Genomic DNA, 144179 nt, shown 5'->3' with positions numbered 1-144179 from the left:
TTGAGAGAGAGCGCACACACATGTGAAGATTAGGGGAAGGGCAAAGAGGATAGGGTGGGGAGTGGGGGGACAAAGTTTCTGAAGCCGGCTCTGTGCTGACAGCAGAGAGCCTGAAGTGGGGCTCGAACTCATGAGATGAGCCAAAGTCAGTTGCTTAACTGACTGAGCCACCCATACACTGCATCTTGTCATGAAATTTTAAAATGGCAAAGTTGTGGGGCGCCTAGGTGGCTCAGTCAATTGAGCAGCCGGCTTCAGCTCAGGTCATGATCTCACGGTTCATGTGTTCGAGCCTCACATCAGGTTCTGTGACTCTCTCTTTCTCTCTCTCTCTGCCTCTCCCCTGCTCATGTGTGTCTCTCTCAAAAAATAAACATTAAAAAAATTTTTTTTAAATAATAAAATGGCAAAGTTGACATTCCGTTTTTTATCTTCTTGTCAAAACATGAAGAATTCTCTAATAAGGACTTTTTCTTAAATGACTCATAGCTTAAATCATTAAAAAGTATGTCAATTCTTAAGTTTTGTTTAGTGATATAGTAGTATACTGAACAACCTTCTGTAGAGGTTAGAAGTATGATATAACCTAATTTCTCTTTTAAATTTAATTTTTTTTAAATTTTAGAGCATGAGCAGGAGAGAGGGGCAGAGGCAGAGAGAGGGAGAATAAATCTTAAGCAGACTCTATGTTCAGTGTGGAGCCCAACACCATGCTTGATCCCACAACTGTGAGATCATGACCTAAACTGAAATCAGAAGTCAGACGCTTAACTGAGTGAGCCACCCAGGCACCCTGTTAGAACCTAGTTTCTATTCATCTATCTCATATGTTTTTATAAATATCATTTACTCAGAAAGGCTGTATTCTTCCTAAATTTAGTTTTAGCACTCTCAGTGGTCATACTAATTGCAAATCTGTTTCCTTGTCTAATTATTTGAAAGTTCTTAAGTTATTAAATTTGGCTTTCCTAGTTGCCCCTAATAATTACTGCATTTTATTCTTCCAACATAATGTACATTTATATTTCAGTTGTCCAGTAAAATTTCACTATATAAAGCCATAAAATTTTTATTCTGCCTACTTACTTCTACCTACTTATTATTTATATAATGCCTAGTAATGGTTATTTTAAAATGAATATTCAGATACTAATATTCAATCTAAAATGACATATATTATTTATATTGTTGTAGAAAGGATAGTAACTTGTATGATCACATGGTCATTAATCTAACACTTGAAATGTCATCGAAATCATGAATTGCTTATTTGGCATTCTGAAGATCAAAGCTAAAGCTGAATGTGATTTTGGCTAACTCCTGAGCCTAAGCCAAACTTCTTGGGTCCCTCTTTTATTTTTGGAAAAATTTAGTTGTAGGGAGATTATGTAACTTACATGGAACTATACAGATAATAAGGGGTGGAAGTGGAATTTGAACCAAGTACCTAAATTTTTCTTCTGCCTTTATAATTGTGACTGACCTTAAAAAAAAAAAAATTAACAATTGATCCCAGCATCATTGTCCCCTTCATTCACACAGATTTCCCTGTGTCCCTTTTCTTCCGTCCTTCCTTCAAGAAGAGTTAGGATAGAAAAGTTTTAGAAGGTAATTTCCTCTTCAGTGAAATTACTACTTTAAAGACTGCTTAGGATTAATTTGTACAAGAAAAAGTGTAGTCTTTGAGGACTTTTTTCTTTTTATTGCAAATGCAGTGAATAAGCCCTCTGGGAAATTAAACTTTGCTAAATTACCTGACACTGATATATAAATTGCCTTTAATCATGCTTGAACATATTTATGATAGACAGTGGTAATTGCAGAATTGGTCTATCAAAAATAAAATGAAATTTAAGTTTAAAGTTAAGATATAAGATACTAAGGAAGCAAAGGCTTCAAAGGTGGAGGAACTTCTTGGCTATTAAAGCTTTACAATTTTATCCATTGTTTTGAAATTTAATAAAAATCTCAGTGAAATTTAATAAAGAATTACTATTTAAATTTTATTACCAGTAACAAAAACCTGGAAACTCCCCTAAATTTCCAGGCAAACAGATATGTTTCCTATTCACAAAGCTTCTTATATATAGATAAGACTTCTTTATGTCTCTTTCAAAGGAAACCAGAACCCCCTAGACATTTTTTATTGTAAACTTTTATTGAGATAATTGTAGATTTGTGTGTAATTATAAGAAATAATAAAGAAATCCTGTGTATCCTTCACAGTTTGTGCCAGTGGTACCATTTTACAAAGCTATAAAATCAACATCACAACCAGGATATTGGCATTGATATAATCTACCAATCTTATATAAATTTCCCCAGTTTTACTTACTGGTGTGTGTATGTATATTTAGTCATATACCATTTTATCACTGTACATTAGTGTGCTCACCGCCACGGTCAAGGTACTGACCTGTTCTGTCACAACAAAGATGCCTTCTGTTGTTGCTCTATAAATACATCTCACCTGTCTCATACCCTGTTGCCTCCTCTGCCACATCCCTGACCTGTGGGCACCTCTAGTCAGTTTTCCATGTCTAAAATTTTGTCATTTCAAAAATGTTTTATAAATGGAATCATACAGTGTATAATTTTGAGATTGACTATTTTCTTTTTTTTTTTTTAATGTTTTTATTTATTTCTAGGAGAGATAGAGAGAGACAGCGTGAGCAGGGGAGGGTCAGAGAGAGAGGTAGTCACAGACTGAAACAGGCTCCAGGCTCTGAGCTGGCAGTCAGCACAGAGCCCGACGCGGGGCCCGAACCCACGAACCGCGAGATCATGACCTAAGCGAAAGTCGGATGCTTAACCGACTAAGCCACCCAGGCGCCCCTGAGATTGACTATTTTCACTCAGTATAATTCCCCAGAGATTTATCAGAGTTGTTCAGTGTATCAGTAGTTCTTTTTGTTCTTGAGTATTCCACGGTATATATGCACCCTGGTTTGTTTAACCACTGACCTGTTGAAGAATGACATCTAGACTGTTTCTGGGTTTTGGCTGTTACAAATAAAGCTGCTGTAGACATTTGTGTACTTGGTTGAACTTAAGTTTTCACTTTTCTGGGATAAACGTCCAAGAGTGCCCAGAATTTATTTTAAGTAAGAAATTATTAAAGCGCCAAAAATATTAACTTAGAGAATAGATACTAGGGCTAGTCACGAATCTGCTACTCTCAGTCTTTCGTCTGAAGTGAAAAATAAATTTTCTGATTGAGAAATTCAAGTTTATGTACTTTTTGATAGGACATTGAAACCAAAGGGCACTTTTAGCATGTGTCTTAGAAACATTAATATGAGAATTTATGTGTAAATATAAGATAATCACAACATTTATGAATTGGCAGTTTGCCATTCACTTACAGGTATAGCTGATTCACAGTCGTTATATTTTAAATAGGTAATTTTATCTTTTTGATTTTCAAAGTAACAAGTCATAATAAATACCAGAAATGTATAGGGGCACCTGGGTGGCTCAGTTAAGTGTCCGATGTCGGCTCAGTTCATGATCTCACAACTCGTGAGTTTGAACCCCATGTGGGTCTCTGTGCTGACAGCTCAGAGCCTGGGGCCTGCTTTGGAATCTGTGTCTGCCCCTCCCTCCCTCAAAATAAACATTGAAAAAATTTTTAAGTCAGAAATGTATAAATATATAAAGAAAAAATTAGAACTCTAATACCAGCAAAACTGCTATCAAGATTTTTGGTGTATTTCCTTCTAGTGTTTTCTGTTTGCTTATAATACTAATTTAATAGAGTTTTTATAAAGTTGAAATTAAGTTAACTCTACAGTTTGCCATCTTCATTAATAATTGAACTTTAACTTGTGGGGATGAGCACTGGGTGTTATATGGAAACCAACTTGACAATAAACTATTAAAAAATAATTGAACTTTAAAATGTTCTGAGCCATTTATATGTCTTCATTTGTGAATTGTTCACTGTTTCCCCATTTTTACATTGATGAGATAGAGTTTATGACTATTTGGTCATGCATAAATAGAAAACGTTTTCAGGAAAAGCATTTAAGTTGGCTACTTGTTCTACCTAATATCTCTTCTTTTATGTCACATTTTAAATCATTCTTCTTTGAAGATACGCTGTGATAGCATTTGGATGTGCTAGCTGTCCAAAGTTAACTTGTGGGCGAGAAGGCTGTGGAACAGAGTTCTGCTATCACTGTAAACAGATTTGGCACCCCAATCAGACTTGTGATGCTGCTCGGCAAGAGAGAGCCCAGAGTTTACGCCTGAGAACTATACGCTCTTCATCCATCAGTTATAGTCAAGAATCTGGAGCAGCAGGTATTTACGTCCAACTTTTTCTAGTAAAATATTTGTCACATACAGATCACTATAGTTATGGCACTCAGTTCCTGTTATTACCTTTTCTCCCTTCGATTTTCAAAAGTGTTTTATATGTTGGCATTTCTGTCTCAGAAGCACTCATTCTTTACTGTGGAAGAAAATGATATTGGGGTTGAAAAGACTTTATTGTAAAAAAAAAAAAAAAAATGAAGTGCCGTGATGATTTATATAACTGATAGCTAAGGATGGTCTGAAACTGTTATTCATAAAGGTGTATTTTGCAAAGCCTAGCAGAGATTTTTAATACAATATTAATTTTGAATATATTACCTTTAGATTATTTCTAACTGTGTAAATATCACAAAGTTACAGATTAAAAATGGTATTTATTTTTTATTTTCATTTACATGTTTTACGAAATACTACATCTTTTATTTACAGGTGTCTCTTAATTTCATGATCAAGGGTTCAAATCCTACCTTAGGAAGAACACTAAAAACTTTATGCCTTTGGCTAAGAATTTAAAAATTACCTGGGGATATGTACATGAACAATGTATGCATCTCCTAAATCTCAACAATTTTTAAAAATTCTTTTTTTTAATGTTTATTTTTGAGGGGGAGAGAGCATGAGTGGGGGAGGGGCAGAGAGAAAAGGGGAGACACAGACTCCAAAGCAGGCTCCAAACTCTGAGCTGTCAGCAAAGAGCCTGACATGGGGGCTTGAGCTCATGAACTGTGAGATCATGACCTGAGTCGAAGTCAGATGCTTAACTGACTGAGCCACCCAAGTGCTTCTAAAAAAATTTTCTGAACCTTTAATGTTCTTTGACTAAAAATTCAAAAAAACAGTGTTTCCATTTTATAGAATTTTTGTTTATTGGGATTTTTAGGAAAAATGCTCTTAGAAAAATATTTTTTTTAGAAAAATACTTTTCTCACTGATTATAAATTGGAGAAACTTGGAAAATACAGAAATTTGTCAAGAAAATAATTTACATTCCTACCAGCAGTGTATATGTATTGTATCATATACTTTATGCTGTTAGGGAAAAGTCTTATTCAATAAAGTTTAATTTAAAATTAAACATTTAAAATGAAATAAACTTTAAATTCAGCATTTACTATATAATGTACACAGATTTTCATGCTTGTTTGCTGATTGACTTCTGTTTACGTTCCTGAAGATTTGGGGTGGAACTCAAAGGTATTAATAATAATTTGTAGTTATGGGTCCAGAAGCAATTCAGAGGGGACCTGATATACCTAAACTGTACCCCATAGAGTCAGCTGTAGCCATTGAATGGTCCACTTGGAAATGATATCGCTCTTCTCTAAATGTAGGGATGGGTGTTTATTGGTTACAGGACATACAACATACTGAGTAATGGGCTGGAACCTGGAATCAGACTGTCTGGATATGAATTATAGCATCTCCACTAATTCTCTGTGCAACCCTGAGCAAGTTTTCTCACCTATAAAATGAAGATACTAATAAAACTTATGTCTGTAATGTTGAAACATTTCCTGACACATAGTAGGGTCTCTGGCTGTTAGAGGTGAAGAAACTAGAGAAAATAGTCACCTGGTAGAGATTTGCATTTGTTACTAATTTTAAAATAAACATCATGATTTAGTCATCTAAATGAATGTTGATCTTACAGTATTCACCATGGGAGATTTTATGTTGTTTTTTTTTCAACAGTGCTACCCTGGAATGCCTTATTGGTCATAACCTTTAGATCCTGATACAGCCACTTAAATTGTCTTCTTAATGTCAATTTGATTTTTGGAAATGACCAAACGTTCCTTTGGAGCTAAGTTTAACAACTAGAATATCTTCCCAAGTTGAATTACTGGTTTGGGGTGTATCCAAAGTAAGATGTGACAATCTGATCATGAGAGTGATTTTTTTTTTTGAAGTTTGTTATTTTGAGAGAGAGGGAGTGCAATTGGGGGAAAGTCAGAGAGAGAGGGAGAATCTCAAGCAGGCTGTGCACTGTCAGAGCAGAGCCTGATGTGGGTCTTGACTCATAAGGTGTGAGACACATGACCTGAGCTGAAATCAGGAGTTGGTCGTGTAACCCAGTGAGCCACCCACATGCCCCCAAAGAGTGATATTTTTTATATTAAGCAGCTTTGAAAGTAATTATGGAAGAAAAACTTCTCAAGTGATTTGTGCCAAATAGTAGCATTGTTGGAATAGCCTCCCAAGGTGATTATTTTTAAAACTTCTTTTGGAATTTTTCCATATTTGTTTAAAAATCTTATAATTCTGAAAATTTAAGGGACATGCATTTTTACCTTCAGTGATCTAAAAAATCAAAACTCTCAGGACAAATATTTATGTGATAGTTTCTTTTGATGTAATCTATAAAAAAACTTTAACTTGGCTACTCATTGACTTGTGGGGGAAAAATGAGGAAAGGGAACTACCAATCTAAAATGGTTTTATTCCCATTATTCCAGATATCTTGTTATTTTTTGTCTCCCATTATCATGATTCTTTGAAAAATTGGCTGCCCTTTTAATGATTGTTTGACATAATGATAATAATCAGTTGGCTGTTTCTGATGAGTCAGTTGAAGATAAATAAGAGTGCTGTATTATCTGACAGTATTGTATCTACATGAGACTGTTTCTTCTAGCTACTAGGGAGTTTATGCACTTGGAGTTCACATTTTAAATAACTGTTTTTCATTTTTATTACTATATTTTCCCTCTTTATTAAAAATGTATTTAATTGGTTTTCTGCTCACCTATCTACTACTATTCCCTGTACTATTCCCTACTACCACTACCCCAAGAGATAACCACTGTTAACATTTTGTTGTAAGTCCTTACAGGTAATCTGGTGGGGCGTGGAAGCATTTTTAAACAAATTTTAAGAACTGTATAGTGTTTTGTAACCTGTTATTTTTTTCTTTATATGATAGTAGGTCAGCCCGTATTTTAACAGTAAATAGAAATATGATTTAAAAAAACACAAAACTTTGTCAAACTCACCTTAAATAGAAATGGGAAACTTTTAATATAAAGCAGCTGTGGATTAATTGATGCTTGGGGAATGAGGCATCAATTGACCATCTAATTAGTAAAACAACTCTATTCAGGATTTTTGCATTTTGAGAGTATTTTGAGAGAAATATATAATGTACACAGTGAATTTTTTTCCTAATTTTTTTTTTAAACAAAAGAGATAAAGACAGGGGCGCCTGGGTGGCTCAATCGGTTGAGCGTCCGACTTCGGTCGGCTCAGGTCATGATCTCACAGCTCGTGGGTTCAAGCCCCAGGTCAGGCTCTGTGCTGACAGCTAGCTCAGAGCCTGGAGCCTGTTTCAGATTCTGTGTTTCCCTCTCTCTCTGACCCTCCCTGCTCATGTTGTCTCTCTCTCTCTCTCTCTGAGAAATAAATAAAAAACATAAAAAAAAGACAAAGACAAAGCAACCTTTTGTAAATAAGTACACAGTGAAAACATGCAAATCTATAAGGAGACATCAAGTATACATTGCTTATGGTATTCTCTGACATGTAATCTTAGCATACTAAAAGGCTGTTTCATGTTTTAGAACCATAAGAAATGAATGACGATGTCCCCTTTCATTTTGTTCTAAAGATTGCATGTATCAGAGCCAAAGTTGAGTCTCTTTACTCCCAACTCTAATTAAGATATTTACTACTTGAGTGTACTCTGGAATGAGGAAGTTTATCAATTAGTATGCCACTTAAGCAGATAGTATTAGCATTTCTTTAATTTGATGTCCTAGCCATTATATCACCTATAAAAGCTAGCTTTTTAAAATTCACACTCCAGTGTTAAAAGTATTTTAATACAGACTTTATGTCCTTTGAATAATTTAAATCATGACTTAGGGATATTTTTAATTTTTATATTCTTGGTCTGGCTACATAGAGTTAACAGTTCACTCAAAATTGTTTGAATTGTTAAAATACTGATTGTGAGCATTGACCAGTTCTTAAGCTAAAAATCAGTTTTGGCCCTAAAAGAAGCACTAAGGAAACCTGAATTTACTGATAAAGCACAAGTAAAATTTGACTGTAAAACTTTTAGAAAGGAAAATAGAATATAGTATCATACTTATGTAAAAAATGGAACAAATAGTTGAATTCAGTGGCTAGTACTATACATATCTTTTCTTAACTGTGTATAGTTAGAAAATATAGCCAGCTACTAATAATAGTAAAATAACTTACTGGTTACTATTAAATAGATGCCAAAGTTCAAAAGAGTTGTATATTTGAGATAACTTGTATTTTATGTAAGTGATTCCAAAAGTTATGTACCATTGGATTTTAACTTGGTACCTGTGTGCATTGTAACCATATTACTGTACAAGAAGTGTACAGTCACAGCATTTGAATAAATGAATAAAAAAATACAAAGATAACTATTCTGTAGTATAAAGAATGTCTACATTTTAATAAAGTAGAGATGGTTAGAAAAGTTCTAGAATATGAAGTGCCACTTAGAGAAGACAGCTATGAGGTAGGAACAAAGACAAAGTACGTAGTTTGAAGTTTGCCTAGGGCTGTCCTTGGTTCTTCTCTCTCTTTTTATTATTTTGTTACTCTTTGTTCTCATTGTTCTACTGTGTTGAAAATGTGTACAATTTGAAAATTTAATATAAAATGTTCCTTTTCTCAGAAAAGAAGAAAAGATACTCTATATACTAAAAAAAGCAGGTTAAAGCTATCAGTTAGCAATCTTACACATGTTAAGACTTTTAGGCATTGCTACAATTGATTATCTACTAGAAATTGTCTTTAGACCAGTTTTATGTACTAAACAGTTCTCTCTATTTTCCTGACAGCTGATGATATAAAGCCGTGTCCACGATGTGCTGCTTATATAATAAAGATGAATGATGGGAGCTGTAATCACATGACATGTGCTGTCTGTGGTTGTGAATTTTGTTGGTTGTGTATGAAAGAAATCTCAGACTTACATTATCTAAGGTAAGTTTATAGAAGGAGCTATTTAGTGTATGGCCATACCACTGTGAATGCGTCCAATCTTGTCTGATACTGGAAGCTAAGCAGTATCAGGCCTGGTTAGTACTTGGGTGAAAAGGGAAAAGGAGCTATTGATATCTAAATTTAATTTTATATTGTAAGATAATTTGCAACTGTATTATCCTAAGCATTTTTAAACTTGGTATTTATAAGATTCTTAGAAGGATGTGTCTTATTCCAATTACATAAATTTAAAAGGAACCAAATTATTATGTTAGTCACTTGGGATTAATTAGTCAAAATAGGAAACAGATTTCTTCTTTTTTTGCTTTCGTTTCATTTTTTTAAACTAGAAAGCTAGTATTTAATATCCTGATGCAATTATGCTAGGTCATATATCCATTTAATTTTCTCATATATAAGTTTCCTCATTCTACAAAGTGTATTTAATATAATCAGATAATTGTACACCTAGAGCAGGGATAGAAATAAGCATGTTTTGTATTAATTTACTCTTCAAAAACTAAACTAACATTTTCAGGCTAATGGAGGACTAGGGGTAAATATTTAACCTGAGATCTAGTTATCAGCATCCTTTAAAAAAATTTTTTTTAAATGTTTACTTAGTTTTGAGAGAGTGAGCGAGCAGGGGAGGGGCAGAGAGAGGGATACCAGGCTCTGAGCTGTCAGCACAGAACCGTCAGGTCATGACCTGAGCTGAAGTCTGACACTTACTTAACCGACTGAGCTACCCAGGTGCCCCTGTCAGTATCCTTTTAAAATAACTTATGGTGCTTCTTAGACTGATTTTTTTGGTTTTTAATGAACCCAGAATTCAAAGAAAGGGAAAAACACCCTAAGTCCTAAGTATGAGAATTCTTCTTTTAGAGTATTTCTTTAATGTACTATAGTCTTTGTTATGTTTTACAGCAGTTACAGTTATAATTTTTTCCATTAGTCCATCAGGTTGTACTTTTTGGGGGAAGAAACCCTGGAGCCGAAAGAAGAAGATATTGTGGCAGCTGGGAACACTTGTTGGTGCTCCTGTAGGAATTGCTTTAATAGCTGGCATTGCTATCCCTGCTATGATTATTGGCATTCCTGTGTATGTGGGCCGTAAGGTAAAATACTTAATTCCTTATTAGCTTATTATCTTTTTGTAAATCTTCAGGTTTAAGGTTGATGACTTTTGTTTTGCTTTTTATTTGTTTTGAAAGATAATTTTTAGTATATTCAGTATAAAACTATTTTATTTTTTCATAAAATAATAAATTTTCAGCATTTGGCAAACTCATACAAACGCATAGAAAGTAGACTTGCTTTGGGACATCTGGATGGCTCAGTCAGTTGGATGTCTAACTCAGCTCAGGTCATGAACTTGGAGGTCATGAGTTCGAGCCCCATGTCAGGCTCTGTGCTGACAGCTCAGAGCCTAGAGCTTGCTTTGGATTCTGTGTCACTCTCTCTGTCTATTCCTCCCGTGTTGGCCCTCTGTCTCTGTCTCTCTCAAAAATAAAGATTAAAAAAAATTTTTTTTAAGTAGACTTGCTTTAAAATTACCTGAATCTGAAAACTTAATAGCTAAATAACACATGCCCTCAAGGCAAAGAATAATTAGCCAGTTCCTGAATTATTTTGAACTTAGTTCTAAGCTTTTATTTTCTTAGATTACTGCTATTACTAACTATGCTGTTTTGTAGATTATAACAATCTTGTGAAAGTCCAAACAGCAATAATTACCACTGTCCTGTGAGTGATGAATTATATTTCTGTAGCTAAGCAATAATTCTTTTTATGAAAGGTTAAAGGAATAATTTGTGAAGTGGCTAAGAAGTCTGCTGCTGTCTACATTAATAGAATCTCAGAATTGAGAAGTAACTATAGAAGTTATCTAATTGCAGCTGTGTACTGAAGCAGAATAAAACATAGGAATATAAAAAAAAAGAAAAGTTGTTGAGCCCTTACTGTGTGGTGGGTGTTTTATGTACTTTGACTCATTTTACACTCATAGGAATTTATGTGTTAGAATATTGAGGTTTAGGAAAGTTTATTTTAAGTTACACAAAAAGAAGCAGAGGTAGGATGCAAGCCCAGATACACACATTCTTTATGTAAGATCCCTGAGAAATTTCTCTAGCCATTTGGGCACTTCAATGATGGGGAAAACACCAACTCCTGAAGGAGCCTGTTCTGATGCCAGGTATCTGTAATTGTTATGTTGAGTCAGAATCTGTTTTCCTTTAAATTGTTTCATTAAATTCTAGTTACAACTTTTGGGACCAAACTCAAGACAAGGCTGATCCTCTTCCATATAACAGCCACATTTTTAAATATTCAAAGTATATTACTTTTATAATCCAAAAAATAGCATAACATACTATTTTTTTAATTAGATTTGGGTCCAAGGATAACCATAGATACTTATGAGCCAAATGTTTATTTTGAAAGGTTTTAAGTAATGAAGCTTGTGTAAAGTCCCAAACATAGTAGCTGATAATAATTTTTCATGTAATTATCCAAAGCAAGGCTTTCCTAAAAACAAAACTGTTTATTTGAATACTTAGAAATAGAAGTCGAAGGTAAATAGAGACTGTTGTATGTGCACACTTACAAATAATTTATAGAGGAGAGATTATTTACCTCATTGTTCAAGTCTTAGGTGCAGTTACCAGTCTCCTTTTTTCAAACATCTACCCAAAGGGTTGCAAGTTGATGAATTAGTTTTCCATTGAAACAATGTTCTCTGTGGTATTTGGGGATACAAACCAGCCCAGGAAAACCTATTAAGTTGATAAAGTACCTAAAAGCTTAGTCTTTATTTGCAATAACAGAAAATGTTGCACAAAATAGTAAAATAGAAAAAATTAATTTGAACCAGAAGTAGCATATGATCACTATAATTAAACATTGGTACTTAAGGATGCAAAGTTTTCTGAAAGATTCCTGTCTACTCTCTCAATTTTTGGTTTTGACTTTATTCTGCTTTAGTGCTGTTTTTCAGGAATGGTAGTTGGGAGAGGAGCAAGAAATAGCTGCAGTACTGAAGGATAATGAAAGATACCTTGGGAAAGTCTGCCATCTCTACCTGAATGGACTATTGAGTGAATTATAGAGGCCCAGTCCCTAGGAATATATAGTCAATGCTGGGAAACAAGATTCTGACTAGGAAATAGGAATATTTCTTGTCCCATGCATGCCTCTCCCATCTCCCCACCCCAGCTTTCTCACTGTTTAATATAGCCCACAAGACTCATTGTACTTGATAGCCTTCAAAATAACCATATAATAATAGATTATTGTATTAAACCTCACTTGTAATATTATTCATAACTATCTTATTTTAGAGGCTACTTGTACACTTTTGAGGGCTGTCTTGAATCTCTCTTGAAACAGGAGAAATCTACTTACTAACTTTAGCCCTTGCAAATCATGAGACCAAAGAAACTGAGCTGGTTTTTTTTGTTTTTTTTTTTAACGTTTGTTTGTTTATGAGAGACACACACACAGAGCATGAGCAGGGGAGGGGCAGAGAGAGAGAGAGGGAGACACAGAATCTGAAGCAGGCTCCAGACTCTGAGCTGTCAGCACAGAGCCTGATGTGGGGCTTGAACTCACAAACCATGAGATCATAACCTGATCTGAAGTCAGATGCATAACCAACTGAGCCACCCACGCTGTCCCAGATACTGAACTGTTTCTTGAAGTTCATGTATCTCACAAGCCACTTTCAATGTGATATTAAATTCTATTTTTTACTACTTACATTGTACAAAGATGCTAAGTAGATCTAAGTTCTGTCACCTGGCAGCAGCATTCTCTTTTTTTCTGCCTCTTTCAACTTTTTACTTTGAGCTATACTTGGGACCCTAGGATTCTGAGTCATTTGATAATATTTTTCTTCATAAAAAGGAATCCAAATGACTTATTTAGTAATGTTTGCTTATTAGGACTGGTTGGTAAAGGTCAATTTAAAAAAATGGGGTGGGGGAGATCTCTGGATGGCTCAGTTGGTTAAGCGTCTGACTTCGGCTCAGGTCATGATCTCATAGTTCATGGGTTTGTGCCCTGCATCAGGCTCTGTGCTGACACCTCAGAGCCTGGAGCCTGCTTTGGATTCTGTGTCTGTCTCTGTGTCCCTCTTCCATTCATACTCTCTCTCAAAATAAATTTTTTTTTTTAAAAAAAACTGTGGAAATCTCTCCTAGAAGCCAACTTTTACCATTTAGGGATGTTTATTTAGAAAGAAACCTGTGGAATCTAAATTTCTTAGGAGTAATCCTATTAGTCAAACATCCAATTCATGACTGTGTTGAAAATTGTATTCTTAATTCCTTCTTTGCTCATAATGTGATTTTAACTTGAATAAGATTATACATTTGCTCAAGACTATTTAAAAGTAAACACAAAGTAAAATCTATTAAATCACTGCCTTTTGAAGCAAATTATTAATAAGGAGTAAATTGTGTGTAAAAATGTGGTTTAAGAACTTTAAAACATCTATTTTGAATTAGGACACTTAAGTGAAATGAAATTATAAAAGAAATCACTTTAAATTACTAGCAAATGTAAATCTATTTCATCTAAGTTAAATATGTAATGTGTTTTCTCTTTAAATCTTCACCCCATTTTTATTTTTATTCAAGATTCACAATCGATACGAAGGCAAAGACGTTTCAAAGCACAAACGGAATTTGGCCATAACAGGTGGTGTAACATTGTCTGTAATAGTATCTCCAGTTGTAGCTGCAGTAACTGTAGGTAAGAAAAATGCTTAAAAATACAATAACCTTGAATTTTAAGTTTTGTGGAAGGATTTTTTTTAAACAAAGCATTGTATTGTTGATGGTAATTACCTTTTTATTTATTTAAGGACAATTTAAACTGAGCCTACAGAAAACCTCTCATTGAGTAATTGTATTGGTTAAAAGTATTATAGACTCAAGAGGTAGCATTAGGATAACTGGTAAATTCTTAGTGGCTTATTCCCTCCCTCACCCCATACAGTTCATAGACGTAGCACTTAAAAAGGTTTACATCTTTTTTTCTCCTCCTGTGTGTCGCCTGAAAAGTTAGAAGCTTTGAATTTGTGTCCCCTTAACAGCTGGGTAAATCTTCTTTGGGCAAGAGTTGGAGAGCAACAGCACTTTTCTTATGTATGCTTTCTCTTGAAAAGGCTTTCTAAAAACTCACGTTTCTACAATTTATTTTTTGGCTTCTAATGACTAATTTAATTCCTCTTTAGGTATTGGTGTTCCTATTATGTTAGCCTACGTCTATGGTGTTGTTCCAATTTCTCTCTGCCGAAGTGGAGGTTGTGGAGTCTCAGCAGGCAATGGAAAAGGAGTCAGGATTGAATTTGATGATGAAAATGATATAAATGTTGGTGGAACTAACACAGCTGTAGGTAAGTCCTTTAAGCAAAGGAAGAAAATGTACTTATTAATAGTTTAAATTGGAGGAATAGATAACATGCAAATTAGAATTTCCATTGCCTTCTTTTCACTAGGCCTAATAGCATTCATCCAGAAGTATATCACTGGAAGGAACTGCCTAGGAAAGGTGAATGAATGAAAGAGGGTGGAGGTTCTGGGTACCTGACCTACACTGGAAATGTGATGTCTTACAAGTTCTAGACTTTCAGCTTTAAATTTTGCCTAAAATATTACAAATCAATAAGAACAGTATATAAAGAGAAAGATAGTTCATAAAAGAAGAAATACAGATGGCCAGTGAATAGAGAATATCTTCAACCCACTGTTATTCAAAGAAATATGAATCAACTAGAGAATGAAAAGTCCCTCATAGACTACCAGTAGGAGTAAATAAATCTTAAAGAAAATGTGCATGTTCTGTATTCCATCAATTCTTCTCATAGCAATTTGTCTTCAGGAAATAATCAGGCAGCTGTGCAAAGATAATATGCACTTTCTTATCTCCCATTCCATCTTGAACTCACCCCAAACATAATTGGACCCTTCCATTCCAGAATTTTACCTCTACCACTCCACCAAAGCAGAATCATCAGTTATTTCCATAATACCAGATATAATGGTCAGCTTTTGGTTTTCATCATAATATAACAGTATACCTGACATGGTAGACCATGCCCTCCTTGAAACATTTTCTTTACTTCTGGGAAACCTTTTTTCATCTTATCATATCTCCTGGCTACTCCTTCTCAATCTTCGTCTGTGCTCACTGTGTGTATAATTTCTCCTATTAAATAATATGTAGACTGACCACTCATAAATTTGTGCTTAGACTGGAACTCTACTCTGAACTTCACATTTGTATATCTAACCCTGCTCTTTACACTTGAATATCTAACAGGAATTTCAAGGTTAACTTGTCAGCAGCCAAACTCTTCACTCTAAAACTTGTTCTCTCAGTCCTCATCCTCACCTCATTAAGTAGTCTTTCCATTTTTGCTGTTGCTTGGGCCAAAAACCTTCGACTTTCCTTTTCTCTTCTTACCCTACAGCAAATCCGTCAGCAGATTCTGGTGTTTCCTTCAATATTTAGTTATAACCCAACCATTTCTTATCCTCTCCACCACTATTCCATTAGTCCAAGCTACTATCCTTTTCTTGGTCTGTTGTAATAGTTTCTTTGGCTGATCCATCAATCATCTCATCTTCCACTCACTATTCCACATCATAGCTATAGTGGTAACATCTGAAACCTAAATTAGATCGTGCCTTTCTTATGCTCAGAACTCTCCTACTACTTCCAGCTGTACTGGAGGAAAAATCAACAATTCCTACTGTGGCCTATACAGCCCCATGTGATCTGTCCTGAGCTGCATCTCTGAACTCTCTCATCACTCTCCTATTTTATACCATCCCTCCTTCGTGTTTTTGAGGATGCCAAGTACACCTTTGCTTCTAGACTTTTAAACTTGCAATTCCCACTGCCTGGAAGAGTCTTCTCCCTTGGTATCAGATCTTATAATAGCTTATAGTTAGATCTGTAGAACATATCTAGAAATCAACTTCTGGTCCATTTTCTTGACCTGGAGAATAATAAGCATTTTAAATGAAACATTATCAGAAACTCACATATTTGCCTCCAAAGTCAGATAACTTTTTCAACTGTGAGATTTTTTATAGAATTCCTAAATCTTCTGGATTTTTAAAAAAGTGCTCTCACCAATTTTGTTGGGGGAGGATTTCAAGCCAATTTTAGCTTGAAGGTAAAAATTTCATTCTTTAAAAGGCGCTTATCACAATTTCTAATAATTTTTTTGTTTACTTGGTTTCTTAAAAAGGGTTAAACGTGTCTTCTTTGTTATTGTATTTTAGTACCCAGAACATAGTACATGCTTGCTTTCACCATATTTATTTGTTTCCATTAGCATACAAAAATCCTAGTATTTTTGATCTTAAAAAAAAAAAAAGAGAAAGCTAGTTTTCTCCTCTCCCATTTTTTTTCTTTCTTGAGTATAGTTGACACACAGCAATACATTAATTTCAAGTATACAACACAGTGATTCAACAAGTTTACTGTGCCCACCATAAGTGTAGCTACCATCTGTCTCCATACAATTTTATTATGGCAAAAAGTGGTGACAATTTAATACTGAGAGTCAGTCCCTAATCTAGTTTTAAACTCTCAGATACTTCCCTTTCCTTTTACCTCATAGTTAGGTGTTCCTGACTCCAGATGTTTTTTCTATTCCCGTGTATGTTTTATAATAAAATGTCTTAACTGAAATCATGGAGGAATTTGAGAAGTAATAATCACACTTATTTAATTTCTTTGAAATACTTGTATTTAGACACAACTTCAGTAGCAGAAGCAAGACACAACCCTAGCATAGGGGAGGGAAGTGTTGGTGGTCTGACTGGCAGTTTGAGTGCAAGTGGAAGCCACATGGATCGAATAGGAGCCATTCGAGACAACTTGAGTGAAACGGCCAGTACCATGGCCCTGGCTGGAGCCAGTATAACAGGGAGTCTGTCAGGGAGTGCCATGGTAAACTGTTTTAACAGGTAAGAAAATTGTGCTTTGTTTTCTGTTTGCCTTCTGTTAACTACCAATTATTCATGAAGTAAGAATTTTGAATGATTATGTCATTATGTGATCATTATGATTATATATAACCCTGCTGTGTCAGGGTTGAAAATGGTAATATTAAAACTGAATTTTAGTGGTACACAGGAGATTTTTGCTTGTTTGAATTTTTTGTCATAATAGTGTATACCCGTGGTGTGGTAAAAGTTAAGTCTAAGGCATAGCATTCTGCCCATCTTTTCACTGCACTTGGCAGATCTGATGCTGTGAATCAGTGCTAGGGCTGCTTCAGTGGACACAGTAAAGGCAGTACTTAAGCCTGGACCTTACCTGTCGAGGCAGCAGCAGCTGGATGTTAGAAATGGTGACATTGGCTAAGGCCTGGAGGAGCAGGAGGAATCAGGGTATGTGTGAGTGTGTGAACCGAGGCCAGGATAGTCTCATCCACCTGAATCCTTTTGTGTATTTATGGTTTTTCATTCTTACCAAGTCTTTTACCAACATCCATACAGATAAATAAGAGAAATTTAAAGAGTCTTTATCCTCTTTTGTTTCTTCTCTAATTCACTGTTCTTTACTTCTGTTTATTAGCTTTTTTTAATGTAAGAAAGTATACATGAATTAAAAGATAAATTGGCCATATTTATCTTATTTTTAGTAGCTTGCTTTTGAACACAAACTCATTAGTTGTAGTAGTGTTTATTACTGTCTTTTAAAGAATCAGGTGTTAAATTTTATAGGATCTTTTTAAAAAAATTTTTAAAGCTTCTTTATTTTGTGAGACAGAGAGTGAAAACTAGCAGAGAAGGGGCAGAGAGGGGGGGGCACAGAGGATCCAAAGAGGGCCCCATGCTGACAGCAGAGAGCTCAATGTGAACTCACAAACCATGAAATCATGACCTGACCCGAAGTTGGGTGCTTAACCAACTGAACCTCCCAGGCACCCCAAGATCTTTTTTCTTTTCTTTTTTTTTTTTTTTTTAGTTTATTTATTTTGAAAGAGAGAGAGCTAGTGAGTGGGAGAGGGGCTGAGAGAGAATCCCAGGCAGGCTCTGCACCATTAGCACAGAGCCCGATGTGAGGCTGGAGCTCATGAATCGTGAGATCATGACTTGAGCCAAAATCAAGAGTCAATAGTTAACTGATTGAGCCACCTAGGCACCCCAAAAGACAAATTGGTCATATTTATCTTATTTTTAAGTAGCTTGCTTTTAAATACAAACTCTTTAAGTTATAGTGGTGTTTATTATTATATCTGAGGTCAGGTCAAATTTATAGGATCATTTTTAGTAAATAGATGCTCAGGATTTTTTGATTCACTGATCTGTCAAGTAAAATGGTTTTTAGTGTGTTCAGATTTTGTTTCACACTCAAACATGGTAAGCATACTTAATTAAAATCCTTTATGTCCTTTTTGTGTTATTGTTAGTATCTCACTTGGCAGACAGGTAATTTTTCCTATTTTAAATAAAATAGCCAAATGGATGGCTGGTACTGTTCAATGTGCTCCAGTAGAATTTAATCAAATAAAAGGAAACCAAAAAAAATGCTGGTAGTTGCTTCTAAAATAGTTTCTTATTACTAGGATTCTTAACTGAATTATTTGAAGATACATATTATAGTGGTCTTATATTATATGTAATTTCAGTTTTATCTCCTTCCCGCTTTTTAAGGTTGGAAGTACAAGCAGATGTACAGAAAGAACGGTACAGTCTAAGTGGAGAATCTGGCACAGTCAGCTTGGGAACAGTTAGTGATAATGCCAGCACGAAGGCAATGGCAGGATCTATTCTGAATTCCTACATCCCATTGGACAAGTAAGGAAAGAATTGTTATAAAGTTAAAGGTTTTTAAAAAAATTTTTACTGTTTGTTTATTCTTGAGAGAAACAGAGCATAAGTGGGATGGGGCAGAGAGAGAGGGAAAAAGAGTCCAAAGCAAGCTCCAGGCTCTGAAGCTGTCAGCACAAAGCCCAATATGGGTCTCAAAGCTACGAACCTTGAGATCATGACCTGAGTCAAAGGCAGACACTCAACCAACTGAGCCACCCATGTGCCCCAAAAGTTAAAGTTTTTTAAAAATTAATTTTAAAAGAATTATTCTTGTCATTAGGCAAGACTATCATAAGTAATGGTTACCAACTATTGGGTTCTCTGGGAAAAGAAAAAGATGAGATGTCCAGAGTAGGCCAGATCTATAGAGACAGAAAGTATAAGGTGTGTGGGAGAGGGAAGACAGGCAATGGAAGTGGATACAGTTTCTTTTGGGAACAATGTAAATGTTGTGAAGTTAGGTGATGGTGTGGTGATGGTTGCTCAACTCTGTGAATACACTAGAGAACACTGAATTGTGTGCTTTAAACAAGCGAATTTTGTGGTATGTAAATTATATCTCAATAAAGCTGTTCTGAAAAAAATGGAGAAGGTAACATAGTACCTGGAACAGCATAAGCAATAAATGTAGCTATTTCTGTTTTTCCTTAATTGAAGCATTATTATAAATATAGTCCTGTTATTTCAAGTAATTTTTAATAGAACATGTCCGGCATCAATTGTCCTGATAGCTTTTATAGTCTGAATTTTTCACACAGAAATCCTTCCCCCTTTGCTGTTACCTGAATTTACAAAAAAGGAAGTTAGAAATTTGTTTATGTTTGTCACTCTTATGTTCCAGAGAAGGCAACAGTATGGAGGTGCAAGTAGATATTGAATCCAAGCCATCTAAATTCAGGCACAACAGTGGAAGTAGTAGCGTGGAGGATGGCAGCGCCGCTCGAGGGCATCCTGGTGGTTCATCCAGTGGCTTGCCTGAAGGTAAATCCGGTGCCACCAAGTGGTCCAAAGAAGCAACAGCAGGAAAGAAAGCTAAAAGTGGTAAATTGAGGAAAAAGAGTACCATGAAGATAAATGAGACCAGAGAGGACATGGATGCACAGTTGTTAGAACAACAAAGCACGAACTCTAGTGAATTTGAGGCTCCATCCCTCAGTGACAGTATGCCATCTGTAGCGGATTCCCACTCTAGTCACTTTTCTGAATTTAGTTGTTCTGACCTAGAAAGCATGAAAACTTCTTGTAGTCATGGTTCCAATGATTATCATGCCCGCTTCGCTACTGTTAACATTCTTCCTGAGGTAGAAAACGACCGTCTGGAAAATTCCCCACATCAGTGTAGCATCTCTGTGCTTACCAAAACTGCTTCATGTTCAGAAGTTCCACAGTTGAATCATATTGCTGAAGAACATGGTAACAATGGAATAAAACCCAATGTTGACTTATATTTTGGTGATGCACTAAAAGAAACAAATAATAACCACTCACATCAGACAATGGAATTAAAAGTTGCAATTCAGACTGAAATTTAGGCCGATAAATGCTGCATTAATTACCACTGAACAACCTTGTTTGGAGCTGGTTGAACTACATGTGACTACTTTAAGTTTCAAGTTACCAGCAAATGCCAGGTTGCATAATCTAATGCAGATACATTTTCTGTGTTCAGCAAAGCATTGTGTTTCATGTGGATCTTAATTACCAAACTATGAAATGAAGGCTTTAAAAAGTGCATTATTGTAAGGACAGTAATTCTTAAGTATGTTTTGTGTGTTCACCACAAAACATTGCTTGAAGCACATACTGTGTATTTAGATAGAAATTTGGCTTAATTTATAATCAATATAAAATACTAATGCCGTTAGAAACATTCTTATGAAGAAAACTTGAGGCTTAGGGATAAGTGGTTAGTGACATTTTATTGAAACCACTAAGGGATACTGTTTAAAGAACTTTGCAGGTTACTCTCAGTATATGATCCTCTTTGTAACATTCTATTCATAACTGGGCATAAATTTCATTTTTTTCTTCATATGCAATGTGGATATATAAAGCTTAATGCAGCCCATTTGCTACCATTTGGATACTTAGACACTTTGAGCAAGATTGTGGCAGTTTTTGCACAACTTTGAAATAGATATACCTGGTACTCTCTATATCTTGCATATTGTTGATGCCATCTTAGAAGCAAAGTGTAAAAGTAGGTAATTAAGTATACTGACAGCATCAAATAAGATATATAAAACTACAAAATACAGTTCCATTAGCTTATAAGTATTACAAAAAAGTCACCTTCCACCAAGGGGAAGTTTGACCCCATTGATTCTTGGTGCCTTTGGAATAGACTGGATTTTAAGAGCCTAGTTTGAAGATTTTGCTATATTATTTTCCATAATGTCCTCTCTAGCCACTTTGGATTATGTAGACAAATACAAGATAGATAAACATGATTAATAATAACACTGAAAAAGTATTAGCCTACCAAAGACACACTCAGGCGTTAGTGAATACATAACCTCAGTTTTTAACACATGCATATCTTCTACGATCATGAGCTCAAAGCACGGTGCAGTTTGTACCAAGTACTGGGGAGGGATCCGCGTATGGCTGGCTTTACTTTCTTTTGCTTTTGTTTATGGAAGGTGATCAGCTGACATAAACAGAAGTTGGCCAAAATACTGCCTATACTGTTCATTCACTTATATAAAACAGGTTAACCTCAATGATAGCAGTCGAAATGTTCCATCCTAAGTGTTTCTGTTAAGTATTACCATTATGGTGCTACTGAGCGTTTTCTTTTGATAAAAAGAAAAATGCCCTGGGCTGCAGTCTTCTTCCGTCACTTGTTCTCACCAGATCCATTAATATGCTTATAACACTAGTGCCAGTTATTTTATTTGATAATGCTTATTATGGTATTTGTATATTTGTTTGCATTCCAATTTTGTTCAGTGAGTGTGTAAACTGCATACATTAAATAAATGTAAATACTAATGTATTGCTGCCTTATGGTTCATGCGCAAGTGTTTTTATAAGAACAAGAATATGTATTTGCTACATGGCAGTTATTTATAGATCTTGCAGGCTATTGAGATGATTCGGTATCCTGGTCTCAGCCCAAAAGGGAAGCATTTGCTGAAATTCTCAACGATGTTAGAAACTGTCCTTTCTTCGTGTTTGATACCTGCCTTTCCTCTAGAAAGAAGCTGCTTTATTCATCAACATATTTTATTTTTTAAGGGGAATTGGTTGGAAAGTAAATAGATCTATCATTAAATTGTGAAGAGATAAGTATTATAAATCCTCATCTTAACAGAAAAGTAAAAAGATCTTGAAAGACTATTCTAAGATTTTAACTCTGGCAGCATAAAATCATCAAAGTAGAGCCATTTAAATTTAAGCTAGTAGTTGTATTCAAATGCTTTCCATCCTCATAACCTCTACAAAATACATTGGTGATTTTTTTTAAATTTCCTGTTAGGTAGTTAATGATGAAAGTAATATGTATGAACATGTTGACCACCTTCTTGACATTTCTGTAAAAGACCAAAGATTAAATGAAAAACTAAACGATTTTTGGAGGAATACAGCAAAAGTGGTGCCATGTAGGAGGTCAGTGCATTCAGTGCACCCCATTCCTCTTCTGGTTGTGCCCTCAACCAGTACTGCCCCAGCCTCACTTGAAAAATGGTCTAAACCTTTCCACTGGCTTCAGAAATTCCTTCATCTCCCAGGGGTCCTTCAAACTTGTAATAATTTAGGACTAAGCCAAATTCTCCTGGAGCTCAACTCTAGCCTAGAACGGGAGAATACTCCAGGGTTCAAGACAGGCCTTAACTCACCAAAATCTTTGTAAGACTGTTTGTACTTTGCTTTCTTGAAGACCTGGGGGGGGGGGGGGGGGGGGGGAATCACATATTAATAAGAGAGAAGAATACAAAGATGATAATGACATATACTCTACTGTTCATTATGTAGACCACCAGTTTAATGGGATTCTCTTAAATGTACAAATATCCAGCCTCAGAGCACTGAATCTGCTTCTTTGTTAAATTCACACAGTCCATCACTCTTATTTTCACTGCAAATTAAGTTAATTTGTAAATATGTAAGACTTTCCATAGCATACTGTTTAGTTAAATGTAAACTTTGATCGCTAAAGGGTAAAATACATGTTGAAAACCATCATAGCTATTAATTCCTACGTGAGCAAAATACCTAACCTCCTATTCTCTGATCTTTTTGCCTTTCTAGCCAGTCATTAGGATTCTTGGGGCTACATTTGTATAGTTCCTTTTAATAGGTTTGTTTTATTTATTTCCCTAAAAAATGAGTTATCATTGCTAAAAGCTAGTGTTTACCTACTGGTGGGTTTTGAATGCTCAGAATAGTATTCTAAACTTGGCGAGAGTTGCAGTGTTTTGGTAACCATCGTTTAATAGATGAGTAGTGACAGGGAGTTTGCAGTTTTCAAATTGAGTTAAAATTTAATCATTGTACTTCATATGCTAGTCAGAATTTTTGTGATTACTGCCAATTTATTCATTCAAGTAACAAAGTAGACTGGGGAATACAGCATTGTATCAAATAGACACAGTGGCTTTAATGACCTTATGGTATAGTTGGGGGGGAGAGACATGAAAAACACAAACACATAGCTTAAAATCATGTCAGATGATGGGTACTATGAAAAATGTGAAATGTGGAATAAAGGGACTAGAGGTATTGGGTAGTGCTGTTTTATACAGAATATTTCTGTTTAAATAACATTAGTGAAAAGATCTAAAAGATCCATACCAAATGCCTGAGCACTGCAGAAAGAGATCCTCTCCCAGGTGAGTTAATGGACTATTTAGATCTCCGTCTTGGTTTTTGACATCTAGTAAGACAAATCTGCCACCCGTTTTTCTTGGAGAGTGGCTTGACTGTTCTTGACACTTTACATTTCCATAACCACTTTAGAATAACCTTGTTGAATTTCACCAGTTTTAGTTGGGATTGCTTTGGGTCTGTAATTATCCCGGTAGAGGTCTTTTGTGTCTTCTGTTAAATTTTACTCCCGGGGAACTTTATATTTTTTTCAATGCCATTTTCTGTTTGTTACTAATAGTATATATAAATAAGTACAATTGATTTTTGTGTAATGTCTTCATATCTGGGGAATATTGCTCTTTTAATTCCAGTAGTTAAGCTTCTTTGAGATTTCTGTGTACACGGTCATCATGTGTGAATAATTTATTTTTTTATCTAACACTTTTACAGTGCTCTGAATTGTCCAACACTTTCTACATACTTTTAAAATATTAACTTATTTACTCTTCAGATAACTCTGTGAAGGAGGTATTTATTATTCCTGTTTTAGAGATGAGGAAACAGAGGCACAGAGTTAAGTATCTTGTCCAGGGTTGCATGGCTGGTAAGTGGCAAAGACAAGATTCAAACAGTTTTGTTTCCTCCCCTTTGATCTTCCTACCATGTATTTCTTTTTCTGGCCCCTTTACAGTGGCTAGGACTTCAGGTGTAAAGTGCTGAATAACAATCATTAGGTATGATATCTGTGCAAATAGATTTGTAGATGCCCTTTGTCAGATTCATTAAATTGTCTTGTAACTTTTAGTTTGCCAAGAGTTTTTACCTTGGCAAATATGTTGAATTTTATTGGCTGCTATTGGGAGGGACATCTGTCATATAATTGTGATTTATTCCATTAAGGGTTAATATGGTTATAGCTTATATGATTAAAATATGAATTCAATTTTTCAAATATCATACAAACCTGGGATAAATTTCAGTATCAGAGTGCGTAAGATGGGAATCATGTCTTTTTTGATGTTTGGTAGAAATTGTTGTTAAGGTCATAATGGGCATTGTGAATTGTTACAGAAAAACAGGTTTTCAGGGTTGAGAATCAGTTCATCTTTATCAATATAATATGAGCAGTAAGGGGTCGCAAGCTCTTTCTTCTGTAAGAGTTTACTAATCTTCGAATCTGTAAATTTTCCTGGCTCTATGGTGATGACATAGTTGTGTTTTTGTTTTCTTTCCCAGCTTTTTGCCTAATAATTGGAACACCTATTTCAACTACCTTTTATCCAGCCCGGAGGAGGTAAAACTTAGATGTTTCACAACACCAGGTACACCAGGTGCCTCCAAATTCTGAATTCAGAATACTGGGAAAACAGGAATCTTAAAAAGAAAGAAACTCTAGGCTCTTGAGGGCAAGGACCATGTCTTTTCTTTTTCCTATAAGTTATGTCCTAGTAAGTACTTTATATATTGAGAGGAGATTGACGATATGCTTGCTTTGATGGGACAGAATAACTGAGCAGTGGGAATGAGAACGTTTGTGGGCTTAGGCCTCAGAGTTGGTGACCAATCTCTTCATTACATTGTACACTAGAGCAAGTTGTTGGAAACAAAGACAGTGACTGAAAAAGCAGTCACTTTTAATAAGGTTTTATATCATGTTAGTTCCTAAATATAGGTGTATGACAGCCGCTATGATGAAATTTGGAAATTTTGGGTTCGTGAGCAAACGGCTAAGAAAGAATTCTTAAGACATTTTTGGTGCAAAAAAAGTGATTTTATTTTAGCACAGGGACAGGACTGGTGGATAGAAGGAGCTGCACTGGGATCGTGAGGAGTGACTGATTATATACTTTTAAGTTTGTGAAGGGAGTGGGGATAGAGAATAAGTTACTAAGAAGTTTGAAACAGGCTTTCAGGACCTTGAGGGGCAGCTGCTGTTAAGATTAGGTCATTTTTAGTTTTTAATAAAACCTTAAGGCCGCCATGAGTTCCTGGAAGAAGGTCATGTCCGCATGTGTCAGGTGTCTCCGTTGGCTGCAGGCTGCAAGGAGATTTAATTTAAGCTACATTTCTCTTGCCTTTGTTTCCCTCCTTAACTGGAACATCCTTTTTCAGGGTTGGTTTAGCCAAGGCATTTTAATTTTGCTTTTGGGGGGCTCTTTGTTGTATGTTCATTTATCACGGGAAATATGATACTTTCAGCTAGATAAAGAAATTTGTTGCTTTAGACAGGTAATGTGCAAACTGACATTTTAGAGAATGTACAGAAAATAATTTACTTTCCCTTTCAGCCCTTTTTTCCTTTCCTTCCCTTTTTTCTTTGCTCCATCTTTCCTCAGCCCCTCCTTTCTCCATTACCTTCTCCCATAACCGATGCAAAGGAGCAAGTATGTGTGACAGCATAGTTTTCTCCATGTTAGAGTTATGCACAGTGCATATATACATCAATCAGTTTTCTTGATTTTCTCAGTATCTTAATAGAAATTAGTCCAAGTCAGCTGATATAGCTCCAACTGATTCTTTTTAATGGCTGCATATGATGGGCATTCTCTTAGCTCTTTTGTTCTTATATTCACAAGGTTATATGACCATAACCATTACCTAATACTAGAACATTTTCATCACACCAAATTTCCATCCCCACAATGGTTCTCTCCCCCCTCCCCCCACCCTCCTCACTCTTCTCACCTCCTGGCAGCCAACCACTATAACTACTTTCATTTTGAATAGATTTGTCCATTCTGGGCTTTTCATATAAAATTCATATAATATGTGGCTTTTTAAGTCTGGCTTCTTTCACTTAACAGTGTTTTCAGGGTTCATCTATGGAGTAGTATATAACAGTACTTAATGCTTTTTATGGGTGAATAATATGTTGTATGGATATAACACATTTTTGTTTATCATCATTTGATGGACATTTGGGTTCTCACATCTTTGGCTATTACAAATGATACCAACCTGTGTACAGGATTTGTGTGAATATGTTTTCAGTTTTCTTGGGTAAAATACTAGGAGTGGAATTGTTTGGTCCTGTGGTAACACTGTTTAACTTTTGAAGAACTGGCAAACTATTTTCCAAAGCAAGTGCATCATTTTACATTTCCATCAGCATCATGTGTCTTTCTAATTGCTCCACATCCTTGTCAGCACTTGTTATTGTCTTTTTAATTCCCACCATTCCAGTTACATCTTTGCCCTTGTTTAGCACACATATGAATTAGGATTAAAATTGACCCTTCCAACCCACTGATTAATTATAGTAAATACTTGGTCCTGTTTTCAGGTGGGAAGCTGACATAAAAGAAATGAAATGGTAGCCAGTAAGGTTCAATTTTTAGCAAATTTTGGATTTGACTGGTCACTATTTAAACCCCAAAGGAAAATGGAAAACCAAGTAGGTTTGGTTCCTATGTTTCCTGGCTGGTTTCTGCCTGCTACACAGTGAAGTGTCCAGCAACAGAGTTATTATTACTAAGTTTCTACTGCGTTCTGATATTGAAAAATGCCACAGAAAAGTAATTTAATACTGAGCTCTTCCATCTCACCTACCCAAGTCTATTCAAAAACCTGGCTTAGATTTTACTTTTTCCTGAAAATGTTCTTGGTTTATTCTCCTTGGCCCTTTTAACAACTTTGACACTCAGACATTTCATTGATGCTTTTTTTTTCCTGCTAGTGAGTGCCTCTTGAACTTGGTTTTATTTTGTTTCTTTCAAATTAGTCATAAGCTCATTAAAAGCAGAAACTGTCCCTTTTACTTATCCTCCATTAATACTTTATTCAGAGGGTCTTCAATAGTTCACTTACAGTGCTTGTACAACTCAGATATTAGTAATTGCACAACTTGCCTTATGGTATATTGGATTGTATATTTCCAACGCCTAAGAATTAGAAGAGCTATTTTAGAAGTTAAATTCCCACCCCCTTGGACTCAAGATTCTCAAGCAATTCTGAGCAAATATTCTAAGAACCACTATTTGAGAACTATTTAGTGTCATTATAAACTTGTCAGCAATAGGAACTTCTCTAATCTGAATTTTGTAAACCAGAGCATCTTTTTAGGGCAGATTCATTTATTAGACATTTGCTAAGCACCCACCAGCCTCTGGCAGACTCTGAATGTACAGCTGTTTGTGTTGGCTTACCTGCAAAACAGTGACAGGTTGGATAAGAAAGATGCATGTGGTTAAAATAGATTCTCTGTGCTGCTCATCCTGTGGGGTAATTTCTTGACTTTGTCATGACTAACTTCCAGGAGATGGTAACATGTTCAAGGCTAGCTATGTCTCTGGCTGTACTGTTTCTATTGGAGGGGTCTAATGCATATCTCTTACCCAGTAAGCAAATAATGAGTGTGTCCATAATACTCTCTAAAAGAGCTATCTTACCCTTTTCTCATAGGTGAGATCATTATACATAAGGGAAAGAAGCAATTATAAACACGGAAGGAAAGATACTTACCAAATACCACCAGGTATTTTACATAAACTACATAATACTACAACCCTCAATTGTAAGAAGATATCCCGCCTCGTTTTGCAGATGAGGAACCTAAAGTCTTTGAGATTATACAGAGTTTTATGTGAGTTTATTATTCCTGAGTATCAGAGTTGGGATTTAATTCTGGGTTTATCTGATGCCAAAGTCTATGCTCTAAAGTAGTTTCCCAGAGAAAAAGAGAAGAGACAGGTGTGAGAGTCTCTTATACTCCGTCTCCTGCTTGGTTTTTTTGTTTTGTTTTTAATCTTTGTACCATCAGTTAACTTTCAACCATCTCTTTGACTTTTGGCAAAAGGCATCAAAACCTGTTAACTTGAAGAAATCTGTTACATTCTGGAGATAGATCCTTGTGTGGAGACCTGAGAGGCAGGACTTCACATCAATTTTTAGGGGTCCTTGTGGTCGAAGTGGTGGCAACTGGCTGAGAGAGTAAGACAGACTGCAGCTGTGAACATACTTTGCTACATCTTGTTCCTGGATAGCAAACCCATAGTATATTAGAAAAACAAGTATAAAAAAAAAAATCTTTGAAATCACTTTAAAGTATTGATCTTCTGTAACTCATGATTAATTATTCCCTTTGGGCACAACAAACCATCAGCCCATAATACTTCTTCCTGAGAAATCCTCTAGTGAAGAGCACATCATTTCCAACAGTGAGGCACCACAAGTTGGTGACATGAAGGGAGTTTTCACCAAAATGCATTTAACAAGTGGAAATGAACGCTTTCCTGACACACATCAAACTCTCAATGTGCCCATCATGTTGCAGTGTCAACTTACAGAGCCCTTGGCATTCAGAGATCTTCCTCATGAAGAAGGTGCTCTCTGAAATTGCCTAGATACATTTTCAGTCATTCTGAGCAACTCAGAATCAAAATAGCCATTTTAGATTCAATCTTGCAGCTGCCCTTAAGGCTTTGCTGCTTCACCTTTCAAATTCCCCCTCCTTTGCCCACGCTGTCAGCAAAAGGACAAAGCCAGTGCAGTCACAGTTTATCAGCATTTCAGACTGTATCGTATTCTGTTGTGTTCTTATTTGGGCTTCAGTGTAAATGGAGTAGGTTTAGGTGAGATCATCTCTTTAAAAAAAATCTCTTCAGGCTACAGTATAACCCAGTTCTATGACTAAGAAAAGGCTTTTGGATTTGGTAAATGTTGCTGACAGTTTAAATAATGATGGAATATAGAGGCCAAATTACTTTCAAAAAAGGAAATTTGGGAGGTAGGAAAGAGAAACGGATGAAGTTACCTATTGAAAACATGATGGTGTCGGAAAGGATGGAAAACTTGGAGATTGAAAGAGGGACTTTTTAAGTGAGGAAGAGTTGAGTAGGTTTGTAGGCTGAGAGGAAGGCAGTAATGGAAAGGGAAATATGCAAAAGATGGTTTTATTCTGGGAGGAAAGCCCTTGAGACCATAGCATGAGGGATCAGCACTAGACGGGGGAGGGGGGGATCACTTTCTAAAAGAGAAAGAACAGGGAAAATTTGGCCATTAGTCAAAAGGAAGGGGAGAGGATTGGAGCTGCTAGGTGAGCCGGTCTCCGTTATTTCAGTGAAGGTCAGGCAGCTGAGCATGACTCGCAGCTAGCAGCACTGCCGGGGTGGTGGGCCATGGGACCCCGCGGTAACCACTGCAGAGGCCAGACATTAACTGATGGTCCACAGTTAGATGTGGAGCCCTAAATTCAGATTCTGTATGCGAGGAGGTTTCGTATTATTCATGAATGAGAAGTACTGACAGTGTCTTTACTTGTATATAGCTAGAAGGCATTTTTGTATGTTCTATCACAACAAACATGATGTCAGCCCGGATGATATTTACTAATCATTTAAAGATATGCAAACTTAAGCCCAGTGATTGTGATTTGCTTGGGTGTTCTACACCTAGTAAGTATTGTCATGTATAGTTTTAATTTAAGAGGCTTTGGGTTTCTTCTCCCTTTTTCTGTTTTAATACTTTGTCTTTTATTCTTATGTCTAGAAATTTTGCATATAAGGTCCCGAAGGCATGAATTTAAATTTTGATGATAAATGACCCTCACTCTGTATAGAATTGCTTTCTTTGAGACTTGTGTATGATTTACAGTCATCCATTAGGTATAACAAATGCTCATTTTATTGAAATATTTTAACAGTACTCAAAAATATAAAGTTAGTAATGCTTCTTATTCATTCAGTGAAGAGGTACTGAATCTTTTTCGTACCAGGCATTTTGCTGAGCAACATGCAGAACAGTTAAACCAGCCATTTTCTGTTAATAGATAAGTCAACTCAAAACACTGAAAACAGTGGTCAAAACTATGGCAGAACTATGCACATGCCACTATGAGAAAACAAAGATCACTTAACTCAGCCAAGGCAGGTGAGGAGGTGACATTTGGGAGGTGATATTTGAACTGGATTTTAAAGGATGACTAGGAATTAGCTTTGTGGTTTTGGAAGGTAAGAGGGAGAGAAGAGCGTTTGGAGCAGGGAAACACCCAGTGCAAGAGCAGTTGATGTTGCGTGAATGTGCCCTGTCTGGGGAATAAAACAGTTTGCCTGAATGAATATTGAATGTGGAGATTGAAGGAGCAAGAAAGGTCTAGAAGAATCTGAAGTTTCTGGCTTGGGGGCAGGGTAGGAATGCTGGCATCTTTCACCAAGATCTAGAACAAGTGAAGCCTAAGTTTGAGGGAACAAAGAGTTCAGTTCGGGGCAGTTATTACATTTGAAGTGTCTATGATGCAGTCATGTGGAGACGAACACTTTGAAGTTGATTTTACAGATTGAGAGATCAGGAAAGATTTAAGGGCTTAAAATAGAAGATATACAGAAGCAGACTGAGAGATTAAGTCTTCAGATATAATTTTAAACAATCCAAAATCTTAGTGGCTTAACAAAGAATGGGTTATTTCTTATTCGTGCTATCTGTCCAGTGCAAACTCGCAGGAATCTGCTTCAGACCAGCACTCAAAGAATCAGGCTGATGGGGCTGTGGTCTTCCTGTAACCCACTAATGGGAACACGAGGCCTTCCCAGTCACTTGTATCCTTGGGCCCAAAAAGGACACATCACTTCTACCTCTACTCCATTGGCAAGATTGGTCACATGGCCCTAACCAGTCACAGAATCTGAAAAGTCCCATCTTGGGGCGCCTGGGTGGCTCAGTCGGTTAAGTGTCCGACTTCGGCTCAGGTCAGGTCATGATCTCACGGTTTGTGGGTTCGAGCCCCACATCGGGCTCTGTGCTCACAGCCAGCTCAGAGCCTGGAGCCTGTTTCAGATTCTGTGTCTCCCTCTCTCTCTGACCCTCCCCTGTTCATGCTGTCTCTTTCTCTCAGAAATAAATAAAACATAAAAAATTTTTTTTTGAAAAGTCTCATCTTGTGTATTCCGCGAAGGGGAAGAAAACCAGGCAATGCCTGCCTCACAGAGGAACCATTTCTATAACCAAAACTCTATTTCTGCCATTTTATATGCAACGGACAACTTTCTGTTTTATCCGACTATCATTCATTCAGGCTTATCACATAGACATTATTATGCTCCTGTAAGATTAAGAGCACATGCAGCTCCCTAAACACACCCCCTTATTTCACACTTGCATCCGGCATGCGCCTTCCATACGCATCTGGACGCCTTCTTGTCTCCTGTTGCTTCTGCCTGGCGTATCCTCTTCTCTCACCCAAATGACAAACCCCGGCGGCACAGTTCTCTCCTTAAAACCCATCTTAACTTCACGGGCAGTACTGGGCATTTCTCTTGCTCTACATAATCACTGTTCCATCTCTATTAGTGTAACAAGATTGGTAACGTATATATTCATTGCCTCTACTAAGCTATAACACTTAAAGACTAGGCATCTTAGCAATTATCCCATTATATTTAATATTTTCCATTACACAGCATATGACACAGCAATGACAGATTTTCCAGATTTGAATCTTGGATCAACTACTTGCAATATTTGTAATCCTTGTTAATTTACAAGGATTTAATATATATTTTCTGTGTTTAATTTCTTCTGTGCCGTAGTTTCCTCATCTATAAGAGTTGTGATAAGGTTTAAATTAGTGTGTAATAAACTATACAGTGCCTAGCACAGAGCTCAGAAACAAGTATGATAGTTTTTTTTTAATTGAAGTATATTTGACATATTGTGTAACTTGAAGGTGTACGTAACTGAGGCGGTACACTTATATATTGTAATGTGATTGCCATTTTACTGCTAGGTAGCATCTTTATCACCTCACATAATTATTTCTTTTCTGTGGTAGGAATAATTAAGATCAGTCTCTTAGCAAGTTTGATGTTTATAAACTGTTGTGTACAGTCATGCTGTGCATCAGTTCTCTACTCTGTAGCTTATCTTCTTGTGCTGGTTTGTACACGTAAACATCTCTCCTACTCCCCCAACCAGGTAGCTCCACCTGGTAACTAATATTTTACTATTTTTAGGAGTTTGGCTTTAAGATTCCAAATGTAAGTGATATCATAGAGTATTTGTCTCTGACTTAGGTCACTTAGCATGTCCTCAAGGTCTGTCCATGTTGTCACACATGACAGGATTTCCTTCTTATGATGGAATAACATTGCATTGTCTGTGTGTGTGTTTGTGGGTATGTATAACCTTTATCCATTCATCAGTTGACGGGCATACTTAAGTTGTTTCCGTAACATGGCTATTGTGAATAATGCTACAATAAATATGGGATTGCATAACCTTCCATATCCTGTTTTCATTTCTTTGGGTATACAGCCACAGTGGGATTGCTGAATCATATTGATAGTTCTATTTTTAGTTTTTTGAGGAACCTCAAACTGTTTTCCATAGTGACAGCACCAATTTACAACCCCACTAACAGGGTACAAGTGTTCCCTTTTGTGCACCTTCTCACCAATGCTTCTCTTGTCTTCTTGAGGACAGCCATTCCAATAGGTGTGAGGTGATATCTCATTGTGATTGTGATTTTGATTTCCCTAGTGATTAATGAGGTTAAGCATCTTTTCATGTAACCTCTTGGCCATTTTGAAGTCTTCTTTGGGAAAATGCCAATTTTTTAATTTGGATTGGTTTTTGTATTGAGTAATGTGAGGGGTGTGTGTGTGTATTTTAAACAGGTTTTAATTCACTTTATTTTTTTTTGTGTAAAACTATATGCTGGTGACAGTTGGAGCCTCTGCACAGAGACTGATGTGCTCCTTTATAAGATGGTCAGTGAATTCCTGACAGAGACTTGGTGAACAATCAGAAGTGAGATCACTCTAGGTCTTGGAAATGGCATCAAAATGGCTTTGGCAAAGTTGCCTAGGGGGACAGTGCAGCCACTGGCTGAGGTGTAGCAGTCATCACACCAGCCATCATCATAGCTTCTGAGCACAATGCCAGTGCCTCTGGGCAGGGCTGAGGCGCACTAGCACAGCCACAGCGGCTGTCCCCTTGCATGGCATGGTGTGGGGCCTGTAGATCTTGTTCCTCCGGTAGCCTTGCTGTACAGGGACAATGGAAAGCTTGGCCAAGATGATGGCCCCAGGGATGGTTGTGGCTACCATGGAGCACTTAAAACCCAGAACAACATGTCCATTGTAATCTCTGATGGCAACAAAAACTTTGAACCTGGTCTGCTGGCAAGCAAGGGTTTGAACAGTCATAATTTTGAAAACCCCATCCTTGAGGGACACCCCCAGGGAAAAAATCGATGATCTCAGATTCTGTAATGGGCAGGGAGAAGAGATAGATCTCCTCCAGGGACATAATCTTCACGCCCTTGACCAGGGAGCCCAGCTTGGTAATGGGGATCCACTTCTTGTCCTCAGCCTTGCCTCCACAAGCGCCTTAGCCTTGGTCTTAGCTATGGCCCAACCAAAGCCGTAACCCGGTCCTGGATGCTGCTGCCCGAGCATCTGTGGGAACTACCATGGCCCCCCATTCCAGGGTCCCCAGGCCTCTGGGTCTAACTGTAACACCAGTGCCATCCACCATTTGGTGTTTTCTCAAAATATTTATCTATTTTGGATATTAACCTCTTATCCAATATATGCTTTGCAAATTATTTTCTCCCATTCTGTACATTACCTTTTCATTTTGTTGATGATTTCTTTTGCTGTGCAGAAGCTTTTCAGTTTGATGGAGTCCCACTGTTAACTTTTGCCTTTTGTTGTTTGTGCTTTTGGTGTCGTATGCAAAAAAATCATTGCCAGGATTGGGACCCTGGGTGGTTCAGTTGGTTGAACTTTTTGAGTCTTGATTTTGGCTCAGGTCATGATCTTATGGTTCATGGGATTGAGCCCCACATTGGGCTCTGTGCTGACAGCATGGAGCGTGCTTGGGATTTCCTCTCTCCCTCTCTTTGTCCACTCCTCTGCTTGCATGCTCTCTCTCTCAAAATAAATAAACATTTAAAAAAATCATTACCGAGACTAATATTGAGGAGCTTCTTTTCTGGGTTTTTGTTTGTTTTTTCCTAGGAGTTTTATGGTATCAGGTCATATGTTTAAATCTTTGACCTATTTCAAGTTAATTTTTGTGGGCGGTGTAAGATTTCAGGTCCAGTTTCACTTTTCTCTGTTTATCCCATTTTCCCAACCCAGTTTGTTGAAATACTATCCTTTCCCCACTGGGTATTGTGGCTGCCTTGTTGAATGTTAGTTGACCATATATGTAGTGGTTTAATTCTGAGCTCTATTCTGTTCTGCTTGTCTGTGTGTCTTGTTTTTCTGCCAGTACCATGCTGTTTAAATCACTAAAGCTTTGTAGTATAGTTTGAAATCAGGAAGTGTGATGCCTCTGACTTTGTTCTTCTCAAGATTGCTTTGGCAATTTGGGCTCTTTTCTGGTTCCGTACAAGTTTTAGGAGATTTTTTGTTTTGTTTTGTTTCTATGTTTGTGAAAAATGTCATTGGGTCTTTGATAGGGATTGCACTGAATCCATAGATGGGTTTGGGTAATAGGAGCATTTTAACAATATTAATTCTTCCAATCCATAAGCATGGAATCCCTTTCCATTTGTCTGTCTAATCTCTGATTTCTTTCAATGAGGTCTTATAGTTTTTGCTGTACAGATCTGCCTTTGCTAAATTTAGCCTGAGTATTTTGTTTTCGATGCTACTGTGAATGGGATCATTTTTCTTCTTTTTCAGATGTTTCATTGTTATAGAAATGCAACTGATTTCTTTATGTCGATTTTATATCCTGCAAGTTTACTGAATTTATTGATTAGCTCCAATAGTTGAGTCTTTGGGATTTTCTATATATACAGTATCAACTGCAACAAAAGTTTTGCTTCTTCCTTTCCAATTTGGATGCCTTTTATTTCTGTCTTGCCTCATTCTTCTAGCTAGGGTTTCTAACACTTGTATTAAGAGTGGTGAGAGCAGGCATCCTTGTCTCATTCCTAATCTTAGAGAAAGCTTTCCATTTTTCACTGTTGAGCAAGTTAGGTGTAGGCTTGTCATGTATGGCCTTTATTGTGTTGTATACAGAACATAAGGAACACCTTCTGTATCCAGTCTGTATTTTTTTTTAATGTTTTTTATTTCTGAGAGGGAGAGAGAGAGAGAGAGCATGCGTGAGCATGAACAGGGGAGGGTCAAAGAGAGAGGGAGACACAGAATCTGAAACAGGTTCCAGGCTCTGAGCTAGCTGTCAGCACAGAGCCCGACGCAGGGCTTGAACCCACAAACGGTGAGATCATGACCTGAGCCGAAGTCGGACGCTTAACTGACTGAGCCACCCAGGCGCCCCAGTCTGTAGAGTTTTCATAATGAAAGGATGTTGTGTTTTGTCAAATGCTTTTTCTGCGTCTATTCAGGTGACTGTGTGATTTCTATCTTTCATTCTATTAAATGGTGGCATATGAATTGATGTTCCCATGTTGAACCATCCTTGGTCCCAGGGATAAATCCCACATAGTCATAGTGTACAATCCTTTTAATGTGTTCTTGAATTTGGTTTGCTAAGATTTTATAGAGAATTTTCAGATCTACATTCTTCAGAGATACGGGTCTTTAGTTTTCTTGTAGGTCCTTATCTGGCTTTGATACCAGAGTAATGCTGGCCTCATAGAATCAGCCTGGAAGTATTCCCTCCTCTACAGTTTTTTGGAAGAGTTTGAGGACTATTAACTCTTCTTCACATGTTTGGTAGAATTTGCCAGTGAAGCCATTTGGTCCTGGAATTTTCTGTTAGGGGGCTTTTGATTACTAATTCACTCTCTCATCATTAATCTGTTCAGATTTTGTTTCTTCCTGATTCAGTCTTGGTGAATTCTGTGTCTCTAGGAACCATTTTTCAGCTATTTAATTTGTTGATGTGTAATTTTTCATGGTAGACTCTTATGATCCTATGTATTTCTGTAATGTCTCCTCTTTCATTTCTGATTTTGAGTCTTTTTTCTTAGTCTAGCTAAAAATTTCATTTATCTTTTTGAAAAATCTATTTTTTTTCTCAACTCTTATTTCTGGTCTTTATTTCCTCCCTTCTTCTACCTTTGAACTTAGTTTGTTCTTTTTATAACTCTTTAGGTGTAAAGTTAGGCTGTTGGAGACCTAACTTCTTAACATAATGCATTTATCATTCTAAACTTCCCTCTCAGAACTGCTTTTGCACAGTTTTGCTGTTTCCATTTTCAATTGATAATTTTTTATTTCCCCTTTGATTTCTTCTTTGACCCCACTGGGTTGTTCAGAAGTGTGTTGTTGAGTTTCCACATATTTATAGATTTTCCAGCTTTCTTTTTGTTGATTTGTAATTGAGTACCATTGTGGTCAGAAGATAGTTTATACAATTTCAATCTTAAATTTGCTAAGACTTGTTTTGTATCCTATCATATTATCTATCCTGGTGAATCTTCCTTGTGTACTTGGGAAGAATATATTCTGTTGCTATTGGGTGGAAATTTCTGTATGACTGTTAGGTCCATTAGGTCAAAAATATGGTTTAATCTAACATCTTGTTGATTTTCTGTCTGGATGATTTATCCATTGCTATAAGTGAGGTATTAAAGTCCTCTGCTATTATTCTGTTCTCTACTTCTCCATTCAGATTTGCTAGTATTTGCTTCATCTATTTAGGTGCTCCAATGTTGAGTGCATACAGTTTATGATTGTTGTATCATCTTGCTATACAGACCCCCTTTATTATAGAATGACTTTCTTTGTCTCTTACCATTTTTGGTTTTGTTTGGCCTAAGGCCAAGTACAGCTATCCTTGGTCTTCTGGTTTTCTTCAAAAAAAAATTTTTTTTTTTTTTTTTTATTTCTAGGATAGAGACAGCGTGAACAGGGGAGGGTCAGAGAGAGAGGGAGACACAGACTCTGAAACAGGCTCCAGGCTCTGAGCTGGCAGTCAGCGCAGAGCCCAAAGCGGGGCCCGAACCCACGAACCGCGAGATCATGACCTAAGTGAAAGTCGGACGCTTAACCGACTAAGCCACCCAGGCGCCCCTGGTCTTCTGGTTTTCACCTGCAAGTAGTATCTTCTTCCATCACTTCACTTTAAACCTAAGGGTATGAAGCTGAAGTGCGTCTCTTGTACAGAGCATATAGTTGAGTCTTATTTCTTTTTATCCAGCCATTCTGTGCCTTTTGATTGGTGAATTCAGTTTACATTTAGAGTAATTACTGACATGTAGGGATTTATAACTGCCATCTTACTGATTGCCTTCTGGTGGTTTTGTAGTTCTCTTGTTCCTTTTCCTGTTTTCCCCCCTTCTGTTCCTTTTTCCTTCTGTTTCACCTTTGTAAATTGATTTTTCATGGTGGTATATAAGGTTTCCCCATTCTCTTTTGTGAACCTAAATTTTTGCTTTGTGGCTAACATGAGGTTTACATAAAACATCTCATACATGGAACAGTCCATTTTTTTGCTGATAGCAACCTATATTCATTTGTCTGTAAAGGGTCTACTATTTTATTCTTTTACTCTTATTTTTTGACACCATAATTTTTTATATTGTGTACTGTCAGCAAATTATAGTGGCAAGTTATTTTTAATACTCATTTCCTAAAGGAAAAGGTGAAAAGTACTCAAATTTAGAAAGCTCTAATTCTGTAAGATGGTATACTATAGTTAAGTGGCTAATATACCATCTTACAGAGTTTTCTAAATTTCAATGTTTTCATCTTCACCAGTGTAAAGATGGTTTCATGTCACTGATTAACATCTTTTTATTTCAGCTTGAGGAACTACTCTCAGCATCTCTGCAAGGTAGACCTAGTGGTGGTAAATTCTTTCAGGTTTTGTCTTTTGGGCAAATCTTTCTCCTTCATCTCTGAAGGGTAACTCTGGCTGGCAGTTTTTATCTTTGACACTTTGAATATGTCATTCCAGGTTTTCCTGCTGACAAATATGCTGTGACAGCCTAATGGGGCTTCCTTTGTAAGTCACCCTCCCCCCAGCCCCCCGCCCCGGCTGTCTTTAGGATTCTTTGGTTTTTGGTAGTTTCCTTACAGTGTGTCTGAGAGGTTTTTCCGCATTGAGATAATAGGGTGATCTATGAGCTCTGACTTTGGATGTTCAAGTCCTTTCCCCAGCTTTGGGGAATTTTCAATTATTTTTCAAAGTAAACTTTCTGCCCCGTTCTCCCTTTTGTTTTCTGGATTCTGGATTATTTCAGAATTCCTATTCTCTAAGTCGTTTATTCTGTCTTCCATCTGCTCTATTCTACAACAGAGGCTTGCTAGTATAGTCTTCATCTCATTCACTGAATTCTTCAACTCCAGAATTTGGTTCTTTTTTGTGATTTCTCTCTTTGGTGGTCATTTCATGTTTTCCTTCCTAATATCATTGAGTTTTCTTGTAGCTTGTTGTGTTCTTCAAAACAGCTATTCTGACTTATGAGCTAGATCTTCAATAAGTTGTTGAATTATTGCTTATCTTTTGGGGATGAAATATTTTGATTTTTCATGTTTCTTGTATGTTTGTATTGCTATTTATTTTCACATTAGAAGTAGCAGACACCTCCTGAGTCAACTGGTTTGTCTTCAGATGAGGTACGATCACTGGTGTCACTACATCAGAGGTGTCATGTCCTCAGCTTTTGAAGGAGTAAACCTGCTACACTTGTCATGCTCCCCCTAGTGGCAGAATTCTTAAACTTTTCCATCTTTTCTTTAACTTGTCTATCTGAGGGAACCCTCTCTTGTTTTCCAGAAGGTGGTGCTACAGCTCTAGTCAGTGATTTCTCCCTTGCCCAGACTCTGGTCCATTTTTCTGAGAAAACTCTGATCACCAGACCTCCTCTCACTGCGCCACTCAGGAGCATCCACAGGGATCCAGCCACATCATGGGAGATGGTGTGAGTTTAACACACAGGGCTTTGGGGATGCCTGTGGACCCAGTGGGGCAGCCTGGTGGGGAGATCTTTGGCTGGGATACTCCCAAAGGCATATTGGCAGACTTCCTGCTGAAACCTTGAAGCAGACTGCAGGAACTGCATTCTTTTAATGTTCTTTGATATTGCTATCTGCTTCCTTCACCTCGTCTTCCCTCCCCTCAGTCATGGAGTTCTGTGTCAGTACCCTGGCTGGTGCTGGAAAGAAATGGTTTCTCCAGCCATGACCCACACAACTGGCACCGCTGGGCCCTCACCGCTCCTCTGAAGGACAGGTCACCACTGGCAGACAGCTTGGCCCTGTGCAGCTAGGTGCTGGGTATGTAACGGTCAACAAAAGAGTTTCCTTTTTATGTTTCTACTATAGAGAAAAATTAGTTTGAAGATTAAATACCCATCACAGCAGCTTTTCATTAATGAACAAAGAAGTTAGAAAAATGTCAGTCTGAAAGATAGCGTTCACCACCAGCGATTTTTTAAAATTTCATAATTCTAAGATTAAATATGGAAATAATGAAAGTGATGCTTATCTTTGATATTCACTTCTAAAGAGTGCTCTAGAAAAAGAACTAAAAGCTATAGCAATAAATGACAGTACACTGATAAGAGACCTGAATGTTTTATTGTAAGAAATACCTTTACTTTGACCCAGTTAACAAAGGAGACTTTTTAATAAGATTACTTCACTTTCCCTCTTCCATTAAGGGAATAAATGTGGTCATGCTTAAAGGAGGGGGGGGGGAAAGGGTGAAGATGACACCTAAACGTTGGGGAAAATGCGGAGGTGACCACGCAGGCTTAGTCTGCTTTTATACAGTTGTTGGGAAACAGCTTTTTAAAATGTAGTAAAAATTAGTAGAAATTTTTGCCAATTTTTAATTAGGCAATATTTCCATGTAAGAAAAAAGTTCCTCTTATAGCTCTAATAATCACAATTTAATAATCATTTCATATTATAAGATTTAAGTGTTACATTTCACCTCAACAGACTGTAATCCACAAGTAGTATAAAATAGTATATATATCATAGCAGGAAACAAAGGTGATATAACAATCACCATTAATGATTTTCACTTTTAAATACATTTCTATCAAACTTAAGAGGAATCCTTTATAGCCCGAAGAAATGTCAGATTTTAACGATTAAAAGAAAATGTAGAATATAAATTAAAATGTACTTTAACAAGTTCCCAATATACTTATTATTAAATATAAAGATGTTAGCTCTGGAATGTAGGAAAATATTTACAACTAATAAAAAGCATATTGTAGAATATACATGTTCTATATATAAAAGTACGTAAAATATAGTCCAGACCAAAGGATCTTTTCTGAACCAGGTTTTATCCATGCAACGCTATTACAGTATCATCCCATTAGCACCACCGGAACTCATACATGCGTGGAAGAAATCGAACAGTAGCCTGATTTAAAGCTCATACTTCTTTCTTAGGGCCTGTACATCTTCTAAAGTATAATGTTTGTTTGGAGTATCTGAGAGGTCATCAAAGAGCTGTTCAATTTGCTCCTTTTGGCCCTTGCTAATTAGTGTCAACATCATCTGGAAGAAGGAGAAAAACTGTATTAGCTTAATTAGAAAACGAACATTTTAACATTACAGAAACCCTAAACCAAAAGGTTCTTCCGCTTACCTTGAACCTTTCTGCTGTACTCAGATATAAAAGATGCTGATACACCAATGAAGGATCCGTATCAATAAGATGATTTTTCAGAGACTGAATGAGGAGGAGGAATGTATCCCCTTCAAGTTTGTTAGTCAACAATGCTGGCAAATCTTTTGGTTCAGTGACGGCTAAAAGGTGTGCACAGGCCTCTTTATCGTTCCTTGTGCTGATGGCCTTTATAACCTGACCAAATTCATAGGCATTGTTAGGCCTGGCGATCAGGAGTGTTTCACAGTGTGCTGGTGGCCCGCTGGTTGCGTCCCCCTTCCCAGAGGCAAGGCAGTCACCGGCCACCTCCGCAGAGGTCCCATCTGGCTCTTCTTCATGGCCTTCGCTCACCTTCATGAGGAAAAGAGATTATCCTGTGACACAACAGCCCCTGCACATCCCAAGCTCTATGCATGGAGATGGGAAGGAACTGAAACACACTGGCAGACTCTATTTTAATCACATTCTAAGTGAAAAGTGTGTAATTTATAACGAATAGTAAAATCTACTCTTTCTAGGAAGTTTCAAGTATCCATTCTTGAAAGTATTTTTTTAAGTTTAAAAAATATATGAGCATGAACTTGAGTTTTCCATGAAAGACCTATAACAACGTTCTATTTAACAGACATGAATTTGTAATATTTTTTCTTCCCTCCTTGGAAAATACTTCTAGCTTCTCTCACATATTAGCCTCTTACCCTTAGTGGAAATGTATGATAAATGGGGTGATATTGGCACTCACAAATACAAAGGCATTCAGGAGCTGACATTCTTCACTGAAGACAAATGAAAAAGCTAGAGCACAAGAGACTGAGTTTGATTCTGGGATATTTCACAATCTCCGATTAGGCTAGTCTTGTTTCAGAGTGCTAAAAAGGTCTCAGTCAATCAAAAAAATCCCTATGGGGTATGGCCGGCAGGGCCACTGACACTGAGTCCTGTCAGGATTCTCCAGGTGTACCCTGAAGCGAAGCTCACTGGCCAGAGACTTCCAGAGCAATCTGGAGCAGAAACAACGCAAACTATAGGCCAGGCGGGGGTGGCGGGGTGGGAGGAGGAGAGAAAGGAGAAGCCTCCGGAACGCAGACTGCCCATACCCTCCATGGACACAAGCTAGGGTATACAGTGGCCAACTGCGGTCAAGGAAAGTTTTGTCTTTCTAATTGGTTAAAATTTCTTTACTGAACAACCGAGTAAAAAGAAAATTTAAATTTTGTGGAACTCATAGAAATAGGACTTTAGAATCTATGATATCCCCCAGAGAGTACTTTCAAAGATAACAACCAAATACAGATACCTCTTGAATTTCAATTTTCCTTCTCTCTTTTTCTTTGCTGAATGATGCATTATCCTTAATGTTAAGGAATCTGGTTACCTCTTCCAGTTCCATCTTTGCCTCAATAATACTTGAATCCAGCAGCAGAACTTTATTCAGATCGTTTAAACTTTTCTGATAATCCTGAAAGTAGAAAAGCAGAGAAAATAATTTTCATAATAAGAGGCATGGATTAGCCCAAGTATGAGCGAGACTGAGGAGCAGAGTGGCGCGGAATGTGTGCAGTGGGCTCCCTGTAGTGGCCTGATTACAAAGTCAGACCCACAAAGTGGTCCTGGACTGAAATATTAAAACCCGTAACACAGAAGAGCAAGCACAGAATCTGGGGTTGTTTAGAATCCAGTTCACTCGTGTATCACCACCTTCACAGTCCCGCATGAACAGGAGGCATTTGTTGTCTGCTAAACAAACGAATGGCCTCACATTAGTATCCACTAAATAAGAAACTGGAACAGGGGCGCCTGGGTGGCCCAGTTAAGCGTACGACTCTGGATTTCAGCTCAGGTCATGATCTCACGGTTCGTGAGTTTGAGCCCAAGTCAGGCTCTGGGCTTTCAGCGGGAGGCCTGTTTGGTATTCTCTGCCTCCGCCCTTCCTGCCCTCCCCCGCGCCCTCAAATAAACTTAAAAGAAACTAGAACAAAATCCTACTCATTTAACCTGAGTTTCAGTTTTTTCATCTTTAAGGATAACAAAACCTTTTCTACTCGAGTTTTCGCAAAGCTGTACGAAGCATAAATGAATAACATGAGTGATTTAAACTTCTATAAAGGGCGATACAAATGTCGGTTCTCACCTCACATCCTGTACCATAAAACCCTTCAAAATTGTATCTACTGTTCCAATAGTATTCTTCCACAGAGCCAGACAACACTCTGGGAGAGACTGAGAGGAAAGAAAAGGCATCTAAACTCAAAGCACAGCAGAATCTGGTAGCAGAGACAGAAGCCACAAAATGAGTCTGACGCAACAGGCCATATCCTCAAACTACAGACTAGACCAATGTTTTGATTAATCTAAAATTCTGTGAGGAGGCAAAGAATTCCAATGATACAGAACCGCCGTCGGTACTCAGGACCTACCAATCACAGCACGCCCTAGAGGCTGGGGCACAGGCGAGCTAAGCTAGTGGTTATGTGACATTCCTGGGGCACTAGCTGTGACGCCACGTCCCTTCCTCCTCTACCCAGGGATTTGTTTAAACAGATAAACTTAAACCTGCTCTAATTCATTAAAAAAGGTAAATTATTTACAAATGATAGTACATTACATACCGTTAGGAACGGATCACCACAGGACAGCTGGAACAGAAAACCCAAATGACCCCGTATTTCCACCCCGACGTGTTCACGCTGGGAACCGTACCAAAGGCGAGGGGGTGGGGCCCCAGGGCAAGCTGAGGTAGTCATTCCTGCTAACTCTTACCTTCTCAGCATTTTGAAAGTATTAGTTTACTCTCACACAGCCCTGTACATACTAACTTCTGTCCCCATTTTCAAGGTAAGAAAACTGAGTCAGAGAGAGACAATCCTTGGGATGACCGAGGCAGCAAGGACCAGAAAGTGAATGGGAATATAGTTGTGGAATCCTAGTGAGAAGCCTGAAAACAGCTTTGTGAGCTACAGCCTCGGAAATGAAAGTCCAAGAGTCACAGAGTCAGTATGGTTTTCAACCCATTCAAAAAAAAAAAAAAAAAAAATCTGCATAAAGAGCAATCTGGTTGAAGGAGATCTAAGAAAACAGGAGATACACTGTGGTAAGAGTTAAAACAGAGGCAAGCAAAAGTAAAAAGAGAGCAGGCAGAGTGGAGGCCGTGGAAGAGGAGGGGCCAGTCTGCCAGATCCCAAGGATGGTCAGGTGGCCTGGTCCTTAGGGAAGTTTCTGTCTTATGAAGGGAAACATATAAAAAAGCCAACAAATGAGTACGTATGGACTGTTGCTAAAGCAATGAAGAAAGCCAAGGTTTTTGATGGATACCAACGAGGGGGAAGGAGTCTTCTTTTGACACAGTCGTCAGAAAACACAAGACCTGAAGAGAGACAGCCATGCAGGAGAGAAGAGCAGAGAGTACACGAAGAGGAAAGTGTGGCTCTGGCAAAAAGAAGGACATTCAAAGTTGCTGGTTGCATCATTAGTCCTTAAAATAAAAAAAGGATTATCACATGTGTTTGTGATAACATATAAATTAATAGATGCACTTAAACTATAATACTTTTTGATATTTCTGGCCCTCTAGCAGACCCAGCTAGCTGGCTGCAAACTCCTTACTGCAAGCACCACGTCTTATTTGCCACTACGCTCCCACAATCTAGCACGTAAATGGCACTCAGCAAAAAATTCTAAGACAAATACCATATGATTTCACTCACATGTGGAATGTGAACAAAACAAATGAACACAAGGGTTGGGGGAGGAGGCAAACCAAGAAACAGACTCTTAGCTCTAGAGAACAAACCAATGTTCACCAGAGGGGAGGCGGATGGGGGGGGACAGGTGAGTTAGGTGTTGGGGATCAAGGAGGGCACTTACCGTGATGAGCTCTGAATGTTGTACTAAGTGTACTAAGTGTTGTACTAAGTGTACCACTAAATTCTACACCTGAAACTAGTAGTGTATTGTATGTTAACTGAAATTTAAATAAAAACTTGGGGGGGAAGGAATTCTAAGTGAATGCCCTGTAATTTTTAAAACTGGTGCATGCGTGTGTGTGCACACACACGCTAATGACCACAGGCAGGGCACCTGCTCGCCGTGAGCCTCTGTGCCAGCTCCTCACAGACACGCTAAGGAAATGGATCCAGGTGTGGGTTCGGGTGCATTTTATAAGCAGTGGTAGCTTTTGAAGATCCTGAAACTAAATTCGCTTGGCACCTAACTCAAACTACAGGATATACAAATGAAACTGCAAGAAATCAAACAAGAAAAACAAGCTGCCAGCCTCAGAATCTAGTGGGATTGGATTACTGAAATTTGGGATCATTTTTCTGCAGAATACGATTTCTAGAATTCATTCCAAAGGAGTATAAAAAGCCTTTCATTAGGTACACCTCTCACGTTTCATCAGGAAGGCCAAGTTCCAAGAGTGAGGCAGCCACAGGAAGTGCACAGGCTTGCGAGCCACCACGCAGACCTACCTCATGTACCTGAATGCACTGAGCTCAGAAAAAGCGGAGTACATCCTGAAGAAGCCTCTTTGAATTCATGGTGCCACACACCACCTGAGGAATCTACACGTGAGGTTTATAAATGAGTGTGTTGCTAACCAAAAAAGCAGGCGTCGGGGGGAGTCAGGTGGTACGGGCACCGTGACTACAGTGGAGCTTCTGGCTCGGCAAATGCACCCAGCCGCAGGGCAGGTGGCGCACCCCAGCTCCATGGAGGCAAGTTCCCGTGCTCAGGACCCTTCTGGACCTGGCCGGACAGACCTCTACCTGGCTGTTCATCCGTATCCTTTACAATATCCTTTGTACCAAACTGGGAGGGGCGACAGAGGACAGGCAGCTAGCTGCATGGCTCCCCAAACTGGAGGTCACAGCACTGTCCCTGTGCTGCCCCCCCCGCAGCATCTAGGACGCAGAGTAGCCTGATTCCTCAATGCACGATGAGCACAGGTCATATGCTCACTGAATAAGAACATGACTACCATGTCCCAACAATACCCAGGTTTTACAGAAGATATTTTTATAGTATTTCCCTGTCAGTGATGGGCAGAAACTAAGAGAATTCTCTCAAACTCAGGAATGTCAACCCGAACTATCCTTCTCCACACTCAAGCTTCTCCCTCCTCCTGAATACCCTCGACTATACACTCCACCACTCAGCTACCCAAGCCAGGAACCCTGCAGGTACTGCCTCTGCTCCTTCCTCGGCACATTTTACTGCTCGGTAGGTCTGTCAATTTTACCCTCAAACAACCTTCAGTTAATGTCCCTTTCCATGACGGGCTGAATTGTGTTCCCCCGAAAATTCCTATGTTGAAGGCTTGACCCAGAGCACTTTAGAATGTAACCATGTTTGGAAATAGGTTTTCTTCTTTTAGAGAGAGCACAAGCAAGTATGAGCAAGGGAGGCGGGTGGGGGGGGGGGCAGAGGGAGAGAGAGAGGGAGGGGGAGGGGGGAGAGAGAGAGAGAGAGAGAATATCCTAAGCAGGCTCCACGCTGTCAGTGCAGAGCCTGACGTGGGGCTCAATCCCAGAACCATGGTCAGTACCATGATGTGAGCCAAAATAAAGAGCTGTACACTCAACCTCCTGAGCCACCCCGGCATCTCTGGAGATAGGTTCTCTAAAAAAGTAATCAAGGTAGCATGAGGTTATTAGGGCGGGCCCTATGCAGTATGACTGGTGTCCTTATAAAAAGAAGAAACTGGAAGGCAGACATATACAGAGAGAAGAGGTGAAGATAAGGGAGAAGACAGCCAACCGCAAGCCCAGGAGAGGGGCTAGGACACACCTTCCCTCACGGCCCTCAGAAGGAGTCATCCCTGCTGACACCTTAATCTCAAGATTAAGGACCGTAAGAACTCTTAGAAAATAAATTCCTGTAGTTTAACCACGATGTGGCTGCTTTGTCCCGGCAGCCCTGGGAAACCAGTATGCCTTCTCTCTTCTATCATTATCTTCCTTCAGGCAGCTGACCCTGGGGGCTTCTAACCCATCTCCCTACTCCAGCTGGGTCCCCGATGATCCACCTTCCACACCGCCGCCAAATGTGACCCATCGTGCCTTCCCCCGGGACCACATGGCCTGTGGGGTTCCCACCACCTCCAGGACTAAGCCTAGTCACCACAGGCTTAGTGACCTCCCAGGCCTTTCATGATCTGACCATCTCTCTCCATCCCCACTCCCACCTGGCCTCTTGCTGTACCAATTCATGAACAAGTTCATAACATGTGGGTGGAAAAAATCATAGCAGCTTTATTAACAGACCCAGACTGGAAACACTGAAATGTAATTAACTGGTGAATACGTTAAAAAAAAAAAAGTTGTGGTATATTCAGCAATAGAACTCAACAATAAAAAAGGAATAATTCCTGGGCCGCCTGGGTGACTCAGTCGGTTGGGCATCGGGCTTTGGCTCAGGTCATGATTTTACGGTTTGTGAGCCTGATCCCCACATTGGGCTCTCTGCTGGCAGCTCAGAGCCTAGAGCCTGCTTCGGATTCTGTGTCTCCCTCTCTGCTCTTCCCCAACTCACACTGTCTCTCTCAAAAAAAAATAAAATAAAAAAAAACATTTAAAAAATTTTAAAAAAGGGGGGCGCCTGGGTGGCTTAGTCGGTTAAGCGTCCAACTTTCGCTTGGGTCATGATCTCGCGGTTCGTGGGTTCGAGCCCCGCGTCGGGCTCTGTGCTGACTGCCAGCTCAGAGCCTGGAGCCTGTTTCAGTCTGTGACTCCCTCTCTCTCTGACCCTCCCCTGCTCACGCTGTCTCTCTCTCTCCTAGAAATAAATAAAACATTAAAAAAAAAAAAGTTTAAAAAAAAATTTTTTTAAAAGGAACAATGCCTAATGTTCACATAGTATGGATTAACTCAGATGTTATGCTGAGCAAAAATAAAAAATAAAAATAAATAAATAAATGCCAAAGTATACAGTGCATTCTACAGGACTATGTTTATGTTACTATCAAAAAAAAGCAAAACTAACCTACCTTTGTTAATGTTTTATTTATTTTTGAGAGAGAGATAGAGAGAGCATGAGCAGGGGAGGGTCAGAGAGAGAGGGAGATACAGAATCTGAAACAGGCTCCAGGCTCTGAGGTAGCTGTCAGCACAGAGCCTGACCAGGGGCTCAAACCCATGGAACCATAAGATCATGACCTGAGCTGAAGTCAGACGCTTAACTGACTGAGCCACCCAGGTGCCCTGAAGCAAAACTAATGTATAGTGATAGAAACTAGATGAATGGCTGCCTGGGAGTGGTGGCGGAAGGAAGGAAATTAAGGAAAATGGGCATAGGGAACTTTCTGAAGAGATGCAAATATTTACCTTGACTGGAGTGGTGGCTACACAGGAATTTACATTATTCAAAAATCAATGGCCAAATTAAGAAAACAATTCTACTTACAATTGCATCAAAAAGAAAAAAATACCTAGGAATAAATTTAACCAAGAAGGTGAAAGCTCTGTACGTTGAAAGCTGTAGCACATTGATGAAAGAAATTGAAGAAGATAGAAATAAATGGAAAGACTTTCTATGCTCATGGATGGGAAAAAATAATACTGTTAAAATGTTTATACTACCCAAAGCAATTTACAGATTCAAAACAATCCCTATTCAAAATTCCAATGGCATTTTTCAGAGAATAGAATAAACAATCCTAAAACTTACTATATGAACCACATAACACTGCAAATAGCCGAAGCAATCTTGAAAAGGAACAAAAAGCTGGAAACATCACATTTCCTGATTTTAAACATTAGAGGGGTGCCTGAGTGGCTCAGTAGGTTAAGTGTCTGACTTTGGCTCAGGTCATGATCTCACAGTTCATGAGTTTGAGATCCGCGTTGGGCTCTGTGCTGACCACTCAGAGCCTGGAGTGTGGTTCAGATTCTGTGTCTCCCTCTCTCTCTGCCCCTCCCCGGCTCATGCTCTGTTTCTCTCTCTCTCATACACACACACACACAAAGTTTTATAAAAAAACAAAGCTACATTTTAGCTATATTAATTAGCTATATTAATTATTAAAACTATAGTAATCAACACAGTATGGTATTGGCATAATAACAGACATAGAGATGAGAAAGACAGAACAGAGAGCCCAGAAATAAAAACTCCTGCATAAACTGTCAAACTAACTTATGACAAAGGTGCCAAGAATTCTCACTGGGGAAAGGACAGTCTTTAATAAATGGTGTTGGGAAAATTAGACCACTGTCTAATACTACAGATGAACATCAACAAAAAAATGGACAAAATTTGAACATACGACTTGAAACCATAAACTCCCAGAAGAAAAGATAGGTAGTAAGCTCCTTGACACTGGTCTTGGGTTTTGGATTTAATGCCAAAAGCAAAGGTAGCAAAAGCCAACAATAAACAAGTGGACTACATCAAACTAAAAACCTTCTGCACGGTGAAGCAAACCATCAACAAAATGAAAACTACCAAGTAGAAGAATATATTTGCAAATCCTCTATCTAAAAAGCAGTTATCATCCAAAATACACAAACAATTCATATAATGAATATCAACATCGATAAAAGACTCTGATTAAGAAATGAGCAGAGGGGGGCGCCTGGGTGGCTTAGTCGGTTAAGCGTCCGACTTTCGCTTAGGTCATGATCTCGCGGTTCGTGGGTTTGGGCCCCGCGTCGGGCTCTGTGCTGACTGCCAGCTCAGAGCCTGGAGCCTGTTTCAGTCTGTGACTCCCTCTCTCTCTGACCCTCCCCTGCTCACGCTGTCTCTCTCTCTCCTAGAAATTAAAAAAAAGAAAGAAAGAAATGAGCAGAGGAACTAAAGAGACAATTTTCCAAAGAAGACAAACAGATGACCAATGGGTATCTGAAAAAATGCACAACATCACTAACCATCAGGGAGATAGAAATCAAAAACACAATGAGGCATCATTCTTGTCAGAATGGCAATCATCCAAAAGATAAGAGATAACAAGTGCTGGTGAGGATGCGGAGAAAAGGGAACCTCTGTGCAGTGTGGGTGGGAATGTAAACTGATACAACTATTACAGAAAACAGTATGGAGGCTCCTCAAAAAAGTAAAACTACAACTACCATACGATCCAGCAATTCCAGCTCTAGGTATTTATCTGAAGGAAATGAAAACACTAAATCTGAAAGACATCTGCAGCCTTAACTGCAGCAATATCTACAACAGCCAAGACATGGAAACGACCAAAGTGTTCATCAATGAATGAATGGAGACAGAAGATGCGGTATATTTACAGTCACACAAAAGAAGGAAATCCTGCCATTTGCAACAACATGGATGGATCCTGAGGGTACATGCTACAAGTGAAATAAGACAGAGAAAGGCGATTACCTTATGACTTCACTTGTATGTGAAATTTAGAAAACAAGGACAAAAACAAAACTGAATTTACAGATACAAAGAACAAACTCGTGGTTGACAGAGGCAAGACAGGGTCTGGGAGTGGGTGAAATGGGTCAAAAGGCACAAACTTCCAGTTAAAAAAGAAATAAGTCACTGGATATAATACACGGCATGGTGACTACGATTAGTAATACTGTATTGTGTATCTGAAAGTTGCTGCAAGCATAGATCTTAAAAGTTCTCATCACAAGAAAAAAAACTGCAATTATGTGTGCTGATGGGCTGCTAACTAGACTTACTCTGGTGATCATTTTGCAAATCAAATCACTAGGCTGTATACCTGAAACTAATACAATGTTAGTTTGCCCATTATATCTCAATTAAAAAAAAAAAAAAACCTCTAAAGAGAAAAGTCAAAGACCTGTAAACTTACCATGTGTGAATTTCATTGTATTAGCCCCTAATCAAATTGATTTTTAAGAAATAGCAATTTCAAGAAATACCATAGCCAAGTATGTTCTAACTTTTCCTTGTGATGTTACTTTCTACAAACATGAACATTCATTCAAGTTTTCCACGCAGAAGAATCAGCCTAAAGAAAAGTGTAATTATACATCCATTCTGGTGCCTTCCTCCCACCCCGCAGACACCCCAGTCCTTCCGTGGAGGAACCCAGTGGCATTGCTGGTTGACTTCAGTGATTCAGTAATAATCCTTCCTGTTCCTTAAAATAGATCTGCCCTAACAAAATTCCTTGGGAAATCAGGAAATAAAATCATAATTTTTGAGCTGGAAGGAATCTTAGAAACCATCTAGCTCCACATTAAAGGTAGGGGAAATCTGAGGCCTCTTCCAAGGTTTTGGGATTGGTTAGCACAGAACCAGGATTAAACCCCAGGAGAGTCTCACTCTCACTCCATGATCCCAAGATGCATGATCATAAAAACCACATGTTGTTTTCAGAGCTGAAACTTATTAAAATGAAGGCTCCCTCACCTTGAGTCCTTTATGAGCCAGGGCTCGTCTGTAGCACGCCTTCACATTCCCGTTATCTATCTGAAGCGCCCGATCACAGTCCTGCTTTGCCTCTTCAAACTGGCACAGCTTCAAGTAACACAGAGCTCTGGTAGAACGTAATTATGAAACCAAGTATGTATTATGAAAAGCAAAGACAACTTATCTGTGAATTTAGACACTTAATAAAAATCAGAACATAGCTCAATAAGTCTTTAGCTGTCTCACTGAAACCTAACATTTTACTCTAATTTTGGCATTTTCTTGCAGTATACATATTTATGGCGCTGGGGATACAACTGCAGACAAATACAGTTCAGGCCCCTCAAGGAGGCTATAGTCTAAGTGGAAGAGACAGACAGTTAAAACAAGCAAACATAATAAAATCTGAACAGGATGCTCTGGGAACACACAACTGAGAATCTTATCGGATCTGGTGGGGCTGAGGCAAAGGCAGGAGTAGTCAGGCAAGACTTCCCAGAAGAAGCTATACATATATAATCTGAATCCCAGAAGAAGAGGTGAGAATTATCCAGTGTGAAGGTACTGGGCCGAGAGTTACGATGCAGGATGGGAGAGAGGTGGCCAAGGTCCCAGCAACAGCAGAATCTCAGTGACACAGAGAGAGAACAAGGTACACTTGATGAACCGAGACAAGTGCCATACAGCTGGCTGGGTGCAGGGATGAGGTAGAAGGGTGGCCATGCCAGATGGCGAAGAGCTCTGTAAATCATGGCAAGGGGCCTGAGCTTCATGCAAGTCCACCAGTGGGTTCTCAAACAGAGGCTAACATGGTCACCATGTTTTAGGAAGGTTACTTGTGCTGCAACTTGGAGAATGAGACGAGAGGGAACAAGCCTGTGCTGAGGAGGGGGTTGCAGACATCTAGGAGGAGACGGTGGTGGCCGAAGACCTGGGTGATGGGGAAGGCGGAGAGAAAGGCTCCCCCAAGAGGAATTTAGAAGTAGGACATCCGAGCTTGCAGACAGACTTGGGGAGAGAGGCGTCTGTCAGGAATGCAGAGAGGAGGTGGGGCGCCTGGGTGGCTTAGTCAGTTAAGCGTCCGACTTCGCTTGGGTCGTGATCTCGCGGTTCGTGGGTTCGAGCCCCGCGTCGGGCTCTGTGCTGACTGCCAGCTCGGAGACTGGAGCCTGTTTCGGAGTCTATGTCTCCCTCTCCCTCTCTCTCTGGCCCTCCCCTGCTCGCGCTGTCTCTCTCTCTCCTAGAAATAAATAAAAATATTTAAAAAAAAAAAAAAAAGGAATGCAGAGAGGAGCTGAATGCTGAGTGCTTGGGTCTGGAGCCCACCCAGAGATGTGGGGGGACATAACTGAAAGGTGGTAATGGAACTGAAGGGGGGATGGAATGGCTCAGAGAGCATGCAGAGTGAAAAAGGGACCTACACCTTCAGAACCCCAAGAACGGCAGGGAAAGAAAGGCCTGTAGAGGAGAAGAGAGCCAGGCACGTGAGGTGTCTGCCCTGATACCAAAGAGGAGGAGGGGGCGGTTTCCAGGGAAAACTGAGTGGCCATCAATGCCCAACACCGCAGAAGCTGAACGGAAGAAGAGGAGAAAACTTCATGTTGGAGTTAATGACAAAATTTTTGGCTAACTGGTTGCCAATAGAGGAAAACATGTACAAAAACAAAGCCAGTGAGAGGTTAAAAAAGAATTCATCTGAAATGGCTAGGAAATCTTGTGCTGGGAGTCCCTGCTCTTTAGGAGCCGTCTTCCTTATCTATCACCCCAGAGTCCGCCTATTCTTAAACATCCCCAAATCACCAGACTTCTAGAGCAAGCGTTCACCATTATATGGTATAGATAGCATCTAAACAGCTTTCCAGAACAATCTGCCCTTTCCTGCTAAGCATTGAAGGAGGCTGGTCCTCTCTCTTAGGACTTCAAGAGAAAAAAGACACTTAAGAAACGAGTTTGAAAAGCACTGACTGCTGCTCCCACACAGAGGACAACACGCAGACCTGGCTAAGCCACAGTGGGTACGAATGGCCAAGATGGGACAGCGCAGCAGCGTCAGGGCAGCGAGGCCAGCAGAACCCATGCGGCAGAGGACGCCCAGCCCGCCTCATGCCTTCCATCCCTCTGGAACTTCTATGGCCCCATCTCTTTAAAAGATACTCACCTAGGACAATATGCTATATAAATTCTCAAAATGATGGGAGAAAACACTGGCAATTAATTTGTCTCTGTTTTAATTAAAAAAATGAAAGTAAAAAATACATAAAGTTACAAAGAACTTGCCTGTTTGTATAAATGGCACATTCCTTGTTGTTAATCTTTAAGCATTCACTGTATTTACTAAGGGCATCTTTATAGTTTTTGTCCTTTACACATTGATTTCCTTCTTCTTTAAGGGTTTTAAACATTTTTTCATCTACGGGACACCCCCCAAGGGGGAAAAAAAAGAAGAGGAAGGATTCATATAAGCACCTCTACAAAATCTTCAGTACATCTGTAAGCAGAAATTCTATTGCAAATTAACCTGACCACATACCATGCAGAGCTGAAGTCTCAGTGGAAGAAAACTTGGTATACAAATTAAAAAGGCAAATTGGCTGTAAGTAAAAATTACACAATTATGATAATATTTTTTTCAAATTAGAAAATAAAATATAAGTAACTCTATTATTTTATCCATATTGCTATATACTTTGCTGGAGATACAAACATCTAGAGTGTTTGGTGGAAAAACTATTTCATGAATGATGAACAAACAAACCTGTTCAAGCCTGAGGTAGACATGTGTCCAGGCCCCACAGTCCCTTGGAAAATCACACCTCCTCCACCCGCTGTCCTGTAGTTGAGGTAAAGCAAACTGCTAGCCCTCCCATTTGGAGTAATCTTTTTTGTTTTACTGATCAGCATGTTATATTTTCTTGGCCACAATAATCTAATTGCTCAGTGATGGGCTTATGAGAGCCAGTAAGATACACTAATATTTTTGTGGCAGCTTCTGAAAAATCTTGGCTCTTTCCAGTGGAAAATAAGGAGGAAAGGAGGAGGAGCTATCCTGCCATCCAATGATACAAGGGGATAATCTGTGTGTCTAAAAATGGGGTGAAAAAAGCAAGAGAGAAGCCAAAATAGAAAGCTAAATAAGCTGGGTGGTTCAGTCGGTTAAGCATCTGACTTCAGCTCAGGTCAATGATCTCATGGTTCGTGGGTTCAAGCTCCGTGTTAGGTTTTGTGTTGACAGCTAGCTCAGAGCCTGTAGCCTGTTTCAGATTCTATATCTCCCTCTCTCTCTGACCCTCCCCTGCTCACACTGTTTCTCTCTCAGAAATTTTAAAAAAATAATAAATAAAAAAAAGAATCCCCGAGTCCTGAATCCAACCATCCCTGACTTGTAGACTTTTCCATGGTATGAGCCAGTAAACAACCTTTATTGCTTAAGCAATAAAGGGTTGGGTTTTCTGTTATCTTCAAAGAGAGAGTCCCAACTATTACCATTACCTGTTACCTTGCAGTGATCATGGCCGACTCTCTGCTTAGGAGAGTCCCTTCCTAAGAGTGCCTTGATGTTCATTCAGCTATCACCCCTCACCTTTAGGGAAAGCTGACCCCACTAATGAGGAACTCAGGCCTAAGCCAATCCAGGCATGGCATTTCTTCATCATAGGGACTGGCTCAGGAATGGACACATGACCCATTAAAGTATCAATAGAATCTGAGCCAAGAAAGTAACAGGATAAAAAAGCTAGGGTTTTAGATGTAACATTGTCTTCTCATTGTTAAATTAATGCCACCCAAAGCAATGGTGTCTTTCTCACTTTAGACACTGATACGTGCACATGTGAAGCCTAAAATTGCTGCAGTTCTATTATTTTCACTTTCTATTACATTTCAGAGCTGTGTCTGATTTTAGGGGCTGCCTGAGCCCTTTCAGTTCCAGGAGCCAAAACCTTTCCTTACAACCTGTCAACAGATTTTGAGCTACTCTCAATCAACGTTTTTGAATACACATTAAATATGAATATCTAAAGTTTTAAATCTGTGTAAATTACCCAATAGAGTAACCGGATACAAAAATCCATAATTAAAATTTAAAAATATCTTTAAATTTTATAATCTAAAAACCTTAATATACTAAACTTACAATATAAACTTGGAATGTTAACAACAATCTTATCTGTCCCCTGCACAACGGTATGAAGTAGTAACTTCTCATCTTTTTTTAGTTTATTTGTTTAGAGAGACACAGACACAGAACGAGGGGGGAAGGGGCAGAGAAAGAGAAAGAAGAGAGAGAATCCCAAGCAGACTCTGCACCATCAGCACAGAGCCCGATGGAGGACTTGCACTCATGAAACCTGAGATCATGACCTGAGCCAAAACGGAGAGTCAGATGCTCAGCCAAATGAGCCACCCAGGCACCCCAATCACAGGAAATTTCTAATGTTTCATGTTTAAAAGAACTCATACAATGGGGCCAACGGCACTTCCCATAAATTCTGGCAGATTAATACTGTTTTAGGGCTTATATAATTTGCTGAAAAAACTTCCCTTAAGCTTTTCTTCCCCCAGGGTTTTTAAACCTTTGGTATCTATTCTAATAATCACATAAAAATGAACAGAAAGAACGGACTATACTTGTACTTATAATTAGCTATCCCACATCTATGGTATAGTTAGTATATGCACTCTGTTAATAAACAGCTATCCTTTACTGAACAAATGCTTTATGTGAGGCTCTAATAGCAAATTCTAGAAAACAAGAGATGCCCATGATCTTAAAGCCCTGGGGCATCTGGGTAGCTCAGCCAGTTTAGGCTTCTGACTCTTGATTCTGGCTCAGGTCACACTCTCACCCCGACGTGGGCTCTACGCTGACAGCACAGAGCCTGCTTGGGATTCTCTCCCCCCCGCCCCGGGCCTCCTCCCCTGCCTGCACACAGGTGTGCGCACACACTCTCTCTCTCAAAATAAATAAATAAACATTTAAATAAACTGCATCTTCTTTCTGGTCAAAGAGGGTGAGGGTCGGGGCGCCTGGGTGGCTTAGTCGGTTAAGCGTCTGACTTTCACTTAGGTCATGATCTCGCAGTTCGTGGGTTCGAGCCCCGCGTCAGGCTCTGTGCTGACTGCCAGCTCGGAGCCTGGAGCCTGTTTCAGTCTGTGACTCCCTCTCTCTCTGACCCTCCCCTGCTCACGCTGTCTCTCTCTCTCTCCTAGAAATAAATAAAAAAAAACATTTAAAAAAAAAAAAAAAAGAGGGTGAGGGTCTAACAGAAGCCACTGGGACACCATGACTCAGGAATCTCATGGTGTCTGGGAGATGAGGCTCAACTAGGGACATACACAGAGTTCCTAAGCAGGAAGGAGAAATGGGGCCTCACCAGCTTTACGCAGAAAGCAAGACTGAAGTCACATGTATTAAACACGCTGCAAAAAGTAATGAGGTAGGTACTAGGGGAATGCAGATGTGTTAACAACTATGATATGAGGCAGAAGGAAATACCTGCTAGATACTTACGCTATAGGCTTTTATTATTTCAAACACACCAATCATACCATTTTAACCTTGCCACATACAGGCGTACTAGTAAACTAATCCTACTTCTTTTTCGTATTAATAATAATGTTAACTTAACCTTCATTATTTTGTATGCACATCTCCATTTATTCTTAAGAACTCCATGAGATAGTTACTCATCTTTCCTCCTTTCATACACACTAGGACACTGGACGTATGAAGCAGCTTCTTAAGACTAGAGGGAGAACAGGGTCTTAAACTTAAACCTGGGCCTGATGCTGGAGTTCATGGCCAACTTTTTTTTTTTTTTTTTTAATGTAACTTTATTTTATTTTTTTATTTTTTATTTTATTATTTTTTTTTTTTACAAATAGTTTATTGTCAAGTTGGTTTCCATGTAACACCCAGTGCTCATCCCCACAGGTGCCCTCCTCCATGCCCATCTCCCCTTCCCCCCCCACACCCATGAGTCCTCAGTTTGTCCTCAGCGTTCAAGAGTCTCTCATGGTTTGCCTCTCTCCCTTTCCCCCACCATTTCCCCCCTTCTTCTCCCCCATGGTCCTCAGTTAAGGTCCTCCTAATCCTCCTATACGTGCACACATGTGATATTTGTCCTTCTCTGCCTGACTTGTTTCGCTCAGCATAACACCCTCAAGGTCCATCCATGTTGCTACACATCATGGCCAACTTCTTAAGACTAGTTAGAGGGAGAAGAGGGTCTTAGCTTAAACCCCTTCTGCTTTACCATGAAGATATACACATGGCTCAAGATAACCCTCACAAGAAAGGAGGGCAGGCCTCCCCCACCTGTGATGGCAGGCTGGGGACCGCTGCAGGGCGCTTCCACTCGCTCTGGGGGTGTCTCGGTGGCAGGCTGCCAAGCTGGTAAATGTGCAGAAGCGGGCGCAACAGGAATAGGTGACAGCTTCTCCCGCCAGCTGGGTCCGTCCAGATTCATTAACATTCTTGTTATCCTAAAAAGAAAATGAATTTCCTCTATTAATCATGCCATTTGTTTTTTATATCCACGAAGCTCAAATCAAGAGTGAGATTTACAAACACTGCATTTGTGTACTTTTCTGTAGTACAGTCTTAAGCTATCTGCTATCCATATAAATGGTCTTTAAGACGGTTTTTAAAATTGTCAAAAACTATGTTAACTTTAGATCCGTTTTGTAGAAGAAAAAAATGATGGCCTTTCTAATTGGTTCAAAAGATTTTTTTTAATATATGTGCAGTAAAACTATTTTCTTGGAAAAGTGAAAAATAAAAGCAAAATTTAGGAGGCCTAGAAGAAATGTCTTACATAACATTTAATGTAATTACTAAACTGATAATGTATTACTCTTGAGAATAATCAAAAGCACTTCAGAATTTCTATGCCCAAACTGTACGCCTAAGACAGGTGTTCAAGATCGGCCGTGGACAGTGACAAGGGCAAGCTGTAACATAGAATACTGTTTTTTCTTAAAACATTTCTATATTGCTAAGATACTCTTACTTTGTTTTTTTGCCTCTAAAATTATCCATTCACTATGTTTTCAGACACATAATGATGAAGGAACAGGATACTGGAGTCTATTACAAGGGCCCTTGTATTACTGACATTTACTCATGACCATGATAAGGTTCAAATTAACATCTTTGCTTATCACTTTGTTGTCATTTTTAAACATACAAAATATATTTACATTTAAAACAAAATTCAATCATGTCTTTGAAATTGGTTTTAAAAAGGTGTGCCCCTGGGTGGCACAGTCATTTGGGGTCTGACTTCAGCTCAGGTCATGATCTCACAGTTCACGAATTCAATCAAGCCCCACATTGGGCTCTGTGCTGACAGCTCAGCCTGGAGCCTGCTTTGGATTCTGTGCCTCCCTCTCTCTCTGACCTCTGGCCCACATTCTGTCTCTCTCTCTCAAAAATAAACAAACATTATAAAAAAAATTTTTTTTAAAAGGGTGTGCCCCAAGACTGAGAAGTTTTACTGGTAATTAGGAGAATGCATTCAAGTTAGTTAACTCAATAGTACTTTCTGTGCAAATAGTTTCTATATTTATATAGAGACAAATACAATGCACATACTTTCCCCCAGTTTCTTAAACTGAAATTGCATTTATGCTGAACTTTCACATATTTTAGTGAAAAAGAAAAAAAATTTTTAATAAGGTAAAACCACCCACAAGTGCAGGAAACAAAAAAAAGCTTAAGAAAAAAGAATTTCCAAGCAAAACTTGTATTACCAGCAGAGAGGAAGGAAGAAGCAGCTGAAAAGAGATGATGTGTTGCCAGGGAGTAAATAAGTATATGCAGGGAAATTTAACAGATAAGATTCCTGGAGAGGAAGAGAGGAATATGGTTAATGGAAGACAGAAACAAAATAAGCACAGATGTTTAAATTAAAAAAAAAAAAAAAAGCTGCTGTTGCTCACATGGAAAAGCAAGCATAAACATGAGATTCATGAAAAAGAACAGTGAAGTTTTAAAAATGGATATTTTATAGAAATACAGCAAAACAATGCCTCATCTTCTGATAAAACATCAGTAACAACTATTCAATTAAAAAATGAATCTTACAAGTCAATCTGTATAAAAGAACCTTCATGAGTACATATAAAAAGTGTAATTCAATCCTCAAAAAGCTAAACACAGAATTCTCATATGACCCAGCAATTCCACTCCTCAGTATACACCAAGAGGAACCGCAAACAGGTATATAAACAAAAACTTGTGCACGAATGTTCATAGCAGACGATTCACAACAGCCCAAAGATACAAAGAACCCAAATGTCCATCATCCAATGAATGGATGGATACACAAAATGATACATGTCCATACAATGGAATACTATTCAGCTATAAAAAGAAATGAAGCACTCACATATACAACAACACGGATGAACCTTGAGAACACTGTGCTAGGTGAAAGAACCCAAACACAAGAGGTACATCTTCTAGGACTCCATTATAGGGACCACCTAGAACAGGTATGTCCATAGACAGCAGATTAGTGGTTGCCAGGGGTTGGGAGAAGGGAAAATAAGTGATTGCTTAATGGAAAGAGAATTTCCCTTTGGGATGATAAATGTCCTGGAACTAGAGAGAGGCAGTGGTTATACAACATGTCAATGTACTAAAAGGCCACTCAATTGTATACTTTAAAATAGTCAATTTTCCCTTCTCTGAATCTTATTTCTCTTTTTAAAAACTATACAGTGTAGCAGGATCAGAAATTACAGCCTCTCAGATATAGATTTCTCCCTTCAGACCTTCCGGCCTATCACTATGAACTGTATTCCCTAAAATACCTTTCAACAGGCCTTTCCTCCCTGCCAGCTACTTCAGGGGCCTTCCCAACTTTGTTTCACAAGAACCTCAAACTCTGCAAGAGGATTCTTCTTTCCCCAACTACCCTGGATATGACCAGACAGAGAAGCACATTCAAAGTAGAGCACAGGAGTGAATTATGCTGTTATGGAATGACTTCATTCAACACATTTTATTGAGGATATCTACTGTATAAGGTGCTTCAACTACACAGATGGATAAAACACAATTCCTGACCTCACAGAACTTCCAGGAGAATGAGAGGAAAGTAATTTTACAAGAAGAGAGGGACAGAGAATTTACAATATGGAAGCTGGGTAATAAAAGGCAGTGTGCTGGGGTCACTGGGAAGAGAGCCTAAAGTACATGTATGGTGAGGAAGGAGGTGGTGCATCTGTGAAAGTCATTTCCCAGAGGAAGCAGATCCTCTCCTGATGGACAGGAAGGAATTAACCAGACAAAAAAGAGGAAAAGTGCCTTCAGGCAGATGATACTTTGGCAGGCAGCTGTGTCACACGGCAAATGGCCTGAAGAGCTCTCAGGTGATGCTGCCTGATTTTATAAGATCAAGATGTAGGTGTCTGTGAATGCCCAAGGTTCCATCTGGCCCCGCTCTAGATCCAATAACCAGTATGTATCCCTTCTAGACAGGTTCCACGTGACCAGAGAGCAAACCCTCCAAGAGGTCACCACTGGCTCTACATACAGATCTTTCCAACAATTTTCTGCAAGGTGCGGTGAAACAATGTAGGGGGGTAAAGCATAATTTTATAAAATGAATTAATCCAAAACATGCCACTCTCATTTTCTACAATTTTGCACAAGGCCTCCTCATGTCCTAACAGTGCTCTTCAAAGACCCCCTCAGGCACTCACTCTCCAACAACTGAAGTCTACACATGCGAGAGTGGCCTGGTCTGTCAACCCCCACCTTCCTCACAATTGTTCACAGTTAGAGATAGCCTGTCTTGTGTTTCCCCTCCCAACTATATTCTCATTTGCCTGAATACAGAGACTATATTATTTTTCCCCTTTTTGTCTTTTTAGGTGCATGGGTGGGCAGGGTACACTAGACCAACATGGGGCACAGCGGAACGCACGTAAGAAATTATGCTTCGGACAAATGGGATCAGAAAATATTACGAAGAATTAGAGATATTACCCAACTAGTAATTTTCAAATTTCACCTGAAAGCAATTTATGAAGTCTGGAAATTCTTACCTTCCCATGCTCACTCAGGGGGTAAATAGGTCATAATATAAATTAGATCCAAATTCTCTGCTATAAGTTAATACTCATCCTAGATGAGTGTCTATTTAAAGGGCATATAACACAAGTATCTAGCAGGCTCATGAAGACATCCATTCTCCTAAGGAGAAACAACAGATATGTTTCCACTGACATATGTGGTGCCAATGAGCATGTGTGAACCCTGTAGGAGAAGAAGATTCAACATGGCAGTTTTCACCAAATTTTTGGATCCTGTCCTATAAGTAGTACTGATTTACAACATCACTGAAAACACTTCCTAACTCCACAGATATTTACAAATACTGAAATTAAATGTTATGCATTCGGAACAGCAAAGATCTATACCCTGAGTAAAAAAAAAAAAAAAAAAAAAAACAATTACTGAACAGTAATAAATGGACCAGGAAACAAATACAAAGGTGTCAGAGGACAACTCAAAATGTATTGCAAGACAGTTAGAAATTAAGTTAGAGAGAAAGAACAGTTAGCTTTTGATGGGCGTGAGAGAAGGCAATCATTCATGCAAATAACAGAACAGTCTACACCTTAATACTGTTCTTGAAGGAGGGGAAGATAAAAATGTAGTTCCATTGTAAAACAACTAGCCCTCAGGCACTGCCTCAGGCAAGGTTACCTGTTAATACTGTCATTCGCTAGCTGGATTGTGCAGTCCACTTGCAATACAGTTTTATAATCCACATAAGCTTTCTGATACTGCTCTAAAGTTTCATAGGCCATTGCTCGTCGAAGAAGAGGTTTGATGGCGAATGGATGAAGTTCCAGAGCCCTAAAGACAAAAATATTACATGTCATTTGTTTTGAAAATTATGTTTTAACTTATACTAACTGAAAGTACACTATGATACCGGACTCTCAAACACATATATATCTGCTAGTTCACACTGGGAACTTAGGAACATACTAGAAAGGCAAACTCAGAGTAGAAGAGCAATCAAACTTGTGGTTACCTCATTTTATACAGTTCCCGAAGCACTTTGGCATTAACTCTTCCCTCCCTACCCCGCAGTGAGCCCGAGCTCCCTGCCAACAGGCAATGTGCCTCACCCTCTCCAATGCCTCTCCCTCCCACACCCCCTGTGCCCTAACAGAGCCCACCGTGGCACTAGGCACAAAGTAGGCTTTCAAAAGATTCTTGTTACTTACTGATGGATTAAGGGGAAAAGTTTTATTTGCACCTATGTGTTTAATAAGGCACCTTAGCACTCAACCACAAAAGCTTGCATTACGTTTTGAAAATCAGTTCTCTGAACTTCAGTTTATTATGATTAACTTGCTGCCAAAGGGCTTAAGAAATAGACTGGAGGGAATCAAGGAAGTGTATAATTTCTGAAAAGTCATGAAGTTTCATCTTGCACTTTTTAGGCTACAAAGTATTTCTAACATCACTAGAGATGTATTTCAGGGTTATGTTCCTTGGTTTTGCTTGAAGTAACTATTTAAAGCTACCTCATCATGTAATGGACTTTATTATATTCTGAAATAAAGCATATGCACCTATTCAATCAAAAGTTTGGATTTATGAATGAAATGCATAGTTTTAATGAACTTAACTACAATTGCAAAGGCTGAAGCGCAGAGATCCTAGGAAGAGCCTACTTTCTATACAACCCACAAGTGAGAATCTGCTGCACCAGGCTGTCCACACTGGGGATGGCAGGTCTCTTCTGGATAACTTTTTTGTTCCACGCAGTTTATAGATCACTGGCAGGGAAAGCAGAGGGAGGGCTGCTTTGCTTTTTCTCCAGCAGTCTTGGGGATCTGCTGTCTATTCCTGTCTACGGTGACCGGGCAAAGAGCGAGCTCTGACAGAACATCTGCCGCGTGCTGGTCACCGTAGACGTTCTCACAAGCCTGCAGGGTCAACAGTCCCACATTCTTTCAGCAGGTGAGGAGACGGAGAGACATGGGGCCATGTGCCCACATGTCAGTTCTTTTGAACTTAAGCGTCCGGAGAGCAAGGCCACCACCTGTCCTAAGCACCGCTATATTCCCAGGGCGGAGGTCACTGCCTGGGCCAGAGGAAGCACCTGAGCAAACACCGGATTGAACCTATGCTCTTCCTACCACAAAGACAGAAAACTCTCTATAAATGAAGAAACTTCACTGGAGTCATCTGCCACTGAGACTCCTTCACATTTCTCCACGTCATGCACAACTGCACGTGTGGGTGTGCTCCTGGGCTGTGCACCATAGAAGATGTCATTAATTTGTGTTAGTTCTTCAAAAAAATAACCTATTTTCTTCTGCCCAGGTGTTAGGACTGTGGGTTATTTTAATGATCTCCATTGTATTGTGCTGGGTTTTAAATTTTTTTCTATAACACTTATGTATTACTTCTGTAAATAGCAAAAAATACTTTAACTTAAAAAAAAATTTTAACGTCTATTTAAAAAACTTTTTTATAGTTTATTTATTTTTGAGAGAGAAAAGGCATGAGTAGGGGAGGGGCAGAGAGAGAGGGAGACACAGAATCAGAAGGAGGTTCCAGGCTCTGAGTTGTCAGCACAGAGTCTGACACGGGGCTCGAACCCACAAACCACAAATTACCACAAATGGTAATTCTGCTAAGAAAAATTTAAAAAGGCATTCATTCTTAAAAACACAGAATTTTTAAGCCAGAGCTTACAAAAGCTTAACTATTCAAGTTAACACCTTTTCAAGGCCCTACAGAGTCTTCTAATTTGAAGTCTGGCAGAGAGCAGCAAAGAGAAGCAAAAGCAAATTACCAGGCAACATTCATTTTTACTGAGCCTGTCAAAATATCCTCCATGGAAAGTCACTGAAAGATTTTTTTTTTTTTTTTGGTGTAGCTTAGATAACCCAAAAAAGTTCTCTGGCAGATGAGAAAAGTGAAGTTTGTTTTTTTGTTTTCAGCTGATAAAGAGTCCTGAGAACAAAAGGTAGTTTCTAGGATAATGGTTTTAAACTTCAACTTAGGCATCGTAACCCTTTTTCAAGGCTCACCTGGAAGCCTAAACTAGAAACATGGAGACGCTGTGGCCAGGAGAGGAGCAGGATCCAGAGCTTTGTGAGCCCCGCCAGTACCCCTTATACTCCCAGGAGTGATTCTCTGCACACCCTGGGATAAACCTCAGAGGAAGTGCTTCAGAGGAGGCTCCATGAATTCAGACACACTCCTTAAAGTTTGCTCCCACGAGTTTTTCTTTTTCAGTGTTTGACTCCAGCGACCACTTGCCTTGTAATAAGGGCTCATGGCACAAAAAACAACTCTCCAAAGAGCAGATGATTAAGTGAAAAACTAAACAGGCTACCATTAAAATGTGTGCAATCTTGAGGTGAATAGAAAACAGTCATATTTCTGCTACTAAATGATTCCTAGTTCATACAGATTTAAATACATTTATTTCAACATGTTTGCAAAAGCAAATCATGGTTTCTCTGGCATTAAAAGGAGTTTGAGATTCACCACTTTGGAGTAAAATCATCCCATGCCCCAAATGTTGGGACTCATACACCAGGTATCAAGAAAACACCCAAGTAGGTCGGCCTCTATAGAGGTCAGCACTGACCAGCAGAGCAGGATTCCTTGGTCTACAACACAGCTCTTATCTAAGGACATCTTAAATAAACCACCGCCCATTTCCCTCCTGGGAAGGCCATCTCCTGCTCTCCTTCAAGACAAACCTCCATTCTAGCCTCCCCTGACACCATGGCTGGAATTCCATCGATTTCCTCCCAGATCTACACTGAAACGCCAACAAACTTTATGTCTGCCACCTGAAACCATCCCACTTAAGGATAAAGTGAGTGCACTTGTTTTGCAGTGGCCCTAACTATAGGAGTCTCAAGTTTGTTTGTTTTTTTAAAGTTTATTTTGTGTGGGGGGGGGGGAGAGGGAGAGAGAGAGAGAGAGATGGGGAGCAGAGAGAGAGGGAGATACCCAAGCAGGCTCCATACTGTCAGTGCAAAGTTCCAAATCAGGACTTAATGTTGGAACCATGAGATCATGACCTGAGCAAAGATCACTTAACTGCTTGAGCCACCCAGGTGCCCCTAAGGGTCTCAAGTTTTAATTAAAGTCCTGAATTTGCTTACTGCAGGAAGAGCTAAGGCCAATCTGAAAGGTATCAGCAACGGACACTTGAGCTATAAGGGTCTTGGCTACAAATCACAATATGCTTGATATTCCACAAACCCACATGGTCTTGTTGGTTAGTTATGTGCAGTGGTGAATGGTTAACAACCGGCTCCCCTCCTAGGAGAAACCCCCAGATTTGTGGGATTTGCCAATTTTCATGGTATTAGTATTCCAACCAAATTAGCAAATTTCAAGCTACCAATTTGATTTCAACCAGCTCACAAAATCCTAGAAACACAACAATTAATTAGTGAATAGGGTCTACAGTCAGGCCCAAGTGAACATATATAGTATTTATTTTAAATATAAATAAATAAAATTGGCAAAAAAAAAACGTCCCACAGCACCTTTTTTTAAACTGTAGCCATAGGTATTACAAGCTTTCACTCATAGCAATATACTGAAACTATCCATGAAAAAATAATAAACTGTTCACTTTCTTAGAAGGTTATCTACATAAATTATTGTTCAAACTATGGCTTCTGAGAGTGAAAAAGGATGACAATAATAATTTTACCAGACAAGAGGAGTAAACCAGAACTGTGAAGGTCAAATCCGGACACACAACTTATTTTTTAGATATGTTAATAGTAGCTTCTTTCCAAAGGGCTCCTGACACAGGCTTATTACTTAACAGTGGAAGAAACGGTACGCTTTATTCACGTAAACATATTCACCAATTCCAGTGTGTAACTTGTTGTGTAACATGGGTGAGAACAGTGCTTGCAGGATGCAAAGCTGTACATAAAATATGGTTCCAGTCCTCACAGAGCTCAATATCCAATGGAGTGAATGCGTAAGTACCCACAGGTGTGAGAGTGAGTGTGCTGGGGTTACAGCCACGCAAGTGACCAGGAAGGCAAAGAGGAGGGAGCAATTAGTTGAGCAAGGATTTCAGAAGCAAAGATGTGCAGAGGGCTTTACAGACAGTGGACCAAATGAGAGCAGAAAGCTTGTTCAGGGGCAAGGTGGTAAAAAAGGAGCCTATAATTATCTGGAACACCATACTGAGCCACGGAATGCCTATTTGAAACACAATGCTTCAGGAAAAGTTCTGAGGCTACACTGGATTGGAGGAGGCAGAGATCAGACGGAAGACTTCTCCAGTAGCCTAGGATTGATATGAAAAGCACATGAATTAAGGTGGTGGCTGTGAAAATGAAAAAGGTTTGCACAGTCTTCTATTAACTGTCTTCAGTTAGAAAAAATTTATGATTTCTTCAATTAGAAATTTATGAAAAAGAACTTGTGACTTCTATATATAATTAACATGTCTTTAAAAAGTCTCTTAAGAAATCAGACTCACGCAGAAAATTTAGTAAAAAATTAAATACTGCAGCAGCACCTGGCTGGCTCAGTAGGTGGAGCATGTGACTTTTGATCTCCGGGTCAGGAGTTCGAGCCCCACGCTATTAAATATTTTTTTAAAAAAGGAAAGAAATTAAATACTGCATTCATCACACCGGAATGGTAACACTCTCTGGACAAACCTGGAAACGGGCAGTTTACCTGTTACAATCTTGAATGCAGCCGCCGCAGTTTCCTTCCTTTAGGTAACACGCCGCTCTATTTGAATATAAGGTACTTAGATCATCTGCACTTGCACTTCCTAAAATCACATTGAATTAAACGCAGTTAAAATCCATTAGCTCAGTCACAGTTCACCAGCACATGACGACTGCCGTCCGCAGGGACACTGCAGTCCTGCAGGCAGCCCGTAATGCGGCCCCGGGAGGGGGGCGTGCCCGCAGCGTCCTGCATCCCAGGGAAAGCCCCTGACGGACTGCTGCAGACGCGCCCTGCCCGCGCACACGCGACGCATTCCGCGGTGCTGCCCGCCCAGGTCGGTGCCACCCAGCCCCGCTGTTCCGCACGAAGGCAGGCACGCACGCACGCGAGCGCCGGTCACCGGGCGGCGGCCCGGCAGGTCCCGTGAGCCGCAGCGGGTCCGGGGAGGCGCGGGCGCAGCTCGCCTACCTGCAGGCTCCAGCTGCGCGATCGCCGCAGAGTATTTGAGGGCCGCCTCCGGGAACTGCCCGCTTTTGAACAGCTCGTTGCCCTGGTTCTTCAGGCCGGCTGGGCCGAGCGGGGAGGCGGGGGCCGCGGGCGCTGTGGCGGCGGCGGGGTCCCCCGCGTCCCGCCCGCCGCCCGGGGGCCGGTTGGTGCCGCCCTCCGCCGCCGCCGCCGCCGGGGCACGCGGTCGGCTCCCCTTGTCCGAGCCGGCCCCAGGCGTCCGACCGCGCCGCGGGGCGCCCCTCTCCGAACGCTTGCCGCCCTCGCTCTTGCCGGTCAGCTTCTTCTGGATGTTGCCCATGGCGCGCGGCTCGGCGGCGCTCCCGGCTCCCGCCGGCTCCGCGGCCTCTGTGGGAAGTGGATGCGGGAAGTCAGTGTTTGCATCATCAGGAGAAACTACCTACCGCGGCGGCCGCGGGGGTGTCGGCGCAGACGCACGGCGCAGCGCCCGCGGGGGCGGGTCGCGGGGAGGCCGGGCGGGCACCGCCCCCGCGGGCGTGGCGGCGCGGTTCGCGGCACTTCTGGGGCCCGGCGGTCCCAGGGGCTCGTCGGCCGCGGGGCTGGCCGCCGGGCCCCGTCCTCCCGGCAGTGCACGGAAGCCGCCCCGTAGTTAAGTCGTTAAACAACGACGGGCTCGAGGAGGGACCGCTCCAAAATCCAGCGTACACGGGGAGCTACAGCTTACAAAATATGTACCTTACTCCCATTTACAGTTTACAAAAGAAGTTACTAAATCTTGAATACAATAATTACTTTCACCCAAGGTCAGGGTACCTTTTTTCTTATGTTAAAGGACTAGGAGAAAAAGATAAATGCTTAAGTGAAATAAAATCCAAGTGATTAAGTCATTTTAAAATGAATTTAGCAAAGAAGTTCTATAAAATAGACACCAAATTTTAAAAGGGAGCCTTAAAAACAATAAATTTCCCATTACAATGCTTACTTACTCAAATGTACATTCCTTTGATCTTAACTGAAAGATTTTAGAGCCCACTTTGTATCCTCTCTCTTCCCCTCCCCTGCTTGAGTGTGTGAATTCGTGCTCACACACACACTCTCAAAAATAAACATTTAAAAAAAGGAAAAAAAAAATCCCACAAGTATTTAAATGAAAATCAGTGGATGCTCACCTTAAGGCAAGCCCTGAGTATAAAAACACACATTCAAGTGTAATAACCAAAAGGTGTTTCATTATGAATCCAATAAAAAGATCTTCTTATAGCAATAAATCCTCAGATTGGACCCAGTAAGATTATTGGAGCAAGGCTCTAGTGTTCTTCATCTGGTGTCTGCTGCTCAAGTCCCCTCCCAGCATAAAAACAGATGAAAGCATAGATGAGCGTCAGCAGAAACAACAGACAATTTAGTATTATTTTCCATTCCCTTGTATATTATCCCTTCATGTCTGTCTATTACTAAATAGCTGCATTTTATTTGGAACTTAATATGGGTCAAGATCTTTACATACATTATCGTTTTCCATTATCATTAATCCTCAAACGAAGTATTATCTTCCCCACTTTACAAATGAGGCAACAAAGACGCAAGGAAAAAGCTAAAGAATGTCCTGGAGCAAAAGAGCTAGAAATCATCATAACTGGATTGTGGAATTGCAATGAAATGAACTGAAAGGCATACCTCTTTCCTTAAGATGGAAAAGTCCTTGAACAGCTTTGCTAGTCTCTACAAAGGTAGCAGAGGCCCAAACAAGAAAGACCTGCGAGTCCTGGTGGTACTGCACTACCTGTAGAACATTCCAGAAGAGTTGTTCAGGAGGTGGCTCCAGAAGTAACTCAGAGGAGTGGCCTTATCTTAACTCTCCAGGTAAGTCCTCATTAGCTTGGGAGTTGCTGATATAAACAGGATCATCAAAGTTTCGGTATGGATGGGGTTACTCAGATCTTCTGAAGGATTCCTAATAAATACTAATACTTAAAGGATAATCAGAAGAAAAATCTCCAATGGGATGGAGAAGTATCTAGAAATGAGAGAAAACCCAGGAGGGAGTACTGCCTCAGAAACCAAGAAGAAAGAGTATTTCAGGGAGAAAGCACCACAATAATAAATATGAAAGGAAACAATGGCCAGCAATGCCAACTACATCAGGCCTATAGAGAACCATTAGAACTAAAGCCATAAGGACTTACTTCAGTAGCCTTCAGTAGTATGGGTAGTTGGTAGATGCAAAAATCCTCAACAAAAATAGCAAACCAAATCCAACAGCCTATACAAGGATTATATACCGTGACCAAGTGGGATTTATCTCAGCAAGTAGTTCAACAGTACAAAACCAATATACACACCACCTGAATAGAATAAGGGGGAAAATCACATGATCATAACTGACATTGAGAAAGCATTTGACAGGGGGCACATGGGGCGCCTGGGTAGCTCAGTTGGTTAAACATCTGACTCTTGATCTTAGCTCAGGTCTTGATCTCAGGGTCATGAGTTCAAGCCCTGTGTTGGGCTCCACACTCTGGGTGCAAAGCCCACCTAAAAAAATAAAAAATAAAAAGAAAATAGCATTTTACAAAATCCAACACCACCCTTTCATGATTAAAAAAAAAAAAACTCAGAAAACTAGGAACAGAAATGAAATTTTTCAACCTGATAAAGTATATTTATGAAAAACTCAGTCAACATCATATTCCATGGCAAAATCCTAAAAGCTTTCCCCTGAAGATCAGAAACAAGACAATACCGTTTTCACTCCATCTACTCAACATTATACTGGAAATTGTAGCCTGACCAATTAGGCAAGAAAAAAAGTAAGCAGCCATATTGGAAAGGAAAAAGTAAAACCATTTATTAACAGATGATATAATTATTGTTCTATATCATATATATAGTAAAAAGCAAATTCAGCAGTTTCAGGGTATACGATATACTAGCAATGAACAACCTGACAATTACAAAAACAATTCTATTTACAATAGTATCATACAAATAAAATATTTAGGACTACATTTAACCAAGGAGGTGAAAGACTTGTACACTGAAAACTACATCATTGCTGGAAGAAAACCAACAAACAGAAAGGTATCTCTTGATCACAAATAGGAAGACTCGATTTTAAGGTACCCAAAATGATCTACAGATACAACATAATCCCTAACAAATTCTTACAGCCTTTTTTGCAGAAATGGAAAATCTGATCCTCAAATTCATATGGAATTTCAAGGAGTCCAGGATAGTCAAAACAATATTGAAAAAGAAGAACAAAGTCAAAGGACTTAGACTTCTGAGTTCAAATCTTACCAAAAGCTTCAGTAATCAAAACAGTGTGGTACTAACATAAGGATAGACATCTAGACCAATAGAATAGAACTGGGAGTCTATAAATGCATATATCTATGGCCAGTTGATTTTTTTAAATAGTTTATTGTCAAGTTGGTTTCCATATAACATCCAGTGCTCATCCCCACAAGTGTCCTCGTCCATGCCCATCGCCCCACTTTCCCTTCCCCCCCCATCAGTCCTCAGTTTGTTCTCAGCATTCAAGAGTCTCTCATGGTTTGCCTCCCTCCCTCTCCCCAACTATTTTCCCCCCTTCTTCTCCCCCACGGTCCTCCGTTAAGTTCCTCCTAATCTTCCTATACGTGCAAACATATGGTATCTGTCCTCTGCCTGACTTATTTCACTCAGCAGAACACCCTCAAGTTCCATCCATGTTGCTACACATATATGGCCAGTTGATTTTTGACAAGACTGTCCAAGTCCATTCAATGGGGAAATAATAGTCTAACAAATGGGTGTTCAGACACTGTGTTTCCACATGCTGAGAGGGAATAAAAAAGCTAAGTTGGACTCCCTCCTACATCAATTAATCAAAAGAAGTCAGTATTCTAAATATAAGAGCTAAAACCATAAAATTCTTAGGAGAGAACATAAAGGTAAATGTATATATGACCTTGGATTTGGCAAAGGATTTTTATATATGTCACCAAAGGCACAGGCAGCAAAAGAAAAAATAAACTGAACTTCATCAAAACTAACAACTTTTCAGCATAAAAGGATATTATTAAGATGGTAAAAAGACAACCCACAGAATGGGGGAAAATATGTCATATATCTGATAAAGGGTCTAGTATCCAGACTATATAAAGTGCACTTATAACGCAACTATAAAGAGACCATCTAATTTTTAAATGGGCAAAGAACTTGATAAGCATTCCTCCAAAGAAGAAAAACAAATAATAATAATAAATTATTATTATTATAAATTATTAATGTATTAATAAATAATCAAAAAGGTAAACTATAATAAGTGTTTACAAGGATGTGGAGAAATTAAAATCCTCATACATTGTTGGCGGGGCTATAAAATGGTGTAGCCACTTAGGAAAATAGTCTCAAGAAGTTAAACATTGAGTTACCATATAACCCAGCATTCTGCTCCTAGTTATTAAAATTTAAAACATATGTATACACACAAAACTTGCATAGCCACATTATTCATAATAGCCAAAAAAGTGAAAACAACCCAAATGCACATCAACCGATGGATAAAGAGAGTGTAGTATTATCTATACAATGGAATACTTGTCCATAAAAAGGAATAAAGTACTGATATGTGCTGCAATGTGGATGGACCTTGAAAATATTTGGATGGACCTTGAAAATATTATGCTAAGTAAAAGGAGCCATACACAAAACACCACAGATTGTATGATTCCATTTATACGAGATATTCAGCATAGGCAAATCCACAGAGACAGAAAATAGTGGTTGCGAGGGGAGGGGTGATGGAAGTGGCTGCTAATAGGTAAGGCATTTCTTTTTGTGATGATAAAACATGTTCCAGAAGTGTTGACGGTTGCACAACCTTGTGAATATATTAAAGTCCACTGAACTTGAAAAGGATGAATTTCATGATATATGTATCATATCTCAATTTTAAAAAAGAATGCTTATTTCACTTTACCCTCGATGAGTAAGGATACTTTCTTTTTTTTTAAATCCCCATCTTGGCCAATTTTATGGAGAGAATAGGAATCTATCTTTTTCTTTTTTCATTAGCAATACAAAATTTGTTGATCACTTAACTTCTCTGTTAGTGGTTTATCTGTTCATATGCTTTGTTCATTTCAGTACTGGGCTCTTTTAACATTTGCTTATTTTCTTGTAAAAGCTCTTCATATGCTGAGAACAAACTGCTCGCTGATTGGGGTGGGGGAGAGGGAGAGGGGGGTGATGGGCATGGGGGAGGGCAGTTGTTGGGATGAGCACTGGGTGTTAAATGGAAACCAACTTGACAATAAACTATTTAAGAAAAAAATCTAAAAAATGCTTTTCATATTATAAGGTTATCAACTGCTTGTCATTTTTCCTTGTTTGTCATTTACCCTCTAATTTTTTAATAGCATCTGATTTACACAGGTTTTTCAATTTTACAGTCAACACCATTCACCTTTCTTTTCATGATTTTGTCTATTAACTCTTTGAAATCTCTACCCTTCCACCTTCCTGATCTCACTGATTCTAGGACAAGAGAAATGACTATATTTTATTCTTCTATCTGTGAGTTACTATTTAATTTTCTTAGATTTCATTTTTAAGTAGGGAATAAACAACAGCACTAAAAAGGGGCTAGATGCTTAATTTTCTCTGACTACTCACAGACTCTGTAAGAAGACAGAATACTAAAGTCTCTGACAGCTAATTATATGATGATGGTCACATCTAAATGCTCTCCACTAGGGAAGGAAAACACAAACAGACGGGGAATTGCCAAGAAAGCCTAGAAACTCACATCCCCAGACCTAATCAGCCTGACATGTAGATCATACTGATCCTTGGAAGGACAGGTGAAAAAAACTATCATTTATCTTGTCTCAGTACTTGATACAGAGTCGGTACTGTCAACTATTAAATTAAATCCACTGGTTATATTATACCTCAGTTGGGATGAACTGGGCCTGGCCAACACAAGTGGTCACAACGGAGCAGCATGATCACCGAAGGTTAAACAACACTAAATGCTGCATTTTTCCATGGTCTTCAGGGCTCCCTGCATCATACCCCATAATGACTAGGAATTCTTTCTTGGAATGCGGTGATATGGGGAAGGACATGCAAAGATTCCATCCTGATAACATCCCTCTGGGCTTTAACATTATTTTCTAGAAGAGACTTGGATTTCTCCTGTCTTGTCCAAGGCCCCAGGATTTTTTACAGGTCCTCTAACAATGGAACTCAGTAGAGCTGAGCATAAGATAACCCCATTGATTTTATTTCATCTTAAAAGGACTATTTCTGTGCTTCTAGCCATTTATTCCACCTATGGATTTGCTTTACTGATAAAAGGCGACCAAATTTTACATTCCTCTCAAGACATTTTTGTTTTCGGGATCTCACGCAGTTTTATGTATTCCCTTATCTAGAAAATGATTATTGAGGGGCACGAATGACAAGATCAGATATGGTTCCCTTAAAGCTCTAGGTGCTTGGAAATCTGAGTGGGAATATTGCTTCTCTGTAGCTCTAATGTTAGGGATAACCACCTAACTCAGAGAGAAACACCCTATCAATCTATTAAATATTACATAACAACCCCGACTCAGATTACTAATCATAGAATATTACTCACTGTTTAATGATTAGCCTTTCCCTGTTTATGTCTATTTGTGAGGAGGGCCATTTAGTATCTCCTCCTCCCCCAGCTTTATTGAGATATAATTGATATAACATTGTGTAAGTTTAAAGTGTACAATGTGATGATTTTGTATATATACATATATACACACATATATACACATATAAATATGTATATGTGTGTATTGCAAAATGATTACCACAGTAACTTAAAACATCCATCACCTTACATAACTTTTTGTAGTGAGAACATTTAAAATCTACACTTTTAGCAACTTCCAAGTATATAATACTCCATTTTTCACTGTAGTGACCATGCTGTACATTAGATCCCCAAAACATACTCATCTTACAACTGGAAGTTTGTCCTCCAACCAACTTATCCCCCAAACCCCCACCCCTGGCATCCACTGTTCTATTCTCTGTTTCTACAAGTTTGGCTTTTATTTACATTCCACACATGAGATCATACGGTATTTGCTTTTCTCTGACTTATTTCACTTGGCATAATGTCCTAAAGGTCCACCTATGTTTTTGCACATGGCAGCATTTCCTTTTATTTTTTTTTTTGTGGCCTAAAAATATGCTAGTGTGTGTGAGTGTGTGTCTTGCATTTACTTTATCCATTTATCTGCTGAAGGACACTTGGGTTGTTTCCATGTCTTGGCTATTGGGAATAGTGCTGACATCAACAGAAGGGTGCAAATACCTCTTTAAGATAGTACTTCATTTCTTTTGAACATATACCCAGAAATAGGATAACTGGACCATATGGTAGTTTTATTCTTAATCTTTTGAGGACCCTCCATACTGTTTTTCATAATGGCTGCACTGGTTGACATTCCCTCCAACAGTCCACAGATGATCCCTTTCCTCCATATCCTTGCCCACACTTGTTATTTCTCATCTCTCTGGTGACAGCAATTCAAACACATTTGAGTGATATCTCATTGTGACTTTTTTTTTTTTTTGCATTTTCCTGATGACTGATGTTGAGCACCTTTTCCTGTATCCACTGGCCATGTGAATATCTTCTTTGGAAAAATGTCTATTCCAGTTCTTATGCTCCTTTTTAATCAAAAATGATCACATTGGTCTTTAACTAACTTGTTCCTCAACATAGGTTCAGCCGCTGATAAGTCAGTGAGCACATAGCTCAGAGCCTGGAGCCTGTTTTGGATTCTATGTCTCCCTCTCTCTCTGCCCCTCCCTTGCTTTTACTCTGTCTCTGTCTCAAAAATAAATAAACTATAAAAAATAAAAAAAAAAAAAAGAGTGAGCACAAGGGAGATAAACCCCAAATTACAACTGGATTTTATGAAACGTATACTTTCTTAGTTGGCATCCAGTAACCACTTTTATGACATAGACTTTGGAGTCACACAGGATTAGGGCATATTCTAGCCACGTGACTTACAGCAAGTGCATATGTAGCAAATAACTAGAACTGTCTAGGCTTCCATTGCCTAATCTATGAAAGTGTGCATTATAGCTTTCTTGAGAATTAAAAAATAACCTATCTAAAGCACTTTCATAGTTCTTCAAATATGCTAATCTTTAAAAAAATGGTAATGAGAAAGGCAGTTCCTGTCAACATGGAATAAACACACCCCACCCATCTCTTCCACTGAATATAACTAAAAATCTGAAACAGAATTGATGCAGCAGGCCACGAGGACACTGCAAAGTAAATAGTAGCAGGCCAGTTGGGAAAAGGAACTAGAACCTGCACCAAACCACACTGGGTGTGGGCAGGATGAGGTCCAAGAAGCCTTCTATTTAGTTTATCTAAAGCAACAAGATAGCTGGAACCTATGAGAGAGAGGTGAAGAAAAGCCTGGATTTTTGTTTTTTCTTTCTGTCCAATCCTAGCCCCCAGGCAATCCTGCAACAGCTGCAGAGGCAGTAGCAGCCAAGGAGGTACCTAAAACTCAGAAGGAGAGGAACTCTCAGTCTCTGGTCCCAAGCATTCTTCCGCATTGCGTTTGTTCTCTGCCCTGTCGCTGCTCAGTCCTGGAGGCACACAGTCATGGGCAGTGTGCAGGAGAATGGGGGAAATTAAAAGTCTGGCTTTCTAGCGAGAGGAGCGGGAAGGAAAACCTCTGAGAACCAGAAAGAGTAGAGAAGAATCACAGAGAGGAAGGAACTCAAGAAAACAACTGCATAAAATTGTATATGAACTGGGCTCACCCTCCAGATGATCTATATGCATAAAGTGATCCTAAACATCATTCTGAAAATTTTGAGATGTGAATCACAGGGGAAGACCACTGTCCAGACCCCGGCTGGTCACAGAGTTGTGTATAGGTGGGACAGATCTAAATAGCATTGCAAAGGTCTTGAAACTGAACTGACATTAGAACCATATTCCACAGGGGCTCCTGGGTGGATCAGTTGGTTAAGCGTCCGACTCTTGCTTTTCACTCAGGTCATGATCTCACAGTTTTGTGAGTTCAAGCCCCACATTAGGCTCTGCATGGGCAAGACAGAGCCTGCTTGGGATTCTCTCTCTCCCGTTCTCTCTCTGCCCCTCCCCCACTGGTGCTATCTCTGTCTCTCTCAAAATAAATAAATAAACTTTAGGGGTGCCTGGGTGGCTCAGTCGATCAAGCATCTGACTTCGGCTCAGGTCATGATCTCATGGTCCATGAGTTCGAGCCCCACGTTGGGCTCTGTGCTGGCAGCTCAGAGCCTGAAGCCTGCTTCAGATTCTGTGTCTCCCTCTCTTGCTCGCTACTCCTCCCCCAGTCATGATCTGTCTCTGTCTCTCAAAAATGAATAAATGTTAAAAAATAAATAAATAAATAAACTTAAAAAAAAAAAAAAGAACCATATTCCACAGAAGTCGAGTAGGAAAACTGTTACCCTAACCTAACCAGATTAACTGCTTTAAAAAAAATTCTCCATAAGATGTAAACAAGATAAAATCACATGTCATAAAACTTAAAACTGCTAGTATACAGTACAAAATTACTTAACAAACGAGGAAGAGAGAAAATATCAACATTTGGCAAGGGGAAAAGACAATTAAGTAATGCCAAACCCTAGAAAACAGAGGTGTTAATTCTCAAGACTTTTAGTGACTATTATAACCATCCTCCAAGAAATAAAGCCAAACACTCCTGAAAGGGACAGAAATCTTTAAAAACTTTGCAGGGAAATGGAAGAGACGTAAAAAAAATGTAAATTTTAGAATGGGAAGACACAATAACCAAAATTTGAAACTCGCTGAATGGGAGCAACAGTAGATTTGGGATCAGAGAATTAAAAAATCAGTGAACTTGAATATAGATCAATAGAAACTTTTCAATCTTAATAACAGAGTGAGGAAAAAAAGAAGAAAGCCTCAAGGACTTGTGGGACAATACTAAGTTGTCTAACAATTGTGGCATAACAGTCCTGTGGGAAAGGAGAAGTAGTATCGTCCCTCCAAAAAAAATCTTTGAAGAAATTATGACAGATCACTGGTTCCTGGCTAAAAGGAGAGCAAGGAGTCTTTGGTGTGATGGAATTGTTCCGTATCCTGATGGTGGTGGCTGTCACATGAAATTATATACATGTTAGAACTGCATACCAAAGAACTCCATTTTCACTATATGTAAATTTTTTAAAAGATTTTAATATTTATTTATTTTTGAGAAAGACAGTGTGAGTGAGCACAAGAGGTGAGGGGCAGAAAGAAAGGGAGAGAGAGAATGCCAAGCAGGCACCATAACACCAGGGCAGAGCCCCACACGGGACTCGAACCCACAAACCATGAGATCATAACCTGAGCTGAAATCAAGAGTTGAGCACTTAACCAACTGAGCCACCTAGGCGCCCCCCATGTAAGATTTTAAATGATCTCCTAAGACACTTGGCTTGACACCTTAAGATAAATATGAACCTGTAGAGCAAAATTTGCTGCCAGAATTTATTTAACGTCTGGCTCAAAGGTAAGTCACAGTCCTTGAAAAACTGTTTAATTTCTCCCCCACCCCTTTCTTTTTATCCTTTTGATGCCCTCTCTTCCTTTCCCATCTCCCTTTCTGTCCCTTTGTCTTTACCCTGTCTTCACTGATCACATTTTGTCTTGAGCTGTATATTTTACGTTATACTTCTGTCACTGAAAAAATAAAAATGTTTACTTCTTTACATTTTTAAGTTGAATGAACTGAACATTTTATATTTCTCTTTCAAAATTAAAATATTCTGTCAGTCACTTGCAAGTTGATTTTTGCCCATGAATGATTTTGAAAACTGTTACTTTCCCTTTCTTTGTTTGCTGGGGTGGGGGGGTCGGGGGCTACTCTCAGAAAGAGGGAGAGACACCCCCTCTCCCCCACCCCACAAGTGAGTAGGTGGATCTTTCCCCTTAAAGCTGATGTAACTGTCATTATTTTATATTATGAAGATAAAGGTTTAACTAGTCTAGATTCTTTAAAAAACCTATATCAGAGGTGAAATTATGCCTATTTAAAAAATTTTTTGAGAGGCACATGTAGCAATTTCCCAACAATGCATTCATCTTTGTCCTATATCCCTGTAAGGGCAACATGTTTTGTTTACAACAAAGTACATATATACAAAACAATCATCTAGGAAAAAGGTTAAGGTTAACTTGTGAATGTCTGGTACATGGATAATATGATAATGTTATTGATATTATCAATATACCATGATAATCAGGAATTGGACACTAGAGAAGGGTACCAGGTTAGGAAGAAAATTGGGTTTGGAAGATTGTATTAGTAAAAACATTAAGAAAAAACTTGGTTGTGAATTTACAGGGTAAAGCTAAAAAGAGTTTGGCAGACTAAGAATTTCAGTAGAAAGAGAACATGTGAGCCAGCTCGTCATATAGAAAGGGAGGTTTTTGCATAACCAAAAGAGAAAAGATGTTTTACTCTTATCTCCGCTGCCATGTTCATGTTTTCTTCCGCTGTCCTTCCCACCTTCATCCTCTGAGTTTTCTACTTCCTGGATTACCATTCTCTTCCCTTTGGTTTGAGTCTTAGATGCAGGTTTAGAATTTTTCAGGTCTCTCTCAACATCCAACAAGGTCTTCTGCAACATAACCACCATGTTAAAGAAAATGTTTTCCTTTAATTAAAAACATAACCATCCTGTCGCATAGGAATATGAAGTCATTAAAAAGTGAATAAAGATATCTAAGATAACGCTTTTTATGGTGACCATTTTTTCCTTTTTCAAACTTCATTGGTTTGATTATAATCATACATGTCCGTAGTTAAAAACTTGAAGCATAATGAGCATGAAAAAGAAAGAAAGCACCTGAAATCCTACCACTCTGATAAAACTGATATCCAGACATTCCTAGAAATGTTTTTACATATATGTATACACAGAGAGATACAGTTTTATACAAATAAAATCGTATGGCATGTTCTTTTTTGTAAAGTCATGTTGAAAGTTCTACATTTTATGCCAATTAGAATGAAAAATACATATATATCAAAATATTTTCTCCCCCCGCCATTTTTAACAGCTTACAGAGTTGTATAGCTGACAAACTCGTATACTTAAAATGCACATGTTGATAGCTTTTGGCATAATAAATATACCCATCATTCCCCAAAGTTTCTTCCTGTTACTTTGAACTATGTCCTTTTTGGTCCTCCCCTACATCAGCTGTTCTTTTTGTTATGATAGGTTAGTTTACATTTTCTAGGATTTTATATAAATGGAATCATACTATATGTACTTTGTTTTTTACTCAGCATAATTATTTTGACATTCATCTACGTTTGTATATCTCTCTCAGTTCATTCCTTTCTATTGTAAGTAGTATTCTATGGTGTTGATATAACAATTTATCCATTCACCTACCTAAAGACATTTAGGCTGTTATTAATTTTTGGCAATAACAAAGCCATTATGAACATTTGTACATGAATCTTTGTATTGACATATGCTTGCATTTTTCTTGGGTAAATACATAGGAGCAGAATGGTTAGATCATATGACAGGCGTACGATTTTATTTTTTTCCCTGGAAAAAAATTTAGTTTAATTTACCATACATATTTAAATTCTCAGAAGTTATTAGGTCAGGGGCGCTTGGGTGGCTTAGTCGGTTAAGCGTCCGACTTTCACTTAGGTCATGATCTCGCGGTTCATGGGTTCAAGCCCCGCGTCGGGCTCTGTGCTGACTGCCAGCTCAGAGCCTGGAGCCTGTTTCAGTCTGTGACTCCCTCTCTCTCTCGGACCCTCCCCTGCTCACGCTGTCTGTCTCTCTCTCTCTCCAAGAAATAAATAAAACATTAAAAAAATTTTTTTAAAAAGTTATTAGGTCAGTACATTTTCCTTTGTAGGCTTAGTTTGATCTTCAGCTGGAATTTTCCAAGATCTTTCCAATAGCTTATCCCATATCGTAACCTGTGCTCTTAAATGTATAGGTACAGACAGACCCTGGATTCTTCGTACAAGACTTAACTGGGTGGTTTGAAGATCGTGAACTGCTGACACTTTCTAATGGAAACAAATACTTGTTCTTGGACTAAAAGGACCCTCACTCACATTGATGAAGTGACCAAATCTGTGTAGCTTGACTATTCTCTCAGGGTTCTGAGATGACTTCTCATCTATGAAATACATTTTTTACTTGTGTTGAAATATTTCTAATGTCATGTTTGCTTCCACTTCCAGAGTTTCAAATGGAAGATGTTTATAAATTAAAACATGAGCATCTTTTGTGAAGGAACACAGGTTCTCTTTTGTTGGCATCCACTTATCAAGTTGCTTATCCAGAACTATTCATAGCAGAAGGCTCCAGAGATTACAGAGACTCCTGGAGCTCTGACCAAACTGAGTACAGATTCATCTTTGAAGGCCCTCTCTATCACACAGCCCATCATCCATCATGGCACAGGAATGCCAATAAGCCTTATTCACTTCTCCTGGACCATGATCTTTGAAAGTAAGAAATTCCATTTCCTGGAATGTGGTCAAAGCTTAAACATGTCCCCAGTGTGTCCATCCACAAAAGCCAGAATTGACTTCCTGCAGGACCACTCACTTAAATGGATGGCAAAACTATAAGGAGTTGAAATGTGTTTATTCGTCAAAAAGATAGTGCCAGGGTCAGTTTTCTCATCGTGTTTAACTTCAATCTTCTCAGTTCGAGGAGTTAATGATAACTGCCTGTTTTCCTCTTTATTAAAGAGATCATTCTGCATTTCTTTCAGTCCTGTCGGTAACAGACAATGTTGCTATCAATTTCCAGCCCCACCATGGGGGCCACTTGCTACAGGGGCAAACTTGAGGCCCCCATGGCCACTGCCTCTATTGGAGAACAAGAAGCCAGAGGCACCGTAAGAATGTCCTGAAGGAAAGGGACGGAACAGCAAGGAACTGAAAGCAGTTCCATTCCCAGGAAATGGAAAGCCACTGGGACTGCTCATTCTCTCCAGAAGGACGTCATATGGGTCCCAGGCCAGGGATAAGAATGTTTTGTCTGGTGCCAGAAGTACTCATGACTCAGTAAGGAATACACTGCAGGTGCATGACCTGTCAAGATGCCAAATACTATGTTGTATGTGCTCGCTGCTATCAGACAAATAGCAAAATGAAAGAGTCTTAAGCAGGGAGACAGATGCTTCCAGCTCCTGGAGAGTCTTAGCCCCTACTTCTTAATTCTCTGGTCACTGCACCTTTGGGACCTCTCTCTCAGCCTCCTTCACTGTCATCTAGGTTTAACTTTTTAAGAAGCTGCCAACCTGCCTTCCAAAGTGGTGGTATCATTTTCTATCCCTAATTGTTTCAGTTCCTCCACATCTCTGCCAACACTTGATATGGTCAATCTTTTCAATTTTAGCTATTCTGACAAGTTGGCAGTGATTTGAATTTACATTTCCCTAGTGACTAATGATCTTAAGCATCTTTTCGTATGCTTATTTTCCATTCACATACCTCTTCCGGTGAAGAGCCTCTATTTTTTATTTGCTTGTTTGCTTTCTTGTTATTGAGTTTTGAGAGTTCTTTACATTTCTACTTCAACTTACAATGGGGTTATGTCCTGATAAGTCCACTATACACTGAAAATGCATTTAATACACCTAACCTACCAAACATCATAGCTTAGTCCAGCCCACCTTACATGTGCTCAGAACACTGATATTAGCCTCTGGTTCAGCAAAATCCTCCAGCACAAAGCCCATTGTATAATAAAGTGATGAATAACTCAGGTAATTTACTGAATACTGAAAGTGAGAAACGCAGCGGTTGGATGGGCACAGAATGGCTGGGTCTCGGTTTCCCTACATGATTGCATGGCTGGCTAGGGGCTGGAGCTCACTGCCCCTGCCCAGCATATCGCCAGCCCGGAAAAAAATCAAAATTCAAAACCCAAAGTACAGTTTGGACTGAATACATATCACTTTTGCACCATTATGAGGTCGAATAATTGTAAGTCAAAACATTATATGTTGGGGACCATGTGTAACATTCTTGATGCAAGGGCTTTGTTGGATATATAATTTGAAAATATTTTTTTCCCTCAGTTTGCAGTTTTTTCTTCTGATGATGTCTTTCAAAGAGCAAAAGTTTTAAATTTTGATGAAGTCCAATTTACCAACTTTTTCTTTTATGAATTGTGCCATTACGTCAAATCTAAGGATTATTTGTCTAATCCAAGGTCATAAAGATTTCGTCCTATGTTTCCTTCTAGAACTCTTATACTCTAGGTTTTATATGGAGGTATATGATCCATTTTGAGTTAATCTTTTCATATGGTTAAGATATAAATGGTTAAGTCCTGAAAGTTAACATGTAAACATAAAATTATATTGGGTAGTGACATCAAAGGTAGTCTCCTTGTTTAAATATTTTTTTAGAGAGTGGCATCTGGGTGGCTCAGTTGAGTTCCTGACTCTGGATTTCAGCTCAGGTCATGATCTCACAGTTCATGGGAGTGAAGCCTGTGTTGGGCTATGTGCTGACAGTATGGAGCTGCTTGATATAGTCTCTTCCCCTCTTTCTGCCTCTCCCACTCGTGTGCACCCTCTCTCTCTCAAAATAAATAAGAAAAAAATTTTTTGAGAATATTGTCCTATTAACTTTTCAATAAATTTACCACTATAAAATGGAAATACTATGGGAAAAAGATGTATTTTTTTCAGCTAGGCCCTAAATCTAACCCACTGAAATGCTGACTTGACAAATACACTAGGGACAATAACTGCTACTGAGAGAGAGTGAGACAGTGTGCAAACAGTGACAACTTACTGCCGGAAGACTGTTTTCCGTGGCTTTCTCATATTTCTAAATCTGTTGTGAGCAGAGGCACTAAATAACATTTGTTCTGGACTATCTTTTTAAGGATGTTTGTACTGAAAACATCCTTGGAAAACAGAGTATTTCTCTTCAGAAAAGAGAGCAGGTATGTTTGCTTTCCAGTATAATGTTTCCCTCTGGAACAGAATTTTGGACAGGTTTGCTTGTATTTCACTATAAAAGACAGGGGTTTCCTAAATTTGGGATTCCTTGGCTGTGATACAAATCCACTGCGTGCACAGCATCTATCTGGGCCACTCTGCACCACCCTTTGGCACCTGGGGGCCAGGGCAACTGACATGAACTTAAAGCTCATCAGTTTGCTGCAATGTGAATAACACAGTCCTTTGTGTCTGACCCAGAAGTATTGCGTCTTCTGCTAGGCTCCCTTGTTAATTTGCAAGAAGGGTAAAATCTCAGACCCCTCACTGTTCTCAACACTTACCTCTACACTTTAGGCCTCAAAACAGACCCCAGAGTGCATATCTGAATTGGTCTGCTTAGTCAGGCAGCAAACGCGGTCAGTGGTGCTATGCTTACCATGCACTCTTCTATGGCTATGGAGCGCGTGCCTAATCCTGCCTAGGAAACTTCCATACCACTCTGCGTGATAAATTGAGATTGGCTCAGAGAAAAGCATTGCCTACCACATTGCAGGAAAGAGAAAAACTAAATATCTCCCATTGTATGGTATCACTTATGTGAAATCTACAAAAGCCAAACTGATAAAAATAAAAAGTAAAATGGTGATGACTAGGGGTTGGTGGGGTAAGGACAGTGGGGAGATGTTGTTTAAGGGTACAAATTTGCAATTAGTAGACAAATAAGTCCTGGAATGCTAATGCATAGTGTAGAGATTAGAGTCAGCAATACTGTATCCTAAACCTCAAAGCTGCTAAGAGACTAGATCTTAATTGTTCTTACCACAATAAAGAAATAATTATGTGATGAGAGAGAGGTCTTAGCTACAGCTAAGTGGTGATCATATTGTAATACCTAAATGTACCTAAGCAATACGTGTATACCTTATACAATGTTACATATCTAACTCAATTAATACATATTCATCCTTCAGAAGTAGGCTTATAGTTTTGGACAATTTAAGAGCCTGCTATCTTCCACTTCAAATAGATATTAACACTTTAGAGTGTTGGGGACATACCTAGTTTTTAAAGCTGTGACCTAATTCTCAACATCGTTCATCCAGTAATATAAATACAGACATAATAGAATTAGGTAAGGAATCACATTTTGAACTTACTTTGGCCAACTCATTATCAGGTTCAACATTCAGTACTTTATTCAAATCTTCTATAGCTTCCTGGAGCTTGTTTTGATGTTTATATGTAGTGGCACGGCGCAGAAGAGCTGAAAATTTACCAAGAAAATGTTATATTTTTTAATGTACAGTAGCATGGTTAGAACATATTTTTCTTTTTTTTTTTTTTAATGTTTATTTGTTTTCAAGAGAAAGAGTGCAAGAAGAGGAGGGGCAGAGGGAGAGGGAGACACAGGATATGAAGCAGGCTCCCAGCTCTTAGCTGTCAGCACAGAGCCTGATGTGGGGCTTGAACTCACAAACCATGAGATCATAACCTGAGCTGACCGTTGGCCGCTTAACCAACTGAGCCACCCAGGCGTCCCTAATTTGATAATTATTTAAATGAATGCCTTTATAGCCCCATGATTATCCATGTATAATGGCAAATGGAACTTTGTATAGCAAGTCATTATTTTGAAAAGAATTACACTTGGAAATTTTGAAAAGTGAGAATTTTGTATCTGATATATCTTAATATGCTATTTTAAAACACAAATTTGACCAATTTGCTTCTAGTCTTAGAATGAGCCATGAATCAAACCATAAGAGACTCTTAAACACAGAGAACAAACTGAGGGTTGATGAGGGTGGCAGGGAAGAGGGGAAATGGGTGATGGGCACTGAGGAGGGCACTTGTTGGGATGAGCACTAGGTGTTGTATGGAAGCGATGAATCACGGGAATCTATTCCCGAAGCCAAAAGAGCACACTGTATACACTGCATGTTAGCTAACCTGACAATAAATTATTTGAAAAAAAAAAGAATGAGCCATGAAAATTTAAAGCATAAATCATTTTCTCATAAATTTAATCAAAATTGTTGCACTATACTTAAAGTACTATGACTACTCAGAAGAGAATGTCTACAAAGAAATATAACAATTATTATTTTTTTTAATTTTTTATTTTCGACATAATTTTAGATTTATGGAAAAGTTGCAAAGATAATATGAAGAGCTTTCATATACTTTCTGCCAGCTTTCCCTCATGCTAACATCTTACATAACTATGGAGTATTTAACAAAACTAGAAATCAACATTGGTATAATACTACTAACTAAACTACAGGTTTTATTTAGATTTCACCAACTTTTCTACCAATGCCTTTTTCTGTTGAAGGATGAATCCAAACACCACACTGCATTTAGAACAATTATATTTTGATTAAAAAATAAAGTTTTGAAGAGGAAGTTACTTATTCACTTAAGCAAACATAAGACTTCTTATTGTTTTATAGCCATATTCATTACTAGATTTGGCTCTAATTTGTTTTTTAAATAGTGAAAATTCTGGTCCTCTTGAAATTACTCAAACAAGGAAGATGAAAACGTAAAGCCATTCTGGTGGCAGAAGATTAGCACAGTGGTTGAATGTGGACTCTGGTGTCCATCGTCCAGTGCTGAGTCCTATCTCTGCCATTTGCTAGCTGTCTGATCGTGGGTGAGTTGCTTAATCTTTCTATGCTTCAGTTTCCTCTTTTGTAAAATGAGTATGCTAATAATTGTATCTGCACCTCTACTGAGCTGTGAAATTAGGGGAGATAATAATATTTCAAATGCTTGGCATAGGGCCTGGCATGGTGTGTGTTAGTGCGGGATCATCAGGGACCGCAAAATATTTTCTACCATCTCCTAATATAGGAAGCCCACCCAACTCTGTGACAGAGACATACCACAGACACAAGAGGACTTTACCGGTGAAAGGAGGGCAATCCATGGCAATACCAGTCAGGGCTGATCTCTCAGGATCCAGGATCTCCCCTCAGCATGCCCATGCTTTCTGCATGCCCATGTTCACAGGCACAAAAGGTTACATTCCATGTGAAAAAACTTAAGTTTTTATATTTACTCAAATCCATAAACATTTAAAAAAGTAGAAAGAGTCCAGGCACCTGGGTGGTTCAGTCAGTTAAGCATCTGACTTCAGCTCAGGTCATGATCTTGTGGTTCATGAGCTCGACACCTGCATTGGGCTCTGTGCTGACAGTTCAGAGCCTGGAGCCTGCTTCAGATTCTGTGTGTGTGTGTCTCTCTCTCGACCCCTCCCCTGCCTATGCTCTGTCTGTCTGTCTCTCTCTCAAAAATTAAAATAAACAATAAAAAAGTGTTTTTTAAAGAAATAGAAAGAGTCTATTATAAATTATGCTACTCCCTTATGGAGTGATTGCTTCTTGATAACAGAAAACAAAAGTCTGACTTGTATACTCTGGGCTTAGACCATGGCAAGGTTGTGCAGTCACAGAGACAGGAAATCAGAACAGAGTGCTGGTGTTGGTTTGGACACTATGGTCATATAGGTGGAAATGCCCACAAAGCCACTGGTAGAAGGTTCTAGAGCTCTGGTGTGGGCTTATTATATTATTGTTAGAAAATCTGTATTAAATTATACTTAGATATTTTTTGGATAAAAAGATAGTTCAATAAGCCAGTAACAAGAAGATAAATACTGGGACACTTGGGTAGCTCAGTAGGTTAAGCATCCAACTTCTGTTCAGTCATGGTCTCATGGTTTGTGAGTTTGAGCCCCACACTGGGCTCTCTACTGTCAACAGAACCCACTTCAGATCCTCTGCCCACCCCTCTCTCTGCCCCTCCCCGGCTCATTCTCTCTCTTTCTCTCTCTCTCTCTCTCTCTCAGAACAAATAAACATTAAAAAAATATATAAAAAAAAAAGATAGGGGCACCTGGTGGCTCTGTTACTTAAGTGTCCCACTTCGGCTCAGGTCATGATCTCATGGTTTGTGAGTCTGAACCCCATGTCGGGCTCTGTGCTGACAGCTAGCTCAGAGCTTGGAGCCTGCTTCAGATTCTGTCTTCCTTGCTCTCTGCCCCTCCCCCACTCACACTCCTGGCATTATTAACTACTTCAGTACAAATAACCAGGAATTTAAATTCTAAGTTAAACTTGAAGTTAAAAGTAACTTTATGAAGGTGATGATTGACATATCAAAACTAGAGTGTATTTGAAATATTCTTAGTAGAATCTCAGTGTGTACAAATGGTCTAACAAATCCTGATGTAGATTTAAAGCATTCTGTGAATATTTCTTACCCTTTAAGTTTCCAGGTTCTAACTCCAACACCTTTTCACAATCCTGAAAAGCACTGTTCCAGTTCTGTAGCTTGAGTTCTGCTTGAGCCCGGTTGTTATAGGCCGCTACGGTGGGAAGCACTGATATACTCCTACAAGAGAGACGCTTATTGGCAACAAGGTGACCAGAGGAAAACATAAGAAGACAGAGAAACTCAGATAGCATTGTAAACAAAAACCATCATAGCCCATGTTATGGGTGGAATTGTGTCCCCAAAACTCGGGCTGAAGTGCTCATCCCCAGTAGCTCAGAATATAACTATATTTGGAATTGTCTTTATGGAGATGATGAAGTCAAAACGAGGTCATGAGGGTGCAGCCTCATCCAGTATGACTGGTGTCTTTATAAGAAGAGATGAGAGCACAGACGCATGCTAAGGAAAGACCATTTGAAGACACAGAGAGAGGACAGTCGCCTACAAGCCAAGAACAGGGGCCTCAGAAGACACCAGCCCTCCTGACACTTGGATCAGATTTGTAGCCTCCAGGATGGTGAGAAAATAAATTTCTGTTGTTTGAGCACCTCAGCCTATGGTACTTTGTTATGGCAGCCCCAGCAAACAAACAAAATATAGCTCTGTAAACATACCAAGTCACTACTTACACAGATGCCTAAATATCCAGTTAAGCAGTTTAAGGTTGGCTCTGGTTTTACAAGTGACATGGTAACATAAACGCCCATAGATCTCCTTAAAAAAAACAGTTTAATTAACATCAAATATCAAATACATATTTTGACCCCTTGAGAAAATTTCTTACTACAGAAAAATTGGAGCAATCAATCACAACTAATATCCCTTATTAAGTTGTCATGGTGAGTTTAGTTTATAATCTAAAAACAAGAGTTTAGCTTGTAATCTAAAAGATTTAACTCTAAGGAAATGATCATAATTTGATCAGAGAAGTTTAACTGAAGAAAACAGAAGAGTAGTAGTAATTGAGGAATACAGACTTTAAGAGTACATTTTGCTATGTTAAGAGTATGAATGCAAAATAACTAATGAAAAAAGAAACTTAAAACCTACTTGGATGTTGCTTAAAAGTTGATTTGGAATGCTGTGAAATAATGTATTCCAAAGTATAGGAAAGATAAGGGTATCGGTGCGGTGAATTTTCTAAATCCAGAAGAAGAATAGAAGATGAAAACGGAAGAGCCATAAAAAGTAGAAATGTACTGAGATCATTAAATATGAATATAAAGAAATGACATGATTAGGTAGAGACCAAATATAGAAAACACAAGAATAACTAATACAAGTACCTGACACTGAGTACTTCCCACGTGCCAGGCACTAAACACTAAGCTCATTTAATTCTCACTACAATCCCTGAAAGATGTATTACTGCTCTTCCTATTTTACAGATTAAAAAAATGATGTAACAGAGAGGCTAAGTAACATGCTTAAGGCCACAAGTTAGTAAATGAGAATCAAGACGTAAACCCACTCTACTCCAGCACCTGCTATTGTTACCACATGTTATCCTGTCTTTCAGTATGTTGATTTAATCCTCACGGTTGCTCCAAAGTAGGCACTACACCAGCCTTTCACATTGAGAAAACTGAGGCAAGGGAGGTGAGAAATCTGCCCAATGTCAGAAAGTGGCAGCTTGAGTTCCTTTCACCATTATGCTATGCTGCTTTACTTTTTCCCTCTATGATTTTATTTTCTTAATGTTTATTTATTTTTGAGAGAGAGACAGAATACAAGCAGGGGAGGGGCAGAGAGCGAGGGAGACACAGAATCTGAAGCAGGCTCCAGGCTCTGAGCTGTTGGCACAAGGCCCAATGCAGGGCTTGAACTCACGGGCCATGAGATCATGACCTGAGCTGAGGTCAGACGCTTAACTGACTGAGCCACCCAGGTGCCCCTCCCTCTATGATTTCTTAAAAGAAGACAAGAAAAATTTTGTTCCCTGTAACAGAATAAGATACTCCACTGGTGGAAATCTACAAGAAGAGAGAGAACAACATCAGTATTGATGTCCATCTACCTGAAAGGGGTAGACTATACTGAGTAAAAGATACATCAATAGTCTCTTTACCTTTTATGTTCACCTAAACAATGGAGATAAAATGCTTTAGAGACTCAACATTGAAAAAGAAAATCTTCCTTCCAAAGGTGGAAAAAAGATTGTAGAGAGTTTGTTTCTAAGATGGTGTAAGGGATTCTATATGCACCAGTAGGTTATAACAATGTTTTAGGAAATTAATCTACTTTTCATTGACTGTAAGAGCCTCAAAAGTTCATATAAGTATTTGTTGAACATCTATTATGAACCAGGTACTTCACTGGACACTGGGGATAAAAGATATTTAAAAAAAACTGACAAGGACACTATGTTTTGACAGAGCTTACAGTCCACTTACTATCAAATCACACAAACTTAAATTATACTCCCAACAAGTACCACAAAGGAGAGCCAAGACTGCTGTAAGAGCCTATAAATTGGGGGTCAATGGTGTGGAGGAGTGGAATAGGGTGAAGATTTAACCTTGTCTGGGAGGTAAAGGAAGACTTCCCCTAAAGAAGTAAAGCATTGGATAAGATCTGAAGTTAAGTTAGAAGTAACTAGATAACGAGAAAAGTAAAGAACATTCTACACAGGGGACCCAGTGTATGCAAAAGCCCTGTGGTGGGAGGTAGCATCATAAGTACCATGATTAGATCTAGGCAGTATGACTACAGAACCTGAGTTCTTAACTCTATGCTATATGGACTTTCTGTCAAGTTCCATTCAGATGTTTTCTATTTTCTCTGTAAATTAGGAAGGTTAGGACCTCTGTCAAAACTGGGGGTGGGTGGGGAGCTTAAGGGATTGAGAAAAAGTATTTAAAAAACAAAGCAAACACAAGTGAATTTATGATAAGTCATAAGTATAATATCTTAAATGATTCTGGAAGACTTTTTAGTTATATCATTTCAACAACTAAATAAACATTATTTTTTAAAATGAGAAGTTTAAACCACAACAAAGGGCTCCTGGCTGGGTCAATTGGTAGAGCATGTGACTCTTGATCTCAGGGTCATGAGTTGAAGCCCCATGTTGGGCACGGAGCCTACTTTAAAAAAAAGGGGGGGGGCAAGATAAATCACAGAAAAAATCTGCTCACCTAGTATAATACATCACAGCCTCCTCGTAATCTCCTGAGTTGAAAGCTTCATTTCCTTTTTCCTTTTCACGAGTAGCAAGGAAAGTCTTTTCCTTCTCAGTTAGACCTAGAAATAAATGTTATCTGCTCTAAATAAAAAAATATATAATTGAAAAGAATTTTTAAAAAATTTAAACCCAAGAATGCTTATTTTAACAGAAGCAGTAAACTGTGAAGTGAATAAAAGGAAATAAATTATGTTTCTTAAGTTAGGAAATGTTCCTTTAAGTCATCACAACTTTTGAGTGTTTAGATTTTTCCTATTATTAGTTTTATTTCACTTTAAAGGAGTTATACACATATGGACTTCAAATGAAAACAAACTGCTTTATCTTTTTATTTTGAGGCAAAAGGAAAAAGATTGAGATATCTAGAGAAAAAAAGGACTTGAAAAAAATGAAAAACAAATTACAGAAAAAACATAGGTTTATACTTACCTTTTTGAGTCTTACTAAACTTAAGTAATGTAACTATTACTCATATAAAATTAAGTAAAGGATGGAGCTGAATTTGTTAGAGGTGGTCAACTCTAGGAGAAAAATCCATAAATTAAAAAATATTTTAATGTTTATTTATTTCTGAGAGAGAAAGACAGACTGCAAGTGGGGGAGGGGCAGAGAGAGAGGGAGACACAGAAACTGAAGCAGGCTCCAGAGACTGAGCTGTCAGCACAGAGCCCAACACGGGGCTCAAACTCATCAACTGTGAGATCATGACCTGGGCTGAAGTCGGACACTGAACCGAATGAGCCACCCAGGAGCCCCAAATCCATAATCTTTTAATAGAAATCTGTAGGGCTTAAAGAGAAGGTCTTCTAGCTTAATAGCTTTTATTATAATTTTTTAAAGGTAAACTGTAAAAACTACTAAACTATTCTTATTTTTCTCCAATTACCTGCTGTGTCTATTCTTGTCTCAATTTTAGACAAATGTGACTTGTTGTTTACTACAACTTTTTCTTTGTAATCTTCATCAATTTTTGAACATTCTTTTTCCACGTCAAATCTTAAATGAAAGAAAAAAAACTGAAAAATGTACAGTATAATAAAATGTATTATTGATATTCTTATATTTGTACCACTGTGCCTTTAAAGACATATTCTGAAAATGCATAATACACTTATACTACAAGTCATCTGTTTCGCTCTTAGAAACCATGCAATTCAGTGAGGATTTACATGGAAATCAGACTTAAACTGTTCAGAACTTTGTAATTAAAATTATGATTAATTTATCTCTATTTAAAATTTTTGTTCTTTTTTCTTTTCAATGGGCATAGAATTACCTATTTTTCATTGCTTTTTTAAACAAAAGGATGCTATTGATATTTATTTAATGAAAAATAAAGATCAAAATTGCTTAGACTAGATACTCTAATTACTCTACCAAAGTAACTTGGTAGTTCAAATTTATAGATAATTAAGAAATTACTACAATATTCTATGGTGGAGAATTCTTCAATGACAAATTTTGCATAAAGAAATATAAAACATACTTATCCCATTCTGCATAATCCCTTGGGATTTTCTTTTTTGTTGGTCTACTCTTAGAATAGTTTTCCTAAAAGAATAAAATCATATTTTATGAGACATATTTAACATAAGATTATCATTTTATGATAAATACAATGTGAAAAGCTGGCTTAAGACATACCAATTGAATGGATAAGAAAAATAGGTACTCTTGAAGTTATAACAACTCCAGTATTGTAACAATAGCATACAGCATGTTAAAAAAGGATTTTAAATTGGTGGTTAATTCTGGGAGCAATCTATAGGACTTTAAAGACATACATAAAATTTAAAAACTTACATGTGTGAAATCTCATTTTTAGACATTTTCTTATAACAAAAAAGTAATGAGCTATCATTCTGTCTTTTAAAACCCAGGCACTGGAGAAATAAGAATAACTACTTTGGTGCCTTAGAGTGGTTTTGTTTACAGTGATAGAGACCCAACTTGGATTAATTCTATTAAAAAAAATAAACTACTGGCTTATGTAACAAAACTGATGAAAAGGCAGCAATATTGCTAGATAAAGGATTCAGATATTCTTTCCAGCTCTCCCACTCTCCCTTTGTCTCTAGTCCCAGTTTCTTTCTGTCTACTGATAGCATTTTCCCCACTGGCTACTTGCTTTTCCCATGTAGTAGGCATAGTGGCCATAAGCAGCATGGGATTATAAACTCACAGGGCTCTCAATCAGAAAGGAAAAGGAGGGGGTGCCTGGGTGGCTCAGTCGGTTGAGCACCCGACTCTTGATTGACTCAGGTTCTGATTCCAGGGTCATGGGATTGAGCCCTGGGTTGGGCTCTGCACTGAGCATGGAGCCTGCTTGGGATTCTCTCTCTCTCCCTCTCTCTCTCTCCCTTTGCCCCTCTCCCACTCTCCCCCACTCGCATTCTCTCTCTCTAAAATTAAAATTAAAAAATTAGTCTTTATTAGAAAGAAAGAAAGAAAGAAAGAAAGAAAGAAAGAAAGAAAGAAAGAAAGAAAGAAAAGGAGGGAGGGAGGGAGAAAGGAAGAAAGAAAGAAGGAAAGAAAGAAAAAGGAGAATGCCTCTTCTCTCTACCTTCAGGTAGAGAAATCCCAGGGAGGGACTCAGGACTGGCAAACATGGGTCAGGTGCCCATCCCTGAGCAGGCACTAGCTCACCGCTATTCAGTAGCCCAACCTCGGTCACATGCCCACTACAAGCACCAGAAGAGAAAGAGAAGAATGTAAACAATAGCCATAATGCTCAACTGCAGTTTCTTAAATAGCTTCTTAAAAGTCAGTCACAATCTGAAACCACTTTGAATGGGTGGTTTACATATGCACAATTTTGTAACATTGGGCATTGGTCATTTGGAGTTATGCAGCTCTTCTAAATATTCCTACCTTTCAGTATACAATTTAAAAATCTTGGGGCATCTGGGTGGCTCAGTCGGTCATCACCTCATGGTTGGTGAATCCAAGACCAACACCGGACTCCCTGCTGTCAGTGCAGAGCCCATGTTGGATCCTCTGCACCCCCCTCGGTCCCTCCCCCACTTCTCTCTCTCTCTCTCCCCCCCAAAATAAACATTTAAAAAGTAAATAAATAAAACTAAAAATCTTATCTGTTAATATCTTCATGGAGCTCATCAGAAAAATCTTTCAGTATCTCTTTAAGGGGAAATTTTTTTTGTCGCAGCAGATATTTAAGAGCCACATAAGATTTTGAAATACTCTAAGCTGCACTTGAAAGCTCAGATTTTATCACTAGCAAAAACCACTGTCAATTCTTTTCCCTAAAGTGACACACTTCATTCATTTTCAATACAGTGTCTGTCGAAAGCCCAAGTGTGAATAACCACAACTGGTCTGTCAATCACTCTTTCAAGTTAAAAACTGTTCCAGGAAAAAGTGGTTACTTAAGCTGGCAATTCAACCTACAGATCTCAAAATAACCAACAGATTTCACTTCATAGTGAAGTGCTTTTTGGTTTGTTTGTTTTTTTAAGTTTATTTATTTATTTTGAGAGGGAGGGAGGGAGGGAGAGAGAAAAAGAGAGAAAGAGAGAGAGAGTGAGAGGAAGCGAGAGAGAATCCCAAGCAGGCTCCAGGCTCTTGGCACAGAGCCTGATGCACAGGGCTCAATCCTCTGAACCATGAGATCATGACCTGAGCCAAAATCAAGAGTCAGATGTTTAACTGACTGAGCCACACAGGCAGCCCTTGAAGTGTTTTTGAATACTTCACATTTTGTTACACAGAATATTAAAAAGATGTGTGTCCCCAAGATTCAAGATTTAACAAAATAAAGAAGTTTTGTTGATTCTTCCAAGACATTTTAAAGTTAAACTGGAGTTTTTTACTGTAAACAGGTAGCAGTGGGAAAAAGTGATTACTAGTATAGTTTGGTGCCACTCACTGCCTTGATTTGTGCTAAGGCACCAGCAGCTTCACTTGGATGCAAATGTCAATACAGAAAAGAAGACAAAGAAATAGTATTATTTTTAAAAATAGCATTGACTTTCTAGACCCCTCTGGAAGATCTCTGGGATACCCAGGATCCATGGATTATACCTTCAGAATCATAATACTGCACTCAACTATAACCTCCTGTTACATTTTTAGAGCACAGACTTCGCACAAAATGGGTGTGCAATAAATACAAATTTATTGATTACAGACAGTGGCACCCTTACCATATTACTGTGTACCTCAGTTACATGAGTAATTCTTAATGGAAAGTAAAAAGATGCAGGAAGGTTAATTATCAGAGAGCTGTGTGATGAAGGGCTATGGACTTTTTTTCAATAAAATTGAGTATTCAAACAAAAAATGAGAATAACAATGAGTTATCCAGAATGAAGAAATTTGGGTGGCCAATCTTCCACAAATGATAGGAATAAAAGAAAAAATCAGGGGAGAGGGAATGGAATGTGATCCACATGAGAGCCCATAGACTCCCAACGCCCACAAGGCAATGGCTAGTTCTATAATATCTGAGTCAGGTGGAAGGTCAGCAGCCCAGTTTTAACTTGAAGTTAAGTATAAATGGACCAGGCGGCACCTGGGTGGCTCAGTTGGTTAAGCATCTGACTCTAGATTTTGGCTTAGGTCATGATCTCACAGTTAGTGAGATCAAGCCCTGTGTCAGGTTCTGCACTGTTGGGCTCTGTGTGGGATTCTCTCTCTTTCCCTTTCCCCAACTCACGCTCTCTCTCTCACTCTCTCCCTCTCTCTCAAAATAAATAAATAAACATTTTTAAAAATATATAAATGGACTTGGAACTCCAACAGGCTTCTTCTCTATGAAACCCATGGGTTAAAAAGGACAGGTCTACAGAACAAAAGAGGGATCAATCACAGAAAAATCATCACAAGGGGCTGGGGAAATAAGGGGAAACAATATGCAATAAACAGAGGAATGACATCTATAACTGCTTGAATACCTTAAGTCCATAGTTAATAATGTTACAAATTACTTCCTCTATGCTTCTACTGGACAGATAAAATTATTCCCTGAGATTCTCACACACTGAATTAGATCTCATGTGCTCATCAAAACTGGTCAGAATAGAGCAGATGGCATAACGAATGAAAAAATGAAGAAAGGTAGAAGCTCGGGGTGAAGGTCTTCAAAGGGAAATGGCATTTCATTTTGATCTCAGGGTGATGAAACAGCCTACTCAAGAAGGCAATAGCACACGTCCAGCTGAAGGATAATCCCCAACTCTCAGAGGACATCACACTGTGGTTACTCTGATTAAACTGAGCTAGCGCCCTTAATAAACAACAATCGTCTCCCCCTACCACCCGCACCCCACACCAAAATGTCCCACCTTACTAACATGAAGACGGCTGTTTGAACCACGAACTGGAGGCAAATTATCTTCTGTTGCTGTTTCGTGAAAGTGTATTTTATTTTCTTCATTTTTAATTTCTGATACCCAACTCTGAGAAGAGGGAGAAGAAAGAAGATAAGCATACAGCTTGGAGTAATTAACCACGTGTTAGAAAGGACTATACATCATCATAGTTTCTTATGGGTCATTTTTTTGGATGACAATTTGGTCATGCCATTCTACCTGTAATGCTCTTCTGCTATTTTTTTTTAATGTTTATTTGTTTATTTTGAGAAGAGAAAGCGTGAGCAGGGGAGGGCAAGAGAGAGGGAGACAAAGAATACCAAGCAGGTTCTGCACCATCAGCAGAAAGCCCAATGTGCACCTTGAACTCACCAACTCATGCCATGAGCCAAAATCAAGAGGTGGACCCTTAACCAACTGAGCCACTCAGGCACCCCAATGTACTATTCTTTTAAATTGTGGTAAAATACATAAAACAAAATTTATCATCTTCACCACTTTTAAGTGTATGGTTCAATATTTTTATGCATATTCACATGGTGCTGCCCTTCCTACTTGTATTATCTTCAAGCTTACTCTCATCCCTTCCAACAAGCTTTTCCTGAACTTTCTGGTTGGACTAGAAATGCCCCTCCTCCATGTATTAGCACAGAGATTTAAAATCATCCATGTATTGATCATCTCTCTCACATTCTATAAGTTCCTTGGAGGCAGAACCTATGTCTTCATCTCATCTTTTTGATGTCTGAACCTAGCACGGTGCCTGGCCCATAACAGGCTCATAATATTTATTAAACTGAATTGTCACAGGTTCCAGGAAGAAATTGAGTGAGAGATTTCTTTGTTATCTGTGAAATTCTATTATTATTATTCAGCGGCTATATAGTGAGGGTCCAATATATGTCAGACTATATTAAATTAGGCATGGTTGATACAGCGATAAACTATATTATCTGCCTCAAGAGGCAGAGAACAAAAAGGAGGTAGAGAGGTCAAACAGGAGAAGAAACAGACAAACAGTAAGGGAAGAAAGGTGAAAAGGATGAGGTGGAATTACAAAGGAGGAAAGAAAGAGAGAAGGGGGAACAGGAGGGAGGGGGTGTAGAGGGGAGAAGTGGCAGGGAAAGGCATGAAAGAAAGGGAGATGAGGAGACAAAATCAAGAGGTGACTGAGAAACAGCACACAGTTGGAAAAAAAGCAGGTTCAGCAACTAAAACTAAGCTGTTATTCCCTGGAAAATAAAGCCAAAGAGCTCTGGGCACAAACTGCTATTTTAACTTGTAGATTAATTACCAGATTCTCAATGTCAAGTCAATAAAATAGCAAAATGAGAAAAGTTTTTAAAAATAGCTTTCAGAGTTAGAGAATACATATTCCTCGAAATTATCTTCAAATATATTATTCAACCCAGTAGAATATGCCGAATAAGATAAAGTAAAACGACAAAAAACTGTTTCTCCAGAATTCATTTTAGGAAGTTATTTCTTACGCAAAAGGAAACCACAAAGAACTCTGAGGAAATACAAGTATGTGTATGGTGGAGAGGGAGTTTTCCCAAATACAAAAGCAAGAAAAGATCATAAAGGATAAAACCAAGAACAGTGATGACATAAATTTCTTTAATGAATAAACATGAAAAACACCACACACAAGATTTAAGAAACTAATAACACATTGAAAGAAAATTTAGAATGTATACCACAGATGTCTTACAAATAAATAAGAAACACATCAATAGAAAAATCAATAAAGGGATATCTCCTCCCGGCCCTAATGGATGAGTATCAGGGACTGGATTTGCCCTCTCGCTTCTAGAAAATTGGATAAAACATGAAATGATGGTTTTCACACACTGGACGATAGGTAGAACAGGACAATGATCCCTGAAAGAAAGGAAACAAATGAGCTAAGTCCAGCATTTGTCCCAATTTACTGCCTATAATTTCCAGGCTGTAGCATAGGGAAAGGAAACCCAAGTAGCCCTGAGGTCTCATTCAGTTTGGAGGAACAAAGTTTAGGCTTCAGAGAGGCAAAGACTGCAGAGATATGGGGTGCAAAATATCCAAGAAGAGGGAGAGACAGAAATGACTCTAAAGATGACCTGAGGAGCACTGTATCTGTTTAAGAAATTTAATTCATCATCAAAATCTTTCTTATAAAGAAAATTTGAGACCTAGATGGCATCAGTGGTGAATTATGGAAAATATTTAAGGAAGAAATAATGGCAATTACACACAAACTTTTTTAGAAAATTAAAAAAGAGAGAACATATCCCAACTTTTTCCACAAAGCCAGTATTACCATGTTACCAATACCAGACAACAACATTACAAGAAAACTATAGACTAATATCTCTCATGACTGCAGACACAAAAATCCTTCAAAAAACTTCAGCAAATTAAATCCAGAAATATATTAAAAAGACACATCATGACCAAGTAGAGTTTATCCTCAAATTCAAGATTGCTATAACATTTGAAAACAGTGTACATAATATACCTTATTAACAGGCTACAAAGAAAATCTTATGTACCTCTCAATGCAGGAAAGGAATTTATAAAATTCTATACCTATTCATGATAAAAATTCACATCAAACAAGGAACAGAAGGTCCCCTCCTCAGCCTTATAAAGGGTCACATCATAAAATCTAAAGGCAACACTGAACTTAATGGTGAAAAAAAGGCTGAATGATAATCTCCCTAATATTGTGAACAAGACAAGGACATCTGCTCTTACCATTTCCATTCAACATTGTACTAGACAGCCAAGCCTGCTCAATAAGTAACGTAAAAGAAATCAAAGGCAGCCATACTGGAAAAGACAAAGGAGATCTTTTATTATTTGTGGATAACATGATCCTACATATAAAAACTTCCAATGAATCTAAAAAAAAGTTATTAGAACTAATATGTAAATTTAACAAGATTGCGGGAAACAAAGTCAATATAAGAAGATCATAAACTGGGCGCCTGGGTGGCTTAGTCGGTTAAGCGTCCGACTTTCACTTAGGTCACGATCTCATGGTTCGTGGGTCAAGCCCCGCGTCGGGCTCTGTGCTGGCTGCCCGCTCAGAGCCTGGAGTCTGTTTCAGGCTGTGACTCCCTCTCTCTCTGACCCTCCCCTGCTCACGCTGTCTCTCTCTCTCTCTCTCTCCTAGAAATAAATAAAACATTAAAAAAAAAGAGAGAGATCATAAACTATAAACTTGCAGTGGACAAATAAAAATGAAATTAAAATTCCACTGATATGAGGTATCTACATTAGTCACACTTATGAAGCAGAAAGTAGAATGGTGTTTGCCAGGGGCTGAGAGCAGAGGGAATTGGAGAATTGTGGTTTAATGTGTACCATTCTATAAAATAAAAAAATTCTGGAGACTGATTGTACAACACTAATGAGCCGTATACTTAAAAATGTCTAAATATAATGGGGTGCCTGGATGGCTCAGTCAGTTAAGCGTCTGACTCTTGGTTTTAGCTCAGGTCACGATCCCAGAGTTTGTGAGACTGAGCCCGGTTTCGGACTTGCTGACGGCATGGAGCCTGTTCGAGATTCTGTCTTCCTCTTTCCCCGCCCCTCCCCCACTGATGCTCACTCTCTCTCTCTCAAAATAAATGAATAAACTTTAAAAAAATTAAAAAATTTTTTAATGTCTTAATACAACAATGTGAATATAATACTAATGAAGTATACACTTAAAAATGGCTAAGATGGTCAATTTTATATGATATGTATTTTATCACACCAAAAATACATACATACGTACAATTTTGCAACTAGAGTGATTTAGAATGAGCAAAAAAAAAAAATTGAAATTAAGAAACATTAACTTTGGGGTGCCTGGGTGGCTCAATTGGTTAAGCATCCTTCTCTTGACTGTAGCTCAAGTAATGATCTCACAGTTCATGGGGCGAGTTCAAGCCCCACATCAGGTTTTCCACCAACAAAGCAGAGCCTGTTTGGGATTCTGTCTCTCCCTCTCTCTGTCCCTCCTGCATGCATGCTCTCTCTCTCTCTCTCTCTCAAAATAAATAAATAAAACTTTAAAAATTTTTAAAAATAAAAAACATTAACTTTTACGATAGCATAAAATATATGAAATACTTAGGAATAAATTTAGCAAAAATCATGCAAGAACTATGCACTAAAAACTACAGGATACTGGGACAAGACATTAAAGAAGACTTAAACGAACAGAAAACATATGATGTTCATGGATCAGAAAATGTCAATATTGTTAAGATGTCAGTTATTCCAAAATTGATCCATAAACTCACGACAATCCCAACCCAAAGACAAGCAAGTTATTTTGCAGCAATTGGCAAGCAAAGGACCTAGAAGAGTTAAAACAACGAAAAAGTAAATCTTTTTCAGTAAAAGAAAAGAAATCAGTAAAAGAAAAACTGATTTCATCAAAATTAAAAACCTTCGCTCTTCCAAAGACACTGTTATAAAAATGAAAAGGGAATCCACATACCTGCAAAATGTGTATCTAGTGAAAGATATGTATTTTACAACTAAATATGAACACAAATAATTCAATTTTTTAATGGGCAAAGGATTTCAAGACTTTTCACAAAAAAAGATCTATGGATGCCATATAGGCACATGAAAAGACCCTCAGCAAAGTCATCATTAAAATGGATATTAAAGGGCACCTGGGTGGCTCAGTCAGTTGAGCGTCAGACTTTGGCTCAGGTCATGATCTTACGCTTGGTGGGTTCAAGCCCCATGTCAGGCTCTGTGCTGACAGCTCTGAGCCTGGAGCCTACTTTGGATTCTGTGTCTCCCTCTCTCTCTGCCCCTCCTCCACTAGAACTCTGTCCCTCTCTCTCTCTCAAAAACTAATAAGCCTTAAAAACTTCTTAAAAATAATAAGATGGAGGGGCGCCTGGGTGGCTTAGTCGGTTAAGCGTCCGACTTTCGCTTAGGTCATGATCTCGCGGTTTGTGGGTTCGGGCCCCGTGTCGGTCTCTGTGCTGATTGCCAGCTCAGAGCCTGGAGCCTGTTTCAGTCTGTGACTCCCTCTCTCTCTGACCCTCCCCTGCTCACGCTGTCTCTCTCTCTCTCTCTCTCTCTCCTAGAAATAAAAATAAATAAATAAAAAATTAAAAAAAAATAAGATGGAAATTAAAACCACAATGAAATACCACTGCATACTTAATAAAATAGTTAAAATTAATAAAACTGCCAGTACGAACTGCCAACCAGGACGCAGAGCAGCAAGAACTTTTATACACTGCTGGCAGGAATGCCACTTTGGAAAACATTTTGCCCAACTGGAAAGTGGATAAACAAACCATGAGATACTCACACAATTCAATACTACTCAGCAAATAAAAGAAACCAACTACGAACATGCAACAACAGAGGTACACCTCAAAAGCATGATGCTAAGTGAGAGAAGACACAAAAGACCACACACACAATTTGATTATATTTATAGAAAAGTCGAGAAAAGACAAATCTGTATGATAGAAAGCAGTTCAAAGGTTACCAGGGACCAGGGTGTGAAGTCAGCACTGACTGCACTGGGACACAAGGAAACTTTTCAGACAAACAGAAATGTTTTATAGCATATACAGGTGTCAAAACTCAGTGAAATGTAGGCCATTAGATTGCTATTTTTTATTGAATGTAAATTATACCTCAATACAGCTGATTAAATCACTAAACATATAGGCCATTAACAAAGAAGAAATTCAACTGATAGACAAAAAAATTTAATGTTGCTAGTAATCAAATACACCATTATCATTTTTCAATTATTTGATTAAAAAATGATTACAGTACCCATGAGGAATGCCTTCATTTTTTCAAAATGTTTATTGATTTTTGAGAGAGAGGGCACACAAGAGAGCAAGCAGGGGAGGGGCTGAGAGATAGGGAGACACAGAATCCAAAGCAGGCTCCAGGTTCTGAGCTGTCAGCACAAAGCCTGAACCAGGGCTCGAACTCACAGATCATAAGATCATGACCTTAGCTGAAGGCAGACACTTAACCAACTGAGTCACCCAAGGGCCCCAGTGAAGAATGCCTTAAACGGGCATTAATATATACTGCTGGTGAAAAGGCACAACTTCTCTGAGAATATGGAAATATGTTTCAACAGCCTTAAAATTATTCAAATCCTTTGATCAAGCAGCTTGAATACTAATAATCTATCCTGAGGAAATAACCAGGATGGTACAAAAGAAATTATAAACCAACATGTTTGTATAGCACTATTTATAGAGGCTGAGTCAATTGTTTTTCTTTGATAGGATAGAATATTGTTCAGTCATTTAAAATACACATGGTGAGTGCCTGGGTGGCTCAGTTGGTTAAGTGCTGGACTTCAGCTCAGGTCAGGTCATGATCTCTGTTTGAGAACCCACATCAGAGCCTGGAGCCTGCTTCAGATTCTGTGTCTCCCTCTCTCCCTGCCCCTCCCCACTTCTGCTCTGTCTCTCCCTCTCTCTCAAAAATAAATAAACATCAAAAAATATATAAAATAAAAAATACACATGTGGGTGTACGGACACAAAAATATACACATTCACAATATTCTCCTGGGTGTGAGACGCAACCAATACTACCTAAGTGATTAACACTAAAAGCCCTTCACTGACAAAAAGAGAAAGAAGCCTAGGATTTTGGAAAAGTGAAGTAGACATATATATAGTGTGACAATGTCACAGAAACCAGTGTCACTTTATACCTTTATATCACCGTCAATTTTTTCCCATTCTTCTGCTGTAAAACTGGATGCTGTTGCTGCAGGTTTATCTTTCCTCAAAGCTCTACTTCCAGGAGCCAAGCCTTTAAGGCGCTTTTCACAAAATTCCGTAAGTTCAGGATAATATCCTTCCTCACCAGACCTTTAAAAAAATTCAAACTTTGGAGTTACCACTTTCTTTGGAGATCATGTAGTCTGGTGGTTTACAAGCTGGGCTCTGTGGAGCAGAGGGGTTCTGTGGAGATCTCCAGGGCAGCCCCTGCACAGGGATGAAGGCTGGAGTGCAGGCTCCCCATTCACCTTCCCCGACCAGCACAACCTCCATTTTTATGTTACTCTATGAAGTGATGCAGTGAAGGAAAAAATGGAGCCCCAAAGACCAGTTTCTATCACACACTTTGAAAGGTGAACAAATAACATCTTCTCTCCTCTTTAACATGTTCATTTTGTTATATAAGGTAATTTTAACTTATACATGGAAATTCAGTATTAGAGATAGGCACAAAATGAGACTGGATTTCCTTTCCAAGGAGGAGTTTGTAGCTCAATTTTTTTTCCCAAAGGGATAGGAAGAAAATGGCAGAGGAAGGGTTCAGAACACACCTCTAACTGACCACTCAAGGAACAGAATTCATTCCTAGAGAGTTAAATGGAAAACTCTGTTCATTGCTTTTTAAGGAAAATCAATCATTTCCTTTTCTCCTGTACTTCTGTTTACTTCTAAATTTTTAGAAAAATAGAAAAAAAATCCCACTTTCAAATTATTTTTTAAAAAGAACTCCAAGCCAATGCAATGTAACTTAATTAAGCTATTCATAGAATTTCTTAGAACCAACATAACGTGGCTTTCAAACTCTTCCATCACACCAACTTCTTGTTTGCTTTATCAGTCCTTGACCCAACATAAATGAAAATGTTCATATACTGCTGAGAAAAAAAGGAAAAATGTGGTATCTTTCATCGTTCTATTACGGAAGTGATGAGGTTATGACATCTACTCTGGCTGGGCATAAGCAGGGATGCTGAAGGTGATAACAGAAAAAGATGATGACACAGTGATGACGAAGGTGGTCATAAGAAGAAAATAGAGAACTGCCACAAGCAAAAGGAATACTACTGACGACCTCAAAAGGAGCAATTCCTGCTCCACAAGTGCTCCCACAATATTAGGAAGGAAAGGGAAACTCCTCATGACATCCAAAAAAGGTGGCCCAGAGTTGTATGCCACAGGGCAGTGTTTCTTGAAGTGGGCTCCCTTGACCACCTGCCTGTCAACTAGCCAGGCACTTGTTTAAAAACATATGTTCCTGGGTCCCACCCCAGATTTCCTGAGGGAGGATCTCTGGGAATGGGACCTGCAAATTTGCGTTTTTAAAAACCATATTTGATGTATAGCAAAGTCTAACAATCACCACCATGGGGCCCTCACCCAGAGAAGGCCCAGGTTCCCTGGCCTCCCCACCATCCTCTCCTTGTGACAGCTCAGAGTAAGTCATCAGTTTTGTTGGCAGATAGTACTGAGTGGGAGAGTACCAAAGAACTTTCTAAACTGGCAGACTGGTGAGCTAACCTTATCTCCTAACGGCTACTCCCAAGGCTACCTTACCTTTTCCTAGAAAACGTGGAGGAAGCAAGAAAAATATCCTCTTGAATACTAATGAGCCGAAATTGCACGTTGGAAGTAGACCTAGCCAGAACCCTCCAAACTAACCACAGGATCAAAACAACTATTTTGGAACCTAACTTGGGGGAAAAAAGCCCAACATCAATATTTGAAAACTTTCTGCAATATTTCTGAGAGTTGAAACTCTCAGAAGGCACAATATAATTGGCATACTGAAACATAAGATGATTCTTGAATGCTTACCTGAGTACACAAAGAATTTTTTCTAAGTGTTTAACATCTGAACATTTTTCAATATACTTGAAATCCAAGTGTTCAACAGGAATTTTAAATGTTTTTGTTGTTCCAAAGCCCCATAATGATGGATAATCTTTGGTAGTCATGGCTGAAATGTAGCATAGAAAAAAGTGATGAAGTACATACTTAATACATTTTTAATTTGGATAGTAGTAACCATCTAGGCATTTCTGTATCATTTATTTTTCATGTCGATGGAAAAGCAGTGGTGTTTTTTCTAAGGAAGGCTACTCATTTTAAACTCTCTCTCCCTGATAACAACAGTTAAGTCATCACCCCTTTCACCTTTCCCCACCTCCTTACATTCTCTGCTGCCCAGTTGCATCAATGAACATCTCCCAGATCTGTGTTCTAATGGCATTGTGCCCATACCTTTCTCATGGCATATATTCTAATTACGTATTTTTGTCTTCCCTTCTAGATTGTGAGATCTTACTTTTATTCATCATCATATATTCAGGACTAACATAATTATGCCTTACACCCTTAGAAACACTTGCTGAACTGAAATGGGAATAAGGGGGCCTTGGACAGTTTCACTTTACTGATGTTGCTGCTAATGATGACGATAATAAGAGCAACAAATACACAGTCCTAAATGTGTGCTGGGCACCACCCCAAGACCTTTATATACCTTACTTCATTTAATCTTTCAACTACTGTAGCAGGTAGGTTTTAAGAGCAGTGATAACAGTTAGCACTTACAGAGCTAAATTACTGCGTGCCATGGATTATCTCACATGATCTTCAAAACCACTCTCGTGAGGGTTATGAATAATTACTATTTTACAGATAAGGAAGTTGATATTTTAAGTTACCTGCTCCAGGTCATATAGCTATTAAGTAGTGAACTGGGGATTTGAATCTCAGTGGGCAACTGCAGAGCATTCATACTCAGCATCATCCCCAGGCTTTTCAAACCACAGGTGGCAACCCCTGCAATCAATTTAGTGAGTTGCCATTAGCACTGGTTTATAATGAGACAGAAAAGAACAGCAACAAAAAGACTGACTACTTCACATACCATTAAGTTGTTTTGTGAAAACTTTTATTTCATGTCTATACAAATGACAAATGTGTGTAAATACATTTGTTTTACACACACATGTTGCAAATAAAATATATTTCTTATCATGAATCATTGCCAAAATCGTTTAAAAACCACCGAAGTAAAACATACTGGGTTTTACGTTTTATTTATTTTTATTTTTTTAATGTTTTTTATTTATCTCTGAGAGAGACAGACATCATGAGCAGGGGAGGGTCAGAGAGAGAGGGAGACACAGAATCCAAAACAGGCTCCGGGCTCTGAGCTAGCTGTCAGCACAGAGCCCCACGCAGGCCCAAACCTACAAACTGTGAGGTCATGACCTGAGCCAAAGTCGATGCTTAACCGACTGAGCCACCCAGGCACCCTGGGTTATACGTTTTAAAACAATACGTGGCAATGGGTCTAATTCACCAGAGGTATTTGCTCCAGCATGCCTGCCCTCTGGGATTCGGGTCCTACATCGACCTCTGCAGGAGAGGCTCTCCAGGTTCTCCACGTTCCTGCTGGCTTTGACTTGGGCAAAGAACACCGATTGACAGTTCATCAGCTTTCAGATGAGATCCAGTTGAGAAATGAGTTGTAGTTTGTGCACTGTACTGGCATGGTAGTGCCTGGGATGATGGGCCCGGGATGATGAACGTGTCCCATAACAAGGACAGCCTTAAGGTTAGAAGTTACTGGAGAGCAACATGAAGAACTTTTAAATGATTGCTGCCGCCCAGAACACAATGGGTTGCACTAGCAGAATGTTCCCAAAGAGTTGGAGGATCTTTCATGGGAGAACCTTAAAAATATCCAACAGGTTCAAAATACATGATCTTGAATTGATTTTGCATCCCCTGAAATTTCACGATTTGAAGAAATTACAGTGAAAAGCATTGGAAATAACAGCCATCTCTTACCTAAGCAAATAAATTTCATTCTGCAGTTTTAACATTTCCCTGAAAATCCCTTCTGAAAACTACCATGTTTGGTTTGGGTTGTTCTGTGGCATGATGCACATCTTACTAAATGTTAATTCTCAAGTTCCAAAAAGGAAGTCATGCAATCTTTGTTCTCATTTGAACCTTTCCACATCTGTTTGTAATTTGATTAGGAAAAACCTCGGTCCTCGTTGGATTTAATCACTTCTTCATCATCCTGAGCCACATTCTGTTCCCATATTCCCTAATCAGCTGGCAGAAATACCTCCGGTGCGAACCGAGATGCGCAACACAGCCTAGGTTTTCTTCCACCTAGGCACGTTCTTTCCTGCAACCACAGGGCCGAGCGCCCCCTGCAGGCGAATACCGAGAAAATGGCTTCCTCAGCCCTAGCAACGGTTTCTGTGTACAGCGCGGCCGAGAGCAGCGGGGGGTCAGGAACTGGCCGGGAACCCTCAGCTCTACAGACAACTGGTCAGTAGGCCCTTTAGGACACTCAGATTGCCCCCCACTCCCCAGCTCTCGTCGCCGCGAACGGACCCCAGCAACCCCCGTCCCAACATCTGCCACCTTAAGCTGCAGGAAACTGAAGCCCCAGTTTGTTCATCCCAGAACGCACTCCCTCAGTCGAGTCCGACAGTGCATTTGCTTCTTTGCTTCTCGGGGTCCGCCTTTCACCCCAGCTCCCGGAGGGAAGTGCTATGGGGAGATGTAATTTACTCTTTGCCGGCGGGTACTCACCTGGCTCTCAGACCCCGCGCGGTGGAAGCGAGAGACCTCTACACAATTCACCACAGGCGCCGCAGGTGCCGCAGGTGCCGAGATGGGGGCGTGTCGCCCCGCCTGGGCACCCAAAGGCCAGAGGCGGACCGCCGGGGGCGGGACTAGGGCCTCTGCGAATGATTGGCTGGCCCTCGACCTGCCGCCCTCATTGGCCTCCACGCCCAGCTTCGCCGGCACAGACCATTAAGAGAGAAGGAAGAGCCCAAGTGGGAGGGTTCCCTCTCTGCTTTGCATTCATTTTCGATGGAGTTAAACGCCTTTACAGTTCAGGATGGTTAAAACTACCTTCAAGGTAAATTGATAACCATTCCATTTCAATTTTAGAAATATAACTAAACGTTCAGGATATCTACAATGCAACCCAGATTTAGCCCCTCCTCTTTACGCAGAAGTGTAAATGATTGTCTTCCTTTGCAGGAATTCAACATTTTCTGAGCGCTGGTTTGAGTCAGGCATTGTACTGGGCTTTGGGATACAAAAGCAAATAAGACATAACACAATCCAAATAAAGCAGTAGATAGGATATGTGAAGAAACGTATTTCACTTTATAATTTCAGATTAGTGCCTGGCACACAACAGGAATTCAATAATGTAATTACCCGTCCCCTCTGCACTTAAATTAGATCTACAGTCTAATTTAGCAGGCACTGATAGTGGCAAAAATTCTGCTAAAAACATTATTAGCAATATATTTATTATTATTCCCATTGCCAGTGCTAAAGAACGTTAAATTTGCACATTTATAGACAGATTCAAATTTTAGAGTAATCCTTAATAAGTTTTATTGAATTGTCATGAGGAACATCATCACATGCCCCTATCGATGTATAGTCATTTCATACCTCATTCCAGCCAACAAACTTCACTCAACATTATGTCCTACGCTTAAAACACTGACTATTGTAACTTGGTATTTTACTTCCAGCATCAGAAGAAATCCTTTAAATATTTGGTGAAATGGTTGTTATTCCACATGCCTATCATTTTCTTTTCACTGTTTTTTTCTGGTTACAATTATGTATATACACTTACACTGAATAAACAAGTAGGATAAAAAGTAATTTGACTGGAATGGACTATGTAGGCAAAAGAAAATTATCACTATCATCTTTGTAGAGTTAAGATTTTGCATCCAAGAAACAATGTATACTTTTTCTTTGAATGTATATTCAAATACACATTTGAAGAAAAACTAATAACCTTACAGAAATTAAAATTATACCAGAAATGAAAATCCCAGTAAATGGATTAGAAACTAAAATTGAGGGACGCCTGGCTGGCTCAGTTAGTGGAGCACGTGCCTCTTCATCTTGGGGTTATGAGTTGAGGCCCCACATTGTCTGTAGAGCTTACTTAAAAAAATAAAAAAGAAAAAAAAGAAAGTAAAATTGAAGGCATCTTTTAAAGAGCAAAGAAAAAAGGGAAAAGGAAAGATGAGAAAGATCAATAAGTGTAATATTAGATTTTGTTTTAAAAAAAGACCTAGAGAAAAGAAAATATCAAGGGCAGGAAGTTATTAAACAATTTTAAGAAAATTTCCCAGAATTGAAGAGCTTGATCTTCCAGGTTGAAAGTACCCATCAAGTGACCAGAGCAGTGGAAAAGAGCCCCATACCAAGGCACATATTACAAAATTTCAACACACCAGCAATGAAAATTCTACATTTCCAGAGAGAAATGAATCACACACAAAGGATTAGGTAGAAGAATGGTTTTGGACTTCTCAACAATACTGGAAACTAAGGATTGTTTAATCCTTCAAAATTCTGATGCTGGTGAAGAACAGAAAAGGTCATTTCAATGCAGGGAGAAAAGCCTCAGAAAGGCAGTTTAGGAAGAAATAAGTGTGTTACCTGCTTAAGGAACTGCAGAGATCTCCTTAGAACCAAAAGATTAAGTGAGTGGTGGGCTGAACTTGTGACAGAGATAGAAAAGGAGTCATATTATCAGGAACCAAATATACTACTCCCAATAGTTTTATCAAAATAGGGAGCCAATGAGGATTTTCAGCAGGACAGTGCCATGAAATCTGTTATTTCAGAAAGAGCAATCTCAAGAGTACGGAGACAACAAGGCCCATAGCTGGGAGACTAATCCCAAAACTAACAAAATCATCTTTGTGGAAAACAGTAAGACGTACACACAGTAATGGAGATAATAGTTAACATTTGTTAGGATAAGAGCTTTTATGGATTCATTTTATTTTGCAACTAACCTCTGAGGTAGGTGCTATTATTTCATACCTATCCTACTAATGAGGAAAGTGAATCCTGGTGAAGTCACACTGCCAGTTAGTAAAGGACACTGTGGATATCTGAACCCAAAGCCTTTTACCAAAGTCCATACTGTTTACTAAGCTCTTAAGTACTAACCAATCAGTCAGTCCCATTAACCTCAACTTCAAAATGTTATCTTACAACCAGGCACTCCTAACTTCCTTCCACAGCTACCACCCTGGTTCAGCCATCATTATTATTATCCTGAACTAGTATGTGTTCATACCCTTAACGGACTTTCCCCATCCATCACCCATCCCTACATTATCCATTCTCACAGAACAGCTCAAGTAATCCTTTAAATCTTACCCATGTCACTCTCCTGCTTCCTCCCATCCTGAAACCTGTTAAGTGAGCAGGCCTCTCTGCCTGCTTCAGAGTGTGAGTCACAAGGGCTTCATTCTGAAGTGGGAAAAAGGCAAGCTTACTTTCAACCCCTGAGCCATTACACTGGCTATTTTCTCAATTTCAGGAATACTCCTTCCTCTTGTCTTACTATGTCAGGTTCCTTCTCATCCTTCAGCCCATCCTTCAGCTCAAATAGTCAGTCTCCCTTGACCAATTGTTCTAGGAGGGGTGCAGATGTCCATCCATTTGTATATGCGAGGAGGCAACTCATTTTTACATCTTCTCAGTTTACACTTTCTCACCTTATATATTTTTTCTTTAAGAGTGGCCATTTCTGATTTTATCTATTTTTAAATCTTTCAGAACTTCAGTATCTGAAGGTAACTTCAGAGTGCTTTGAGACCATTATAAATTCCTCCATTTTGACAATGAAGCTGAAGTTAAAAGAAATGAACTGGCCACTGAGTAGCAAGGCTGGATTTGAACCTATTTCCATGCATTTTTCATGAACATACATGTCCCTAAGTCATTGGTAAGCAGTTTAAGTAGGGGACAAGTTATGCGTCTACTTTAAGCTCAGATTTACTGAGTTTTATATTTCTACAGCACTATTCAAAAGACTCTTTTAAAGCAATTTGGTATCTATTTATCTTTTTTCCTTAAAACTGTCCAGGTAGGCAAGAGGTTAAATTACTTCCATTTTTTATAGATGAAAGGGACACAAAAAGGTGACTGATTGAACTGCTGGTCTTACGTTCCAGTGTTAATACTTTTTCCATTAAACCACTGTCTAATTAACAAACTAACAATATTCAATTAAACTAATGATATGTAAAAGACCTAGGATAAAATAAAAAAGTTAAGAGTTAACAATATCCAAAATGTTGAGAGTTTTTTATGGGACTGTCATAGCATTTTTCCTGGGGCTCTTTTATCTAAAAAAGACAAGGTCAAGGAACATAGCAGAATTACAAAATTATGAAAGCTATGGCTAGAGGAAAACCTACATCTAGTAACCACTCTTTAAAAATTTGAGCATGGTAGGGGCACCTGGGTGGCTCGGTGGGCTGAGCTTCTGACTTCGGCTCAGGTCATGATCTCACATTCGTGGGTTCGAGCCCCACGATGGGCTCTGTGCCTGCTTCAGATTCTGTATTTCCCTGTCTCTCTACCCCTCCTCCTCTCATGCTCTGTCTCTCTCTTTCTCAAAAATAAATAAAAACATTAAAAAAAAAATTTGAGCATGGTAGTACTTTTATAGCACATAGAAATTTATAGAACTTAGTATTCAAAGATGGTGGTAGAAATACAGTTGTTTTTTTTTTAAATGGCAAGGTTAACTTTTTGAATTTCACAGACACACATAGCTATTAGTGAAGGTAGAATATATCTAATCTTTGAAATGAATATCAGAGGACATTCCATAATGATGGAATCCTGGACCAGATGGAGTATCTGAGTATCCATATCCCTAAGATCAAGGCAAAAGTTTTAAACATCTATCCACAGTTCAGTGTAAACTAGTCCCTATTTTTTTTTAAATATCCTGAAAGCAGAATTTTTTACATTAATGATTACACCATGGAAACTACACCTGCTGTAATAGTGTGCTTCATCCACCTTACTTAGGGTTGGTTTTGCCTTACAGAAACAACCACTGAAGTTTCTTTTCACACACCCAAGATTTAAAAAAGGTCAAGCATTTTATCAGAAGGCCTATACCAAGTTACACTAAAAAATATAACTCAAAACATTCATGCATTGTGACAGTAATACACTGGTATTCTCAATACAAAATTATGCCAGAGGGTTTACAAATTTGATGTAAAACAGTAGTTTCCAAGGAACTTACTTAATCAGACCTTCACAGGGCCCTAGTAATCTTCATTTTTAACAAGGCCCCTACAAGATTCTAGGCTTTAATCAAAAGTGTGGTTTAGGAAAGCATTTCTAACTTTCCCTATGTGTCAGATTACACACACAATAAAAGTAAATTAGGGGTGCCCAAGTAGCTCAAACAGTTGAGCATCCAACTTGGGCTCAGCTCATGATCTCATGGTTCTTGAATTTGAGACCCCACATCGGGCTTGCTGCTGTCAGTGCAGATCCAAAAACCCCTTCAGATACTCTGTCCCTCTCTCTCTGCCCCTCCCTTGCTCGCACTTTTTCAAAAATAAACACTTAAAAAAAAGGAAATTATAAATACTGTAATTGAACAAATAATTTTTCTTTATAGACACTATTAATAGATACCTAAATACAAGATGAATTTTAAAATGAAATCATGTGTATGTAGTTGTATTCATAAAGGTAAATACACACATCAAAAGCTATACAACATTAACAGCAAGTCCAAGTTCAAATGAAGATAATCCTCTGAATTCCATGTTTCATCGAGCATCAAAAACCACCACTGTAGTAAAGTAAGTTAAGGACAAAACACATATTTAAAAATTATATGAAAAGATTAACACTTCCAAGTCACTTTCTTTTTGCAATAAGCTAGTTATGTGATCTAAAATGCAGAAAAGAGAGATTAAGTAAAAAAAACATTAAAAAGGGTGGGGGGCTGCCTAATTAGATAAGCTGGAAGAGCATGCGACCCTTGATCTCAGGGCTGTTAAGTTCGAGCCTCACTTTGGATGTAGATTACTTAAATAAACTTTAATAAAATAAAATAAAATGCAGAAAAGAATGGAACTATTTACTATAAGAACTGGAAAAGAACTACAAGAAAAGATTTCAATTTTCATAGTCCTCTTTCCATGATACAAAAGACCAATGCACCAAAAAACACTAAAGCAATGTTAGCAAGATAACTTACCAGTTTGAAAAACACTGTATTATTAGTTACCACATAACAATGTATTCTCAGTCTTGTGGCTAACTTGTAAGCCTCACTTTTTCCATTAGGTAGCATTCATATACAGCATTTGTATTTCTCTTTATATAATTTAGTTTGTCCATGAACTCAAACTCAAAAAATGAGTATAAGCAAAATAAGTTAAATATGGAATCCTGAAAAGTTGATCCAAAATCTACTAGTATTTAGATTCTGAGTTTATGCACTATGCACCTACACTGAATTAGTTTTTATGAAAATAAAAACAAAATGATTATGGAAATCCTAATCATGCCCCCCCCCGCCCCCGCTTTTTGGGTAAGAAGACCAAAAGTTAATTAACATTTTTACCAGAAATTAGTCTTTGACTAAGAACCCAAGCATTATTCTTCACTTCCACCTAGTTTATATTTAGCAAATTAAAAGGATACATCTTTTAGTCCTTTTCTTGTACATTATTCTGTATCCACATTCTCTGCATCTGATTGGATCCCTGGATTTTATTTCATTTTCTGTGTGACATTCTAAAAGAGAAAACATGTTTACTCAACGTCTAAAGGGAAAATATTACAGACAAGCGAATTACCTTAACTGCATTTTTCACCCAAAGCACTAAAATGTACTCCATCTCAAGAGTACAGTGCTATGACCATGTTAAAAAGAAAACCACCGGCCCCAAATCAGTAAACGAAGACCTAACACCTAACCTAACTACAGTTTCAGCCCTGCAGAAATGCAACCTTTGTCAATACGGGAATTTCCTTGTCAGCACTAGGAAATTTACTGATTTTCCATTCCTCTTAGAAGAGTGACTTTACCTTAAACAAGGGATTCTTCACTAATAATTTCCTTTTATCCACTCCTCTCAACCTTTTAAAACCTTTCCTTTTCTGTAGCCCTTTGGAGTTCCCATCTACTTCCTAGACAGGATGCTGCCAGATTCATGAGTCAATTAATAAAGCCTCTTACATCTTTAAAATGTACTCAATTGAACTTTTGTTATTTAACAATCAATATATTAAGGAGGAAAGAAAAAAAGAGTTGTGGGCGCTGTACGTTTTCTTGGCAAGAAAATGAACTCTTAATGAGAGGAGTTTTTTTTTAGGGTTGCTAGTGTTCTGCTTTATAACTTAAAGATGACTTGTTTAAGACTAAGTGTAATGTAATTATTGCAAAACTGAAGTGAAATACTCCCACTTTATGTAGGTAAGTGCTCTTACCTCCGCAGATATATATCATTGGCTGCTGCTTTGGGGGTTGAACGTCCTTCTGGGTATCCATTGATAGTCTGAAATCAAATCACAGTCTTTTTTGATTGAATTATTTGATTCAATATCTCAAAGGGGCTCCTCGCAAATCCAACCATTCCTGATTTTTTTCAGGGAAATCTAACAAAGTCCCAATTCCTAACCTGTACTTTTTCAAACTCCATGCGTAGGGCTAAAGGACAAAACTAAAACACAATGTATTGCGCGCTTACCCCCAAACCGAACACAGTAACATTTTACACATGCTATTTCATTATAGCCTTTAAAACAATCCTAGGAGGTACTGCCCTTACTTTTCAGATGAAGACACCCAGCCTTGTAGAAGTTAATTTGCGCAAGATTATTCAGCTACTAAGAGGCAGGGGAACTGAGATCTGTCTGCAAAGCTCGCGTTCCCGCTTAACACAAGTCCTATTTTCCCAAACTTAAGCAGAAAGCAAAAAATTATATCTCTCAATAAGGGAACATGCGAACAGAATTTAAGACTAACTCCCAAAAGCCAAACTAAACGAAACCAAGTACTAACAACATCCACTCAATCTCCAGCTTCTCACCAGACCTTCTTAATCTTGCGTGACTTTCTAGTTTCGGTCCAAATACCCACCTCCAAATCCCAACCAGCCAATTTCCGACCCACGTAAAGCGCGGTGAAGCTACGCACTTCGCGCTTGAAACAGATCAGGGCTCGTCGCTGTGTCTCAGCCAACTTCCGGCGCTGGCATATGATGCGTGTCTCCGCCCCTTCCGCCGCAGGCGTGGCCAGGAACCCGGATTGCACACTGGCGGCTGAGCTTGAACTTTTGTGTGTTAGTCTTTGTAGTGTTGTTTCGCTCCGGTTTCTTTCGTGGAAGTCTGTTTTTCTGACTAAGTAACACTTTTCCAGGAGGGCTGAGGGTTAACAGAGAAAACCCCTCCAAGTGCCCCCCTGGAATCCTAGGTTAACCGTTACCTTTGGGCAGCGACTCCATCACTGATTTTCACGTAGAAAAGCACTTTTCAAATTACGTTTTTCCAATTGATACCTCTGCTGGGCCGGTCGAGCAGCTGCCGCCTATTTTTCGCGTAATTTCGATTTTGCTTTTTGAAACTTTCGTAGGCTTCTGTCACTACCCACTCCTTTTACTGGTTTTAAAGCAAAAGTGGGTATGAGGGCAGCTACATTAATTCTACCTAAAACTAAGGGATGTTGGTAGCATTAACTATTTACAGACCTTCCTTCCATCGCACGTATTCCTCCCTAGACGAAACAAAACAATCTGCTTAGTGATATTTTGAGAGATCAAAATATCGGTGAGATTAATATCAATTTGATTCACAACATTTACATTCGTTTGCTTCTTTCACAGCAGGCTTTTTATATCAGAAGGAGGAAGAAGAAAGTGAAGTAACTAAGATCTAGAAAATAATCTGTTGTTAATAACGATTATAGGTCAGCGGAGAAACAGGTTTCTTTCTCCCCAACATGCACTATGTCTTTGATTCTTTCTTCCTTTTCTTTTCTTTTTTTCTTTTCTTTCTTTTCTTTTCTTTTCTTTTCTTTTCTTTCTTTCTTTCTTTCTTTCTTTTTTTTTGGTCCTTGATGTGTTATTAAGTAGAATATACTGCTTTCCACTCTTTTCTCCAGCAACTTGAGAATTTTGAGCTTCACCTTTCACTTTGAGAAGGAATTCCAACTGGTTGCACATCTACAGACCAGCTTGGGAGATTTAATTTCATATTCCCAGTCTTTCTGGCTGCCATTTTTTTAATTCCCAGGAAAACAATGGATTTTCCTGCTTCTCTTTTCACAGACAGGCTGACCTACAGCATAAATACTTTGACCATTAGGTCTCTTACAAAATATCTCTCCTCTCAACCAAAGAGAAGAAGGTTATGCAATACAACAGTCAAAATAGGCTTTACTACAAGAATTATTAAATAGAACTATTGTTATAAGAGAAAGATAATGGAGTGATCCAGAAAGTGTAAGAAATCATTGCAAACTTTCCTGGATTCTGACTTTCCAGATGAGGTATCAAGATGATTCTGTGCACATAGCACAGTCTATGGAGAGCAGAATGGATCAACACATGTAGAACACAAATGGGTCTTGGGACCTTATGGAAAGGTAGATCAATTACAAGTGGTTTCAAGGAGATCCAGAATTTCAATAAGAGTCCATGTAGATGCTAGTTCTCAGTCCAACACTCTCTTTCCAATTAGCAGGAACCAATAGTTTTAGGATCACTATGGAGCATGGTCAGTGGAAGCTATTATCATTGGTAACAGCTAACTTTTCTTGAGCACTTACTATGTGCCAGATATCACTGCACTGCCTTCTCCTAATGAGGGTGGATGTCTTTTTATCTTGGATACGAGTGCTTTTAACTCCGTATAATATGGTTATGGAGATGCAAATGGCTGAATCTTTTTCATTTCCTTTGATCTTATTCTTTTAAGGATACCTGCATAGCCTGAATGTCATGGTGATTGGGAAAGTCTTTCATTATGTTTTGCTGGATGGTCCCAAAGAACAATCAGATCTTGTGGGAGACGGATGGGTTTAGAATACTGAGGTCAGTAATGGGATGACGTCCAATCCAGAAAGGGAAACAAAAAGGCCAAAGACTGTGGTGGGTAAAGAATAGGAAAATACAGCTCAGTGACTTATATTTGGGGTATATGAGTCAAGTCAGGACATGCTACATGTAACTAGGTTCCTTTTAGCCCTTTTGGTGGTCATGGTGGGGGGTAAAAATTATTCTTTGAATGATAAAAGGGAGTTATGATATGCTTTTCTGTTCTTCAGTCATAATAAAATATCTCAAAAAAAAAAAAAAACTAGGGAAAGAGAATAGGGCAACATTCAAATGGTGTTTGGGACTGTGTGAAAATGTTAAAACCATAGGCAGAATTCCCTGCCCTGTTTACATTATAGTGGGAGTTGGGGGCAGACATTAAACAAGATAAGTAAATACTATGGTATTTTAGAAGGTGATAAACTACATGGAGAAAATTCAGCAGAGAAGGGAGATTGCAAATGTTGTTGGGGAAAGGCAAAATGGCTGTCAGATTTGTTTGAAGAGCTAGAGAGAACACTAGTCACTCTCCCTGGTTGTGTGGAGGAGGCTTCAGAGAAGTGCTATCCTGAAGCATATGTAATTCACCAGTTCCTTATCTTAAGTCCTACAGGTATTTCAAACTTAATCTCATACTAGAATTATTTTAATGCTTATTTTTGAGAGAGAGAGAGAGAGAGAGAGAGATTTCAAAGCACACTCAAGGCTCTGAGATGTCAGCACAGAGCCCAACACGGGCCTCAGACCCATGAACTGTGAGATCAGGACCTGAGCTGAAGTCAGATGCTTAACCAACTGAGCCACCCAGGTGCCCCAACCTCATACTAAATTCATCTTATTTTCTTCCAAACCTGTTCTCTGCGCCCCCACCTCCCCTCCCCCCTCACCCCTGCCCCAGGCAGCTGATTCTGCTAACTGGATATGTGAGTCCAGGTTCTTCTCCAGCTGCACTGGCTTCCAGAGTAATTCAGTAGCTTCCCAAGTGGTCTCCTTGCAACCGCCCTCACCTCTTTTCCTTCTGTTCTCCATCCTGCCAAGGGAGTGATCTTTCTAAAATGCTCTGCGTGGCCTCGAGGATAAACTTCAGACTCTTAAATCGATCCAAAATTCTCCACAATTTGGCTTCTTCCCCTTCTCAAGAAATTTCTTTCGTCTTTCCTCAAATAAGTCTTAGTTTCTAGCTATAATAATTTACAGTTTGCCCAACTGTTTCAATTTCCCTGCTCTTGTACACTGTGTTTTGAGATTGGAATCACCTGCTGTCTGACTTTTAAATTGCCACTTGTCCTTCAAAATCCACCCGAAAGTCACGGTCTGTATAAAGTCAGTTCCACCTCCTCTTCTTCCTTAGGGCTAGTTGGTCCCCTTTCCTTAGCACTACTACTGTTCCTCTGTTACAGCACTTGTGAACCCCATAAGGCCAGTAACTGTGCTGTACTCATCTTTGTTTTCCCAGTACCTAGCCCAGTGATTGGCACATAGCGCAGAGCTTAATGAGTATTAGTGAGTTTGATTTTGGATATGTTCCATTTTGGATGACTAACGTGCATCCAGATAGAGAAATGTCCAGTTGGAGGCGGGTGGTGGTAGCTGCTCTTACTGGCTTAAAAGTAATGGGTGAAGCTCTGCATGAGAATTATGTAAGCACATAATGGTAAAGCAAAAAACAAAAAAATGCTGAGGTCGGATGCCTCATGTAGAGAAAAGGCAGACGGGAAAAAAACAGGAAAAGGAGACTAGTAGAAAGCTGCCAAGAGGAGAACGATGGAGCCTGGCATAGAATAGGTGCCCAATGAGCAATATCAAACATCCCATCTAGCACAATGAAGCATAATCCCGTGTAGAAATAATGAAAGTCATACCTTTCTGACTTTATCCTCTGTACATCTATATCCTGTGTATATCTACGTTTCTAAAAGGCGTCATTCGGTTTGTAATCTGCTTTTTTTTTTTTTTAATATTTTTATTTATTTCTAGGAGAGAGAGAGAGAGACAGCGTGAGCAGGGGAGGGTCAGAGAGAGAGGGAGTCACAGACTGAAACAGGCTCCAGGCTCTGAGCTGGCTGTCAGCACAGAGCCCGACGCGGGGCCCGAACCCACGAACCGCGAGATCATGACCTAAGCGAAAGTCGGACGCTTAACCGACTAAGCCACCCAGGCGCCCCTGTAATCTGCTTTTCATACCTGATTATCTCGGAAACATTTTCAAGCGAATATTCACCTGCATGATTTTCATGGTCATCCCACTGCAGGACCGCTTAGTAGCCGTGACACTTAACGCTTCCCAAAGTGCGAGTGGGGAGAGACAGAGCCCATGAAGTTAGAAGGCCCCGCTGCGCTTCGGGTGGGGGTGGAAGGGTGGGAAAAGGGAGGACGAGACCCTTTGCGGGAGGCTCGGGGCCGCGGGCCTGCGGATCGCCGGGCGGCCGGCGGGGGCGCCGCGGAGCTGGAGGGCGGGGCGGCGCGGGGCGGCGGCGCGTAGCGGTTACTCGGGGCGGGCGGTTCAAACCGAAGGAGGGAGTCGCGGCGGCCCCAAGCGGACGTGGCGTGGAGGTTGCCATAGCCGGGCATCCCTGGGGGCGAGGCGGCGGCTCCTGCCTGACGCGCCCAGCGGCGGCTGCCCGTCTCCCCTCCCGCCTGGCCCCGCGGCCCGGACGGTGCGGGCGCGCCTCGGTCTCCGGGTGGGCGGGTCTGGGGGGCCCAGGTGTGTGCCGGCTAGCGGGCCTCTGGGGGTCCGCCGGCCCTGCGCCCACTTAGCTTTGTAGGGGCTGGGACTAGAGAGGCGCCCGCTCGCTCCCTCAAGGGGGCGCCCACCCACCCTCGGCCTCTCGGCGGCGTCTGGGCCCTGCGCCGTGGCGGCGGAGCCGAGGCGCCCCCCGGCCGACGCCGGCCTGGCCTTGGGAAGGACCGGGAGGGACGAGCGGGGCCAAAAGACGCCGCGGTGAGACCGTCAACCACCCAGCCGCCGATAGCACCTTAGGGAAGTAACAGCGCTGCGGCTTGCACTGCATTTTCAGAAACCCGAATTTGGGAAGATTCCTCAGTCCCGAAACTAGCTGGAGAAAACAAGGATATTGAAATTGCTATTATCTGGAAAGAAGGAAATTCTAAGTGATGTAGGCCTTTTCATATGTTAGAAATAATCCCTGCTGCATGTACTTTATGTTCCTTTCCGATTTTAGCAGTCATGTGCTGCTGTACGTTTCGACTGTTCAAACTAAAGTTTTCTCTTTAAGTGGTATTACTTTGGCATGAATTTTAAAGGCAGAGAGAAAGATTTTCTTGTTTGGAAGCCCTCGTAACTGACCTCTAAGAGCTCAAGATTTACTGATGGTAAGATTTTCCAATTTAACAAATGAAGAATTGTGTTTTATACAGTTAAATAATAAGTAGATCATTCTCTAACAAGTGTTTTAAAAAATTGAATTATAATTGACATACAATATTAGTTTCAGGTGAACAACAGCGATTCTATATTTCTGTATATTACAAAATGATCACCTTCATAGGTCTAGTTATTATCTATCACTATACAAAGTTACTACAGTATTATTCACTGTATTCCTTATGGTGTATATTACATTCCCATGACTTATTTTATAACTAGTTTGTACCGCTTAATCCCCTTCACGTATTTCGACCACCCCTTACCCTCATTGCCTCTGGCAACCACACGTTTGTTCTCTATGAGTCTGTTTCTGTTTGGTTTGTTAATTTGTTTTGTGTCTTAGATTCCACATACAAGTGAAATCATATGGTATTTGTTTTTGTCTGACTTAACTTCACTTAGCATAATACCCTATGAGTCCATTCATGTTGTCACACGTGGCAAGATTTTTTTTATGGCAGAGTAATATTTTATTACATATATCTACCACATTTCATCTATTGATGGACACTTAGGTTACTTCCATAGCTTGTCTACTGTAAATGATGCTGCAGTGAACATAGGGGTGCATATATCTTTTCAAATTAGTGTTTTCATTTTCTTTGGATAAATACCCGTAAGTGGAATTACTAGATCATATCATAGTTCTATTTTTAATTTTTTCCATAGTGGCTGAACCAGTTTGCATTCCCACCGACAGTGCATGAAAGTTCCTTTTCTCTCCATCATTGCCAATTTTTTTCTTTTCTGAGAACACTGTAGAGATAAAAGTTCTCAACATTCAGGAGCCTGGTTTTAAAAAATGAGTGTCAAGGAGGGGTTCCTCTGTGGCTCAGTCGGTTAAGCATCTGACTCTTGATTTCGGCTCAGGTCGTGATTTCATTATCTCATGGATTGTGAGATTGAGCCCCACATTGGGCTCTGTGCTGATAGCACAGAATCTGCTTGGGATTCTCTCCCTCTCTCTCTGCCCCTCCCCTGCTCACTCACTCACTCTCTCTCTCAAAATAAATAAACTTTAAAAATGAAAAAACAAATAAGTATTAAGGAGGTTCGTTTGATTAATCAGTGAACTGTTGAATTAAAATTATAAAATTAAATTATTAAAATTAAATAAGTCAATGGGAATTTCATAATTCTCCATGAGTCTTTTTAAAAGATTTAAAAATTCAGTTTTGAACAACCAAGTTTTGTTTCAGACCAACATCTTGAGATAGTGGAAAGATGAGCATGATGATAGTAGAGAAAAGCCAATTGGAGGCAACTTCGAATGTGTAGATGAACAGAAGAAATTAGAATTTTTTAAATATATGTTTATATCAAGTGGCCTATGATCGATAGGGGGAGAGGATATCTGCAGCCCTATTTTGTTTCTAACAATTTGCCTTGGTTTCCCAAATTCTAGCAATGTGAGACATCTAGTGGTGATATAGAATAGTTACATTTGCTCTTCCTAGAAGGATCTCATGACCTAATTTTAGCTTACTTAATAGAATGATTCTCAGGGGGAAATATTTGTGGGTGGAGGTGTAATTTGGAGTTCATTATATGTTATTAACATTTTGATTAAAAATTGTTTGAAAATATAATACAAATTATAGAAAGCAAAGTTTGATGGTCTTGGCTGGTAAGTACGTACAGAAGATAGCAGTCATTCTCACGATCTGAGGGGATCTAGATGGGAAGAGAACAGGAATCAGATTTACCAAAGTTGAATATAGATTTAAAAGGTTGAAAGACACTTAGATACTGTGCCCAGAAGTATTAATCTTCCATAAAGAAACTGTTTTGTGGTTGGAGGAGTGATTTGTTGTTGTTGTTGTTGTTGTTTTTAATTTTTATTTATTTCTAGGAGAGAGAGAAAGACAGCGTGAACAGGGGAGGGTCAGAGAGAGAGGGAGTCACAGACTGAAACAGGCTCCAGGCTCTGAGCTGGCAGTCAGCACAGAGCCCGACGCGGGGCTCGAACCCACGAACTGCGAGATCATGACCTAAGCGAAAGTCTGACGCTTAACCGACTAAGCCACCCAGGCGCCCCTGATTTGTTGTTTTTAAAAACTCTTTCACTTATATACTTAACTGGTGTAACCTAGGCATAAATATATCCCTTTACCGTTATAGTCAACTAAAACTTTTCTTCCTACAATCTTTTAATAGAGAAAAACCATGCATTTGGCCTGGAGAAAACTTTGAAAGAATGACAGTTTTCTGAGTCCTTTGAATAATCTAGAAAAGTACCAGAAACTGTGATGATTTTCTTTCCTTAGTGCCCTCTGAGTTAAGATTTGAGTTTCTAGGGGCATCTGGGTGGTTCAGTCGGTTAAGGGTCCAACTTCGGCTCAGGTCATGATTTCGTGGTTCATGGTTTCGAGCCCCGAGTCGGGCTCTGTGCTGACAGCCAGCCCAGAGCCTGGAGCCTGTTTCAGATTCTGTGTCTCCCTCTCTCTCTGACCCTCCGCTGCTCGTGTTGTCTTTCTCTCTCTCTCAGAAATAAATAAAACATTTAAAAAAAATTAAAAAAAAGATTTGAGTTTCTAAAAAGAAGGAATGTGATAATACTGTTTAAAAAGGTTAAGGAGCAAAGTATTTCCTGGTGTCATTTCTTACAAATATAATTACTGAGTAACTTATTAAGTAATTCTGAAGTAATTTACTTGAATTCTGTACTTGAAATTTCAAGAATATTATAAAGGGTGGGTTTCCCACAAATAGTTGTTTGTTCTCTGTGGAATCAGGCCTGCGAGCGGATGCTATGTCTCAAAACATTTAGAAAATGAGACCTGAATAAGCATAACATGCCAGGTTTGTAATGGCTCTTTGTCTGTGTGGTGCTGATTCATTTTAGTTAGCTCAAGAAGAATGGATTGGTATTTTATCAATAAGCCAAGGAGTCTTGCAAAGTGATAAGTTGGGAAATTCAGATGTTGAGAGTGGTCATGGGGGCTGGATTTCTGCGAAAGGCCCATGTTACAAGAATCAATAACATTATTGATATTAAAACTATAATTAAAACTATAATTATGTACATTAATGCTATTAAAATCATAAGGTAATCTAAAAATGATGCTTTCCAGATTTTTTTCTCAAGTGTAGTTCAAGAAAACATTTGTGCACGGTGCCTATACTAAGCTTATCAAACAATCTGTGAATATCTATAACCTGAAAGTTTTGGTTTTCAGAATGTTAAAACTTGGTTTAAGTAAGATACACATGAGTATACTGGGCGCCCGGGTGGCTCATTTGATTAAGCATCCGACTTCGGCTCAGGTCATGATCTCACAGTTTGTGGATTTGACCCCTGTGTTGGGCTCTGTGCTGACAGCTAGCTCAGAGTCTAGAGCCTATTTCAGATTCTGTGTCTCCCTCTCTCTCTGACCCTCCCCTGCTCACGTTCTCTCTCTCTCAGAAATAAATAAAACATTAAAAAAAAGATATATGTGAGTATATATTAGATTTGTTTTTTAAAGATTTGTTTTTTAAAGTAACTTTTTTTATTGCCATAACATTTTCTATGATTATCTATAGTCCTAACAAATGTATTTTGGTGTGAGCTGCCAGACCACTCATTTCAAAGGAAGAATAACACTTGTTTTCCTTTGTAGAAACAGAGCTTTTGAAGATGTCAGAGAGACATTTAGGTCAGACTTGTACTGGCGCAGAAAATGAGGTGGGCTCTCCTGTCAATTTCAAGTATTCCTGCTTCAGAGATTTTTGTTCCACATCTTCATTTCAAGATAGTGGCTACAATGAGTTGTTACAACCTTGTAACATTGAGAATACGGATAAAGAATTGTCTGGAAAGAAAGGCAAAGGCCCACCATTAATCCATGAACGTCCTGAAACTTCAAATCTGGGCTTGACTCATCTTTTAGAATCTCCAACTCAAAAAAGGAGAGGTGTCTTTTCTAGGAAGGAAAAGGAGAAAAGCCCCGAACTTTGCGAAACTCCTAAAGTCAGTGGGAAAAAATCTTTACTGCGCAGAAGGCTGGACATATCTTTCTCTTTTCTAACGGAGGACTTTGAACCACAAGATAGTTCTTTAGAAAGTAGTAGGAACCAAGTTCTCAACTTAGAAAAAAATATTCCAAGCTGTGTTTCAGGTCTTCCATGGCAAAACAGTTTTAGTCCTTTGGTTACTAGTACTTTGAAAACAGAAGAAGCAACTTCTAGCAGTCAAAAATTGAGACTTAATTTTTCTCAGCAGAAGACTTCCACGGTTGATGATTCCAAAGATGACTGTAGCCTGTTTGAAGTTGAATGTATATCTCCAATTCAGGGCAATAGTTTTAAAGACTCTATCACATATGACCTTAGCGATAGCAGTCTGTTTGTTAATGACGAGAATACATATCCCAGACCTCTGGGTTCCTCTGTTAGTGGAACAACGTGTGGGACAGATGAGGACATTTGGGTGACTCCGATAAGTAATCTTGTAGCAAACATTAAATTTAATGCAAGCCAAAGGCTCTCTCCTTCAACTAAAGTGAGGGGCAATATTTCAACACCTGAAGACAGTGGTTTTAACTCACTTTGCTTGGAAAAATCAGAAGATTCCCTCTCTGACCAGGAGGGATCTTTTCAAGAACATCAGAAACATAAGGAAACTGTCAGAGTGGGGAGCACCATAAAAAAGTCAAGGCATCTTAGAAGGCTGAGAAGATTGTCCACCCTTGAGGAGCAAGGCTCTCAATCTGAGACAGAAGGGGAAAAGCAGACTGACCAGTCTGACTCTAAAGCAACACCAGCGGCTGCTTCAGACACCTCAGAGAGTCAGCTGAGCAGTGACACTAAGGTTTTAAGCTTTAAGGATTTATCAAAGACCCCCGCCTTGCAGTTAGTGCATGAGCTCTTCATGAGAAACAAAAGAAAAAGATTCCAGCAGAATGGTGCACATGAATTCTTAGAAGAAAGGGATGGGGGGCAAATAGCTGTACTACAGTATGTACTTACAGGACTGATTGGCAAGAAAATGGGTATAGAAAAACTGGACATCTTAACAGAATTAAAATACAGAAATTTAAAGCATATTCTTGCTATGGTTTTAGATTCCTTGACTGCAGAAAGCCTATTCAGGTAAGAAGTAATTTTTTTTCTGAAATAAAACTTCCTTCTTCTTATCTTTTTTTTTTTTTTAATTGGAAAGCTTTTCTAGGGGTTGAGCAGTTGTCCTGTTTTTTGTTTTGTTTTATTATCTCTCTCTTTGGTTGTCTTACACTTTATCAAAGGTGGTTTAGTGAACTTCCCTAAAGCTACTACATTACTACAGTTTAGTAATATAGGTTTCTTCTGTTTAAAATCCTGTTTTAGATGCATCAATATAGTCTTCTGGATAAAGTTCATAGAGTTCATGGCACTGTCATTTGGGAAGACAGTTTCTAAAAGTTGTACTTTACATTTTCAAGACTGGCAAGCTTTATTCCATGAAAGTTATTTGATGATTTAGTAGTCCACATCCTGTTGTCAGATTGCAAATTGTATTAAAGTCATGACACTTGGTCAGAAGTATTGTAAAATGTCATGGTGATTAAGAAAGGGCAACATACAAAGGATACCATTCAGTTACTTAGTCTAAGTTCTAGAATCCAAAATGAAGGTTAGCTTTCATTTTAGGGCTTAGTTTTTCCAGAGACCAAGGGAATATGGATTAGTTCACTTTCATTGCTAACAGTACCATGGAAGGTAATTACTTTTGAAAACTTCAAGGAATTAGAACCAAGAATTTGTGCTAACAGAAATTTCATTATATTAAATGCTGCTACATAATTAAAGAGAAACACATCTAGGAGTATTAAGGGTGGGAACTAGGGTTACAATGACCAAAGTGAGGCTGTGTCCATATTGGAAATTTTGGGGAGTTGCAGGACTATCAGAAGACAAGACCCTTGGGAATGCCATGGCTGGAAGGAGGGAAGCCTTGTGGCACAGGACTTCTGCGCATGGCAGTTGGGGGAGAGCGTGCTGGAGAGTCTGTAAATGTGTTTGTCCATGGGGACAGGTCAAAAGTTTAGTTTGTAGAATCCTTGCTGTTTTTATGGCCACTACTTCTATTTGAACCCTTCTTCACCTTTCTTCCCCAAGTTAATTGTAGGCTATTGTCGAAAAATGTAGAATTTCATAGATGGAAGTCTAGTCCTTAAACATCTAGTCTAATCACATATTTTGCAGATGAGGAAACTGAGTTCCAGAGAAGTTAAGTGACCTGCCAGCAGTCATTTAAGGACAGAGGAATATATCTAGGTCTAAAACTGAGCCCTCTGATTTCTAATTCAATAGTGTCCCACAAACTCGTATTAAGGCTTAATGCCTTTCTAAATAGACTTGACCAGGAAGGTACTTGGTGTAACCCAAGTAGGATAATAAACAGATTAGTGCACCTGTATGTAGGTGCCTTTAAAATAATTTTCAAATGGGATACATTGTTTAAAAAAAATCAAAGGGATGGCTGAAATACAGGAATTTTATTTTTATATGCTACAATATTTGGATATAGACCAGTTAAAAATTGAATGATACTTGTGGGTGCTAATTTGTGAGAGCAGTTGATATTCAGTCTCATTTTAATAATTACATCTTATCCCCAGCCCTTCAGATTTGTACCATAGTATGCATGTATAATCTTAGCAGTGTGTATTCCTGTTAATGTGAGAGATTATGGTCAGTTGAAATAACTGTGGCAAATGCCCAATTATATAGTTTATTTCTTCCCCATGAATAGGTATCTTTCTGCTTTATCCTCTCCATCAATGGGATATAAGACCCATGTATTGGCTTGGGGAGGGAGAGGAAGGCAGCGGAAGTGGCCAAGTGGCTGTGGCAGCTGGGAAGAATAGCAGCTTAACAACTCAAGTATTACCTGCATAACAAGGGACTTTTGTTTTTTTTTTTAACTGTATGGTCTTACTCCCTTTGAGCTCTCTAAGTTAGAATAGTAAAAAAGAGCAGAGTAAAACTTGAAAGATTATTGTTCTTTAATAATTAGTATAGCCAAAGTTATTGATAAATAGTCAAACACTGGATGTAAATTGTGGGGTTTTTTTCTTTAGCTGCTTCATTCTCATAAACTTTGGTTTATAAAATAGGAGCTTTGTAGTGCTACCCATCATAATAATTGTTATTTGGCACCTAGTACTTCTAATGAATTATTGAAGGTTCTTATATTTGTTTAATCAACATGATAGAATTGCTAAGTACGTTAATAGGAGAAACATAAAAACCTCTTGCACTGTATAGATGATAATCATTTTCTGTGTGTTGTGTTCTAATTTTTTAATTTTTGTGTCACATTTGAAGTTAAATCCTCAGTCTCCCAGTGGGCTCGTATTGGTTTTATATGAAATTATGTTTTCCCCTTAACTATTTGTAAGATAACTTATAGATATAATGCTAGCATATATTTAATATTTTAATAGGAATTCTTTCATATGGGGAAATAATATGAAACAACAATGTAGATTAAGTCATATTTTTAATGTAAATTGTTAGGTCTAAATTTATTGTCCAAAAGCTTTACGTTTTTCTTATTAATTGCCATTGGCAAAAAAAGTTAATTTTGTGGAATATATACAATATAAATAAAGACTGACCTTTTCGTTATAGTGTTTGGAAAGTAAGCAGAAGTTGGCGTGAAATTATTGTTCAAGATAAGAATGCAAATCGGAGGAGGAAATTTTATATCTCCCAACTGAAAACAGATTCTGAGGTAATGTATGTAATACTTTTCTCAAATGGATTTGTAAAAATAATAATCTCATGTCGCTGGACAACCTAAGTTGGTTTTCCTGCTATCCTTTAACCTTATCCATTTACCAAACATTCACTCATGAATGTTTTACTTTTCCCCAGCTTCATTTTCTTCCAGTCCATAACCTAACATGAAGAGCATCGCGTGGGGTTATGTTGTTTGGGTGTGTGTGCAGTGTTTGAATACCGGTGGAATGTGGGTCCTATTCATAATTAGATACCCTTATAGCATTTTCTATCCAGCCTTTCAAGTGGCTATTACGTGCCAATTGCTCAGATTACAGTTGTGAACCTTTCTGAAATGGTCCCTGCTCTCTGGGAGCTCATGCCCTGTGGGTGTTACAAGGAAACAGGCGATTATAATACGGGTGTGTTAGGGGAAGGCCAGAGTTAGTTCTATTGGAACATTTATTTATTTATTTATCTAACGTTTATTTATTTTTGAGAGAAAAAGCATGAGCAGGGGAGGGGAAGAGAGTGGGAGACACAGAATCTGAAGCTGTCTCCAGGCTCTGAGCTGTCAGCACAGAGCCCAATGTGGGGCTCAAACCCTTGCACCATGAGACCATGACGTGAACTGAAGTCGGACCCCCAACTGACTGAGCCACCCAGGAGCCCCTCTATTGGAACATTTAAAAGGAGTACTTGATGCTTGAGAATCAACAGAAGGCTTTTCAGGAAATGTGCAACTCAGCTGAGACCTGAAGGACGAAGGAGTGGGTAGCCAGGTGAAGACATGGAAGAGCATTGCAGCAGAGAGTTTAGCGTCCAGGAAGGCCTGGAGGTGAGTGAGCAGGGCAGATTAGGACTGGTAAAGCATCGTAAGCCTGTATTTCCTTGAAGATTTGAGGACCGGCTTTGAAGGCACAGGAAAAGTCCTGCAGAAGCTGACTAATTTTTCCTATGGACACTACTTTATGTAATAGGCACCCGTATGTATTATATATGCAACTTTTAAACATTTCCTAGCCATCAAAACCAAAAGAAACTCTGCGAGTTCACGCTTTTATTCTTGTTCTAGTAAAAATTATTTAATAACATTTTGTTATATAACATAACAAACTTCTAATTTGGCCAAATATAGTAATTGAGATGAAGCATGGTGTAAACAGATATAAACACCTACACACAGATTGGTGAATTTCTCATTGCAATGAAATATTAAGGACTGAGTTAACTTAAACATTGGCTTTCTATTCGACTTTGAAGAAAAGTTTTAATTTCTCACCTGTGATCTTGTGTTACAACTTTCTCACAGCTCCTGGCCACTTACTGCTGCAGCTTCTGGTCCTGGGAGCTTATAATAGTGAAAGTATTAATTGCCGTCTTAACTTTTTATCTCATTAGAATGCTGCTCTATATGCTGAAGACCTACTTAGAAAAACAAATTTTAAGCAAACACCTAACAATATTAAGCTGTTAGCTCCACTCACCTTGTATATCCGACAGGGAAAGAAACCTGCTTGTGTTTGGCAACACTTCAGGTAATTCTAGATAAAATATCCTGTCTTCATGTCCTGGCCACCATTTTTCTTTTCCAACTTTGTCTCCTAAAGGACTATACTTTTTTCCCCCGTTACTTTAACTTTTTTCTTATTTTCATTTGCTTTTTAATTTTTTTTTCAAAGTAAGACAAGTACATGGTGTAAAAAGTCCAATTGGACTGTGAGGTTTATGACACAACACATTCTCCTGCCTATCCCTCCTCACTCTTGATTCTTGCGGCAAGTCACTCACCTTCATCTCTTTAGTTGTTCCTCCTGAGATTTACCTCCACGTTTCTAAATAGCATACCTTTCCTGCTATTTCTTGGCTTTTTTTTTTCTTTAGAGAGAGTGTTTGTTCTCTAACTTCTCACCACTACTACCACTACCTACCCACCCACCCGTCTCTCAGAATTCCTTTCTCCTGTCTCACCAGTGTAACCACACCATCATGTGGGAGTAGATCAGAATTAGGTGCTGACATTATGAAGAATATATTGAGGTTATTATGAGTTATTGACAGCTGTAACATGCAGTACACTATGATTACACCTTTTTTTTTTCCTATATAACATTTTTTTTCCTGAGTTAATAATTGCCCAGTTTCTTTCTTTTGTTTTGCTTAGTGTTTCTCTATACAGATCCCTGATTCATCTCCTATTATCCACCAGAACTGGAAATCTCCTCTGTGTAAGTCCAAACAAATCAGGTATTCTTCCTGTTCCTTCTTTTCCCTAGAAACATTCTTTCTGGTGCACTTTGCACTGGTTGCTTTCCACTTGAGCTATTTTAATGTATGCTGCTAACCCAAATAGAAACAATGTAAAACAAAGTTGTTTAATGGTTTTCCTCATATGTGTGTAATATCTCTGAAAGCTCCTTATGTGTGAAAATTAGAAGGCACACACCAGCTATGTGTAATAAGATCACGATTTTATCTCTTTGCTTTGCAGCCATGAGAATGAGCATAAGAATTGGGATATGACACTTTTTCCATCGCATTTCTTAGTTTACTGTATTCTTCACCGTTCTTTTACAATCATGGAAATGAACAACCACATGGTGACTTTACTCTTACATTTAAATATTTTCTGGTAACATGATGTGACTATATCTGAAAAATTTTGGCATTCACGAATATGTGCCTTTGTTTACTGCTTTGCCTCCTTTTGTTCAGAGATGGCAGCACACATTTTTAATTGAGGAGGAGAGGGGTTACACTGTTTTATTCACTTGGTACCCTTAGGAGTTCTATAAATATTTGTTAAATAAAGGAATGTTTAATCTGTGGCTGAAATGTGTTTCAACAATATATCTCTATTCATTTTTTAAAAATTTATGCACAATCATTGTGTTTACCAACTGCATTGAAATTTGTCAAAATTCTGTTGTGCTCCGGTGTTGTGTGCTTGTGGCATAGGCTGCAAAGTATTTATACAAATGTACTATAAAGAGATGCATCGAGTCCTTGAAAAAGTTCAGTCGTATTCAATCTAATTTCAGAAAACGAGTATTTATCCTTCACACTTATGTATGTGTTGTTAAACTTAATCATGGAATTTTTCATGATCAGCTAATCTTATTTCCTATACTTATCTACTATAATTTCTTATATTTTCACTCTCCTTGCTGTTAGGAACCAATTGTGACAAAGGGAGACAATTAAGAGAGAAGAAACACAATTTTAGTTAGACACATGAAGAGCTTCACATTTTATTTTGATAACTGGTTACGAATGCCAATTTGTTAAAAAAAAAAACTATTTTTTCCATTGTCAACCTTAACAAAATAGAAGGCTTATTGAAAATATTTCTTAGCTGAATATTTAAGTAATATGGAAATCCAGTTCAGATAAGAGATACCTTTTTTCCTTCTTGTTTAAAATCTAAGTGTAAAAATGACTCCAGTATTTACATGTAAAAACCAGCCAAACCAGTTGGATTTCATGATCTAATCAGGCCCCTTATTTTTCTGACATGTGGCTAAGGTAAGAAACCTTCAAAGAATTCCATGATATCCCATAGCAAACTTTAGAACGATTCACCTCTTCCTAAACTTTGGCTTAAAACAAGGGTTGGCAAACTCCAGTCTGTGGGCCAGATCCTGCCCATCACTTCTGCTTTTAAAGTCTGTTGCATTGGAACATAGCCTTACCCTTTCATTTACATATCTCTACAGCTGCTTTTGCTAAAATGGCAGTTGAGTAGCTGTGACTATCTGGCCTGCAAAACGTAAAATATATACCATCTGGCCGTTTTCAGGAAAGGTTTGCCAACCCATGCCTTGAACAGAAAAATAACCAATCTTGCAAACCTAAAGCTAACATTTATTGTTTTAATTTTGTTCATTTATATTTCTTTGACATTTAAATGTTAGATGAGAGAAAAAAATTTTTCTCAGAAGAAAAGTTTAGGGAGAAAATTCTAGTGGGATTTAGTGTGAAACCACTTTCAACATTTAAATATATGTGCATGAGAAAATTGTTTTGGAACTTTTGGTATCACAGTATTGACCTCTCTTATCTTTTACCGCAGGAGGCTATCTTAAATGTAGAGGATGCTGCCACGCGGCTCCATCTTTTAAATCGATCAGCTTTAAGATCTGTACAAGCTCAGGCTAGGATACCAGGTTTTCAGAAAGAACAAGTTTCAACATTTTCTCCTTGGGGAGAAGTTTTGACGCCTATAGCAAGCTCTTCTGTTACTCACTTAAGTAGTAAACAGGAAGAATATGTTAAGGTGAGTATTTATCGTAAATTATTAGAAATAAATACTCAGAGATTGAAATAAAGTGATTCTCTACATGAAACTGGAAGATTTAGTGTGTATGCTTTCACTGCAGGTTGCCAAAACACTTTTTATTGATGAAGCATTAAAACCTTGCCCAAGATGCCAATCCCCTGCTAAGTACCAGCCGTATAAGAAAAGGGGACTGTGTAGCCGCACAGCCTGTGGTTTTGACTTTTGTGTGTTATGTTTGTGTGCTTATCATGGGTCTGAAGAATGTAGTAGAGGAGCAGCAAAGCCAAGAAATAGAAAAGATGCTCTTCCAGGAAGTACCCAGAGTAAACGGAATTTAAAACGTCTTTAAAGAGACTTTAACCATAAAAGAAGCATCCCCTCTAAACGATGTTTTGTCTGACTTAAAATTATGAATATTTTGAAAGTACGCAAATTTTCCCATTAATGACAGATGATGATTTATTTCCTATTTTGTATATATCATAATCCATGTCTGTTTCTTTAAAGTATTTTATGGTGTCATATTTACCTATTTTAATAACAGTGTTTTTAAATAAAGAATTTTTAATGTTATCATATATATGTATTTAACTGTTTCATGTAACCTTTAAAATTGTGCATTTCATCACTAGGTGTTGAAATGTTTTTTGATCCCTTTTTAAGAATAGTTTTCCAAATAATATTACAAATTTTGAACTTGAGACATATAGCCTTATAGATTTGGAAAATAAGTCTTTGAAATGAAATATAAATAAAATGTTTTCAGAAGTTCTATTGAATTTACTCAATAATTTCAGTCTTTTAATTTAGGTGTTATATTTGAGCAGACTTGTTAAATAAAATTTACTTCATATTGATTGCTAAGAAGACATAAAACATAAATTATTAGACATATATGGTTATTCACAATGAGAATCTTAGTAAAGTCATGCATTTCACATAAGTGTTTTTTAAATTTCCAGAACTATAAGGATGCCTAGGTGGCTCAGGTGGTTAAGCGTCCAACACTAAACTTTGGCTTAGGTCATGATCTCATGGTTTTGGTCCTGAGTTCAAGCCCCACATTGGGCCCTGCACTTGACAGCACAGAGCCTGCCTGGGATTCAGTCTCCCTCTCTCTCTGTCCCTCCCATGCTTGCTTTCCATCTCTCTCAAAATAAATAAAAAATTTTTAAAAAATTTTAAATTCCAGAACTATAATCACAGATTCCATTTGTTTAATCTAACCTGAGTATCAGTATTGTGACAAATTTGGACTAGTTGGAAAAGATTGGTTTTTTTAAATAATAAAATTTACTAAATTGTTGATAATATATGCCTTTTTTTCAAAAATGGTTCGAGCTGGGACGTTCCATTTGTAGAATAACAGCAAGAAAGAGGTAAGTTCTATTGTTGAAGAAATTACTAAAACCAGGGGAAAGTTTGAAGATAGTTTCATAATGTATTTGTCTTTAGGTAACTGATTTGTTTATATGTCTGTTTACACACTCTACACAGAGATTTAAAATATAATGCTTACACATTATTTTAATAAGACCATTTTAAAGTGTGAATTAGAGATGTTTGTAAAAATCTGCTCTAAATTTTAATTTGTTGTTTAACTCACTAAAAGTTTTAACTTCTAAATATTAAATTTCTAATTCCACAAAGAATATTTGGAGGCTAAATATAAATATAAGTAAATTGTCAGTTGTCTTTAATAAGTTACACAGTCCATAAATTTTATATCACATTTTCTGATTGATTTGGATCAAGTTTTGTTTTCTGTGTCTATGTAATTTCCTGAGATACCTTTCACATCAGGATCAATATACTTATTAACAGCATTTAATCATTTAGTTAACACCATTTAATTATTTAACCTCCATCATTGAGGTTTCTTTGTGTTTAGGAAACTTATTCCCAGTCTTGATTCTTCTAATAAAAGACAATTTTTTAATTCAATCTGACTGCCTATCTTTGACCTCTTTCTGTGGCTTAGATCAAATAATATCTTCTGTCATACGAGCATTTTTGTATTTTATGCTCTGGATTTCTGCCCAGCTTAAATCCCATTCCAGAAGTGACTCCTCCCCACCCCCCACTTTTTTTTTTTTCAGAAGTGACTTCTTAAACCTTAAAAAAAAAGATCCAATTTTATGATATGTTTTTAAAAGCTGAAATGCAAGATTTTCTATTCTGTATAATTTAAAAAGTTTATTTCCCAATCTTATGGATTTTTATTATTTATTACAGAATATTGAAAAAGGAAGGATAAGCATTTCTTTTGCCTCTTTATACTTGAAATTGTCAGTAGCACGATGTAAGAGTCTGGAATCCTAGTTCCTCTCCATTAGGAAGCACTTTGTAGTTACCTTATGTGTTGCAATCCCACTGCCCTCTCCGTGTGATCACCTTCATGGTCTTGTGGCTGCCCAATCTTTAGAGCATAATATTTTTTTAAATGTTTTTTATTTATTTCTGAAAGAGAGGGAGAGAGAGACAGCATGAACAGGGAGGGGCAGAAAGAAAGGGAGACACAGAATGTGAAGCAGGCTCCAGGCTCTGAGCTGCCAGCACAGAGCCCAACGTGGGGCTTGAACCCACGAACCGTGAGATCATGACCTGAGCCGAAGTCAGACGCTTAACTGACTCAGTCACCTAGGCTCCCCTAGAGCATATATATATAGAGAGAGAGCATATATATATATGTATTTTTTTTTTACAAATAGTTTATTGTCAAATTGGTTTCCGTATAACACCCATTGCTCATCCCCACAAGTGCCCTTCTCCATAGAGCATAATATATTACCTTATTATCCTTTTGAAAACAAAGATTTTACCAGACTTAATTTTAGAAATCAATCTGCATGTATTTTTGTCTACCACAGGTACTGTTAACAATGGAGTTTCAAATTTTTTATGTCTCTGGTTTTAATTGGAACTTGAGTATCATGGTCAAGTAGTTATGAGTAAATTAGTGTAAGGGCTTAATACCACATATTTTAATGATTTTCTAATAACAATTCTGAAGAAAAAAGATCAGAGTAGAAATTCAGAAGATAAGCTTTCTATTGGTAAGTTTTATATTTGTGATGAGGTTAAGAGGTAGGCTAAGTGGAAGAAAATCATATAGTATTCCTGAATATCTTTATTAAACAAAGGCTCTAGCTATGCAGAAAATAATCACCATCACCCTAATTATTGTAAATTATTATGTTTTACAGTAACTGACTGGAGCAGTTACCCTATGGTGTCTCACATAGCGTTCTGTACTTCCTCTCTTGTGCTACTTAGATTACTTTATTCAAATTATTTAATTTTCTTTCTGCATCAGATTATAAACCCTGTGAAGACCTGGACTATATCATGTTTGGTTTAAATACTATTACAGCTCTAGCACCTTGCCTAGTGCCAGGCAAGTAGAAGGTACTCGATAAGTATTTATTGAACAAGTAGAATTTTTTTGGTGCCACTAGTAACTTTTATCAAGTAAATCATTACAACTCTATCCTAATGATCTGGTAATTTCTTGATATTTGATCTTAGCAATTAATGCTTCATTACACACAAAAAAAGTGGGATTTAAGTGATTTAAGTTGCCTCAAATGTAATCAGTGGATTTGTTTGATTTACTCATTTTTAGCTACTTTTCTAACAGTTAGCTACAATGTAATAGAGTGCTAGATTAGGACTTTAAAAGCCTGAGTGGATATCCTGAACTACTTACTACATGCAAGTTAATTATTGATTCTGACCCCATTTCTTCTATCTGTAAATGAGAGAAATTAAAATAGATGGTGTACAATGAAATCACTGTTGAAACTCTTTAAGTGTTGTACTAATTTGTGTAGCTACACATTTGGCTACATATGAATAGAATAAAACAAAATATCATTTATGAGGATAGAATATATGATCTTGATATCATTAGCATTATGCTGAATGAAACTATAACATCAACCTCTAACTTGCTTGTAAAAGATGTCTGCTTCGAAAAAAAAAATCAATCCTAAATTGAGCATTTACTACATATAGGCACTGTTCTAAATCCCTTACTTGTGTTAATTCATTTATTCCTCACAGTGACTCTATAAGGCAGTTATTATGTTTTTATATATATCAGGTAAACCAAGAATTAGGTTAAATACTCTAAGATCACACAGGCAACAAGTGGGGAGCTAAAATTCCACCAGAGGGCGTCTGCCACTTGTACGTGACAAAACTCTCCGAAGGATCCCGGTGATAAATTCAATATGCATATAATTACAATGGAAGATTGTTTTGCCATTAAAGAAAAATCTAGTGGCACCTCGGTAGCTCAGTCGGTTAAGTGCCCAACTCCTGGTTTCGGCTCAGATTATGATCTCATGGTTCATGAGTTCAAGCCACACGTTGGGCTCTGCTTTGGCAGTGGCGAACCTGCTTGGATTCTCTCTCTCTCCCCCTCTCTCTGTCTCTCTCTCTGCCTCTCCCCCACTTGTGCTGTCTCTGTGTCTCTAAAAATAAATAAATGAACTTAAAAAAAAAAGTCTATTGGCATATTGGGAAAAAAATTCTAATTTAAAAATAATGCTGCCTGAATGAAGTAGTTCCTTAGCTTGGTAGTTCCTTACAACTTTATAATTTGGAAAACTAAATGAACTGCGTGAATATACTATTATCTGAGAATTCAGTTCCAATCTACTGTTCCAATCTAAGATCTTTGTAATCTAAAGACACAAGGCATGAAAATAAGTATTAACACATTTCCAGTAATTACTACACATTTTGATGATTGAGTGAAAGTAATAAGTAAATTTTCACCAAATTATTATTGATAGGTCTATTCTGTGTTCCCCAAAAGATTTCAAAACAAGGTAGATGATTAAATTTGGCACTCTATTTTTGTAATTTTTTTCTGCTTAATAAGGACATAAGGGGAAAAAATGAGCATTAAATCTGGGGAAAGCCAACAAATACTTCTACTGGTTTAGGATAAGAAACTATCTTTTCCCACAATGGCCCACCCTATTGACAGTCTTGTTAGCCAATGGACAAGAATATTATTTTTCTTTCTGACTTCTACTTGTTTCCAGGAAAGACAGGACTTTCTTATTTCTCATCCCCTAGTTTGGAAAACAAATGGTCAGAAACTTGTGGTAAGTAATATAAGGAGAAACAACATTTTAAGAGTTATCTGATAATTTTGTACTAGCATTTCTATGGGCATAAATATGGATGTTAAAAATTATTTCAGCTATTTAAATACTTAAAAAAAAGTCATATGGCACATCCCCAAAAGCAAGGGAATCGAGAGCAAAAATAAACTGTTGGGACCTCATCAAGATTAAAAGCTTCTGCACAGCCAAGGAAACAACCCAGAAAGTTAATAGGCAACCAACGGAATGGGAAAAGATAGTTGCAAATGACATATCAGATAAAGGGTTAATATCCAGAATCTATAAGGAACTCACCAAACTACACGCCCGAAAAGCAAACAACCCAGTGAAGAAATGGGCAGAAGACATGAACAGACACTTCTCCAAAGAGGACATCCAGATGGCCAACAGACACACGAAACGATGCTCAGCATCCCTCCTCATCAGGGAAATACAAATCAAAACCACACTGAGATACCACCTCACGCCAGTCAGAGTGGCTAAAATGAGCAAATCAGAGAACTCTAGATGCTGGCGAGGATGTGGAGAAACGGGCACCCTCCTACACTGTTGGTGGGAATGTAAACTGGTACAGCCCCTCTGGAAAACAGTGTGGAGGTTCCTCAGGAAACTAACAATAGAACTCCCTTATGACCCAGCAATAGCACTGCTAGGAATTTACCCAAGGGATACAGAAATGCTGAGGCATAGGAGCACATGTACCCCAATGTTCATAGCAGCACTCTCCACAATAGCTAAAACATGGAAAGAGCCTAAGTGTCCATCAACAGATGAATGGATCAAGAAGATGTGGTTTATCTATACCATGGAATACTACATGGCAATGAGAAACAATGAAATCTGGCCATGTGTAGCAACATGGATGGACCTTGAGGGTGTTATGCTGAGCGAAATAAGTCAGGCAGAGAAGGACAAATACCATATGTTTGCACGTATAGGAGGATTAGGAGGAACTTGACGGAGGAACAAGGGGGAGAAGAAGGGCGGAAATGGTGGGGGAAAGGGAGAGAGGCAAACCATGAGAGACTCTTGAATGCTGACAAAAACTGAGGACTGATGGATGTGGGGGGGAGGGGGGGATGGGCATGGAGGAGGGCACTTTGGGGATGAGCACTGAGTGTTATGTAGAAACTAATTTGACAATAAACTATTTGTAAAAAAAAAAAAAAAAGTCATATGGATTTGTTAGCAATAATTTAAAGATAGAGTGTTACTGAGAAAACAGTTTTGGTACTTACCTAACCGTGTATATAAAGCTAACTTTTTCCATTACTTTTTCTTAATTTATGATTCACAAAAAAAAATGGTTGTAAATTTAGGACAAAAATTTACTAAACATTTTCAACATCTGATCTCTTATGTTTCTCATTTGAATTGTTATTTATATGACCTTATTTTAAATTACTTTTTGATGTTTATTTATTTTGGAGAGACAAGGAGTGTGTGCACGCAGGGGAGGGGCGGAGAGAGAGAGGAGAGAGAGAGAGAGAGGAAGGGGGGGGAATATCTCAAGCAGGTTCTGAACCTTCAGTGCACAGCCTGTCGTGGGCTCCAACTCATGATCAGTGAGATCATGACCTGAGCTGAATTCAAGAGTTAGATTCTTAACTGACTGAGCCACGCAGGCACCCCAATATGGCCTTATTTTAAGTTGTATCTCTTAAAAATGATATAACCTATATAGAAGTACTTTAAATGTCTTAAAAGATGGAAATAACCCATTACTGTATATGGAAGGTAAATTATTTTAAAGCTCACACTACACATACCACAAGGGGGCACCAAAGACTCATTTATGGTGATTTTGGGTCTTCTTCAAAAAAGTTCATTTCACTTTTATGTATTTCATGATGATGTACTGTGACATTGCCAGATAGGGGAAATGTTCCTTGACTTAACTTTAAAAATGCATGTATAATAAATTTAGATAATAGTTACTACTCAGAGTTGCTAATTAAAATATTTTAGCTGGATTGCAAGAGTGCACTGTTTCCTGGGATGACTTAGAACACCTTGTTGGTGGCTGGGTCTGTGCTTGGCCATCTGTATTTACTTGCCTAATGGCTCTGCCCTCCTGGCTCTTTCATCATGGACAGTGGAGCCAAAGGAATGGAAGGAGCAGTAGAGCCATGGTGGTGAGTCCTGGTTTGAACAGTGGAGTGCTACCAATTATTTCCCTCTGGTATCCTCATTTCTGCAGAAAGGTAGGTGCTTGCTTGGTTCAGGTCCTAATCACCGCTTGCCTAGATTCTGTAAATGCTTCCCGACTGGTCTCTTTGCTTTTACTTCCTCCCCATCTAAGTCTGTCCTAAATAGCCATTGCCAGGTAATTTGTACTTAAACATGGCTCCAATTATGTTGCTTCCTATTAAATATGTAGCCGAACTCAGGCTCTCCTAATGGCCCTAACTTTCTAGCAATTTCTCTCACCATGCCCCTCTATACACTTTGTTCTAGCCAAACTAGACACCTTACGGTTTCCTAAGTCTCCTCTTTTCTTTTTCCCACTTTCCCTCTCTCTTGCTATACTAAATCCCATCAAATCCAGCTAATCCTAAATTTCTTTCCATGCATCATTTTCAACAATCTCTCCATCAAGATGAAATTTTTACCTTCTTTGAATCTAGTGTTTATTTATACCTTTGTTGTAGTGTTTCTGTCATGTCTTATTTGTATTAAATTCTTGTAGTTTTCTACCATTAGCAATTTCCTTAAGAGCAGAACTGTTTCACTCACCTCTCTACCTCCTTTAGCAGAATGTCTTGTGCATGATAGATGATGCAGCAAAGATTGTTCTATTAATAATGATTGTCACATGATATGATAATGAACCATATGCTGAATTAAAATTGTGTGTGTGTGTGTGTATACACATATTAGGTGTTTAAGGATAGAGGTGAAATATGCATCATTTTATTTTTATTTCTTAACGTTTTTATTTATTTTTGAGAGATGGAGCACAAGCGGGGGAGGGGCAGAGAGAGAGGGAGACACAGTATCTGAAGCAGGCTCCAGGCTCTGAGCTGTCAGCACAGAGCCTGACATGGGACTTAAACTCACAAACTGTGAGATCATGATCTGAGCCAAAGTCAGATGCTTAACCGACTGAGCCACCCAAGCAGATGGGGTGCCTGGGTGGCTCAGTCGGTTAAGGGCTCTGTGCTGACAGCTAGCTCAGAGTCTGGAGCCTGCTTCTGATTCTGTATCTCCCTCTCTCTCTGACCCTCCCCTGCTCACACTGCCTCTCTCTCTCTCTCAGAAATAAATAAAAACATTAAACAAATTTTATAAAAAAGAATTAAGTGGTAAAAAAAACTACACATGCAGAAAGTAAACAACATGATATTCAAATTTTTATGTGCTGGGGCAGCCAAGATATGTTTGTGTTGGTAGCAAAAGAGGGGAATATATTGGGGCGCCTTGGTGGCTCAGTCAGTTAGGAATGTGACTTCGGCTCAGGTCACGACCGTCCAGTTCATCTTCCAGTTCATGAGCTCGAGACTTGTGTTGGGCTCTGTGCTGACAGCTTAGAGCCTGGAGCCTGCTTCGGATTCTGTGTCTCCCTCTCTCTCTGCCCCTCTCCCACTCACGCTCTGTCTCTCTCTCTCTCAAAAATAAACATTTAAAAAATATTTTTAAAAAGAAGGAAATATATATTCAAGACATTGTACTAATATTAAAATAAAGGAAGAAAAGTAATTTTCCCTTTTTTCCCAGCTTAATTGAGATATTATTGACATAGGGCATTGTGCATGTTTAAGGTATACAACATTTGATACACTTAGATATTGCACAATGATCATGACCATCTTATTAGTTAACACCTTCATCCCATCACATAATTATCATTTTTTCTGTGATGAGAACATTTAAGATCTACTCTCTTAGCAGCTTTCAAGTATAAGTTGACTCTTCAACAATATGGATTTAAACTGAGTGAGTCTACTTATATGTGGAGTTTTTTTGATATAGTAGAGTACTGTCAGTGTATTTTCTTTTTTTTATGTTTATTTTTGAGAGAGAGACAGAGAGACAGACAGAGAGAGAAGGAGACACAGAATCTGAAACAGGCTCCAGGCTCTGAGCTGTCAGCACAGAATCAGATGTGAGCTCGAACTCATGAACCACAAGATCATCACCTGAGCCAGTCAGACTCTTAGCTAACTGACCCACCCAGGTGCCCCAGTGTATTTTCTTTATGATTTTCTTAATAACAGTTTTTCCCTAACTTTATTGTAAGAATACAGTATATAATACATATAACATACAAAATATATTATGTCTGACCGTTGATATTATTGGTAAGGCTTCTGGTCAACAGTAGGCTATTAGTTAAGTTTTGGAGGAGTCAGAAGGTACGTGTGGATTTTCATCTGTGCAGGGGGCTGGTTTCCCTAACCCCCATGTTGTTCAAGGGTCAACTATATCCTCTATTTATAAAAACTACAACAGCCTAGAGTTTAAAACTTAACTGGGGAAGGGTTAAAAATTGAATTATCTCATCAGTCTGTGCAAGAAGCAAAGTAATGTAATGGAATATATTGACAATTATAATAAATCTAAACCAGCAAGTCCATATGGTAGTTATCTTGGATAAGTTAAGAGATTGCCTAATGAATGTATTAAACTAATTATATCCCTTCTTCAAAAAATCACGAACTGTTAAGAAATAGAAAAATAATACTGTTTTCTAGTTAAATGTGATACAGATATATAGTTGTTATCTAATATGGATATGTGATGTCATAAAAAGGAAAGATAATGATTATCAAAAAGAATATAAATAAAAACAATGCGTAAATTTTATCATTTGTGTTTCTGATCTCCTTGGCACAGTGGCACTTACTTTAGGGACTGGAGTGGGGGTTGGGATCACAAGTTATTAGATGTTGCCCTCCAGCTCCTAGGGAAAAACATTCTATTGCACTGTTCTGTCATTTTGGTTCATTTGTGTGTAATTAATTAAAAATATCATTTAGCAAAAAAAAATAAAATAAAATAAATAAAAAAAATAAAAATATCATTTAGCTACATGGAAATAAATGAAAACAACCTAAATAAGAACAAGTAAAGGGTATTTATTCAGAACTTACTGTATACAGCAGAGGACTCAGTCACCATCATATGTATTTGGTAGAGACTCAAAGGCAAGCAAGAGAAGGGAACACTACATGGTGAAAAAAGGGGAAGACTTCAGATGTGCTCTGCCTGGAGGTTGCTGGCGTGGGGGAGAGGGAAGCAGGCTAGCTAGAATTAGCAGGCAACCTATGCGATTGGTTTGGGAAGCATATTTAGTTTTCTCTGCTTCTTCTTAATTGGAAATAGGGACAGAAATTAGGGAGACTGGCAGTTACCGACCAAGTCTCGACCCTTCTGGGTCTTATGCTGCAGGGGTTGTTGTTTCCTTTCTAAGACTGGTTGCTGTGGAGGTTTGAGTCAGAGTTCTATTTGCATATGTGGTCTGGTCATTGTCCATTTGTGCATTCATACTCTCAGCCATTAAAGAAATCTCATTACTAGAAACAATGAAATCTGGCCATTTGTAGCAACATGGATGGACCTTGAGGGGGTTATGCTGAGCGAAATAAGTCAGGCAGAGAAGGACAAATATCATATGTTTGCACGTATAGGAGGATTAGGAGGAACTTGACGGAGGAACGAGGGGGAGAAGAAGGGCGGAAATGGTGGGGGAAAGGGAGAGAGGCAAACCATGAGAGACTCTTGAATGCTGACAAAAACTGAGGACTGATGGGTGTGGCGGGGAGGGGGGGATGGGCATGGAGGAGGGCACTTTGGGGATGAGCACTGAGTGTTATGTAGAAACTAATTTGACAATAAACTATTTGTAAAAAAAAAAAAAGATTGTCAACAGCTTTAAAAAAAAAAAAGAAATCTCATTACTATTAAAAATTAAAATCACAGTGATAATATACATTTTAGCCTTTGGTGCTATTTCTGTTCACATTCAGCAAAGTTTAGAAACCAGGTTTAAGTGGGACCTTACTACACCAAACTCTAGAAAGGATTAGCATTTCTAAATCATTAAACAGCTAGGATGCCTGAAATTTTGCTTTTGATTGTCAAGGAGATCTATATACATATATGCACACATACACATCCTAGCATGTCTCTCCAGCAGTATTTGGGAGAGTCATTGAATAAATCCTGTACCTTCTCCTCCTGAGCAGGCTGCAGAGTAGCCTTAATGCAAATTAATCTTTGCAGTTTAGGTC

The 144179-nt window shown here is 38.7% G+C and overlaps 4 protein-coding genes and 2 pseudogenes across 6 annotated transcripts in view; 2 read left to right on the top strand and 4 right to left on the bottom strand.

The window, feature by feature from the left end:
- The window catches only part of RNF19A (ring finger protein 19A, RBR E3 ubiquitin protein ligase), a 57592-nt gene extending 35467 nt beyond the window's left edge, over positions 1 to 22125 (top strand). The window contains exons 3-10 of the mRNA XM_039233834.1: positions 4097 to 4305; positions 9141 to 9285; positions 10241 to 10403; positions 13926 to 14040; positions 14525 to 14686; positions 17060 to 17273; positions 18969 to 19112; positions 19969 to 22125. Of these exons, the coding sequence (XP_039089765.1) occupies positions 4097 to 4305; positions 9141 to 9285; positions 10241 to 10403; positions 13926 to 14040; positions 14525 to 14686; positions 17060 to 17273; positions 18969 to 19112; positions 19969 to 20659 (1843 nt within the window). The 3' untranslated portion in view covers positions 20660 to 22125. The remainder of the gene's footprint in view (positions 1 to 4096; positions 4306 to 9140; positions 9286 to 10240; positions 10404 to 13925; positions 14041 to 14524; positions 14687 to 17059; positions 17274 to 18968; positions 19113 to 19968) is intronic.
- An 11455-nt stretch (positions 22126 to 33580) lies between these two features.
- On the bottom strand, positions 33581 to 39690 carry LOC120232856 (annotated as a pseudogene).
- A 674-nt stretch (positions 39691 to 40364) lies between these two features.
- SPAG1 (sperm associated antigen 1) lies at positions 40365 to 105490 on the bottom strand. Its single transcript, XM_039233814.1, has 18 exons — positions 105349 to 105490; positions 103464 to 103623; positions 96734 to 96847; positions 92917 to 92981; positions 92317 to 92426; positions 91384 to 91489; positions 88233 to 88363; positions 85123 to 85229; positions 79476 to 79635; positions 67957 to 68340; positions 67489 to 67588; positions 62494 to 62646; positions 58090 to 58256; positions 54051 to 54183; positions 51774 to 51900; positions 42730 to 42891; positions 41412 to 41783; positions 40365 to 41320 (listed from the first exon to the last, which is right to left on the bottom strand). Exons 1-18 carry the CDS (start codon positions 105486 to 105488, stop codon positions 41189 to 41191), a joined length of 2823 nt encoding a protein of 940 aa, XP_039089745.1. The 5' UTR covers positions 105489 to 105490; the 3' UTR covers positions 40365 to 41188.
- LOC120232841 lies at positions 80877 to 81957 on the bottom strand (annotated as a pseudogene).
- A 7482-nt stretch (positions 105491 to 112972) lies between the features above and the next one.
- On the bottom strand, positions 112973 to 115607 carry POLR2K (RNA polymerase II, I and III subunit K). Of its 3 annotated transcripts, none has more exons than XM_039233830.1 (4): positions 115499 to 115607; positions 114847 to 114914; positions 114058 to 114150; positions 112973 to 113197 (listed from the first exon to the last, which is right to left on the bottom strand). In XM_039233830.1, exons 2-4 carry the CDS (start codon positions 114905 to 114907, stop codon positions 113175 to 113177), a joined length of 177 nt encoding a protein of 58 aa, XP_039089761.1. In that variant the 5' UTR covers positions 114908 to 114914; positions 115499 to 115607; the 3' UTR covers positions 112973 to 113174. The 3 variants fall into 3 exon arrangements, with proteins under 3 accessions (XP_039089761.1, XP_039089762.1, XP_039089760.1); XM_039233831.1 differs by having other exon boundaries at positions 114847 to 114932; positions 115499 to 115597; XM_039233829.1 differs by lacking the exon at positions 115499 to 115607 and adding an exon at positions 115421 to 115485.
- A 4998-nt stretch (positions 115608 to 120605) lies between these two features.
- Positions 120606 to 133248, top strand: FBXO43 (F-box protein 43). The gene is given in 7 exon segments (XM_039233827.1): positions 120606 to 120649; positions 120717 to 120755; positions 120757 to 120785; positions 124443 to 125913; positions 128437 to 128539; positions 132599 to 132802; positions 132906 to 133248. Coding segments are annotated over 7 exon segments (2139 nt in total). The 3' UTR covers positions 133155 to 133248.
- The last annotated feature ends 10931 nt before the right edge of the window (positions 133249 to 144179 follow it).

Source organism: Hyaena hyaena, unplaced genomic scaffold, assembly GCF_003009895.1.
Source record: "Hyaena hyaena isolate Hyena2069 unplaced genomic scaffold, ASM300989v1 scaffold_79, whole genome shotgun sequence".
In the NCBI taxonomy this organism is placed as follows: domain Eukaryota; kingdom Metazoa; phylum Chordata; class Mammalia; order Carnivora; family Hyaenidae; genus Hyaena; species Hyaena hyaena.
This window is presented reverse-complemented; position numbering and strand designations above follow the sequence as displayed.

What these genes read in the sequence shown, in the direction of transcription:
- POLR2K (XM_039233829.1), bottom strand. An exon ending in AATGATATATATCTGCGGAG is followed by an intron (nt 114,151 to 114,846) that starts GTAAGAGCACTT and finishes TTTCTCTTTTAG; the next exon opens with AATGTCACACAGAAAATGAA. An exon ending in CAAGAAAAGGACTAAAAGAT is followed by an intron (nt 113,198 to 114,057) that starts GTATCCTTTTAA and finishes ACTTTACTACAG; the next exon opens with TGGTGGTTTTTGATGCTCGA.
- SPAG1 (XM_039233814.1), bottom strand. Translation starts at nt 105,488, where the DNA reads ATGACTACCAAAGATTATCCATCATTATGGGGCTTTGGAACAACAAAA. An exon ending in GCCGTCTTCATGTTAGTAAG is followed by an intron (nt 92,982 to 96,733) that starts GTGGGACATTTT and finishes TTATTCTTTTAG; the next exon opens with GAAAACTATTCTAAGAGTAG. An exon ending in GCGAATGACAGTATTAACAG is followed by an intron (nt 58,257 to 62,493) that starts GTAACCTTGCCT and finishes TTTTCTTTTTAG; the next exon opens with GATAACAAGAATGTTAATGA.